Source organism: Thunnus maccoyii, chromosome 7 (genome assembly GCF_910596095.1).
Source record: "Thunnus maccoyii chromosome 7, fThuMac1.1, whole genome shotgun sequence".
NCBI classification, from domain to species: Eukaryota; Metazoa; Chordata; class Actinopteri; order Scombriformes; family Scombridae; genus Thunnus; species Thunnus maccoyii.
Genome location: NC_056539.1, coordinates 33,110,034 through 33,231,929, shown reverse-complemented (window position 1 = coordinate 33,231,929; position 121,896 = coordinate 33,110,034). Strand labels below are relative to the sequence as shown.

Genomic DNA, 121,896 nt, shown 5'->3' with positions numbered 1-121,896 from the left:
TGTCTGAAACAGGCTGTTTTAACTCCTGTCTCTTCAAGCCCCGCCTCCTGATGAGCCCACTCTGTTCTGATTGGTCAGCTTCAGGAAGCTTCCTCCGGCTCCGGAGGCTACGTAAACAAACTATAGTAGCAGGATTTCACTTCTTTTTCTCCTTCTTTACTCCAAATGTATAAAATCCATCCATACATGTTGGAGCTGAAATATGAGAGTGGACAATGTGAACAACACATGGAAACACCTTAGCAACCACCTTAGCAACAAAGGCTACAGAATGGACGGGTGTTTGTGGGCATGTGCGAACAATCTGACCTAATCTCAAAGACGAAGTCGAGGTAACTTTGCATTTTTACTTACGTTCACCTCAAGTTTTGGAACTTTGACCATGTTTCACATCCGACTTCAGAACAGGATATAAATAACAGAAAATCACAGAAGCATGATATGTCCCTTTATATGTTCATGTTGTTACAGAGGAGATAAATTACATGTTTTTAACAGAAACGTGCTCACATCATTGCTGTGAGTGCAAAATGTAAAGCTGCAACAATTAATCAACTGATCAATCAACAGAAAATTAATCTGCAGTGATTTTGATAAATGCATAATTGTCTTTTTTTTAAAATAAATATTGCCTCTGAAGATGTATTTGTCTGCATGTGGTTGTTTTTGCTTGTTTTTTGCTTTTTGTCTTTGTAAAGCACTTTGTAATAAGTGCTATATACATAAACTATTGTTATAACTTTTTTTAGCTTCTCAAATTCATGAAAACATTTTTTGTTCTTTTTATAATATTCTTTTAATATGTGTATTTTCATTAAATTAATCTCTCATGGAATCTCTCTGCATGAACTCCTAAAAACCAGCACAGACACGAGTTGTTTCCTAAGTTGAGAAAGTTAATAAAAATAGTTTTTACTCCTAAAAGTAGGACAAAAATTGTGTCCCTCTGAGAAGTTTTGTCGTGTTAGAAGTAACTTCCTGCTCTGAGAAGTTTGATGAAAACGGATCTGAACTTTTTCCCGCAGGACGTGAATGCAGCATCATTACAACCACTCACATAAAAGAAAATAACTTACAAATGCAAAAACATTTGCTGAGATGCTTCTCAGTTTCTGTCCATCCTATCAGTGTCCTCTTTGATCAAACAGTGCGATTATCAATACTAGCTGTTGCCATGGTTACTTTATTATCTCTGCCGTACAGGGAGAGAGAGAGAGAGAGAGTGAAGAGGTTCGTGGTTCAGTTCCCAGTGAGAGCGACCTAGCTGAGGATTTTGTGGTAGGGGTGCAGAGGGAGGGAGGAGGTGAACGCCCGGATGTCGGTGATGAGCGCGGCGTCCTGGAGCGACGGCGAGGAGGCTGGCAGGAAGGTCAGCTCGCTCACTTCGCCGTAGGCCGAGGAGGGAGGGTTGTCGGGGCTGTCGGAGGCGCAGGAGGTGTTCTGCTCCGAGGGGTCGTTCTCCTCCAAACCGAAACCCACCACCTGATCCAGACACAAAACAAACCTGTTGTACTTTTCTCGTGTTCTGGTGCCATTAAATAAAACAAGTTTCCACCTTTAAAACTGCAAGAATTAACTGACTGACAGAAAATTAATCACCAACTATTTTTATCATCATTCAAGTCAAATTTTAAGCAAACATTTGATGGTTTCAGCTTTTTTTTTTCAGCAAGAGAATTTGCATCTTTTCTTTGTCTTAAAGTTTAGTAAAGTGAATGTTTTTGGGTTTTAGACCATTTATTAGACATTTGATAACATCACCTCAGGCTCTGACGGACATTTTTCACAGTTTTCTGATGTTTTATTGACCAAACGACTAATCGGTGAATTGTGTAAATAATTAAGCAGCCAGGGCTCCTTAATTACAGGTAGAAGCCAAATCTTTCTAGCTTTAAGTCAAAGACTGAATCTGAGAATGTGGATTCATCAAATGTTTGGCCTTTTTACCAGGAAAAATGACTGAAATGATTAATAGTTTATTAAAATAGTTTCAAACTAATTTTCTTTCTATCAACCAATCGATTGATCGACTAATAATGCAGGTATATTTGTCCCACAGCTGTTGTCTTTTCTAATGTGATGTTATAAATGTGTTTTAAGTACTTCCTAAAACATCTCATGGTTAGTTTGTTCATAGGATTGAATTATCTTCATTTAGTGCTTATTTTGTGATATTTCTTCATATCAGACAGTCGACGGGTGTCTGTCTCCAGCTTGTTAAATGGTTGATGGTCTTTGAAAACATCAGAGACAATATAGAAATAAGTCTGATATATTTTATTTTCAGATATATGAGTGTCGTCAATAAACCTTAACCTTTGTTTGGTAAAGAATTATGTCTAAATATTGATGGTTGCTAGAGTACAGCACTTTTAAAGGATCATATGTCGTTAGGTTTTCATGTTTTAGCAGATTAATTACAAACTGTGAATACATTCAATTCCTTCTGAGCATTTTCCAAATCATAACATCACTTTTCAAACTGATTTCCTTCCGTCCGAGCAGCCACTGGTTTCAGATCCTTCAATGAAAATCAATTTGTGGAGAAGAACAAAGTGAACGTGCCAAACCGATCCAAATAAAACATAAACATGTAAAATAATAATCGGTTATATTTTCTATCTTTGCATAAAATAAACTATAAAAGGCTGGAAAATTTCCAAAAGCTCAAATCAGTACAGTTTGTCTTATCTGTTGTTTCCCTTCATGTTTAAAAATTGTCAACTAACGTGTTGCTGAGAATTCAAATGAAGTCAGTGAAAAAGTGTCAGCAAACGTCCACAAACACAAACACATCACTCACATGTACGCTGAGCTTCCTGCTGCTGCTGTTTCTGTGCTCCAGGAACCAGGAAACCAGCTCCTCCTGAGTGAAGAGCTTCAGAGCCTCGATCTGCAGCAGAGACCAGAGCCGGTTAGACCAGAACCACAGACCAGAACCACAGACCAGAACCACAGACCAGAACCACAGACCTGCAGCCTTTTGCATCACATTCACTTTTTTTAAGTCCAGACTTGCCCTGGTTCTGGTTACACATCACTAAATGTATAAAGTTGGACCAAACACGTAGAGATTTATTGTTACTTTAATATTTATATCTACTAACTGCCAGGTGGAGCCGTTACACAGATGACTGCTACACAAACACAGTACAGATCCTGTTTAGACTGAAGTCTCACAATAAATATATTTGCATTTTTGCTGTTAATGCACATAGAAAGTACAATAACAAGCTTTGTGTCTCTTAACATCTCTGCTGTGTGCGCTCAGGTCTGCCTTCAGACTCAAAACAACATCTCAAAATAATGAATCATCTTAAAAGATGAGTTCACAATTTCTCAATTGTGTCTTAAAACAACAGTCAGGTGTACATATGAACATTGAAACATGTGTTTCTTGCTGTAATCATTCCTCCTGTTCATACTGACCATTAGAAGATCCCTTCATAATGACCTTACAATGGAAGTGATGGAGGACAAAATCCACAGTCTGAAGCTAATATGAAGCTTCAGCGTCCAAATGAGTCAAATCAAGTAGATATCTTTCAACGTTACAGTCTTTTTAGTGTCAAAGTTCCTCTTTTTGTTACTATACTTCCACCTGCAGCTCAACAGGGAAACACTGTCCGAGGAAACACAAAGAGGGAATTTGATGCTAAAAAGACTGTAAATGTGTCAGATATCCACTTGATATGACTAACTCAGACTGCTGAAGCTGAATAGAAGCTTCACACAGACTTTTAAATGACTGTGTGGACACACTGTGGATTTTATCCTCCATCACTTCCATTGAAAGCACATTTGAAGGATCTTTTAATATCCAGTATGAACAGGAGGAATGATTACAGCGAGGAAAACCTCTTTCACTGTTCATATAAACACCTGACTGTCCTTTAAGGCTCACTAACACCAGCATTTAAAACTTTTAAAGTTTGCAGCAAATTCAAATCATTCAAATGAAATGGCAGCGATCAGCTGGGGAGATGTACGTCCCTGTGACCAACAGAAGACTGAATTCAAACAGCTGACTTTTTGTTCCCTGTAAGAACTCTATTGAAACTGTCACCAGTTTGTTTTTCAGCAGTTGATATTGTAAAAGTTTTCTGTGTGTTTGTGAAATCCAGAATCTATCAGACTTTCTCTCTCAGGTGGGAAAATGACAGCAGAATGATTATAACACATTTTATCTGATACTTTATTATAATTATGGCTTAACTGTATATTAATAAATCTAAATGTTCAGACAATAAACTTTTTTCCAGCCCTGACTAGCAAAATAAAAATGATATCAGTATTACTGCTGACAGTGCAAACAGAACAGCTGTAAAACTGTGTCCGTTAGTGTTTATGAAGTCGATACCTGTTCATTGTTGTTTTGTGTTTACCTCCCGACTTCATCCTGTCTCATAGTTTTCTTGTTTATTTGCATAACTCTGTGGATTGATTTCACTTTCACAGGCCTTCACAGGATGCCGTATAGATATAATTCATGTGACGCACAGTTTATTGGAGAATATATCACTATACAGAAGGAAATATTTGTGTGTTTTACCTCCTTGTTGAGCCGGTCGAAGATGTACTGCTGTGTGACGACCTCAAACCAGTTGCGGTCCACTTCCTCTCCCAGGTGAGCGTCCTCGCACTCCTTCAGCTTGATCAGCGCCGTCACCTGGGTCCTAAAGGCCTCCTCGCTGAGACCCGACAAACGCTCGCCGAAACTGAGTAGGAACTCCTCGATTTTCGCGTCAACGAACTCAGTGCTGCGAAGACAAACTCAACGTTTATAACCTGCGGCGCTACACAGGAGTTAAAATTACAAGAGGTCAAGCTCACCTGAACTTGGTGGCCTGCGTTTCCACGGTGACGGAGAATCCCAGCACCCCTGAGGTGTTCCTGCAGGTCGGGTACACCTGGTACCTGGAGGTCAGAGGTCAGAGCGGTGGACAGTTAACAGGAGACGCAGAGAAAACATGATTAAATATTCTCTTTCACCTTAAAACAAACATTTAAAAAACTCTGTGGATTATCTGAGATAAGTGGAGCGTTCACAGATCATCTGGATATTGTTCACATCTAAGACATCTGTTGCTTTAACAGCGACATGATGCACATGATGTGGTTCGTTTATCTTTTATATTTTCCAGTTTTTGCAGTTGATACATTTTAAGTTTGAACACATTTCAATCTGTTGACGTTAATAAAGGTTGGAAAATACTTTCCTGTAGCTTCCATCACATAGATAGAAATAAAATAAATAGTCGTCAATGAATAAACTGGACTTTATTTTAAGTCTCCATATATTTAGCATTAATAATCAGTATATGAACTAGGGCTGCAAATAATTATTTTCATTATCAATGTTAATTATTTTCTTGATTAATCGATTAGATGTCACTCAGTGTTTCTTAAAGTCAGAGATGATGCCTCAAATGTCTTGTTTTGACAACTCAAAGATGTTCAGTTTACTGTCATCGAGACTAAAGAAACCAGAAAATATTCACATTTAACAAGCTGCAATCAGAGAATTTGGACATTTTTTTCTTAAAAAATGACTCAAAGTGATTAATTGATTATCAAAATAGTTGGCGATTGATTTAATCGTTGCAGTTCTAATATGAACATGTGGTTCTAAGCAGAACCACATGTTCATTAACGTGTTCATTAACGTATGAGTCAATGACTATAACTCCTCCTGTGTGACCTTCTATCTGCTCAGGACTTTTTAACACCTGTTTATGAAGGATCTTATTTTATCCATATGAGTAATTATGTAATTTAACTCTTTAAACATGAATTCATCATTTAAATATTAATATTAGACTTTATTTCCATTGTGGCCTGTTTGAATTCAACTTGCTCTCATTTCACACACATCTGTCCTCACTTCTGTAATCCTGGTTTTATCTGCTAATTTTTAAAAAGAACTAATACAAGTGGTGCCGTTTGTTAGTTTTCATGTGAAGTTGCTGATAAAATGGCTCCAACATGCCAAAGAATGTAGATTATCTATCTAACTCTCTCCTGCATTATGAGATTGTAATTAAACAAGAGGCAGTAAGTATATACAGGATTACTGAAGGTGTAAATCCTGTAAAAATGAACAAGAGTTACCCCAGTGTCTCCTTCGTCCTGAGGAAGTCGAAGCAGGGCTCCTCCATGTGCATCTGTGGAGACCGACAGAGACTCAGATTAACAGGAAAATCTGATTTCTGCAGTTAAAAAAAACAGACGGTGTTTTTCTTTTAGTTTAGTTTCGATGACATGGAGGTAAACATTTTAAAACTCACCACCATCAGCTCCATCAGGGCGTGCTCTCTGAGGTTCTTCAGCCCCGACTGGAACAGATTCAAGATTTATACACAACACAGATCAAAAGTCTGAAGAATAAAACACGACTTTCACTAGAAAGTTGAAATTAGATCATTTGATTGCAACCGAAACACATTTAATTTGACACGTCAGGTTACATCAACCTTAAACCAGTGAAACATGATGTACGGCAGCTAGGTTTCCTCCCCAGTACCCTACTGGTTAACATATGATACATAACCACAACGTCCGTGGTTTGATTCCAGCAGCAGACTTTGTAACGTGCCGTTCTCACTCACTCTCAACTCTCTTTAAGGTCAGTGTGGGGACTTTTTATTCAATCTTGTGGCCCAATGAGAGAAGTTCCATCTCTTTTAAGCAAAGGCAAAAGTCTAACAGTTAAAAAAAACAACTAAAAATTACAACACTGCAGATACAGGATGAGGATATAATTATGAAAGGGTAAAAAAGGGCATCAAACCAGAATAAGTGTGTGATAAAAGCCAAGTTAAAGCTCTACACCTCTCTCAGATCTATCACTGCAGGTACAGAAACATCAAAATTTAAAATCTGCCAAAGAAATCTGGTGATCCGTCTTCCCCACCTGGTAGTAGACGGTGACCTCAGAGTTGGCGTCTCCCTTGTTGAGAGACTTGACTTTACAGAGATGATGTTTCTGAGGCAGCTCCACCACCCGGAACAACACGGGGACCTCTGCTGGCAGCGGCTGGAACTGCAGCTTACTGCAGAGACAGAGATAGACCAGTCTGTACTGGGACCAGTTTGGCTGTGTGGTTGAGGATGTGATGTGGACTACAGCTGCAACTAACAAACATTTATTAAATGTAGTGATCATTTTGTCTTTAACACATCAGAAAACAGTTAAAAATGCCTTCACAATAAGCTCTGAGCACAAGGTGACATCATTACATCCAAAACAGTAAATTCATTTTAATCTACAACCAAAGAAAAGCAGTAAATTTGCTTGATAAACGACTTAAAAGACTCATAAATTATCAGAATAGTTGCTGATTAAAAAGTTCAACTAGTTTCAAATATATTGACTGATATTTGATGGTAGTGATATTTTCTAAGGCTGCAACTGACCAATCTGCTGATTATTTTCACTCATTGAATATTTTCTTCATTGATTAATTGTTTGGCCTATAAGAAATAATAATAATAAAAAAGAATTATCTAAAGCACAATGTGGCATCAAGTTGTCTGAACAACCGTCCAAAAGATATTCAATAAATCTCACTGGAAGAAAAGGAAAAGAAGAAAAGTCTCCAAATATTAGTAACGTTTTTCTTGATAAAAAATAATCAATTATCAGAAGAAACAGAGGATTTCTTTCTTCTGTTAAATAATAATAATGTTTCTAAATATGCCTTTTATGCAAAATGTATGAATCATAGTTTAACGCTGCAGTTTAGAGAAGTACGAGTGTAAAAGTGTCAACAATTAAGTTCTACTTTAAAAAGCACTAAAGTCATTTAGTTAAACTTTAAGTTTTGTGTTGATTGAAACACTAAACAGTTTGGATTCTGGGAGATGTCACAGAGACTCCTGACGCCATCATTACCAGTCACACCTTCACTGTAGATCACCTGGATTTAAGTTTTTATATTTATTATTAATTAAAACTGACCTTAAAACAAATTTATGCACAATCTTAAAACCTCAGAAGAAACCAAATTAGAAAAAGTCTCTACATATAAATATCCTGGAATATGTCTGGATGACGATCTTTCATACTAACATTGATCATCTTGTTCAGTCCACATTTTGAACTGTTTTAGATGATGGTGACATCCTGTATATGCAGACATCAGACTCACTAGAAACACCATTTATTATCATTCATGATCTCTTTTTTATCCCTCCAGTTACCCTGAACTTGGTTAAACATATTGTGCAATCTGCTTTTGGAATAATTTACTAGATGAAATTCATGTGGAAACGCTTCCTTGTAAAAGAGACGATGCATCTCAAGAGACTCCCGGTTAAAGTTATGTTTTAAAATTAAATGTAAATGTGGATAGACTTCAGGTTTTGGCTGTTAAAAATTTTACGGGATAACTTCATCATCGTCTTCTTCAAACTTCCAGCTGACTGAATGTAAAGTACCAAAAGTGTTTGCTGACGTGATGTGTATTCTCATCTATATTTCTCTATATTTATCTTGTTATATAAATTGAATTCTCATAGGCCTACATACTAAACAACGTTATTACTTTTTGTTTCTTTCTTCAACAGCCTGAAATATTATTCATGTCTCCACAGTTACTGCAGTTAACTGAAGCAGGATACTCACTCAGTGAAGTACTGCAGGAACTCTTTGGACTCCTGTTGGAGGAAACAAACTGCATGAGATTACAAATGTAAAAACTTTTATACATCTTCAGTGTGTGTGAGACAGTGTCAGTAAGTCTGGATAATCCACAGACTCGCTGTGAACAGTTTCCTGTTTCCAGCGAGGTAAAGAAGAAGAAAAGTTCGTATGAAAACTGTTCTGTTTTATCCAAAGTAAAATTGATGTTGAATTTATCACATTTTTTGATGCTGTTTACACCACAAACTACTTTTCATTCACCTCTATTGTTTTGTGTTGGAGGCATCTGAACCCATGAACCTAAACCCTGAATCTCAGCGTGTCTCACCGTGCTGGTGAAGTTTCCCTGCACCAGCCCCTCAGTGTACAGCTCCGCCTTCAGCCCGGTGACGAAGGTCATGAGGTCATCGACGGTCAGACCCTTCATGACGGCCTGATACTTCTGAATGACCGACCAGCGACAGTGCTCCAGGATCAACAGACGAACGTCCCTGCAGACAGCAGAGAGAGGGACGGTGTAGCATTTAAAGACAAAACACAGCTGAAACCTCTCCTGTGCTTTCATTCAGGAGTTTGGGTGTTTTCCTCCATGTGTTGTTCTGTCTGGTTGGTGTTCCTCATTGGTTCGCGGCAGATCTGAACACAATAATCAGACCAAAACAACCACACAGAGAAGAAGGCCCAGCAAGAAAGTTTGCTTTAACAAAACATGAACCGAACAACAAAACTCCAGAAACTTTGCAGGTTTGTTGCAGTTTTCAGGCAAAATAAACTGAGTTTATTTCAGTGTTTGTTTATCAGCATGGAAAAAGACTCCATAGAGATGAGTGTGTGTGTGTGTGTGACGTACTTTCCCAGTCTTTCTGGTTTGATGAGGATGTTGAAGTAGGTCTTCTTCAGCTGTTCTGAAAACATGGCGAAGACTCCCGGCTCAGCAGTGAACTCGGCCAGATGATCCACGATCAGCTTCAACAGCAGCTGGAGGAAGGAAGGAGTCATTGTGTTTGAATCTCTTCCCTCATCAGTAATTAATGGTTCATGTCTTTGACTCTGAGCTGTGTTTCTTTATTTTCAAACCATCATAATTAGTTCTTGGTTGAAACCTCTGACCTGTACGTCTCTCCTGGTTTTGGTTTCAGCTTTTTTTTCACAGTTTCATTTTTGCAGGTTTTCTAATTTTTCATCACAATTCCAATTCTGCTTGTTTACTGTGTTTGTTAGAAATGGCAATGTAAACAAACAATCATTTAACATCAGTGTCATTTCAAAATGATTAAAAAAAACAACAATATTTTCATTACTTGTTAATGTAGTCAATAAAATGTCAGTTTTTAGGAACCTATATGAGGCTTGTTTATCTAAATGTGTCTCAAATCCTGCACATGAGACTTGTTGACAAACCAATAACATGTTAGTTCATCTCTTGTTTTAAACAAACAAACAAACAAACAAACAGGAGGAAATAGTGTTTTTGTTGGGGACTATTTCCAGCGGCGGATGATGATCTCTCAAGATCATCAAAGATTGTTTCCGTCCAGCTGTTTTTATGCACGTTGACGAAACAAACTGGCAGATCAATTATTGAATTTATTTGTGTGTTGGTTTAGTTTTACTTTCTAAAGGTTCATGTTAAAAGTATAGACTTAAAAATGTACAAAAACAATGAGAATTTTAATGAAAACGTGTGGTTTTGTTCCTGCAAGTTGTGGAGCTTCTTAAGATGCTTTCAGCCTCCTACGAGAAGGTGGGAGTCGCTCATTAATCTCAGCTGGATTTTAGGATCTGCTTTTGAGAAATGAGGAGACTCTAACGTTCCTTCAATGAACACATGAAACAAACAGAAATGTCACATTTCCATCATGTTTTCCATCGTTTGAACTTTAACTGCTGCTCTCCTATTGACGTCATCTCGTTGTGTCTTCTTCTGCAACAGTTTAATGGCACCGACTGGAGAATTAACGGCACCAGCTGTTTATCTCCTAATATTCACACAACAGTGGTTAAAACACTGCATGTGTGTGTGTGCGTGTGTGTGTGTGTGTGTGTGTGTGTGTGTGTGTGTGTGTGTGTTTACTCACCGGCAGTTTGTGGTTGAAGCCTTTCAGTCGGATCACCAGGCCGTGCTCTCCGGCCACCAGCTTGTACTCCAGCTGAGCCACGTCGGCCTCGTATGCCGGTTCTGCCAGGTTGTGAGCCAAGATGTTCACGAAGAGGTCAAATAGCAGCAGACTGAAGGAGAATCAGCACAGTTAAACACAGCAGACTGTGCTCTGACTATATATAGAATGACTATGGTCATTTTCCATGAATGTTCACAGCAGTTAGCTAAATGCAAATAATGTTTAACTTTTCTCAAAAAGCAGAGGTGGTTGCATGTATTTTTGTTAAACTGAAGTGTATCTATCAGCAGTAAGTTCACATTATTTAGAGCCATGTTTTGTTAATGTTTTGTTTGTTTTCCACCACTAGGGGGAGTAGTGCTGCTGTCAGTTAGGCAGAGGTTAATATAATCAAGGGATTACTTGACACAGATGTTGCTGTGTCAGTTTTTGACCCTGCAGTAATGATTGTAAATGAATATTATGTTTTCTTTTGTCTATGATTGGGAAACAGACTTATTACAGAGAAAGTGGATGTACTCTGTTTGTTTTAGAAAACCTACAGACTGCAAAGAGGTCACTACAACATTCATGTGTGTCGATGGTCTCTTACTTCTCAGGACTCTTCTGAATCATCGGGGAGATCAGGTTGAAACGAATATAAGCTGAAAGACAGAAAAAGACACAATCATAGTGTTAAATTTAGTTTATCTTATTTATTTGCACAAATGACAAGACAAAAAAGCTCATAGTGCATTAAATGTGTAAAAAACCCAAAAGGGCTCATGAAGACATCTCACCAAAAAAAAGTTAAAGAGACAAACAAACAAAAAAAGCAGCTGAATATTCAGCCATGACAGAGTTTGATGTGTTGGAGGACAGAAAGTGTAGTTTAGTGTTAGAAAAGATTTTCAAAGTCATGGCTGAATATTTATCAGATTTCTGCAACAACTCAACTCTCGCAAGATTTCAGAACGAGACTTCTCCTTGAGCGAGACTTGGTGAGACACAATAACAAACATTATTTCTCTGTATGGTTCATTATAATGTTGTCAGACACTTATAATAACAATCTGAGCCAATCAGTAGCAAAAACACTTGTAGTGGACGTCCACTGATGGGCCGCTGGGTTACACTGCAGCCTGTTTGTCTGCTGCCAGTTGAAGCGTTCTCGCTCAGTACTGGACCAGTTTCAAAGACTGTTGTCCTCGTTAGTCACTTAGACACAAAATGATGGGAAAATAGGGTCCAGGTTGAAAAATACCAAAGATTCCCTTTAAATAAACCACTTTTGATATTATGAAACCTATAATCCCCAGTTATCCAGCCTCCACCATTCCAACCTTGTTATAGCTGACAATTACTGATTAAAGAAATTATTATAAAAATGTTTAGAACAATTTGCAATTTTAATTAATCAATCCTTCAAGCATTTTTTTCAGCAAAAAAACCATGAATTCACTTTTTTCAGCTTCTTGAATGTGAATATTTACTGGTTTTAAGAGTTTTCTCTGATAATGAACTCAATATCTTTTGCTTTCAGACTGTTGTTCGGACAAAACAACAAACTAAAATCTGTCAACTTGGGTTCAGGGAAACTGCAACGGGTATTTTTCTTTATCTTTAGGCATTTAAAAAAGGCATTAATTGAGAAAACGATCTATAGATGAACTGATAATTGGTAAAAAATGTTCATCTTAGTGCTAAAATAACAACAAACATCCCTCACAGAGCACAGCTTTATCTGACAATATGAACTGTACCCACCTTTAGGTATCTTGAACTTGTTGTCCTTCTTGTACCACAGACTGCCTCGGTCATTGTTGACTATCCTCACAGGAAACTCTGATTCTGGACTGTCGAACGCTTTCAGAGTGAAATCCGTCGCTTCAGCAGGAAAAAGAGAAGAAATCTGCTGATCGAACAGCTGCTAAACATGTTGGCCTCGTTTTTTTTATACGTTTACACAGACTGATGGAATATAAATATGTTATTCAGCTCCTGGTTGTTGCTTTAAATAATAATAAATAGTACACTTAAGTAGATTTTCATGTGAATTTAAATTTCCCTCCAGACAGTCAGTATTGTTGAATGTGTGTGTTTGTTTGTACTGACCTATGAACTTGTTCTCAGCAGGAAGGTGGAGTTCAGGGTTGACTTCGAAGTCTCCTGCCCAGCGCTGAGTCCACTCCTCTGGGATATCTGACGAGACAAAACAAACATATCAGACCCTTTTATTCAGTTCTCTGGTCTGAATAAAAAGGTCTCATTCTGTCTCCAAGGTAACCAGGAGAACCGAGGACACAGGATGACACTCGGAGCAGAGAGAATTATTCGCAGTATGCAGCAGAAAACAAGCTCCAGTTCACAAAACATGTTAACCGATGAAAGTGACGCAGCTAAAAACAAGAAGCTGCTACGTTACCTAAAATACAATATAATATAGATGTCCGTCCTGTGGAGGTGTGTGCAGGGGTGTGTGTGTGTGTGTGTGTGTGTGTAGGTGTGTGTGTGTGTGTGTGTGTGTGTGTGTGTGTCGTACCCTCCATGTTATAGCAGGTACCGAACCATTTCTCTCTGAGCGGACAGTGACCTTCGTTCTCTGGTGACAACAGCAGCAGGTTTGATCTGTCCGGAGTCAGCAGGGACAGAGCTGCACTGATCACCTGCACGCACACACACGCACGCACACACACACACACACACACACACGCACACACACATATATATATATACACACACACACACACACACACACACGCACGCACACACACGCACGCACACGCACGCACACGCACGCACGCACACACACACACACACACACACACACACGCACGCACACACATACACACACATATATACACACACACACACACACACACACAAATACACACATTTTTACAGGACACCGTATAAATGTTATTACCCAAGCATCAATATATTTCATATTTTTAAACCTTACACTTCTACTTTAGATAAATTAATTAATTAATGAATGAATCAAATTTTTTTTTTTGCTATTTTCTGACATTTTATAGACAAAACAATCCATAGATTTGGCAGATTAACTGATAATGGAAATAGCTGCAGAGTTTAGAGTGTGTTGTCAGGCTGATTCTGGATCAGAGTCTGGGTCCTGGTCCTGGTTACCTCCATGTCGTACTCAAACATGAGCTGGTCTCCGGTCAGGAAGTCCTCTTTGGGAAACAGCTGCATGTTCTCACAGATGTTCTCCACAAACTCGATCGGATCCGTCTGATCAAACAGAAACACGAGAGAGATGTTCACAGGTTCGACTCCTTCACAAACTGCTGATAAAAGCTTCGGTCAAATAGCGTTTCTGTTATTATTAGAGCAAACGAGAATGATAAAAGTTTTCATGTGTTTGTTTGTTACTTAGATGCTTGTGGAAGCTTCATATACTTTGTATTTACCCAGTTAATTATTAGTCATTTTATTATAATAAACAAACTTTTTTACTTGGAAACACAGTCGGGAAAAACATTCTTGCTACACACACATATGCAGGATTATTAGTACTAACTGTTTATATCCAGAGGACTGATCTAATTTAATCTGAAGTCTATTAATTCTATTCTTCTAATTATTATTATTGTAGCTTCAGTGATCACAGCTAATGAAGTGTTTCCCTGAAGCTGATTAATTTTAGCGTTTGCACACAGCAGACTCTGATTGTTCATCACCTGCTGACAGACACAAGTGTGCTGCGTCATTATGTGGCTGTAAACACATTAATTTCCCCTCAGAGAGAATATTTATGCTGCAGTACCTGCTCCTGATAGTGGAACTCGTTGGCTTCAATCTTCTGAATTTCCTCGTAGATCCTGGAAGATAAAGATGTTTGCTGAAATATGAAGCTTCTCAGAGCAACAAGACACTAAAGTAAACATTCAAACAAGGACAAAAATCTGGAAATATGAGTGTTTTTACATGCACATAATTCTGATTATTGTAGACTTTCTGCATTTACTTGATTCATTTAAAAGAACATTTTTAGGGCCTGTATTTTGTGTTTGTTTCTTTCTTTCTTATTATTCCACCACTTCACACCTAAATTTGACCCCCTAAACATGCTCAAAAACTCAAATTTGGCACGCACATGAGGTCTGGTGAAAAATTTGATAAAATGTAAAAATTAACCCACAAAGTGCTAAAATGTGCTCTCTAGCGCCACCTATGTAACTAAAATGGCCGCCGCGGCCCGTAGGAATGTTGTAGAGAGATCGAACAAAAAAACTCAATTATTCGTCTCATCAAGACCTACAAATCATACACTGACACCCCTGACCTAAATCCAACAGGAAGTCTGCAATGAGCCTGTCAATATAAGACTTTGGCTCAATTTTGGCCCCTGAACAAACGCTATCTCCTCTGAGGGCATCAATGGTATCAATTTCAAACTTTGACACATGACTTATGACACTGTGCTGAAAAAAAGTTTGTAATAACGCGAACGGTTTGGATGTTATAAGCCAAAAGTTGCAGTGCCACATCACCCTTACAATGCAAAACAATGGGGAGGCATGAACTTTGTGTCAAACAGAGGCTTCTGATGTCTAAACTATAAGTCTGACCACTTTCAAACCTGTATCACAATAGAACAATACTATAAATTTGAATTTCACTTTGTTGGTAAAATCACACATCTGAACCAGTCCACTGCTAAAATGAGCTCTTCTTTGTTTAGAAACAATATGTATATGCTAAATGTCTTTGAAGAAGCAGCCTTTACACCACTCAGGGTTTTTTTTTTTAAAGCAAATTGTTTTATTGGCATATAAAATTGCCCCCCACCCCTCGAATTTCATCAGGTGGGGGACAATGATATAGTTTGATGCAGTATGTTGGTTTTCCTCCAGTCCTCCCCAATTTTTTGAGTCACCAGCCGCCACTGGTGTGGGGGTTGAATGCAGCTCATTTTTGTAGGATACAGCAGAAAGGCTTATATACATACAGTACATTATATACAAACTTTGTATGAAGTTTGGTGTTATTATCATTTATTTTACAATAATTATAAGTCTTATATGTATAATACAGTAGTGGGGATGACCTATGAGGGGAAGGGAAAAAATGGAGTGAGAGTGACAGTTTAGTGATAAAGTGATGCAGAAAAATACCATCAAAACTAAAATTTGTGGCTCTGTACTGCAGTTTTTCCTTTATTAGGGCCCGAGCACCTAGCGGTTCACTCACACTCTCCATTCAAATATATGAGTATTTTTCTGTGTCCAGCTGCAGTTACTTATTGTCTCTACACACCTGACAGTACACATGTCAATCAAACTTTGACCAGGTCATGTGGGTCAAAAGTCTTTACTTTTCTAAAAATAGACTTGATGAAAATTAGGAAATTAATTTGTTTTACACACAAACTCATCAAGAGTTTTCAATTTACTAATTAAAATTCAAGTGAATGGGCCCAAAACTTGCATAATTTTGATGACAGGTGTGAGCAAGGCAGACATGTCTCACCCTGCAGAAAATTCTCATCCTCACATTTGATGTTTCGCCATGACAGAGGAAGTTGCTATAACTTTATTGTAAATGCTCCAGTCTGCACCAAACTTTACATGTTTGATAAGAGTCCCGGCCTGAACACGTCCACATGACAATATTCCATCAGTGATGCAAACTGGCTGAATAGCGCCCCCTACGAAATTTCAGCAAAGCAGCCCCAGCAGCAGGCAAAATAGTGGACAAAGGAAGTGATGTTTATCTCCTTCTTGCACTGTCTGAAAACAGCCCGGGTCTGAAGACATCTACATGTCCGTGACAGAAGACCTTCGATTGCGTTGCAGCCTGACGTACGCAGAGGCGCGAGGGCCCGTTCATCGCTGCTTGCAGCTTTAATTTTATGTTTGATTTGTGGAAACTGGATTTTTAAAATAACGCAGTGACATCTGAACTCATTTTGGTAAGACAGATTTCATGTCCACCAGAAAAGAAAACAGAGAAACTGGATGTGACATCACACAACGGTGAGAAGTCAAGCAATGTCGTGTTTAAAGTCTCCCTGCACTACAACTTACACAAGTGTGATGTGGAAACTTGAAGCCTCCAAAGGAAACATCTTGTGTCCAGCAGGTAATCTTTTGAAGTGAACAATATTTATATATTGATAGATTCAGATTTTTTTTACATGAAGGAGAAGGATTTTGGACAAAATGGACAAATTTCTATTCACAGAGTATTTTTATATGTCTTGTCTGGAGGGGATCTTTAGGGGAACAATAATAAATAAATATAGACATTAACGCTAGTTTTGATACTAATGAAGTTGAAAACATATTCATATGACGGGTCACAGCTTTACAGAGTTGTAAAGTGTGAGGGGCCGCTGCTTCCGAAAGTGCTTTTCTCCATTTTGAATTCACATCTAAAATGTTTTCCTTAATCGATCTCCTCAATGTTACTTAAATAAACTCAGGACTCTCCCAGATAATCTAACAATCACATAGGTTTATATTATGACCACCAGATTTGTTTGACATTTTGATGGACAGCTCTAAATACTACAATACCCATGAGCCTCCGCTGCCGTTTCTATGGAGAAGAAGCCAGTCAGAGAGGCGAATCAAACGCTACTGCATTTCATTTAGGGGAAAAAAAACGTGTTGCCATGGTTACTGAAGTCATCCACAATTGGCACAAAATGTAACAGTGAATTGATTCGAGCTGCAGATTGTGTTTTCAGTTTTCTCAGCAGGGTAATCTTTAGTTTCCCTGCTGTCGCTGTTGGCAGCACACATAACAGAATCTGAAGCTCAGTGATTGGATGTTTCCTGCTGTCTTATATCTTCAACTTTTATCAAAGAATTGTGTTCAAAGAAATATTTTTTGCCACAGTTGTTCATCTTTTTTTTACTGATGATTCAACCAGGATACTAATAATTCAATGCAGGAAACACTTGACCAGGTTTCTGACAGTGTTTTTTGTTACTGTAGTGATGCAATCTTGAATTCAAAATGTGTGTGTGTATGTGTGTGTATGTGTGTATGTGTGTATGTATGTGTATGTGTGTGTATGTGTGTGTGTGTGTGTGTGTATATATGTGTATGTGTATGTGTGTGTATGTGTGTGTGTGTGTGTGTGTGTGTGTGTGTGTGTGTGTGTGTGTGTGTGTGTGTGTGTGTGTGTGGAGCCTGACCTCTGCTGAGGGCCCAGAGTCTGGAGCATCTTCAGGTACTGGAACACCAAATGAACTACCTGCACAGAGGACAGAAAAGCTTTGAGTGAGGGAAGGAAACTAAAGCATTTAGAAATAAAAAAAACAACTATTAACATTTATCTTTATTTGTTAGTGACCCCATTTGAACAGCTGAGCGACCTTGAAACTAAAACCAGCATCATCATCATCATGTCTGGAAGATGCAGCCAGTGCAGAGAAGCAGTACCACTAACGGCCACTAGATGCTGCCTCTGAAATCTCTTCTGCCTGCCTTCTATCAGGAAATATGTTTTTTCCACAAGTTAAGGTCTCAATCGATACATTTACTTTGGTTTGGTGATCAATTAAAGTTAAAGTGATCTGCAGACAGTTCTGTTGTTTCAACGGCTTCTTTCAGGCATGAACTATAATCCATAAATGCTTTACTAGTTCTCCATGTTGACATCATGTTTAAAAATGAATCACTGTCCTGGTTTGGACTTTGTAACTGATGTCCAATAGTATGACAACAGCAAGAAAACTTGTTTATTATTTTGATGTTAATAGTATATTTCATTTGTAAGTTTTATCCAGTGTCAAGAGCCGTATGTGTGTTTACTTCGTAGACGTTTTGGTAGCCCTGGTCGGTGAGGGTGATGGAGATGGAGAAGATGGAGTAGGTGGTGTTCTGGTCGAAGCCCGTCTCACTGTTTCCTCCAAACAGAGCCAGAGCCCAGCACCTGCACACACACACACACACACAGTATATATATAAATATACACACAAGAGACCCCTGCACTTTAAAACTGCCACGATTAGTCGATTAATCAATCAGTTGTCAACTGTTAAATTCATGGCCAACTATTTTGGTAATCAATTAGTCATTTTTAAGAAAAAAAGAGGCCAAATTCTCTGATTCCAGCTTCTAGCATATGAATATTTTCTGGTTTCTTTAGTCCTCTATGACAGCAAACTGAACAAAACAAGAGATGTGAGGATGTCATCTTGGGAAACACTGATTGAAATATTTCACCATTTTCTGACATTTACAGATTTACATCTACAGATTAATCAATAAGATAAATAATTGTTAGTTGCAGCCCTGCTGGACTTATTCACTAACAGTCGATGAGTATATTTTCTGTCTGTCACCTCTTCCTGAGCAGAGACAGGATGCTGCCGGTTCCTTCATGTCCGATCAGCCAGGAGATGTAGTGAAGAGGCTTCACTCTGACAGAAATCACAAAGACAGACTCAGTGAAGACGATGTCACAGTGGAGGCAGCGGTCTGACTCATCTGGACGTCTGCTGAACTGTGAATATACAGACTTCTAGAAGAAGACGTCTGTTGAGGAGGCGTCATCGCAGATATAAAACATTTAAGATTGATGATACAATGAAGATCAGAATGATATTAGAGCTCGAACAATTAGTAGATTAATCGTTTAGCCAATCATCAGAAAAATAATCAGCAATTACTTTGATAATTGATGACTCATTTCAGTCATTTTTCAAGCAAAAAGTTTAAAAATTCTACTCATTCTCGGGTTCCAGTATCTCAAAATATATTTGTCATATATCTAGCAAACTAAATATTTTTGGGATATTCTTGGGAGGAAGCAACGTAACATACAAAACGCTTTTGTTTTTTCATGTAATCCTCCTGGTATCCTGATGTGCGCTGATATACTTTTTTGATTTTCTGTAATTTGCTCTGCATCAGCTGGCACCCCGGAGAGAGGCAGTGCTGATCAGACAAAGTATGACATCTAAGGATGTTACCTCGGCCGCTGAGAAGTTGTGATGGGGCATTTCTAAAATACAACTGCCCTAAATGAAATACAGCTTAAAGCATGAGAGATCTTTTTTTTTAAATATTTGATTGATGAGATTATGGTAAAGATTTTGTTTGTCAAAAGAAATGTTTAAATTGGTTTCACTGTTAATATAGCTTCTCTCTTCAGGCAAAATATGCAGTATTGGACTTCAACCACCTACAGTGTTTTCCCATCATTGTTACTTTGATTTGGAGAAACATGAGCTGAATTTAATCAGTAGATGTTTGTTCTTCAAAATGAGCCCCAGTTGTCGATGGACGCATGTTTTCTGCCCTGCAAATCAGTTTTTACTACAGCAAGACAAGATAGCAGGAAGCTAGCAGGTGAGATGTTAACCACAAACACCACAATCTCCCTAAGAGTTTAAATCATTTAAGAATGATTCTGTTTGTAGGAGAGGTTCTTGCATGACAATAAACTTCTGTTCAGCGTAGCTGCCAGTTTCCTGAGAGGATGTTTCGATGTGATGACTTTTATATCGGTAGTTGTAAACAGCTGCCTCGGTGTTTCTGCAGGTCTCAGTATCAGCTGACGGTGTGCTCAGGTCGTTAGATGATCGTTACAGTGTGACTCACCTGTAGTGTTTTCCCTGCGGCGGCACGGCCCAGCTGATGGTCAGAGCATGAACCTTCCTCACAGGAACCACTGCAACACACACAAATACGCATGTATACGGCTGCAACTGACAATTACTTTCATTATTGATAACTCTTGAAGGAGGAGGGCTTTGCTCAGACTTGCTCCTTTCATCGACTTCTGTATTCAAACAGCATTGTGCCGAATCAAAGCCCGATGTTTCAGCTTTCAATACATCTGTCAATTATTTTCTCCAACAATCGTTTAGTCCAGAGCTGCAACAATTAGTCAGTCAACAAACAATCCATCTGCAACTAGTCTGATAATTGATTCATCTTTCCTTATTTTTGCTTGGAAAAATAAACATTTGATAGTTTCAGGTTCTCAAATGTGATATGAATCAAATGTTATAGTGAAGTTATTACTTTTAGGTTTTGGTCAGACAAAAAAATAATCGTTAAGTGCAGCCCTAGCTTGGTCTATAAAATGTCATGAAATGGTGAAAAGTGCTCATCACAGTTTCCCAAAGCTCAGTCTGACGTCTTGTTTTTGTGCGACCAACAGTCCATCCAAAGATACTCATTAGAAGACCACAAAACATTCATATTTGAAAAGTTGGAAGTAGAGGATTTGAGGATTACATACTGCTGGGCTGGAAGATGGATTCGATTATGGTGACATCCTGTATATGCTTGTGTCAGACTCACTACTTTACAGGCTTGACTCTATCAATGATCTCTGCGTTTTATATTGATTGCTGGAATAAGAACTCATCACTATAATTCATGCATGTTGATATAGCAACAGGTTGATATGTACTGTTTGATTTTTAAGGCCATCACTGGTAAACTCTTGGTTACCTCTGTGAGATGTTTGCTCTTTTCTCTAACAGCCATCAGACCAGATCATCATGTTGATGGATAATCTTCAGTATTCCTACAGTCTGAACTTTTCCTATAATGCAGCCTGAGCTTGGGAAAGGAAACACTGCCCTCATATCATGTATTCAAAGCTTCACATTAAAGATGTTTCATGAAGAATGTAACTGTTTTAAATAGGAAAGTTGTTTCTCAGGTTCTGTTTTGTTGTGTTGGATTGTTGTAAATTAATGTGTTTTAATGTAACTTTATGACACCTATTTATTATATGCTGCCATTTCTGTCACGTCTCAAGACTTCCTGGTTAAATAAAAAGAAGATCATGATCATGAGACAGATGTTTAATGGGTTAAAATATGCAAAACTACATCTTTGAATTATTTTACAAGGACACTGTTGACTGTTACCATTGTTATTACTACTACTACACCGACTACAACTACTACTCATTCATCATCATAATAATAATAATAATAATAATAATAATAAATCTGACCTCTGTAGAGTTTGTTGAAGGCCGGGGTGTCAAACGGCTGCTGGAGGGGAGAGAAGTCTGGTCGAGGTTCACCGCTGAAACAAAACAAGCATGATACAGATTTCATCTTTGTTCTTCTGTTTCCCTCCGACTATCACCGTTTATCTTTCTTACATTTTATTTTGTGCAATATTGCACCAATTCTATACTACATAATATCAAAGTAAACACCTGAGGTTTAACGTAAAGCTACAATCTGTTTCATTTAATGTCACAAAACTATCTGTATATGTATTTATACCTGAAGTGTGAGCTTCATTTTCTGCTTTTTTACTACCATTTATACTCCTCATCATACAGTAAAGCTGTAACAAAATAACATAAATATTTGGAATGAACACCAGACTGGATCAAAACGTAAACTTCATCCGGCGAATTTCACCCAAGACCATAATCACACAAACGGAGCGAGTGAGAGTCTGTGTTTGTTTGAGTTGTGATGACGTCTTACTTGTTGGGAACTTTGATGAAGATCTCTCTCACCCACTGCTCCAGAGTGTCCAGTGTCTCTAAACAACAACAACAACAACAAGCTGTTAGCTCTGGGGAACATGACGGTGTGAACCTAAGATCACAGCAATACATCCAATATTTTCTTCTTATAGATGTTTCAATAAAGAACTAAAATGTCAACCTCATGGTGGCGCTAGAGAAAAATATCAGCGGGTAAACACACATCTGTACATTTACAGGTACAGAGAACCTGCAAACTGCTGAGTCTGAAGCTATGTCTTGATCCAAACATAATCAAACTTCAACTAAACTTCCAGTAATCTGCTTGTAAAAGGGCTCAACAATATGACATCATTAAAATAGCGCCAGTCAAACCTCAAACTGTGAAAAACTATTTAGAAACATGATGGAAATATGGTGTTTATGTTTGTCACATGAGTTCATTTTAGGAATTGTACTTTTTAATCGATACACGAACTTTTCCACCTCAGCAAAGCGTAATTTTGAGATTTTTTTTTTTTAATGAGAATACAAATAAAAACAGGTGGATGGAAACGCACCTTGAGATGTTCTAACGTGGCCACCGTATAGAAGACTAAACATTTATAATTATAGTAAATAACATTGGTTTCCCTCCAGTGACAAACATCACATTTCTTGCCCCACGACTAGTAAAGATCTAAAAAAAAAAAAGAGACGTTTCATTCATCAAACAGCTGAAGTCTTTACTGACGACGCGTCGGCTGTCTGTAGAGTGAGTCACCGAACAGAAATGCAGCTGAACACTGCAGTCTTCTTATCAAAACACATTCAAAAGTGTGAAAGTCTCTGGTGATTGAGTGTGAATACCTTTGGACTGAACGGCGAGCGTCATGTAATGAGCGGAGTAATATCTCTTCCAGAAGTCTCGGAGCCGCTGGTAGGTGTTGATCTGTTTCTCTCTGGGCTCGTGTTTTAATGTCTGAGCGTTACCTGAAGGGAACAACAACAACACATGTCAAATATCTCAGAAATTCTATTCTGCAGATGTTCAACAGTGATGTCACATTAAAAACAGGAAGTTGCTGTAGCTGCAAGGTCCTTCACTTTAGATTTAGGAGTTAGGGTTAGGGTTAGGGTTATAACATTTATAACCATTAAGAATGGAAAATTATTTTATTTTTAAAAAGGGAAATCTGAAAGCTGCTGTTAGGGTTAGGGTTAAACTAACCCTAACCCTAACCCCTAACCCCTAACCCTAACCCTAACCCTTAACCCTTAACCCTAACCCTAACCCCTAACCCTAACCCCTAACCCTTAACCCCTAACCCTTAACCCTAACCCCTAACCCTTAACCCTAACCCCTAACCCTAACCCTTAACCCTAACCCTAACCCCTAACCCTTAACCCTAACCCCTAACCCCAACCCCTAACTCTAACCCTTAACCCTAACCCTAACCCCTAACCCTAACCCCTAACCCTTAACCCTAACCCCAACCCTAACCCTAACCCCTAACCCTAACCCTTAACCCTAACCCTAACCCCTAACCCTAACCCCTAACCCTTAACCCCTAACCCTTAACCCTAACCCCTAACCCCAACCCCTAACTCTAACCCTTAACCCTAACCCTAACCCCTAACCCTAACCCCTAACCCTTAACCCTAACCCCAACCCTAACCCTAACCCCTAACCCTAACCCCTAACCCTAACCCTAACCCCTAACCCCTAACCCCTAACCCTTAACCCTAACCCCTAACCCTAACCCCTAACCCTAACCCCAACCCTAACCCTTAACCCTAACCCCTAACCCTAACCCCTAACCCCTAACCTTAACCCCTAACCCCAACTCTAACCCTAACTGACTAAAAACCATCATAAATTTAACTGTACGATGAAGATGATTTAAAGCCTTAAAAATAATATTTTTTTCCATTTCTTGAAACAAAAGAACAAGTACAAATTAATTGCAGAATACAACAAACAGAAAGAATACATATTACTTATTTTTTTTAAAATGCAGAGTAACATGACTACATTTGGATTTTTAGAAAAACAAATTAAGTCAATTAATAGTTAGACTTCTTTTGTAAATACACTGAAATCAAACATTTACCTGTAATTTTGCATTTCTGAATATTAAATTAGAAGATTAGTTGCATACAACTGAGAACTCGTATCACTGTTGTCTTCTTGGATACCAAACAGTCATTTTTCCAAAATAACATAAAATGTTCATCAACGTGGCCGCTAACAAAAGCAGAAAAGTTATTCCAAAAATAAATAGACGACAGGGGATTTACTACAAAAGGCCCAATGAGACGGTTTAAAGACTGGGAGTGTGTTTGTGCTTCTTACCCCAGCAGAACTTGCTCATCGGGTGTCCAGGTTTGGCCAGACTTCCAAACAGCATCTCTTTACGGTGTGAGTCAGACGGCCTCGCCAGCTGGTACTCTGAACAGGAAACGAGAGGACAGACATGAAGGTTAAGACAAAAAAAATGCAGCCTTTAACAGAAAAGGTGTGACTGACTGCAGCTGAAAAGGTTTGTAGGAAATTCACATTAGAACACGGTGAGCAGAAACTTACATATATGTTTATAAATTTGGATAAGTGAATAATCATTTATGGCAGAAAGCTGGTTCCATTTTCTCAAATCTGAGGATTTGATGATTTATTTGACATAAACAACAGTAAACTGAATATCTTTGGGTTTTGTTGATCAGACAAAACAAAACATTTGAAGACGTCACCTTGAGTTGTGGGAAATGATCACAGGCATTTTTCACTGTTTTCTGACATTTTATGAACAAAATGATCAAGAAAATAATCGTCATATTAACCGTTAATGAAAATAATGATCAGTTGCATCAATAAAAGAAAAATATCTGAAGCAAAGCAGACTTAAGTCACTGCACTATTTACATGATCTTGTATGCTGTGTTAATTTACACTAAACTAGGGCTGCACCTACCTTCATTATCAGTCAATCAGTTGATTATTGTCTCCATTACGTGGTTAATCGTTTGGTCTATAAAACTTCAGAAACCAATGATTATCCTCCAACACTAAGTGACATCATCAAATGTCTGATCAAGAAAAGCAGTAAATTCTCACATTTAAGAACCTGGAACCATCAAATGTTTGGTATTTCTGTTTAAAATGTGAATGTGTGAATGTGACGGTGTGTGTTCTTCTTCATCGGTGTGGACTCACCGCTGTCCACAGCTTCCACCTCTCTGTCGATGGCGTCTTCAATCATCAGAGGACAGATGAAGAACTGAGCCCACCTGAAACACAAACACACACAGTCAAATGATATGTGTGCATTTTGTAACACTGTAATACTTTGTGTACAGTCAAAGTGAACAACGTTCAGCCATCTGTTGTTTCTGATAGCTGCCTGCTGACAGGACGATGCCATCATGAAAATGATGACACGTGACACTCAGGGTCAACCATCATTTAAAGCCACCAGCTGTCAGACCCCAGTAAGAGTCTGTTTGCTGTTTCTGCTTTTTTCTCCCCCTTGTGACGTCTAAAACTGATCTGCTGACCAAACAGCAGCGAGTATGTCCAAATCCTGTTGTGTAGACTCGTTTTTTTATTGAACAACAAACGCACTGACGTCCCGAAACCTGCTTCACTGGTGAACAACTTTTAATACAGAGAAAGTACAGACAGGAACATAGAAATGAAACTTAACTCCAAACCACTGAGATTCCGGTAGAAGCTTCAAAAGTACTGAGAGCTGAACACACAACTTAACTTCTCTCCAGAGACTGAAAATGTGATCAAACATGACCAAACTCTTCATGATGAAGGAACATGTTCTTAGTGTTTTTAATAGTTTTTTAATAGTTTCTGGACAACGCAGGTCTACAGCACAGAGGAATCAGATATATCAGGCTTTGATACAAACACAATACTTGTTAGTAGATCAGTTCATTGTTGGTTTGGATCCAAACATGAGATTTGTTCACAAGAAGAAAATGATAGAAAATCACCAGACTGATCCTTTAACACACATTTGTACAGTCGAGCTTTTTTTCATGTTTCCAACCTCCTCCTCCTCCCAGTTAGTGTTGCAGAGTTGTTCACATCTTTCATATTCAAACCTCCGTCTTGCCTTTCACCATCTTCTTCTGAGGTGAAGACTATTTTTGTCAGTTTATTATTGTTTTAGACTGAGCTACGTTCAGCTCATCTCTGTGTTCACACAAAGACAAAAACATTACATCCATTTTTCCTTCCTACAGTCGGAGCATCTTGAATCTTGAATCTTCCAACACCTTGTTGAATCATTTGACCTTCTGTCTCACCATCTGATGTTACTGACACACGGAGAAATTCACCTCTGCTGCAGAACAAACTGCAGCAGACATCTGCTCTTCCGTCACGTAGGACGTTGTGTTTCCAGTCCACTGACTGCTTGTCTAAAAACAGCAACAGTAGCAACGTGGCTAACAAGAGTATATCAGTTGGTCCGGTGGAGAGGGACTGAGCACTCGTTGGTGATCTTTAATGAACCGGTTGACCTCCCATCAGAGAGCCAGATGGCCCGCACAGAACTGGCATCAACACACACAGGACACTGGAGTTCACAACAGGAAAACACCCAAAAAACCAGTATTCTGACTGGAAATCCCAGCATACTGGACTGTGCTTCCCTGTCAGTCACAAACTGGACCTGCTTTTTCATCTAACTATCAGGTTGTAGAGTTTGCAGTTTCCTCACCTGTCGAGCGCCTCTCTGAAATATTTCCTCTGCACGTCAAACTGGAAGATGGTTCTCTCGCAGTCCGTGGAGGCGTTGTCACTGCCGCCGTGCTTCTTCAGGAAGGCGTCGAAGCCGTTCTCCGCCGGGTATTTCTCGCTGCCCATGAACACCACTGAAAGTCAGGGAGGAGAAGAGATTAATACCCAGAAACACAGCGCTACTGCCCAGCTGTCAGTCAGTCTTTATGTCCAGTAAACCAGAAATTAGGACTGGAAACATACAGACGAGCTTCCTTTAAACACACGTTTTCTTCCAGGACTCAGTTCTAACTGATGCAAACAGGCTGACAACAAACCACAACTATAAACTTGATTACAATAAATCTAAAATAACTTCAGTTCACCTCATCTGATTGGAGAAAAGAAAAAAGCAGATACACAAGGAGTTTTTCAGCTAATATTTTGGACATAAAAGTTTAGGCACTCAGCACATTTCTCCCAAAAAATGTGAAGTATCCTGAGTATAAAAACACCACATACAGACCTCTACAACACTGACAACAGAGTTCAACATATACAGTGTACATATATTGGGCTATTTCACAGTTTCATTGTCATATACACACAGTTTATTATCTAGCTAAAACTAATACAGCCCTGCAATAAGACTTATAAAGGTTATAATGTTCATGTTTTTATGGACAGAGTTTTTCTTAAAGGTGTTGATTCAACGTTATGCTCACTTCATGCTGCTGTTGAACTGTATTCCTTTATACTGACATGTATAAATCTCATCTATCATCCACCATATTTATATCAATGAGTCTAAAAACATTTCTCAGTATGTAACTGAACACAACAGCAACACAAACTACAGCCTCCAAAACAACCGTTAAGTTAAATCAACACGTCTGTAAAACAGGTTGAACAAAAACATTATAACCGTGATGAAGGGAGGATTTATTGTAGGGCTGCTGTATAAGACTCTATTAGTTTCAACTACATGTGTACGTAATGAACTGTTGTATTTATTCATAAGATTATTTTTTCTTAATGTGTCATTTATTCATTTAATCGTGAACACGTTGGGTCTCCGTGTATTTCTACAGAACTCACTGTGTTCCAGGAAGTGGGCGAGGCCCGGCAGGTCGTCCGGGTCGCTGAAGCTCCCCACACTGATGCAGAGAGCAGCTGCTGCCTGGACACACAAAACAACACACACACATTCAAAATGTGTATTTGAATCTACTCATTCAGCATGTTAAAGATTATCAAGGCTCATGTGGGATTTATGTTTGCGCGTCAGATCCACACCTGATGAGCACTTCTTAAAAAAACGTAGCTCAACACTGAGGCTACAGACTGAGAACGGTGACTGATCAGGTCGTGTTTCTCCTGATGCCAGCGGAGACAACATGAGAGGGTTGACAAAAGATGCAGTAACCTTCTCAGTAACACACATCTAGCAAAGCCATCTCTTCTGCAAACATGTAGTCACTGCTTTCTTTCACAGTGAACACTGTGAACTATAAAACCTACAGTCATAACCCTCAGGATCAACTATAAATCCATAGTGTACAGTGGCTTTTTAGAGCTTTTTCTCTGCCTGCTACGACCCAAAACGATGCTATGAGAGCACTGGGAGTGAAACAAAACAGTAAAGTGAAGACAGATAAACAATCATCTATGTATTAATTTGTCAAACTGCTTTTTCCAAGGACAAGAATGAACCTTCAGGTCAAAATGAGATTCTGTTTTCTTTATGACACCTGCTGGCCTTCATACAAATCAAATCCCTGCATTAAGTCCTGCACCGACATGCAGAAACTTAACAGAAGGAAGGATGAAAAGCTCTTAAACTGGACCTTTAATCTGTAAATAATATATCAAAAATAAAACCATTATAGATAAAAGGAAGCATCAACACTGATATGTGGCCTTGTTGCCTTTTAGAGCATAAACTTAACATCATTGTGCCACCACACACAAGCTGAAATATTAATATAAACGGACTGAATGAAAATATAATCGACCTAAAACTACTACTTATAATAAAACACCTTTAAAGTCTGTTGCTTTTGTTAAGAAACGTTTCGTCACCCACCTGTTTCTCGGAGCTCCCTCTCTTCTTCTTCCCTGCGTTCTCCTCGTCCAGCTCATCAAAGTCGCTGTCCTGCTCTTCCTCTTCGTTCTCCTCTTCGTCTTCCTCTGACCCCTCACCAGAATCCCCCTCTTCCTCGCCGCCGTCCTGCTCCTCGTCTTCTTCCCCGTCGTTGTCTGACTCGCCCTGGTTCTCTTCGTTTTCACCGCCGGCCTTCCCGTCTGCCCCGCTGAAGTCGGAGATGAGCAGCGCTCGCAGGCCGTTACTCAGCTCGATGTATCTGCAGAGAACAAGAGAGCCGGAGAGGATCAGGATCAATATTCAAACACTTTAACATACAAGCAGCACCTGTGCTAACACCTGTGTAGACTTTCACACCTGTAGTTAAGTTACATCACATCACATTCATTTGTAGAGCGGCGGCACAAATGTCAAAAAGACAATTCTCATTTTGTCAGTCGAATCACTGAACTTTTAATTATTTTTTGCTGTGTCATTGTACACACAGCGAGAGAGGCCGGTCCAGCAGAGATGTGGTCTCTCTTCTTGGTACCAGTGAAGCATCTCCAGGTGATAAGACATAAAAACATGTACTGTGGTCTCCAAATCCTTAACAGACAAGATTTGGTAAACAAATTAACTCTGTTGTCAGGACTAGTTTCTTCCAACGTAGATCACTTGCAAAATTCAAATAATTTCTAAGGGGCCTGAAGATGAAGACCTCAGGTTTATTCTGTTTTAGCTGCAGGAAGCTTATAGCCATCTGCAACAACAGCTGAGGTCAGTTTGGACAGACACCAAACTCTCTATGACTGACACTCTTCTCTCACACCTGTACTTCTTTGGGTCACTGGGTGATTTGATGATCTCTGGGTCTCCCTGGTCTTCTGCAGCGACTCCTCCACCTCCATCTCCAGCAGCCACCTGGGTCCTCACATCCACTGGGGGTGGTGGCTCGCCCTGATCTGGAGCCGACACCTGGCCCGGCACACTGCTACCGCTAACTGACTTGTTGGTCTGAGGCATTTTGACAGGAGTCCCCTGAGGTAACAGAGAACATACATTTTCATGAACATACATAATGCTGTAGGTCATTCAGAAAGCGGGTCCACTAATAAGAATTTCAGCAATTAACACAAATTCAAGTAATCTTCACAATATCTGCGAGAGCTTACACACAGCTGGTTTGCATTCAGCAGAGATGGACATAATCTACATAAAAATGGGCACTTGGGAAATGAAGCTATATTTTTATGTTAATGGATTTATTTTAATGGCATTATTGACTGATGTTATTTGGTTCTAATGTAGAGTTGAAAGTTCATTTAATAAATGCTTATAAATGGAACTCAAGTACAGTGTTTTCTGTTTTATATCATTTTGAGCTCATGGTTCTCACGTTCAGAAAATACATTTAAAAATTAGCACTGAAATATAGTTTCTATGTGATATCTGTGATATGCAGGATGCTTTTTATCCAGACAAGTCATTACATATAACTCTTAATTGGCAATGTTTAAAAAAAAAAAAAAGAAAATCACATTCTTTTCCTTTGCTTGCAATTCTTCCCAATTCCCATAATTTTACAGCAAAAAGAGCACATTAAACATTTCAAATTGTAGCACAATTTTTTGAAAAAAATAAAAAACAAAAACGCTGCAAAGTCAAACATTTTTGGCCACAATAATCACAAAAAAACTCCTGGAGGGAGTGATTAATCTCTTCCAATAACAAATATACCAGGTTTGGGACTGGATAATATTCCCTACTGATAAACTATATGACCAAAAGTATGTGGACATCCCTCTATCTTCACTCGAGCGAAGGGAAACATTAATGCTGCAGTAGGCAATATTTTAGACAGCAGTGTTCTTCCAGCTTTGTGTCAACAGCTTGTGTTGACACAATTAGTCAATTAATGGATTTGGTGGAGCTGTTAACAACTCATAGACATGTGAACTGTGACCCCGACTACACACTGCTTTTTGTAAGACGTCAAAAGCCAAAAAGGTTGGAAACCACTGGTTTCATCTTTAACAATGTGTTGTATTTTAAAAGCTTGTTATATTATCAATTGTGTCAAATCTTCATCTGAAAAGTAACTAAAGCTGTCAAATAAATGTAGTGGAGTAGAAAGTACAATATTTCCCTCTGAAATGTAGAAAGTAGCATCACATGGAAATACTCAAGTAAAGTACAAGTACCTCAAAACTGTACAGTACTTGAGTAAATTAACTACTTAATTAGTTATTGTCCACCGCTGGTGTATTAGTAGGGAGATGACGCTGTAATTAACGTCACACCTTGAACTAAATCTCAAACATTAAACTATAAAATTGTATTAATAATATTAAATATTTGCCGAATTCAGGAGGATCATCCTCTGATACAAAAATTTTCTCGAGTCATTTTTAATGGAGTATGATTTTACCGGTAAGAGAGGCAGACTGAAAATGTCTGATTCTTTATTAATGCAGTTTGTTGGCGCAGTCTAGTCGCTTGAGAGAACCGCATAGACACGTTAATATTGTACGTCAGTCAACCGAATCTTCCGCTAATCTTCCGTAAATTTAAACAGTAGCAACTGTTAGCTTAGCTGTCAGGAAAAGCTAGGAAACAACTTCAAGAATTTACAAATAACTACAAATACTGTGACTTTAGGAACAAGCGCTATCTGTGTCGGCTTAGCTACACCGGCTTGGTTAGTTGTATGTTAGCTTTCAGTAATCCGGTTGATACCGACTGTCTAACGGCTAACTGTAGCCGGTTATCAGCTCCACATCGAGCCGTTTTGGTGGCTCGTTAGTTAGCCGGCTAAACCTGAACCCTGAAACAGGACACAGCAGTTTGTTTTATTGTGTATTAGTTTAAAAAGACGCTTACCTTTGCTTCTGTGAGCTTGATATTGATGGAAGTTTGGTGTTTGAAGAGCAGGAGCAGCAGCCTCCGTCAGATAGCGGTTAGCCAAAACAAAGCCTGTGATTCGCTGAGAGCCAATCAATCACAATCAACGGGGCATCTGATTGGTCTTCTTCTTCTTTTGTTGTTCACTGGTGGCCGTTAAACAGCTTTATGGTGCATTACCGTCCCCTTCCGGATTGGAATGTAGGGCAGAATAGTTAATAATAATAATTAATTTAATTTGTGCCGCACTTTTCATTCATAGTGAGACACAAAGTGCAACAGTATTAATAACATAGAACACAAAAAATAAAGAAAATAATAATAATAATAAGAGATAAGATGAAAAAGTCTTCCTGAATAGCAAGGTTTTTAGGCCTTTTTTTTTCTTTTTTAAAAAAAAAAAAAAAAAAAAAAAAAGAGTCTAGGGTCTGTGCTGCCCACAGATGGTTATGAAGGCTGTTCCACAAGCGTGATGCAGCAGAGCAGAAGGCTCCATCCCCTATGGTGTGGAGCTTAGTACTGGGGGCCCGGAGGAGCAAGCTGCTGGCAGTTCTAAGGGTACGGGTGGAGGTTTGTGGTGTGATCAGTTCCTGTAGGTAGGGAGACGCATGTACGTTGATTGAGTTGCATGTACTATACTATTACATTAAATTCTCCCATTAAGTCCTGTGTTTTCTAAAAGTCTGAAAATTGCTCTGTACCCTACATCACCTGAACTCCTCTGCAACATTTCTCTAATGCCTGGTATCATGTGATTCCTTTGTAGTGTAATTTTAAAGATGTAATATTTAAGAATCAGAAATTCCTTCTCATTAATGACACTGGTGGCCATTAGGTGAACTGCAGTCAGTATCATGTTGCTCGTGTGCACGCTCGCACTCCGTCAGTGTGAGCGAGCAGCGGCGCTAACATTAACCAGCTAAAACCACAATATCACAATATACTGTATTTCACATGCCTTGTAGTAATTTTAGCTTCCCTGACTCTGTGTTATGGTGGATGCCGGTTGTTTGTTGACGTTGACAGACTCAATATCTAAGCTAATGTTAGCTAGTGCTGTACCCTGCTGTTGCTGGAGAGAGGCAAGCCACTCGGGGACGTGCATAAATGTTACATCCTTTGGATTTTCACAGAAAAACCAACCTGAGTCCTTCACATATAAATCAGTCCACAGGCTGTTGAAGGCAACTGAGAAAGTAGGGGAGGGTCTCATTTTTTAAATTTTTCTTGAGGTAAACAAACGTAGATAACATTAATTTCCTTCATTTTTCTGCAGCTATCTCTTAAATCAAAGTTGCCTTTAATGTCTGTGGCTCTGAATCAGGCGTCTCCTTTCGGCTTCATATTTCTGACAATAAATCATTACAGGAACTAGTGTTTCGTTTTGTCCACAAAAGTCACACCTTCACATATCACGTTTCGCTGTTTTGTGGAGTGTATTACTTACCAGTATGACCAAATTGAAACTTTGATATTATTGTCTCCTCTCCTGTTTCTGCTTGTTGTTAATGATAAATTCAATGTGTTTCTTTGTAGCTTCCTTTGTAACTGTGTCTGCTACTTAATTTCCTTTAATACTAATATGTGCTGGTATCCATAAGAATCTTACATTGAGTCCCATCATTTGAATTATATATAATGTTTGTTGTATTTCTGTCAAAATATCCGGTCTGCTCTCTGAATGACTGTAACTAAACTGGCTAGTGATGAACTTGAGTCTGAACAAACAGCTGCTCTTAATGCTGTTAATACTAATTGTGTGTAAACTGATTCTTTTTTCTACCTTCAGGTTAAACTCTGTAACTAAATGCAGTTTTATTAACTGGATTCTTTGAAGCATCTGTGTAGATCTCAATGAAGCTGCAGTTCTCTCATTGATGATAAAAAACAGGGAAAACAAACTGATTATTGCCTTATAAACCCCCTAACCAATGGTGTAAGTATGGTTTATATAACTCTCTAATCACAAACTACAGAAGTGACTGAATTAATAAACAAAATGATTAAAACATGCAAAACTTAGAGGTGGAGAAAGTAATACTACAAGAAGTCATACTGAAAAACAATCTGACAAATGTTATGATTAAAGATTGTGATTTTTATTATACTAAATTGCATCTATAATATACAAACATTCACAATATTTTTGTACAATCACTTTGTGCTTCTCCCCCGTACAGGAGTGAACTGTAAGACAACAAGTTTACATAAACTCTCTATATAATTTGTCCATGGTATACACAGCATAAAAATAAATTCATACTCAACACCAGTATCATTTCTAATTCTATAATTTACAAATTCACTTAGAAAATAATCATATGAAGACAATGTCGATATTATTGTACGTTTTTATCAATATGAAGACACATGGTGGGGAGTCACACACAAAAACGTGCGCTGTGGTAGCTATAACAATTTGGCAGGATATTGTTTTTTCTACCTTCATAATATTTAATAATAAATGCACAAATTTTTTTCTCCTCGTCTTCCCTTTTTTCTTGAAGTCTTTCGTATACACACGTACTGTATCTCAGCTGACATGACATTGTCAAAATATCACACTTCCGTCAAAGATACTGTACATAAACACAAAAACCCTTACAACTGAACACGCAATAAATATCATGATAACCATATGCAACAATAGAACATGTTGGCTCTAATATCACACATCACACACACACACACACACACACACGCACACACACACTCACGTTCATGGAGGAAACACTGCAAACATGACGGCTACGTGACTACACCTGCTAAAGGGGAGGGAGAGAACCATGTGCTCTTCACTCATCAGCCCTGCTCACATGTGTGTGTGAGTATAAAACACCCTCAATATGGCGTTGGATTGTGTCGGCCAGTGCAAAAGCTATAAGCCACCATGAAGCAGGGCTGCAGCACTCGGCGGCAGTCTGGGTCGAGTCTCTGGCAGTCTGATCTGGGTCTTGGATCTGCTTTTTTTGTTCCTTTGTTTTGTCCAGTTTGGTTTCTGAGGCTATTTATTCCTGAAAAACACTATAGAAACCTCATATGGAAGTTTATTAACCTCTTCCACTTCACCCATGTTTTGTAGGAAAAACTAAAAATGACATTCCCAAATTAAAATGTCTGCAGCTCCTGAACTACTGTGACTGTGCAGATAAATAAGATCTTACCAGAAAGGAAACCTCCCAAAGTTTCTTATGAAAGTGTCAGAGACACACGAGGTGACACAGAAACAGAGCAGAAGGTCGTTGAAGTCAGCAAAAATTGACACATTTTGTCCACCTAAAATAAAAAAGTTTTTTTCAGTTTAAATAACTGTGTCTTTGTCTATAAAGGTGGAGGCAGTATTTATATTTTTGTAAAAATTAGGTCTTCCTGGTTTTGACAGCAAAAGCACAAGAAGGAGAGAGAAGGTCAGCTGACGGACTCCTGGCAGAGTTAATGAGATTAATGACAAAACTACTGAGCCAACACAAAAACTAATTTGAGCTGTGAATAAATTGAGAAGTCAAGGTTGTCTTTGGTCTCCAAATTTCTAAATTGACCGTCAGTGGACGTGAGTGTGAGAAGTGAGATCTTGAACCAGCGTTTGAACTAAATATTTCACCGTCTGGGACAACCAAAAATAACCAATCACAAGTACACAATCGATGTGGCTTCACTGGTGCATATAACCATACTACCAAACAAAGTTATGATTAATTAAATTACCACTGGTGCACTGGGGTCAGTTACCCACTTTGCCCAGTTAATAACCGTGATGATAAACAGTATCATAAATGAGTATGATATCATGAAACTCTGAAGCATTATACCTTCACAGCTCTGGAGTCTCCTGCTCTGTTTCTCTTTTACATTAATTACAGCCGGGGTCAAGAAAGTTCTACTTTATACTCCCAGCACATCGTTCCCTCAGCGAGGATCAGACTCCCTGTGTTCAAACTATCTTTCTGCTAAGGTCAAGTAGTCAGGTTTCCTCAACTACATTAATTTCACAGCTCTGTGCTGGAAATTAAAAAAAAAAGACACAGTTAAAGCCTGAGTCTAGTTTTCTTAAGCATATACAGGATGTCATTAAATCTGCCTGCAAGCAAGAAAGCAGATATGATGCGATATACTTCCAACAGCTGGCACAACAGCAGACATTTTGACACTTCCTGTCATGTATAAGCACTGATGTGTCGGCTGAAGCAACATGAAGCGCACTGCAGCTGCCACAGTAGTCGAGGAGCGTCAGTGTTTCCTATGAAAAAACACTGAAGAACCGACTGAGTGGTGAGTCACAGCAAAGCAACCGTCACTGGGTTTGACCTGGGAGGGAGGGAAGCGAGCTCGTTAGGCTCTCACTTTTGAATAATATCAGGATTCTTCCCAGTGTGCTCCATCTTTAAATGTCAAGACTCTAAACCTGCATAGCTTTTTTTTTAATTATTTTCCAATATTCACTCTCTTCCCAGCTCTGGTTTGATCTCCACCAACTCCTGAGAAACATATTAAGTTCTTTAACTGCTATATGTTCCACTCTCTTCACCAGCTAGTCTCTAACTCTGTCTGTTTCCTGCTGGAAACACTGAGACTGAACCATTATAACCATTATAATATAGCTCAAAGTCTTCAAATGTCCAAAACAACAAATATATTAAGTTTACTATAATGTATGAAAAGTTTTCGATTGTCACATTTGAGAAGCTGCAACCAGCAAATGTTTGTTGCTTAAATGATGAATAAAACGATAATTTGATTATCGGAATAGTTGCTGATTGATTTTCTGTTAATCGACTAATCGTTGCAGCTTCATATGATACATAAAATTAAGTCATGTAACCCTTCATATATTTTATTCTTTCAGTCCTTTTTGTTTATTTTATTAAAGTAGACTTTGTTAAGTAGACTTTATATATATTTTAATTAAATATATTGTATTTATTTATTTTTCAAGTACTTTTTTTCCTCTTTTGTTGTTTGATCAACTGTTTGTTCATTGTTGTAATTCTTGGTTTTGTGTAATGTTGTCTGTTATCTGTTATCTTGTGTACACTGTATTCAATATTTTGTCAATAATATATTTTTACAGCTGCACCAGACAGGAAGTAAACCACCAAAACTAAGAGCTAAAAGAGGCTGATCTATTGTTAAAGGCGTCACACATACAGACCCTTAAATTCCTGACCTGACGACGGATTTTTATTTTAGATTTGTGCTCGCTCAAGAGTTTTTGTTATTAAATATTCATGACTTAAAATCCTCATATGAAAAAAAATATGTAAAAAAATACATTTTAAACAAACACATTCTCACATTATGGCGGTTATCTGCCAACAATCCAAAACAGTCTGTTAACATGTTGCAGTAATTATTTTCTAATTTGAGTCAGTTGGATTTCTACAGAAGTTTAATTCACCAAAAAAACAAAAAATTAGATGTTTTCTCATAAATCTGACTTTTTAATCTCATCTCTAATAACTCTCTCGTCAAGACAAGATCTTTATCTCATAATTACAATCTATTAATATTGAAATATGAGTACTATATAAGTACATAATAGTCATAATTATGAGATATGCAGAAATCATATTTTTCTTTTGGTGAATGCAGCGAGCTTCTGTAGGTTTCTACGTTGTTCATTTGAAATAAAACTGATATTAATTTTATAACAACTTCCTTGCTCCAGTTCTGGTGTTAATATCAGCAGTTGAAGTGTTTGTTAATGAAAGTGCAACACAAGTGCTGTTATTATTGTTCCTGTACATACTTCATACTTCTACCCACACTAATAATCTAAATGGACCCTGTTAAAACATCACGAGGCACTCTCTGTTTAACTTTGTGCTGTTAAAAACCACTGCAGAGCAGCATTAGCTGTGCACTTTGTCTGGTTCTTGTACTGGACATGTTTCAGTCTCGGACTCGACCCGGTTCTGTTTATTCTTTGACTCATATGATTTTGGCTGCAGCCCTGCCTGGGAGTTGTGCATTGGTGGTGTAGCCCTAAAGCATCTTTCAAGCTAAAAACAGCACTAAGTAAGGCCAGTAACAGTTAGTGGGCTATAGGCATATTGTATTAGAATGGATTTACTATCACTAGCTATCTGAGAAGCAGCCTATATGATGTTTCGGCGGATGACTCGATGAACAACTACAACCTGTAAACTTGTGAACATGAGCAGCAGTGGAGTTGTGAGTTTCTCATTGTGCTACACTTTTAGAGGAGAGGCAGTGCTGTGCTTACCTGTGGACCTGCTTCCTGCTTCCTGACAGGACACTTGCACAAAACATAATTTGGCGTGTTTCTACGGCGGCGCAACCAAAACGAATGCATCTCGAAATGTTTACACAACCACATTCGCTGTTGCTGTTTACCTGCAATTCAACAGCGTCATATGATCAGAGGGTTTATTTCTGAATACTTTGGGTTGTGTGTTTTTAGTTTACTTCAGCCAGGAACATGCTTCGCAACATACAACACAAAACACCTGCACCAACTGATTTTGCGCACACCGGCGGCGTCTTAATGTGCATCGTTGCAGGTTGACGTCCTACTTTCTAGCGTTCGTGAGCTTCGAGAACCTGCTGATGTACGCTGCATGTAAGCGTTCGAGGCACACCTGCTTTTCTTAAAAATGTGCTCTATGTGGGGTATTACACTAACGCATCCATTTTAAACCTGCCTCCCAACAGGAAGTTGGATCAACTAATCAGCTTATTTGATGCTCAGGATCACACCATGCATTGTTCGGACCTATGCTTACACACAACCACTGTCTCTCTATGTAGAGGCTTTTACATGTATGTTCAAAGATTCGTAATTACAGCTTTAAGGCCCGGTCACAACAGCATTTAAAACAGTAAAATTTATGGCAAAATAATTTATTGGTACGATTCAGCACAAAGCTTTTGTATCGCGTTCGGCTTTGATACGCAAATTTGTGCTGTTGACCTGTGAGGAACAAACTGCTCCATTTAATTAGGGAAGAGTTTTCAGACAGGAGTCCATGGTACAAATATGTATTTTAACTGTGTTTATTAAACTGTGTGAATATATTGTCCTGTTAGGGAATTACTGAGCAAGCTCAGAGAACGACAGAGAGCCACTGTGACTGAGTAGCCATAGCATGTTCCCAGCTGGATAGCATGTTAGCGATTAGCTTGCCAGTTGCAGCGGTTCACTAACCAGCCCTGCCAGCGAGCTTCCAGCGCTGCCTGTTTCATGAATAGATTAACTAATGACTAATAGTGTGACCAGCCTTTATTTTCCTTCTCAGACAGTTTTTTAACACTGTTCAATAAACTGGCCTCCTTTCTCACAGCGACATATTCAACATGGCTCTACAACCTTATAAACACGCCAAGTTAAATTTTGTTGAGAGTACACTGCTGCCCTTACTGCTCCGTCTACAGAAGGACCAACCTCAGATACTTGGGGACGGGGAGAGGATGAAACTATAGCTATATAAATGTTAGTTAGCAGAAACTGCAGTAGGCGTGGTGATTATTGACTGCTCACAAACATGGACTGAAGCAGAGAGAGTGAGTTGAGGAATGTTACATCTGTTTTTTTCTTTTTCTCGAGAGCTTGGGGGAGCGGACGAGACAACGGCAGAGGGATGACGGACGATCAGCAGCACTTCTGAGGTAGCTGGGCGGGCTTGTCGGTCAGTCTGGTGGTCTTGGTGCCGGGAGCCGCCGGCGCCTCCACGTCCACGCGCTCCGACATCTTCACACAGATGATGTCAACCAGGCGCTCGAAGACCTGCCGCACGTTGATGTTCTCCTTGGCGCTGGCCTCGTAGTACTCGAAGCCTGCAGGAGGAAACAGGAAAGTGTGAATATGAAGAAGCTTTGGGGAGGTTCAGGCCGTCGCAACGCAGATCGGATGTTTTAGATATGCAAACATTTTCTTAAAGACAGATAAATTAGTTCATCTAGTTGGATTAAACCATAGTTGGCATCTCAATCACTAAAATTCTGCTCAAAAGAAGTACATTTCTGATCTACTGTCCTAAAAGTTCAGTCATGTTACAGGGACTCCAATATTTCCATATAACCTGAAATCAGCTCTGCGTTAAAACAGTTCAAATAAAGAGCGAATGAATTAAGTATGTGACTTGAACGTCCCTGAAGCGCCGGAGAGACGAAACAAAGAATGAACAATCAAATGAAAGAGGAGGCTGCGTTTTTTTTTCATGCATAGCTGATGTTGGTCTGAAGATCATCTTTAGATAAATCTCTCATGCCACCAGGACTTACTAAAGCACAGTTCAGTCTTCAGGCTTAATTTACGTAGCTGGAAGAGTCCACGTAGACCAGAGACTCATGACGGAGACTGCTGCTTTTGTACTTGACTGCCAAAGTAAATAATGTTCAAAGCAAAACTAACCAAATGTGACAATATCTTCTAACATACATTAAGGTTGCTACATCTTAAAGAGGGTTCGGGGTGATGGTTAACACAATATAAAGAAACACTGAAATGCCGGGTCGTTCTTTTTGACTGCCTTCTGTTTTGTTGGTTTATTTTGTTTGGTTTTGTAGATATAAAATAGGTACTGTGTGTTTGTTTGTTTGGTTTTGTTTGCCTGTTTTTCTTTTTTTTCCCCCCTTTATTTTAATTTACCACATTTATACTATCTCTTTTTTTGTACTCTTAAATGTGAAATAAAAACTTAAATGACCAATGACCAAAACTTAAATACGTTTGTGGGCGTGTGCGAACGGTCTGACATCAGAGCAGTTGAAGCCCTGACTTTTGTCTTGCAGGGAGCAATTTTTTACATACTTTCACCATGTTTAACATCCAACATCAGAACAGAATAAAAATAACAGAAAATCACTAAAAGCAGAATATGTCCCCGTTAAGATTCACCTTTTTAATCTAGTCTGTATCCTTGTTTTAAAAACATAATATGTCTCCTTTAAAATAAACATCAGATATGAGATCCTGATAGTGAAAAACTCATTGAACTGCACCCTCAGCTAGTTCATTTAATTAGTTTTGTGTGTCAGTTCAGAGAGTATCTATTGACACTCCCATCATGGGAGAGTGTGTGTGTGTGTGTGTGTGTGTGTGTGTGTGTGTGTGTGTGTGTGTGTGTGTGTGTGTGTGTGTAAGCTCTAGATTTTACACGTCCTATTTAAACTTCACAGCTGTGGATTTGTCCTGTGCTTTTGAACTAATCTAGTATCACTGTCTGAACATGTGCATCACTCCGTTTGGGGCTTTAAAGATTGTTTTCTGACTTAACTTGGGAGTGGCTTTATTTATTTCAACCTCTCAGGGTTGTGTTTGCTATATTCAGACTCTTCTGCCCACTTCACAAATATCTGAAACATGAGAAGACGTTTTCAGCTGTCCAAATGTTAAACATGGTGTTTTACCTCACAGATCCAGGCTGGATGAAGGACTCTGATATCTGGCAGAACTTCAGTCACTTCTGACTGTGTCTGTAACTTCTCCCTGAACTGTGTGAATATCTCTTATTTCAGTGGAGTTTAATCCGGAGCCTACAGCGTGTATTTATTCAAGACTTATATCTTGGAAAATAGCTCCCAGCAGTGGAGCTAAAACCAGTATTGTGCATTCTCTAATTAGAACATCTCATCGGCCCAGAGCAATATGTACACACACTTGTAGTATTTTGTTTTACACACACCTCCGGGGGGGAAAGTCATTTTCTCCTGGAGTTGAACTGGTTAATAGAAGTTCACCTCCTGTTTCACACAGTACAGCTGAACATCAGACAGAAATTCACACCATGACAGTGCAAAGTTTTTGATAATCTGGGTCTGTAGTTATCAGACTTTCAAGAATAAATAGTTGATTTTTCATACTTAAAAAAAATGATTTATTCTTTATTCATTTTTTTTATTTTTTATACACAGAGACCATTAATGACATCTGTCCAGTGGTGGAAAGTAACTAAGTACATTTACTCAAGTACTGTACTGTAGTACAGTTTTGAGGTACTTGTACTTTACTTGAGTATTTCCATGTGATGCTACTTTCTACATTTCAGAGGGAAATATTGTACTTTCTACTCCACTACATTTATTTGACAGCTTTAGTTACTTTTCAGATGAAGATTTGACACAATGGATAATATAACAAGCTTTTAAAATACAACACATTGTTAAAGATGAAACCAGTGGTTTCCAACCTTTTTGGCTTTTGACGTCTTACAAAAAGCAGTGTGTAGTCGGGGTCACATTTCACATGTCTATGAGTTGTTAACAGCTCCACCAAATAGTGATTTTTCCCTCTAAACTTCTCACATGCTTTCATTTCAATAAATGTTCAAATGATCCAATATTTCAGCAAAAATCAAAGATTAGAGAAAAAGTCTAAAAATTGAAAACAGATTTGTGTATCAGAACTTTGTTTTTTCTTCTTTCCTCTCCCATTAATCATCTCACCACCCCTCAGATTTATCTGCTGACCCTTTGGAGGGGCCCGACCCCTAGGTTGGGAACCACTGGACTAAACTAGCTAACTGTATATAAAGTAGTGTAAACTAGCTCCACCTCCAGCAGCTACAACAGTAACATGCTGCTCTAACACTGATGCTTCACTATTAATAATCTAATGATGTCATATATAATAATATATCAGTCAGAGGGACCAAACCACTACTTTTATTGCAATACTTTAACTACATCAAGCTCATAATACTTATGCACTTTTACTGCAATACTTTAACTACATCAAGCTCATAATACTTATGTACTTTTACTGCAATACTACTGCAATAAATTATGCAATTTACTGCAATACTACATCAAGCTCATAATACTTATGTACTTTTACTGCAATACTTTAACTACATCAAGCTCATAATACTTATGTACTTTTACTGCAATACTACTGCAATAAATTATGCAATTTACTGCAATACTACATCAAGCTCATAATACTTATGTACTTTTACTGTAGAAGACATGGTAGACAAGCTAATTTAGCTCCACACTGATAAGTGCAGACAATGGAGATGATCAGAAAGTAATTGATCATTCAAATCAATACAGATTTATTCTTGTTGTTTGTTTGATACATATAAATTAAAAAAGATAATAGAAATATCCTATCAAATGTTCACATACAAATAACCAACTAAAACAACTCTGATCTTAATGATGCTGCTTCATATTTTATTATTGATCATATCTAGTCCAATCAGAGAGAAAACAGAGTTTCTGTCCTGCAGTCTTCAAGGATCTTCTCTGAGCCACCTGAACACACCTCTGCAGCTCTCTGACAACAGATTTTATTCTCAAGTTTGTGAATAAAAGTGAAAGATTTGTACTTTTATCTTCTCTTTATCTTCTAAATACGAGTCCTGATCTGAGGAGTATTTTGCAGCTTTCATGCAGCAGTTTCTCACCTAATTGATCTGCGAGGTGTTTTCCTTTCTCTGGAGGTACGACTCTCTCTTCGTCCATGTCACACTTGTTGCCCACCATGATCACCTGGGCGTTGTCCCATGAGTACGTCTTAATCTGGGTGGCCCTTCAGCACACACACACACACACACACACAGCAACATAAATCATCAGCTATTAATGACTGGAATCTGAATCAAGCTCCAAACCAATCACGTACCAGTCCTGGACAGCGTTGAAGGACTCCTCGTTGGTGATGTCATACATGAGGATGAAGCCCATGGCGCCGCGGTAGTAGGCTGTGGTGATGGTGCGGTAACGCTCCTGCCCCGCCGTGTCCTGGAAACAAAAACACAAACTCCGTGGTAAAACTCAGAACTTATCTTTAGAAACCCAACACTACTGGGCTGTTCACATCCATGGCCAGAAGCACATCAGTGGGAGTTTACTCACTATTCTACCAACTAGAACTGCTGTTTTCTGAAATATTGTGTTTTCTAAAATGTTGTTGTGTTTGGTCTCAGAAACACATATTCCAAGAGGACATCCAGAGATTTTCTTTTCAAATCTGTGGTTGTCTGGAGTTTTATACCAATGTCCTCTTGGAATATGTTAGTTTGTGAGTTATCGTGGCACTACGTCTTTCATATGGTGTCTGCTGTGGATTTCTTTTGTTATTGTGCATTGCCAACCAAATTAATTGCCCCTCCTTTGGCGGTGGATATCTGTGATAGTTTGAGCCAATATCGCACATTAATCAAACCTTAATGTGCTGTTAAGGTTTGGTTAGGATTAATTAGGTCCAGTCTGTCAGGGCTCTGGCTGGATTTCTAGTTTTTCTCCCTGTGTTTCTCTATGTTTCCCTGTTTCCCCTGTCTGTTTGTCTGCCTGATATATCTTATTCCTCTGTGCCGTAGACCTCCGTTGTCGTCCAAAATCTATTAAAAACACATCAGTGAGCCACACCGCTGCACCGGGTGACATGTTCCTTCATCATGAAGAGTTTGGTCATGTTGTTTAGAAACTGCTTCAAAGACTAATAACAGCGTCAGTTTTTCACTCTCAGTAAAGTATTTGTGTGTCAGGAAGAGCCGTGCATGCATGAGGACGCAGGTCTGTTGATGCACAAAACTCTTGACTTTGTACTAAACTACTTGGTGAAATGTACAGTTTCTGGGTCAGAGTCTGATCAATACAACAAGCGTGCAAAAAGAGAATCACTATAAAGAGAATCACGTCCTCATGCAGGCACAGTGTCTCTTCCTGACACGGAAATACTTTCCAGAGTCACATGACGCTGACCCTAAACAAACTAAAGTGACCAAACATGTCACCCAGTGCAGCAGTGTGACTCATTGACATATTTTTAATAGTTTTTGGACAATAATGGAAGTCTACAGCACAGAGGAATAAGATATATCAGGCTTTGGATAAACAAACAATACTTGTTAGTAGATCAGTTCATTGTTGGTTTGTATCCAAACATGAGATTTGTTGACAAGAAGAAAACATAAGAAATCGCAGCCTTATCCTTTAAGAAATCCATGGTTAAAGTCTGATGTTTTGTTGACCCATCCATCATCTGATTTCCTCCCAACGTCCTTTATCGCTCTAAAATAACATCATCTGATTTCCTCCTTTGCTTCCGCCATCATTACTACGACCGCTAGAGGGCGCTGTCACTGCAGTGTCAACAGATGATGTTTTGGGGCACTTACTAAACAAATGACTCAGTCTTTTTTTTTTTCCTCAGAGGTCAGACTCATTCTCCCTGGTGATGATATGAGCTGATATTGTTGAAAAATAAAAACATTTTATTATATGTGAACTCAAAGTGTGCAGAAAACCAGTCGGTTGTTTGAAAACGTACTTAATGGTATAATAAATGAAAGCATCAGGGACACAGCTTTGGATTTGTGCAGCTAATCAGTCATCAAGACTTTCACTGCTGTCAGAGTGTGAATATCTCACTCTTTCATCTCTCGGCGACCGAACAGCGCGACTGGTTTCAGCCTCATCTCCTCTAAGACTCTTAACCGTCTTATCTGGAGCAGCGATCGATCCGCAGCCGCAGGCGCTGATCGCGGCTCATTTACAACAAACCAGCTGAGCCTCAATGTGACTTTCACGCACATCCGCGACTCTTAACATCGTTCAGCCACCATCCGGCTCCATCCTACCACCATTTCATCACTTCATCCCCATACCACCACAGCTGGCCTGGGTGCAGTCACTCCTCTAAATTTAGCTCTTTTGTGCTTCACTTGCTCTGCACACATTCAACAAACACTGATTCTTTCCTGTAGGATACGGCGGATGCTCGTTTGCATTGAATTAATTTAGATTTGATGTGTGATTATGTGTATGTGTGTGTGTGTGTGTGTGTGTGTGTGTGTGTGGACAAATTTCAGACTAAAGACCAGTTAATTGGGGAAGGCTTGTCCAATTGGGAAAAAGCTGATTTCTAGGTCAGTAGTTAAGGTTAGGTTACGGGTTATGATTATGGTTTGGGTTTGGGTAAGTCTCTAGTCTATGTAATGTCCCCAAAAGGGACCTAGGACGACGTGTGTGTGTGTGTGTGTGTGTGTGTGCTGAATGCGGTAGCAACATTATTCATGGAGGGTGATAAGCGGAGCCTCAGGCAGTGACTGATTCCTCTCAGCTGAGTTGAAAGCAGAGAGAAATGTGTTTGATTTCCACAGAAGACGACGTCACTGCACAAAAGTGTGTGGACAGCTTCCTCCATGTGTGACAGTCTAACACGGACATTAATGTGCTGCTGTAACAGCCTCCACTCTCCTGGTTTCCCAGCAGATGTTGGAACCTGGCTGCAGGGATTTTTCTCCTATTCAGCCACAAGAGCATTAGTGAGGTCTGTCTCACCTGATCATCCCTGCCTTCTCATCTGCTTCTCCGCTTCAGTCTTTATGTCCACCATCTTTGTATCTTTGACTGAACAGATATTTTCTATTATTTGATTTGAAACTGCTGAATGAATTATCAGGTTTCTATAAAGTTTAATCTTTACCTTCACCTTTTTTATCCACAACTACTGTTACACCTCAGACAAGCGTAAAAACGATTTTGAGATTGAAAATAAGAATTAAAGAACGCAATGATGAATGCAAATCTTATGAGACCGCATGAGAAGATGAACCAGCCAGCCTCGACCAGAGTCTGTATTTTCTCTCATCAGTCTTTCTTAAAAGCTGAAACATGCTCCTAAATGTTTTCTGTCTATATTCTTAGATTAATGAGTATCTACTGCTGCACTGGACAGTAACATCTGAACACCTCATCACTTTAAAACAAAGCTTAACACAAACAAGAATGTTTTGTAAGTATTCAACAACTACAAATCCCATGAGGCTTTAGTATTGTGCCTAAGGCTAAGCTACAGGCACTAGAGACACAAAGCCGTGCTTAAGTTGGTTCTGTCATACATTTGTGTAACTGTATACATGTGTGTGTGTTTTTTTTAAATGTGTGTTTTTGTGTGTGTGCGTCTATTTTTACTCGTCGCTGTGCTTTCAGTTTGAATCAATCGGCTTTGATTAGCTCTACTTATGGCACTGTCCCCCACTCCTCTTCCAACACACACACACACACACACACACACACACACACACACACACACACAGACACACACATTTTATCACACACACTACCTCACCCACCTCCCCCCTTCAGGCTCCTCTGTCCCTTGCCGGGTCTCAACCTCTTCGCCCCAAGAGGTCTCTTTAATTGCCACTGAAGACAGCACTGTTAGGGTGTGTGTGTGTGTGTGTGTGTGTGTGTGTGTGTGTGTGTGTGTGTGTGTTGGCGAGAGAGTGAGTGAGCATGAAGGGCTGCTGCCATGGCAACAACATCACCGCTGATGATACAAGCCGTAGCCAGAAGTCTATGTGTGTGTCTTTTCTCTTCCTCCCAGCAGCTTGTTGTTGACTGAGAGCAGAACATCATGTTACACTGCAGCAGTACATCCTGAGTCTGTATGTTGTGTTGCTTTACATTATAGTACATCACCATGTTTCATGTTACACTACGTAACAGTGTATTATATCACCAATGTTATGTTACACTACATTACAGTGTATATCACCATGTGTTATATTATGCTGTATTACCATGTTATGTTACAGTATATCATATCACCATATGTTATGTTACATTATATTACAGTGTATTATACTACCATGTATTACGTTATGTTACAGTGTATTATGTTATATCACACATATATTATATCACCATATGTTATGTTATACAGTGTATTGTGTTATGTTCCAGTTTATTATATTGCCAAATGTTATATTATATTATGTTATGTTACAGTATATTATATTACCACGTTATGTTATGTTATGTTATGTTGTGTTGTGTTGTGTTGTGTTGTGTTATGTTTTCTATTGTATCAAGACTATCTCTTGTCATACATATGGTGCTGGAAAGGTCCCTTCACTGAACCTGGGTTACACATATACTTCTGTTACATTGCAGTGTATTATATTACAATCTTATGTCATGGTATGTTATGTTCTGTTATGTTATGTTACATTACATTATGTTATGCTTCAATACGTTATAGTATATCACATATAGCTACTATATACAGTATGTTGCATTACATTTTCTGTCTATACTCTGTGAAAAATATTTGACCATTTGAAAGATTCTGCCACTGAACTAGATGCAATTATGAGCTTTTTTTTTTTGGATAAAAAAGCTCCCAATAATAACATCTTAAGTGAGACTCATGGGAGCTAATCATGCTTACACTGGTTTCCATTAGCATTTTGCTAACCATCATCAGAGCTGTGTCTGAAATAATTCAGTCAATCACTGTTTCCTGTATGATAAAGATCCAATAGTTTATTCTCTAGTGAACAGTAAATTGAGTTTTGATTTATCAACAGTATCTATCCGTCCATGCTCACCCAGATCTGCAGCTTGATCCTCTTGTCGTTGCGATAAACCGTCTTCACCTTGAAGTCGATACCGACGGTGCTGACAAAGGAGTTGCTGAAGGAGTCGTCGGCATAGCGGAACAAGAAAGACGTTTTCCCGACGCTGCTGTTGCCGATGATCAGCAGCTTGAACATGTAGTCAAAGTTCTGGTCGGAGCCGTCCCGCTGGCCGAAACGCTGGTCTGCCTTCGCCATCTGACGATTTGGTTTGAAGAGAGAAAAACACACAATCAGTGTGATATTCATCTTAACAAGTTTCGATTTTCAATGTCACGCTAACATTTTTTTTTTATTTTGTATGCTGATGTTACCTTTTTTAAAGCTAATGTTACTTTTTTATTTTTATGCTAACGTTATCGTCGTGGTTTGGGACACACAGTTCATTTCTCACCACCTGTAACCTTGTGTAGTCTGTTAGTATCATCACTGCTACTAGTTGCTGTTTCTCACTGGAATACGTGTCACGTTAGCTGCAGTTGACAGATTGATCATTTTACTGGTTTCCAGCTAGTTGCTTTATTTCTAGATACTGAAAATGTCTGTATATAAGCTGTCATGATATTGTTGCAACAGGGTTTTTAGCCCACTGCTGTGTGAGCATCCTTCATTGGTAAACGGGAAACCTGTTTAATTAATTGATACCTAATTCATTTGAATGAAAATTGCCCTTCGCACAAAACAGTAAACATTTATTTTCACATGTACACCAACTGCAGGTGACAACTTGGATAAAAACATTTGGTAGAAATAAAACTTCTCATCTTAGAAACTGAGAATATGACCAACATAACATTTGCTTTGAATTCAAATGTATGACTCAAATGTCAAAGGCAATTAACAGTTTAACAGATTCTGTTTTTACTTCAGATTACATTTTCCTCTGTGGGCTGAAAAAATTCTTCAACCTCTTGCTGTGATGAAACTATTTTAAAACCTGTTGGGTGAGCACAGAAGTGCTTCTCTTTGTTCCTGCAAATCTGACATTATAGAAATTTTCACCCGACTGTGACGATGAGCTGCAGCCAAATGTGATTCAGCACAAAGACCCAACAAACAAAGACTCGTTGTAAACAAACATTTCCTGTTAGACTTAAACCACCGAGCCCTTTGCTTAGAAGGGTTTTATCCTTTGAAGACTCGTGCTGTGTCTCAATTCAAGTTTTTCCGTACGTACATTTGTTATTTTGAGTGCATAAGTTCATTCACACTGACAATTATGACAAAATTCAGTTTACTATGAGTACCCAGATGGTGCACTCATAACGGTCAAAAAGTTGAGTGTGGAACACCGGACACTTCTCACCCTCGATGGTCGCCATCTTGGCTACATAGCGGAAGGGGAGGTTCCACCAACCTATCAGCTAACTTGTGAAAATGGCGGCCGAGGAAGCTGCAGCGGTTGCAATTGCTACGGTGAACTTCACACCATACAAATATAAGCATTGATATAAATATCGTCTTCACTGTAGAAGATTTTAGTATTAGATGTGTGGTCAGAGGTTTGACAAGTTGTAAACGGGGTCCCTTATTCTGTGGCGGGTTGCCAACGCCTCCTTTTTCAAAGTGAGGCAGAATGCTGCCATGAATGGATACAAGTAAGTGAATGCATATATCTAGCTATCGTTTAACACTATCATATGAAACCTTTCCAACATTGCTACATACTGGTTTCTATACATTGAGGTTACTGCATGCAGTGTCATGCCATTATTGTGATCCAATTGTATTTCAATCAGAACATACACTACTGGTCGAGGCCTAGAGGGGAGGGTGATCCGAGCCTTTGTGGAAAAAATAAAATAAAAAGGGAAAACCTCAAACGGAAATATAAGGTTGGTTGACTTTTTCACACGTCACTATCACTGTGAGGTAATAAGCCCTACGGATATGAAAAGTTATCAATTATTATTTGAGTTGATGAAGAGGTAACTTTAAAATATGTCAGTGTAATACTGCATTCATGTTACAGCTATTTGGATGCTCTCATATTGACTCTGAATAATTACTTAACTTTTTTCTGGTGAAAGTAGTTAGTAGCCCCAGGAAATGTAATACCAGTGTTTCCCCAACACGCATTCAATAGCAGTGGTGAAACCATCAATACTGAATTAAGAGCACCACTGAAATTTCACAGTTTATTATTCATTATGTTTGGTGCACACTTAATGTATAGTGCTCATAATACAAATTAACTACATTTTACATTTTGCGTCATACATTTTAGTCTTTTCATCATTTCTACTCAGCACAGCTGCACTGCTGCTGAACAAAAATCATAGGGGAAACACCGAATACTGTTAGGAATTTGCAAGGAATGACATTTGGAATGTTTGATCTGAAACCAGAGTGTCTTTCTGTTTCTTGCTGTCCTTCCTCTGCAGGACCTGAAGTGCCACAGAACTGGGGTCAGCACAGAGGAAGGTGAGACCACTCCTCATTGCTTTATCCTCCAAGGACGTGGCGTGGTCGAACCTCCCTCTGTGGTGACACCAAGAACAGGACACAGCCACAACATCCATGACATCCACCCCAAAAAAAAGGCAGCAGGTTGATGTCGTGGAGGTTTTAAGGGATATGCGGGAGATGGAGGTGAAGGCAACAGAGAGAGGAGACCAGAGCCAGAGAGGCAGCTGAGAGGGAGGTGAGGAGTCAATGTGAGGCTGTAGAGAGGGAGGAGCAGTTTTTTAAAGAGATGAGGGAGAGGAGAGAGGAGAGACAAGGAGATTGCTGCTAGGGAGGAGCACCTCGAACAATGACTAAACAAATAATAAAAAACTCATTATCTGCTCTATCTATTATTGTCACTCTAGATCTTTAGTCAATCACTAATATTCACACACACGGCAAGGCAAGTTTATTTGTATAGCACATTTCAACAACAAGGCAATTCAGAGTGTTTTACATAAAACATTAAAAGCATTAAGACAAAGTGCAAAAGAAACACATAAAAGACATTTAAATATGATTATAAACAGTTTTAAAACTATTAAATTTTAAGCAAAATGATTTATTTAATCAATTAATGAGCATGGTCGTGATCTGGTGCATAACACAGCATTGCCATCCGGTGCCTGTCCTCTGCTCCACAGATGGCGCCTGGAGGTGCTGGTTCTGGTTGGTCCCCTGCTGCTCCCTCCACATCAACATCTTCTGGCTGCAACAGGTCCCCATCGCTGAGACAGATGTTGTGCAGGACTGTGCAGCAGGCGAGAACCTACAGGACAGAGAGGACATCCACCTCCAGCGCTGTCAAGAAAATGGACCTCCACTTGATCTTCAGGATGCCAAAAGCTCTCTCCATGATGCATCTTGCTTTAGATAGGTGACTATTAAAGTGAACCTGGAGTTGTCAACAGTCTGGTCTATAGGCTACGTAGATCACAGCAAAAACAATATGTAAATCAACATACCATAACAACATACCATACACACTGTACACAGTGTACTACATGGAAGTGTACTAACAGAATTTTCCGAAAAGAGAGCGTCGGAGTCGGAGCTGAATGAATGTGAGCAGCAGATGAGTCACAGCTGAATATCCTGCTGGGTTTAATCTAGCGTGGATGGCTGTGTCAGTGGAGACTCATCCTCTCTGTCAGAGACCAGGGGAGGAAAAACTAAGACTAAATTCATCTGAAATTACAATTCTGGATATTACGACTCAGCAGACATTTCTAATATCAGGACTCTTATGTGCTGTTATCATGTCACCATAAGGTATGAAAGAAAACTGACTTCATATGTCAAGAGTGAATTCTGAGACATTTTCAATTGAATTTGCAACAATCTGAATTTTTCATTGTGTAAAGTGTGTCTTATTGTATTATGTTGTTTATTGTTATGAGACAGCTTGTGTCTCAACATTTAGAAAACATAGTCAGTGGTCGTGTCTATATAATGTGAGTTCCTGGATATTAAATGTTTATCTGCAATTTTCTGTAATTGTACCAGTAGTATTTGTTGTTTAAGTGCACTGAAGCAGCATCACATGACATGGTTATACAACGTTTCAGTCAAAAAAGGTTATAAATGCAGCAGCAAGAATCACATCCTGGGATGTTTGATTTGAAGTGAACTTATTTTACTTCTAATTATAACTATTCTAATTATCTGTTAACTCCCTCTGCTCTTTCATCTGTTTCACTCTGTGGATGTCTTTCATTTTTCACTCTGCAGTGAGTGTTTTGTCAGAGTGATGGTTATTTGGTGCTTTAACCGTGCACTCACCCTCATGCTTCTATGCACCTTTTTTCAGCCTCTTTCCCAATCGATGATCCTGGAAGCTGCAGTGGAAATTGTAAATGAAAGTTCTGACAGCATTTTTGGGTGCAAATTCAGGAGGCTTATCTCCACCCAGTTACTGCAGTTACAGTCAAATCAAGCGCACCTGCAGAGCAGCCGCCCCACACTACCCTGATATAACAGCTACATGAGTCTCATGTTTTACCTGCAAGACTCGTGTTTTAATGCTGTTGTTCATCATTTGTGATGTGAAAATGTCAGAGAAATAAAAAGCTTGCGTCCTGTCAGTTATAAAATCCAGTCGCACCACGGAGCATCTTTCCTGCCGGCTGCTGACAGCGCTGCCAGCCGCAGAGTGGATCATGCTGGACGGTAGAGGAGACGCTGGCACGCGTTTAAGAAGGATTTTAGCCAACTTTACACCAAAGCTGAAAGTTCTGATCAGGAAACACAGTCACTCTGTGTCGCGCTGCTGTCCTCCATCATCTCATGCCAATTCATTTTGAAAGAGGAACGGCCAATGGGGAAACTCCAGCACTCGGCCAGCCAACCAATGGTGAAACTTCATCACTCACTCAGGCACTCATAGACAACTGCAGTTGTAGGGTCGGTCCAGCTAACAACAGCTTGGTGCAGTGACTGTTTGCGGCTTGAAATCTTGTCATCACATCGAGGTCGTCAGTGTAAAATATGTTGTCAGTCCAACGCTACACATAGGAGCATTTTCTGATCTGACGCCCATATCAGTTGGACAACATCATCCGTCTGTGTTTTCCAAAACCATTACACATCACTGTTGAAAAATAAATGTTTGTGACAACCCTATGGTTAAGGTTTGGTTAAATTTATGCACAAAAAACACTTGGTTAGGTTTAGGAAAACGTTGAGGCTTTGGGTTATAACTGTGTAATTACAACTTCCTTCCTACATGGACTTAGTCACATAGGGAGGAGGCCGGGCTGTATGGATAGTAGTGAGAGGTGCTTGATATACAAAGAGTTTGAACAATATATTTTTCAGTCTCCCCAAGACCAAAAATACAAGAGTAAAAGTGTAATGAATAGGTATATATATATATATTGCACACATATAGAACACCATAAAATCTCGATAATTAAAATAAAACAGATGTGACAGGAGAGGTAAAACACTGTCCCCTCCACTTTTTGCTGCTGTTTTTTTTCCTTATTTAAATCAAGGGACTAAGGATAGAGGATGTCCTATTTAAAAAATGTTGCTGCTGAACAACAAACGTTCCTCTCTTTGTACAACAACAACAAACCCCCCCCTCCCCCCAGCTTTCACCACAGAGACCCGAAGAAATTGGAACTTCCAGGTTCTATTCCAGAAGTTAAAAACAAAAAACTCAATTTAAATCCTACTAACATTTGTAAATCCATCCATTTTCTTTACCGCTCATCCTCTAGAGGGTCACGGGGAAGCAGAAGTGAATCTCAGCTGACGTTGGGTGAGGAGCAGGGTAACCCTGAACAGGTCGCCCGTCAATCACATGGCTGACATATAGAGACAGACAACCATTCACACTCACACACACATTTCCACCTACGGGCAGTTTAGAGTCACCAATTAACCTAATTGTTTCAACTCTAATAATGACAAGCCTTGGAACAGAACCTTTCTGAAGATTGTGTCGTGTGGCTCCTCATATATTTACATAAGGACGGCAGTTTTTTTGAGAATTATTCAATATGATTGTTTTTTTTTTATTAGGGTTAGGGTTAGGGTTATTCATGTTAAGCTGCCCTTAACAAACAGCATTTCCCAAAAACACACACATAAAAACACACAAAACGGGTGAGTGTATGGGTGAGTTGAGTGTCTGTGGTTTAGTTCAGACATCTGTAATATCAGCCGGACAGACAGAAACAAGCTTTAACTGGGTGATTAAAACCTGCTTTTTGTCATTACATTTGTGTAACTGAACTGAAGCCAGTAAATGTGTTACAGATAAACTGTTAATGCCTTTAACTGTGTCCAACACTGATATTGCAAAGATCTGGCAGATATGTTTTATAATGAATTAACCAATAAGGTAATAGTTAATCTAAGTCCTGCCTGTCTGTGACCAAGTCAGTCGGCCTGCTGCTGTAGATGCCAGTCGACAGGCTGAGGTTACAGGAACAAACACAACTCATCATGCATTTACTTTACATACATTATTACACCATATGGGCTGTGAATATCACCAATGTGTCACTGGACAGGCAGAACCATGCTACTTAAAGAGACATTCAGCAAAGAACGGCCTATAATAACAATACTTTACATACAAGTGGACACAATTATATGTTGACAAACACTGACTGTATGATATATTAAAAAGAGGGAAGATAGAAGATGAAAAGATGCATAAATGCTACTATAAACTCACTATTGAGCACCACAGATACATTATATCCATATAGATTTACTTTAGAGATACTATAAGATTATTTTTTAGAGTAAATAGCCACCAACGATCATATTACTTCTGTAAACAGTAGAACTGAACGTTAATATGGATATTTTACAATATCGATACATCACAATGTGCAAAATAACACAATTGATGTTCAAAGAAATGGACTGTTTGACTGTTACACGTGACCTTCATGTGAAACGTTGGTCACATGATGACAACTGAACCATTTTCATGACAACTGGGCAAACTCCGTCTGCAGATGAAGACCGTGAGATGCTTACAAAGGTAATAAGTGGACCTTGAGTGAAGACTGATTCCACTTGCTCAAAATCCTTAATTTGGGTGAAGATGACATGATCACCTCAATATTATAAATGATAATAGTGAATTATCCTCCAGCCTTAGTTTACTTTTACTTTGGCTTCCTCAGCCAAGGATATTTAGGATGTTTATACTATAAGATAAGATAAGATAAGATAAGATAAGATAAGATAAGATAAGATAAGATAAGATAAGATAAGATATCCTTTATTGGACTCAGCATTGCTGCATCACAAAACATGTATCTCCCAAACATACTTACATACATACATACATACCTAACATCATTCATCCAGAATCAAACAACCAGAAAAAACACACAATTATTTCAATGATATAGATAAAAACCACTACAGCTTAATAAAAAAAACAGGAAAATAATATATCACCAGTACTGCTCAATGAAGCAGGATATTGCACATTCGGCACACAACCAACAACTGAAGTACTGCACATGCTACTGTACACCATCTGAAAAGTGCTCTGAGACCATGTATCCTCCCACCAACGCAGTATTTAAATGCTGCTGTTTGAAATCCATTAAGATTTTAAACAGCAGCATGGATATAGGATGGATACAATGGATACTTCAGCCAAAGTATAAACCATAAAAATCACAACAAGCCTCTGCAAACTCCCAGTGGAGCAACACTACAAACACTGTATGCACCTATAAAAATATGATAAAATATCATAAAGATACTTCAGCTATTATAGCAACTATAGCTATTAAAACTATAGTGAAACAAAGTACTTCCATTTTAAACTACTTTCCATTTCTACTCCACTACATTTACAAGTGACTACTTTTCAGATCAATATTTCATACGTAAAACACACAATCAGCTTTTAACATATTGTTAGTTTCAGTGATGGACGAAGTACTGAGATCTTTAACTGAAGATCCCCTCCAGACATGTATTAAGACTTGAAAAATACTCTGCTTGGAACAATAATATGTACCTGCTTGTCTACTTTGGTATTTTTTACTTCAGTAAGATTTTGAATGCAGGGTTTTTTCATTGTGGTATTTTACTTAAGTAAAAGATCTCAGTACTTTTTCCACCACTGTGGAGATATTTAGTGAAAAGCTCAATATATATTAAGGCCAATTCACATGTCAACACTATATCAGCATATGGAAATATGACATGGATATGGAGATAATATAGGAGACTTGGATCATATATATATATATATATATATATATATATATATATATATATATATATATATATATATATATATATATATATATATATATATATGTATGTATGTATGTATGTACGGACGGATGACAGGTTGTCATGTTGACTCCTACAGTGAAGGGATCTGGTGGCTCTGTTATGCTTTGGGGGGCATTTTGCTGGCATGGTTTGGTTTCTGGAACAGTGTTCATCCCTCCAGTAGAGTCCAGAGACAGTAGAATCAACGCCAAGGCTGAGGAACAATATTCTTCATAAAGATATTCCCTCATCTGGTGTTTTGATGATGGTGAGCGCTGTCTAACACGTCAGTCCTAAATCTCTCATAGGTGTTCAGCTGGGTTGAGATCTGGTGACGGTGAAGGCCATAACATATGATTCACATCATTTAATACTCATCAAACCATTCAGTGACCCCTCGTGTCCTGTGAATTGGGGAATTGTCATCCTGGAAGAGACCACTCCCATCAGGATAGAAATGTTTCATCATAGGATAAAGCTGATCACTCACAACAACTTTGTATTGATTAGCAGTGACCCTTCCCTATAAGGGGACAAGTGGACCCAAAACCATGCCAGCAAAATGCCCCCAAAAGCATAACAGAGCCCCCAGACCCCCTCACTGTAGGAGTCAAACATTCAGACCTGGACCAGTTTTTCCTTTAATTTGTCACCTGTCTGTGTGTGTGTGTGTGTGTGTGTGTGTGTGTGTGTATGTGTGTGTGTGTGTGTATATATGGTCAATACAGAGGACTACATTCCTATGAGGAGATGAGGTGAAATATAGACATACTATGGCAGATTAAGATGAATCACAAGGCCAACAGAGGCTCAACTCCCTCCAGAGAGCCATAGACATGCTGTACCTGTGAGATTATTATGGGATATATAGGAACATTGTGTTTCATTGGGTTTTATGATCAAAATATGTCACTTATAAAGCAAAAAAACGTCAATATAACCAAAATCAATATAGTATATGATGGAGGTGGTGCAGAAATTTGGAAACCAATCATAAAATCAATACATTACTGTAATGTTGAGCACCTATAGACGCCTAGAAGACACATTAATGTGGATATTATCCTATATTAGATTATATATGAAATATAGTCTAAGGAAAGAAATAGGCACTAAATTAAACATTAATTAAAGATTATTATAAGGAGATAATGGAGCCTTATTGTCGCACAGGCTCAGGTGTGATCGACGTTATAGATTCATATCAGCAACATCATCAGGCCTGTGTGTGTGTGTGTATGCGTGCGCGTGCGCGTGCATGTGTGTGTGTGTTAATTAAACCGGTGTTAAACGGTGTTGTGTCACCGCCGGTCATCCGTGTTTTCTGTCTGTGTCTTACCTCTGCTGGGCGGATCTGATGTTCTCTCTCTCTGCTCTGCACCTGATGGCTCAAAAAGATTCAATGAAATCCAAACGATCCTCAACAACAGCCGTTTACAATCTGATCCTCTGACCGTCTGTTAGGAACCAGGAGATCAGGAGCGCCGGCTGCGTCGTTTGCAAGCAGCAGAGTGGAATTTTTTTTTTCCTCCAGAAATGAGGTAAAATTGCCTGTAAACGTCTCTTTTCCGCGGTGCCGCACGCAGCTTTTTTACGCACGGTTTTACGCTGACATCCTGCGTTAATTCAAGGTGGAGCGAAGCGATGGGAATATTTGCGAAGGCGTCTGCTGCCTGTCACCTCCTCCCCCTAAAAATAAACCACCGCCGGCTCCTTCTCTGTGAATGAACAGGCTTTTATTTATTTTTTTCTTCAGGCTGTTTGCAGGCGGCTCCTCCTCCGCCCTATCAAACGGCGGATTTCTGCAGACGCGCAGCGGCAGAGGCGGCAGTCTTCAGTGCTGCTGCACATTTATGACTCATAATTGGCAAGTGAGGCTGTAATTGCTTCAGCATCAACAACAGAGACATTTTCCTGAAACAAATGAAGAAAAAACTGCCTGTTTGTGCTGCTGCTGCTGCTGCAACAATAAACATATAAAACACACATAGCTACAGGTGTGTTTTCTGCTCTTTCACATTCAACACACTGACTGACTTGTGAGGCATTTACAGCAGATTATTCTCCACAGCATCATCCTGACATTTTAATGTGGCGGCATTACAGAACTACAGAGGTTAAACTAACCGTGGATGATAAAAACGATGAGATTTGGTCAATTACTCACTGACATAAATGTTGGCTTTAATAATTGATTAAAGGTGAGGTTCACTATTTTTCAAGTCTGTCTTAAAACAACAACAGAACATTGAAAGAGGTTTTGTTTGCTGTATTTATTTTATTTCATTATTTTCATTACAGATTAATATGCCGATTATTTTCTCAATTAATTGAATAATCATTTTGTTGATAAAATTTCAAAAAAAAGTGAAAGTGCTCTATATAATTTCCCAGTCAATGGTTGTGTCATTAAATATCTTATTTTGTCCAAACAGTCTAAAACCCAAAGATATTCAGTTTACTGTCAGGTATGACAAAGAAAAGCATTAAATCATCACATTAGAGAAGCTAAAATGATGACATTTTTGGCATATTTGCTTCAAAAAATGACTAAATCGCTTATTCCATTATCAAAATAGTTGCCGATTATTTTCTGTTGATCAACTAATCATTGGAGTTCTACTCATGTTCATGCTGACCATTAATCTCTTCCAAACAAGCTTACAATGGAAGTGATGGAGGCCAAAATCCACAGTTAACAGTTTATCTGAAGCTAATCTGAAGCTTCAGCGTCCAAATGAGTCAAATCAAGTAGATATCTTCAACGTTACAGTCTTTTTAGTGCCAAAGTTCCTCTTTTTGTTACTATACTTCCACCTGCAGCTCAACAGGGAAACACTGTCCGAGGAAACACAAAGAGGGAATTTGATGCTAAAAAGACTGTAAATGTGTCAGATATCCACTTGATATGACTAACTCAGACTGCTGAAGCTGAATAGAAGCTTCACACAGACTTTTAAATGACTGTGTGGACACACTGTGGATTTTATCCTCCATCACTTCCATTGAAAACACATTTGAAGGATTTTTTAATATCCAGTATGAACAGGAGGAATGATTACAGCGAGGAAAACCTCTTTCACTGCTCATATAAACACCTGACTGATGGTTTAAGACTCACTTGAAAAATTGTGAACCCATCCTCATTGGAACTAAAAGGCCCAAAACAGGAAAAACACTTATATTTATATAACTTATATTACTTCCTGAATTACAAACAAGTACTTCCTGTATCATTCCTTTTATTGTCCAGTGGTTGGTGCTGTGACTCTACACGTGTTCATACTGGTATCCATGCAGTAAATGTTTACCACTAAATCCTGCGTCACTGCATTGAACTCTATCAAAACCAATGTAAAGTACATCTTCACTGTGTTGTGTTAACTGTTAGAGCCGTCAATCCTGAGCAGTCCTGTGTACTGTAGACGTCTTGCTCTCACTTTGTACGGTCTATGACAAGTGAAAAGGCAAAATATTCATGCCTAAAGAAAGAAACATATTACTTCACACAGCTGGTTTCTTGTGTCTGTGCTGAGATCTGAACACCCATTCCCCCAAAGTTCTGGCACTTGGCGACAGCGACAAGGAAAAACTCCCTTTAACGGGAAGAAACCTCAAGCAGAACCAGGCTCTAGGTGGGCGCCATCTGCCCTGACTGGTTGGGTTGAGAGAGAAAGAAGGAGGGAGGGAGAGAGACACAGAGAAGCATAATAACAACCATAATAACAATAACAACGATAATAATAGTACAGATATGACTAGTAATAATAATAGCTGGCATGGGAGTCGAGGGAGGACACCCTCAGGACCACGTCATCCATAACCTTGATTCTGGATTTTACAGGAAGCCAACACAGGGGGTAGAAGTCCCTCATCCTGTGTGACGAGAAAGCACAGATCTGTTTCTGTTTTTTTCTCATTTTTTTTCTACTCCGTTTTTGTTTTTCGGAGAGGTATAGCAGAATATGAATGCTTATGTTTAACTACTCTGACTGAGCTTAAAGCCTTGCTACACATACATCACTGCAAGCACCATCATCTGTCTCAATGTGTTTTCTGGGTTCTTGGTTTTCTGTTCGCTCTGTGTTGTTTTGTCCTGTGTCACTTTGCTGTGTTTCCCTGCACACCTGCCCTACATCAGATTCGTTATCCATGTCTTGCTCCCAGGGTTTCCCACAGCCAATCAGCTCCTTGCCTGTCCTCTTGTCTAGTCACCTGTTCCTTCTTCCCTCATTAGTTCTGTCTGTATTTAAGTCCTGGTTTCAGTCAGTCTTTGTTGGATACTTTGTTCAGTTCAGTTTTACTTTGCCTACATATCCTGGATAAAGAATTATTCTTAAGTTCCTGTGTCCTGCATTTGGGTTCATCATGCTACTCTTCGTGACAGAGTGTAGCATTAAAAAGCTCTTTAAGTTAGTATCACCTGAGCAATATACATATGTAACTGTCACCACTGATTATATCTGTACTAATGTCACAAAGGCAAAGCAGCATTCATGTTTTGGATAAGTACCTCTTTGTTGCTCTTTCCTCACTGCTGTCTTACTGCTACACTTGCCACCTTTGCAAAGAAAAAGCCACATTAAAATATTTTTTTCTGTTTACTGTTTATGCCACAAACACACGGTTTCATTACTACACACAAAACTTGCTTCAAAAAACATCCATGTTAAAAAAAACAACAACAAAAAAACCTCATTTACTCCACTAGATGGCTCTCTCTCCCTTACTTGTGGTTTTGTTGTAATCAGGAAGACCTCGTGTTTACAACAATATGGAGTCTCCAAATGTCCTTTTCGGAAATCTGTCTGGACCTTTTCATGTATGAAACACTGTAGAATTGTCACACTCGGTGTTATCTTCCTCAAAAAGTTAATTTCAAGCCCTGTCTGTATATAAAGATGGACTATGGACTTAGCAAGGTGTGATGTCACCCGTTGGTTTCATTTGAAGCCCAGAGTTGCAGATTATGGTCACCGCCATCTTTTCTGTTTGAATCCCGGACCTACCAAATAAAGATTCAAAATTCAAGATTGTCCTTTTCTTGTGTACTTGCATACACACACAAAAAATAAATGTTGTTCCTCACAGCCTACAGCAGTGCAACAACAACAGAAAGGATAAAGATATATATCTAAAAATCCCTTAAAACGTGTAAATCCCAAAGAGAAAAATAAACAAAAAAAGAACAACCACCTCTATCCTGTATGCAAATTCATCATTATTACCGACAAGGCCCACCACTGTTGTATCATGGGCAAACTTGATGATGTGGTTGGTGTTGAATCTGGCAGTTCAGTCATGTGTTAGCAGGGTGAACAACAGGACACAGCCCTGGGTTGAACTTGTGCTCACTGAGATGGATTTTGATGTGTGGCTGCCAACCCTGACTGTCTGCTGCCTCTGCGTCAAGAAGTCGAGGACCCAGTTGCAGGTGCCAGTGTCCACATCCAACAACCTGAGCTTCTCCACCAGCTGTTGTGGTATGATGGTATTAAATGCCAAGATGAAACTGAGAAAGAGGATCCTGGCGTTGGTGTTCTTCCCTTCCAGATGTGACAGAGTGACGTGGAGTGTGGAAGATATTGCATCTTCCGTGGATCGGTTGGCTCTGTATGCAAAACTGTGAGGGAGCTAGGTTTGCAGTGAGGCGGGCCTTGATGTGCCACATGACAAGCTGCTCAAAGCACTTCATAACTATGGGGGTGAGGGTCACAGGGCGGAAGTCATTCATACAGGCTGGGGTGTTGCCCTTCACACTATGGAAACATGCCCTGCTACCTCAGACCCAAGCTAACGCTAGCTTACTAGGAACACAGAGCACTGCACACTTGGGCTAACGTTAGCTACTTTAGCTAAATTGTGCTTACAGGGCAGGTATTGTAATCAAGTAACATAAAAACGGAAATATTGTAACAACAGTCTGACTCAGTGCAAGTCCCAGAGCCATGGAGAGCAACAGGTGAGCTGACTGTCAATCACAGCTGGCAATCAATGCCCACATGACAGACATCGAAGCTACTGTAAGTCTTCAAATCGTATTAATGGAGCAATAATTTACTAAATAACCGCCAGCTCACTTATTAGAGGGCCTGAATTTAGAGATTGAGACCAGAATGCCTCACTGGAAACAATTACTGACTCAGTATTTCTAGAGAGAAGTTGAGGCTTTTTGAATGGGAGTCAGCTGGAGCAGCCAGCGGCCGTCTGTGGCACTTTAAGGCGCTTCAGCCTCAAGACGTGGCAGCTGCTGGTTGGATAAATCATGGATGTATTAAGAGAAATGGATACGGTGCTGCAACTCAGCCTTGCTGCCAACATTACCCAGTAGCCACTTGCGGTATTGAAGTGGAAAAAAAACCCTGCAGTCCAAAAAGTATTTTCCTGACAGCCAGCCATTATCAAAGAGACGTCTGTAAAACTGTTTGCAGGACACTACGAACTGCAAATAAGGGCAATTATGAGTCTTTGTATTATGAATTTCTAATCCATGAAGGTTTTTATTATAGTGAAACATTCCCATAGCCTAAAAAAGAAAAGCGATTTTAAAATCTGTGACTTATAATAAATCCATGGTGTAAACAGAACTGTGTTCCTGCACATGCTCAGTGGAATCTGGCTTACACAGAACCACTCTCCAGACACTGAAAACGTGATCGCTGTTATTAGTCTTTGGAGCCGTTTCTAAACAAATTACCATGATATATTTATTAATAAGATATATCAATGAAACCACGAAGCACAAACCATGAAAGTACACATATTAATCACATCAAACAATTAGAAAGCAAAACTTACGTTTCACTTTCCTTGTAATTCATAATACATGAATAAGTGGGAGTTTCCCTTCTGGCATCTTGTTTTCATTTCACGTTTTTGAAATTAGTGGAGACGGTAGGTTTACGTTAGAGGCTGTGACCCGCGTCAGCGCGTCACAGCTGGGAGGCGGGACACACCAGGGCAGTTTTAAGTAGTCAAACACGGAAACTCCTCACTACAGTTCGAGCTTCACACCCAGTAGACAGCAACCACCCTAGGTACTTTTCTTTTTTGGTTGCCAGTATTCTCACGACGACACTCCTTCACCATCCTTAAAGATTTCTAGAGTCGCGATGAACTTTAGAGGGATGTGCCTCTTCCTGATCGGTAAGTTTACACTGTGTATATTGTGTTTAAACTGTGTGCGGTGTGCAGCCACAGCAGGTGTCTGTGCGCTTTTACGCACTCATATCCGAAGCAGAGGCGTCAAACCAAAACGCCCTTTCATTCATGATTCATCTGTGATGAATCATGTGTTTCTGTGATTCATAAAAGAGTGAAGAGATAGTCGGCCGCTCTGTCTTAACAGCAACTGGTGGAATGTGAATATTAAGAGTCTATATCGGACAGAAAAAAAGCCAAAACAAACATAAAAACAGCTAAAAAAAAGACGCATTGAGGAACTTATATTGTATTTATATCCAAAATGAAATGTGCGCAGTTTAAGTTGAACTGATATTCCTTGAAAGTATCGAAACCAAGCTGCCTCCATCAGAGCTGTGGAGGTAATAAAATTTCGCCAAAGTTGATAAACGCTAAAAAAAAAAAAAAAAAAGACGACGATGATCTGATGTAAAACGTTTATAAATCGTTTTGCTCTGTTTGTGCTGATATTCTGTAGAGTTGTTTTCAGATGAGAGACTTTGCTGTTTTTTTGCATCTAACATGAAGGTAAACTGATTCTCTTCACTGTTGGTCAGACAAAAAAAAGAGGATTATAGGAAATTGTGATGAACATTTTGAGTTGTGAGGTTTTTGGTGTTTTTACAGATCAACAAATGATCAACTGAGAAAATAGTTGCAGCTCTGGTATTGTGTATGTTGCTTAGTGATGGAAGTAACTATGTGTTAATTCATAATTGAAGTATTAGCAAAGTGTGCTTGTAAGTGTGTGTGTGAATGTAAATTTTATGATGCATTAACAAATCATTATTGTAATTTGAGCTTCTGCTGTTGGATGGTAGCATCATATTATATAAGATGAGGGTTCAACAGAACGGGGATTTCCCGTCTGGTGATCACAAGAAGTGAAAAGCAATTTTCCCCTCAGTTGAGCAATGCATGCAAACAACAAAAAAAAAAATACATGGACATATTTTGTATATGAACAATGACTTAGTTTTTACATGTTTATGTTTCCTTAAAAGCTATCATACACTACTGGTTGGCAAATATTGATTATTTTAGAGAGGGATAAGGCCGGGAAACCAGTTGAGAATGTTTTAAGTTTAAATTTCTTGGCACTATCATCCTGCAAACCTACAACACATCTGAGGTAAAAAAGTGTGCTAAGTTTCTCTATCATATAAAGCTCAGCTTCACCAAACAGCTCCTCTTTCCTTGGAAACCGACCAAGTTTTTTGAAATAGGTGTGGTTTACAAGAAGTGCTGTTTATCCCCTCATGATGTGCTACTCTTGAATAGCAAACCTTTTGCACTCCTTCACAGCAGAAACGACTTCCCTAAATTAAAATGTCTGCAGCTCCTGAACCAGAGTGACTATATGCATAAATATAAATCCATATCACATCTGTATCTTCAGAATTGAAGTATTAATAGCACATTGTCCCCTTTGTAAGTGTGAGTAACTGTTATGATGCATCATATCGATGGACTAACATCTTATCAGCACGTTTATCTTGAATGTGGTGTAATTTGAGCTTCTTTATATGCGGTTGGATGCTTTCACGTTTAACACTGCTTCATATTTTATAAGATGAGGGTTTATATTCTGCAGGAGAAAGATGGCGGAGTGACTCTCTTAATACGGGACTTTCCACCTGATGAGCACCAGAAGTTGGGTGCCATTTTTACCAAAATTGAGCCAAAAAAAATATATTATATTAATCTGCATATGAAAAATGTGTTTGTTGTATACATGTTTATGACTGTTTAAGGTGTCATACAGCAGTGTTGTGTTGTCAAACAGTGTCCTGTTGGCCCAATCTGGCCAACAAAGCCTGAAGTTTTGTTGTTTTTTTTTTAATAGATGACATCAAATCTTTTACATGTCTCATCATAAATCTACAGTAGTTAACAATGTAGACACACGGCTTGTGTAAATCTCAATAAATATGACCTTTTAAACTCGTGACATGAATAGAACTGTGAAAATCAATTAGTCATTTGTTTATAAAAGATCATAAAATGTCAATCACCGTCTCTCAAATCCCTGGATGCAACCTGAAATGTCTTGTGTTGTATTAAGTCTCATTTGTACGTCGTTCTGAGTGTTGAGAGTGTTGTCAATCAATTCAGTAAAAATGGCACCCAACTTCTGGTGCTCATCAGGTGGAAAGTCCCATATTAAGAGAGTCACTCCGCCATCTTTCTCCTGCAGAATATGAACCCTCATCTTATAAAATATGAAGCAGTGTTAAACATGAAAGCATCCAACTGCACCACATTAAAGATAGACGTGCTGATAAGATGTTAGTCCATCGATATGATGCATCATAACAGTTACTCACACTTACAAAGGGGACAATGTGCTATTAATACTTCAATTCTGAAGATACAGATTTATATTTATGCATATAGTCACTCTGGTTCAGGAGCTACAGACATTTTAATTTAGGGAAGTCGTTTCTGCTGTGAAGGAGTGCAAAAGGTTTGCTATTCAAGAGTGGCACATCATGAGGGAATAAACAGCACTTCTTGTAAACCACACCTATTTCAAAAAACTTGGTCAGAGAGAGAGAGAGACACAGAGAGAGAGAGAGACAGAGAGAGAGAGAGACAGAGAGAGAGAGAGGGAGTTTCACATTCACATTTGTTGGACATTTACGGAGAATCTTCTATCGAAGCCAGACTGGAAGGAAGTAATTATAGCCAGTGTAACAGTTTAGGACCTCAGCAGAGTTCACACCAGATACATGCCACTTAAAAAGATGAATCATCGACTCTAAAAGGTCAGGTCAGATCAGACTAAAAAAAATTGAAAAATGAGCGTTGAGGCCTGTAATGTGAACATAGCCTGTCATGTCATGCACACTGGTAGAGAGGACTGAGTAGGAAGAGTGTTTATATGACATAATGTTGGTTTAATGTGTGAGAGGTTAAAGTGTTATCTTAAAACAATAACTCTGTGTCCATGTGTAGGTTGAAATAGTTTCACTTCTTTCTTCTTCTAACTTTCCACTTTGAAAAATAGTTTGAAGCTTCAGAATGAGGATTGTGTGTTTGTTGTGTGTTACAGCAGTTGTCTAAGCCTGTGTGAACAAAAGGAGAGATTACAGACACACCAAGTACTCCCTTAATACACATACAGGCGTGTAGGTGCTGTTATGATCAAATAAAATTAAGCAATCCCTCATGGAAAAATCCCCTGAAATAAACAGGAAGCAATGCTAGCTGCAGTCCAGGCTGTTTGTGTTCAGAGTTTATAGCCTCAATTAATTTTAATGACAACACAGTGAACAACATGTTATAATAATAATAATACAATCTGCAGTGAGAGTTTATTTACTAACACTGTACTTAAGCTGAGAGTGCTTTGGGTTTTTCCATCGTGTAACATTTGAGATTTAACCTTTTGCTCAGACAGATTGTTTTTGGATGTACAGCTATGCAGTTTTGCATGTAATGCCAGTGGTTGTGTGGGCGATGTGGTGTGATGACATTAACATTTCCATCGCTCATGTGAGGAAGTTATGCTGTAATAACAAGCCAGCAGCTATCAGACAATTAAAGGTCAGATCAAAGGAACAGATATTGTTTGGCTGCTGTTTTAAAGACTCACTTGACTGATCAGATCTTAAAGTTGAAAAAAGTAAAACATTTCTGTTTTTTTTTAATTTTTTTTATCCACTTACAATGCATATCAATACACTAACGTAAACTATGTTTTTAAAGTACAGTTTGATCAACACTTGATGAGACAGCTGAACTTTTCAATAGTAATTATTATACATCATAAGTCAGTCTAGTGGTGGAGGAGCAGATCAGTTGATTAATCAATTAGTCGATCGACAGAAACAACAACTAACATCTTGGACTCCAGGATGTTGAGACGGGTGTTTTTCACCATTTTCTGATATTTTATTAACCAAATGATTAATTGATTTAATCGTCAGAATAATTGCCAGATTAATCGTTAGTTGCAGCTCTGAGAGAGTACTGAGACCTTTTCCTCCATCAGAGGTAAAAGTGATACTGAGATCGGTCCAATAACTCAAATATCTGGATCGAGTATCGGTGACGATGGGCCGATCTGATATCAGATACTGTTATTTTAATAAATAACAATTCAGTAAGTCTATATCTGTTTATTTGTGTAAGTCAAGTCTGATGTTTCCTTACACACAAACAAACACAGTGGGAGAGACTGTGTGGGACTGTGTGAGACAGACATACAGCTCATTAAACAGCCCAGGTTCAGTGCATCACTAAGCAAAATGTGCTTAAAAAGTACAAGTGCTTACAGTGCAAAATGGCGCCATTTAGAGTGTTATATTTATCATATATATGAATACAAAACACATCCAATATAATCAAGTCAAGGAAGAGCTAATTTTAAAAAGTTGTACTGCTGGTTAGTCTAATATATAACAATGCTATTTTATTATATTTTCATGTTATTTAATGAGTTGTTTAAAGTATAAAATATTGATCTGGACAGCTGTTCAATAAATATAGTGCAATATTTCCCTCTGAAATGCCACAACCTCTACTGAAGCGAGATAATGTACTGAGCTACTTTCAACCACTGTGAGTCACAATAACACAGAGTTAATCATCAACATTGTTGGACCTCATAAACCTCACAGAAAAGTGGAAGTGCAAAAGTTGTCTTTATATTTTAGGAGCTTAACATATAAATACAGTATGTGTTTGTGTATTTACATGACGGTGGCTTTCCATCAAAAGAGTTATTTCAAGCCACAGCGATCAAAGAGGAAGAAATGTCAAACGGCCTAGAAACGTATCGTCACGGAATATTTTGTCAGAAGATGTTAAACAAACCAACCGAGCGAATCAAACAGTTTCTTTCTCTCTCAACCCAACCAGTCAGCCAGATGTCCACCCACCCAGAGCCCAGTTCAGCTCAAGGTTTCTTACCGTTAAAGGGGATTTTGTGTATGTTCTAGACCTGCTCTGTGTGAAAAGTGCCCTGAGATAACATCTGTTGTGATTTGATGATATATATATGTGTGTGTATGTATAATGTTAATAAACTGACTTGAGTAGGAAACTGTGTGATTGGAAAACAGAAGGATGAAATGTTAATGTCAGGTTCAAGGTGTTTGAGCTTTGACTGCCGCTCTTCTAATGACATCTTCTGAAACAGTTTAATGCAGTGTTTTCCAACCTTGTCACTATGATCCCTTATTAAAAATGAAGCATTGTTACTTGCGACCCTTCATCACATGTCGGTGAGTTCTCAGTAGTTCGGCTGAAGAGTGATATTTCCGTCTTCAGGTTTTTTAGAGGCCTGAAGAGGTGAAAGTATCCAGACTTTCACAAGAAACGCGCAAAGATAAGACACAAGACCGAAACATTCAAATTTCATAGTTGCAGAAGTTGTTCTTTTATTTGTTTTTTGTTTTTTTGAACTGTGGTGTCAGGATTTCCTGTGTGTGTGTTGTATGTGTGTGTGTGTGTGTGTGTGTGTATGTGTGTGTGTGTGTGTGTGTGTGTTTGGATGACCTCTGATGACTTTAGACGAAGCGAAAAAGTGACATGACATTGTTACTTTCACACATACATTACCAGAGCAAACCAACCAAACAAGTCAGCCTTGACATTTGAAGGGGAAGTCCCTTTATGAAGAATCGGCTGTAAATGAGTTTAACAGCTTTTTAAAGATTTAAATCATGTTGTTTTAGCTTCAGAATTTAACCTTAACCATAAACCACACTAGTTCTCATTTTCAACAAACAAAGCAATGTCGAAAAACAATAATAATAATAACTTTATTTACATAACACCTTTTTATGAGTTTACAGAGTGCTTTGACAGACAAAACCAAAGCAGGATACTCAGAACGCCAAACAGGAAGTCCAAAACAAAAGCAAGGCAAAATTAAGATAAACTTCAGACAAGAAGACAAAAGATGCACAGTAGAGAGACCAAAATATGATTAAGGATTTAAAAAACGATGGTAAAAAAGATAAAAAGAGGACATCACATAAAAGCAAATCTATAAATAAATAATTATAATTTAATATTATAACTCTTCTCCTTGTTGTTCACATCAACTTTGATCTGTACAAGTGGAAGGGAGAAAGTAGAGTTACTTTAAAATTACTTAAATTACTCTTTTTATCGCAAGAATGCAAACACGGACTTCAGTCTCATGACTGAATGAACTGTGTCAGGATTTCCTGTGTTGACTGTGTGTATTTGTGTGACCTCTGATGCAATCTCGACTTCAGTCAGTCAGTCCGGATCCTGGTTTACAGGCTTTTGATGAAGTAACCAGGTGACAAAGTGAAAAAAATGGCGTGACATCACTCCTTTCAACATTTAAGTAACAGCAGCAAACCAACCACACCAGTCAGCTGTTACAGTTCAATAGAAAGTCCCTTTATGAAGAGTCGACTGTAACTGAGTTTCACAGACTCAGCTTTTTAAAGGTTTTAAATCACGTTGTTTTAGCTTCAGAATTGAACTAATAATACTGATAATAATAATAATAATAATAATAATAATAATAACTTTATTTACATAGCACCTTTTTTAAAAACAGAGTTTACAGAGTGCTTTAGCAGACAAAACCAAAGCAGGATACTCAGAAAGCAAAATAACAGCAGAAAGCCAAACAGAAAGGCCAAAACAAGACTGAGATAGAGATAAGACAAAAGATCCAAAACCACAATAGAGAGAAGACCGAAAGACGATGAACGATAAAAAGATGGTAAAAAAAGATAAAAAGACGTCATCACATAGAAGCAAGTCTATAAAAACGGGTTTTAAGAAGTGATTTAACCCCTTAACATCCACCCTTTTTATAGAATTTTCGCCTACTTGGCATACTCAAATGGAAAAGCTTATAACAGAAGAACTGTAAGGCCATGATGCATGTATTAGGCTTCATTTGACAAGTGACATCTTCTAGTTTCTGGAAATGTGCTTGTTTAGCATGAGGCTAAAACACAAACAAAACTACATCAGTTCAAATAAGGCTCAAAAAAGTATTTTTTGGTCCTCTTCTATAATGAGTCATATTTGAATAACAATAATTAGGACATGCTTTATGCCAGAACTATGCAGAACACCATGTACCCTCTACATTTTATCAAACTGCATAATATTCCAGCCCTCTAGGCCTAACCTTATGGGAGTTTTTTGTTTGTGGTGTCACTGGTGTCCCCGAACCTCTCCAATCATCTCCAATTGGCCAAATTGTGCCAATTGTTTTTACTCATTACTGTGTGATGCTACCGCTTACAACTGGCTTAAGTGGGTTGCCGGCGACCCGGTGGAAGCTAAGAGGTTAAAAGAAGTCACTGATTCTGCAGCCTTTTCTCCTCAGGCCGGTTGTTCCAAAGCCGAGGGATCCTGATGGCAAAAAGCTTGGTCACCTTTAGCCTCAGGGACCACCTGAGGATCTAAAGCTGCGCACTGAATCATATGGGGTCAACATATCTGTTATGTGGCCTGGAGCCAGACCCAGATGTGCTTTCAAAGTGATCAGTGAAGTCTTAAAATCAATTCAGAACTGGGGTGATGTGATGTCATCTGTTAAAACCAAGCGGCAACATCCGGGGCTGTAAAATGAAGCCAAAAACTGCAGTTCCTTGAACGGCCACTTGAGGCTCCAAAAGCAAGTCAATCCCCATAGACCCACATGTTAAAATGCCCAACTTTATAGCAGAAATAAACATGTCTACAGCCTGGTACAAACAACGGTTTTGGTCTCTGTAGCTAATTTCTCCTTTCATGACAACTGTACGGGGGGTGAATTTTTTTATAACTCACCTGTTTAAATTTTATTAAGCCGTAAAGTTCTGCATAATGAAGGACGTGGCAGCTTTGAGTGACAGGTCCGCCAGCCACTAGGTGGCTTGTTTCAGCCATTTGGCCCGCCTCCTTGCCCATTTTTGATTGGCAGCCGGAGCGGCTCGCTTTGAGCTTCAAAACCGCTCTTCAGAAAACAACGGGTGACGTCACGGTAACTACGTCCATATTTTTATACAGTCTATGATTAAAACCAGTAAGAAGTCCAGCTGCTGTGTTCTGAACCAGTTGGAGGCGGAAGAGTGACTTTTGGTCACAAAAAAAATTAAATAACACAAAACAACCAACATAACACATACACACACACAAACAAACAAACAAGGCTTTCACAAAATCCCAAACCTCCACATTTCTGTTTATAAGGGTTGTAACAGACCAACAAGAAATTAGCAACCGTCTGACCAAACAAAACATGCAAAGTTCTCCAGTCTTGAGTACCCACTAACCAAAGGAGTAAAATAGGGAGGAGAATAAAAATAACTAACCAAAAATAATATAAAAGATGTAGGTGAATACAGTCAAAAACAAGGAGAAGCACATTTGAGGTCTTGAAGTCATGAAGAGACGTAATGTAATCAAACTGAATCTTGCAAATTATTCCTGTCTAATGGAGCTTTAAATTCCAAAGAACGTCTTCCAGATTCTTTACAAATCAACAGGATTAAAGAGAAAAGTTTGACTGTAAACAGGAAGAACTTGTGTTTATTACAATATGGAGTCTCCAAATGTTCTTTTTGGGAATCTGCCTGGATGGTTTCATGAAGGGAAAAAAAAAGCACCTGAATTGTCAGACTGATCGTTATCATCTTCAAATATGAGGCAGGTATTCACTGGTATTTAGGTCACAGCCTCATACTGATTCCACCTTTACAGAGAAAGACACAGGCTGCTATTTAAACTGAAAACACTTTCTTTATTTTAGACTGACAACAATTTTCCTGCTCCTGTATCACCTCAAGTGATACAGGAAATTACAGTTGCTTGTTTTGTTTTACATAACATAATCTAGGTCAGATAAACTGACAGGTAGAGCTTTGTCTTTGTTAACAAGCCACAGTAGGTTTCATTCTTCATCTGGAGACACACCCTTTGACAGTAAACTCTTTGATTTGAGATGTGAAGATAAACCACAGCGCTGCCAGATAGGAAATTGGTTTAAATGTGTGAATTCTTTTTTGAAAACACTGTCTGCTGCTGCAACATGTACTGACCTTCACAGACACGCTGTAACTTTGAAGATGCACAGTCACGATAACAATTCAAAAAACATTTCTAAATGTAAAATATCTCATCAAAGGAGGCATATCAGAGAAAAAAAACATGCATTTTAGAAGCTATTTATACAGTGTGATGTTCACATGTTGCTCTAGACATCTAGGTTACGTCTTTTCTCTGTGCTGTAAATGTGAGTTTTTAATTTCCTACAGCACTGGAAGGCAGCAAATGACATAACTTGCAGGATGTAACACGTATAGGTTGTAATGGGCAGAAGTAATTTAAACAACTTTCCCTTCAGTTTATATAAAAGTTTGTGCTTAAAAAGGCACAGAAAATGATAAATGATCCATCTGACATCCTGTACTCTGAATACGAGCGTTTATCTTCTGGAGTTAGAAAATGTAGGCTGAACCAAACTCATTCTGTTCCATCTATAATCGATATTATTTTATAACTCCACTATCTGAGCTGTCAGTGTGGCTTGTAGTGATGAAACTACAGAGAATCATCAGTGACTCTGCAGCTCCTCTCGGCTTCACGGAGCTTTATAGTGAGTTTCAGCTCATTGTTTATCTGTCTGGCTGCAACTTTACTGTTCTGGTTCACTCTCAGCGTCTCATAGCGTCGTTTTGAGCCGCAGCAGGCAGCTGTTTTCAGAGAGAAAAAGCTGTAAAAAGCCACTGTACACTACCTGCTCAGCACCAAAACGGCAAACAGACACAGTTAGCTGTAGACTAGCTGGTGAACATAGTGGAGCATTTAGCAGCTAAAGAGCCAGATATTTCCCTCAGGAGTTGGTGGAGAACAAAAACAGAGCTAAAAGAGAGTGAATATTGGACTTACATTCACCAGGTGGACAGAAATACGACTCCTAATGAATGATAATGTTGCTCCGTAACTGCTGGATGTGGAAATACATCAGAGTTGTGTCATTACTTGTTTCTGCAGAAAACTAGTGGACAAAACATCAGTTAATGCAGGTTTAAGTTGTTGGATTTATGTTGAACATGCAGTATTCTGGTATAATGTGAAATATTGTGGTTTTACTGGTTTTATGGGTTTTTATTGCTGACTATATGGAGTTTGGCTTTTTGTTTTCATCTAGTTTTTCCTATTGTATGAATGATTGTAAGCGTGCTGCTAATTATTTATAGAGATGAATGCTCAGTGGTGCAGCGATGCGACAACAATAAAGTTGATCTAATCTTAATTTGACATCATTAGAACAAATCAGGCAGCAAAGTGGAAACAAATTGCAAAGCAAACAGTCATAACTCTATAAACTTTATGAGAGTTTCTTCAGCTTTTACGGTCAATTACAAATTACAAACACCAGGCATCCCTCAGATATTCTGGCAGCAGAACAGTATGTGTGGGAGTGTGGGAAATAAACTGCAGTCTGTGTGTTCGTGACGATGACGATGATGTAATCCAGTGTACTGCTGTGACTCACTGACATGTTTTTAATAGTTTTTGGAAAACAGTGGAGCTCTACAGTACAGAGGAATAAGATATATCAGTCTTTAGACACACACACAATACTTGTTAGTAGATCAGTTAATTTTTGGTTTGGATCCAAACATGAGATTTGTTGACAAGAACATAAATATATAGTTATACTTTTAATAGTTTGAGCTTATAAATATTTTAAAGCTCACTGTTTTATTCACCTTTTACTTCAGGTCAGAGGTGAGGGGAAAAAGTAAGATCTGGGAAAAATGAACAGGCAGGATCGTTTGTTCGCTGAGCGTGTGGCTGGCGAAATGTCTCATTTTCCATTTCTTCATTTCACTTCCTCTTGCTCTTGATTAGATCAGCCCCGCCCGTCTTACTCATCTGAGTGTGAATTCCTTTCTCCTGACATTGTTTAGGCCATAAACAATGTCAGGAGAAAGGAACACACTTCCATGTGTAAACAAATCATCTGGTATCAAAGTGCAAAGCAAATACTCCATAAATCTTTATCAGAGTGTTTACAGCTCTTCACATGTTTTACATGTTTTAAAAACATTACACTTAAATGTTTAAACAACACTTATTTAAGTTATTGTGTGTGGAGTATTTTTTTTGTTTTATTTATGTCAACTTAAGTACATGTTTTCTACCTTGGACTCATTAAATGCAGCCATTAAATGCAGGCTGTCTGAGCTGTCTCCATGGTAACCGCCATGACGTAATGGCATATTTTGCACATCTGTTTGTGCTGCCGTTGCTTCAGTCATCATTTTTCTGTATTTCAGGAGACAAAGGGGTTTTTATTTCACTTGAGACCGATGTGTCCCTCCTGCTCTGTATGGAGTCACGTTAATCACTGGACAAGAGCTCAAAGAAGTTCCGTTTATTTTGGCACTGAGACTTTGGAAAAGCTCATAAGACTTCTCGTAAGACCTCATTCATTCAAGTTTTGGCAAGAAAATATCAATTGGAAAAAATGAAGAGAAATGAAGCTTATTTGGATTTGAAAATAAGTTTAGATTAGTTTTAAGTTCTCTTCCTGTCCTACTAAACAAACAGCCTTTATATGGATGTTTTGTTTGTATGAATTCTGCTTGATGAAAGTCTGAGGACTGAAATGTGTTTATTAAAGTGAGTCAAGTGTGTCAGTAAGGAGGTGGTGCAGGAATATTTCACAATTTTTAAAAATCTGTCTTGTGTGCTGCTTTAAGGGATCAATTTATAGATTTGATTTGTGATTATTTATTGATATGAGCATTCAAAGGACAGTGCTCCTGTCCTAATTAACCGACACTGATAACCAAAATGCAGGAAATTAAATACCCACATGGTAAAATATTGACAAAGAATAGAAATTTAATAAAAACTTCTGACATTCAACAACAATATGAAAGTAAAATAGATTAAAATCACAATTTACTTCTTTGTAAAGTTGGTTGTTCTGTCAAATCTTCCACTAGAATACTGTTTAGTGTGTGAAACAAGTTGTCTTAATCTGCCACTGCATTCAATATTAATAATATTTTAATTTAACCGGAATTCATCTCTAATTAGTCCCACTGTCACCGCTGAAGAGAGCGACAGCTCTGTGATGAACTAAGACGTCTGAAATCTATCTGTGGAATTGAAACCACAGTCAGAGTTAATCTATGAGAAACCGAAACTGATGTTTATCTCTGTACTGATTTAGTAACGCTTCACTTGGCCTCTATTTGATAAGACTGTCTGTTGTTCACACATTCAGAAATTAGTTTAGCGATTAGTCTAAATTATCTTTATATTTGCTGTTAGTATCAGTATTAAACTCTTTGAGACGTGCAGACAGTCCGACAGCATCTGTTTCCTTCACAGCGCTGATTTACAAAACCAGTCTGTAAGTTCAAATCCTGCCTGTCTCTTAAATCCATCATGTCCATCCATTCCTGTGCACTTCACCCTTGACCCCTCAGATCTGCTGGATTTCTTTTCATTATATTACTGTTACTGTAATGTACTGGACGCTTTTATCACGCAACTATCACAACAGTGAAAACAGACATGATCACCACTGGAACTGATGTGAAAGAGGTTACAGATTGAGTGAATTGTTGTTTGTTCATTTTCAGGTCCTTTTATTCTGATGCTTCAGCTTCCTTCAGGTGCAGCGGAGCCCTCATCAGATCTGACCTGCAACGTCACACGACAACCTGATGGTTCGTTCTTCTACCAGCTGTCTCGGTCACCCAGTTCATCCAGCTGTACGACAGGCTGGGAGAGTGAGAACGTAAGTCCTACACTGTTAGCCCCCAAAAGTTTTATCAGTGAGGATCTTTAATAAGCTCTAATGATATTTTTGCTTTAGGAGACGGTCACTGTGTCAGATTAGTACGGGTGAGAAAGTTTCTCTATTTTAGTATTCATAAAATACTTCATGTTCATCATGCAAAACTAATTATTAAGTATTAAATCCAAAATGTGCCCAAATGCCTTTCATGAAGATGAACTTAAGGTCCAGTTGAGTGTTTTGCTCCATCAACATCATGTTATTAACTAATGTTATCACTATTTTTAGCATTTGTGAATCAGTTCACAATCGCAGAAGATACGAATGGTGATTCTTATGTGAATGGATTTATTTTTCACCTACTCCCACAGATAAGTTGATCATAAAATCATAAATTGGACGTACAGAATTGATGGATTAGACGTCAGGCGGTGTTTCACCTGACGGCACCAACAACGGCTCTGGAGGCTACGCAAACAAACTATAGTAGCAGGATTTCACTTCTTTTTCTCCTTCTTTACTCCAAATGTCAACTTCTCAAATCCATCCGTACATGTTGGAGCTGAATCACATCTGAAATATGAGAGTGGACAACATGATGCATTTTCCACCCAAAGCTTTCAGTTTGCACAGAAACACTAGAACTATAGACCTGGAAATGTGCAGAATATGTTCTGTTTAAATCTTCTTGATGAGTAAACAAAATTCTCTCGGGCCAGTTGTTGCCTAAATGTTAAAAAAAAAAGGTTTTCTCTTTTTACTTCCCCTCTGCCAAGTGTTCTGATTGAGCCATCTCATAACACAAAGCTTTATAGTGAGTTTAACACTGGAAATCACCCACAAGTCCAACTTGTTGTTCTTTTTTTATAAACGATGTTGTGAAATGTGATGATCAAGATCTCTGGAAACCCCCCTCCCCCGCCGCCATGGTCACTGATGGTGTGGTTTGTGTACAAACTGAACTTCCTGCATGCTCTCGAAGAACAATCATAGATCAGAGATAAAAAAAACAAAGAACCTCATAAACCTCACTAGTTGGTCCTCTCTCCCTTGTAACAGCTGTAGTCAGGAGTCCTAACATTTAACCCTAAGATATCATGTTTACAACAATATGGAGTCTCCAAATGTCCTTTTTGTAAATCCACCTGGATCCTTTCATGAAAAAACCCCGACTAGAATTGTCACACTGTGTGTTATCGTCTTCAGATGTGAGGCAGGTATTAACTGGTTAGTTTACAGCTCCATACTGCCTTCAGTCTTTACAGACAAAGACACAAGCAGTTATTTATTTGTTTCTGTATCACCTTGAGTGTTTCACAAGAAACTTTAGGAGGTTTCCTTATTTATTATAGTCACTGTCGTTCAGGAGCTGCAGACGTTTTAATTTGTCATCTGAGGTGTTTTTGCTCCAAAGTAGAGTTGAAATGGTGAAATAACTTCACTTTGTGACTGAATTGCTTCATTAGTATATGAGACTTCACAATGATAATCTGTTTATTTTTCAGCGCACCGCTATCACCTATGGCTCAAAGCTTGACGCCAACCTTGTCCAGAATCTGACAGCTGAGGGCCTCTACCTGAGAGTCTGCCGGGAATACCTGCACTACACGGAGGATTGCGACGTAAGGAACAGTTTATTATCCAGACTCAGAGCGAGAATCCGTATTACACACTGTACAGCAATCACATCATCACAAACCTTAAACACACCCACGTTCAGCCTGGAAACATTAACTGAGATACGTACAGGTTTAACTGTAAGCATACGTTCAGGGATTTCCCTGATTTACCAGCCAGATGAGAAAAAACGAGAAACTTAAGGAGGAATGTTATTACTCGATTGAACAGGTGTTGTCAGTGGTTATCAGCCTCATAGATACGGGTTAGTAGGGGCCTGCTACACCGTGATTGATTACTGATCATCTGTTGGTATACTGGGAGGGAGCGGCAGCAGGGACTACCCCTATGTAGGTCTGCCAACATTTGATGTGGCTGCTGATTTGCAGTTGAAAAAAGATGAAGCAGAAATATGTTGAATTAAATGAAATCAAAATGGAAAAACATGTGAGTGTATCATATGTTGTTGCCTGGCCTTGTTAGTATCAAAAACAAGAAACAACCCCTTTATTAATTAAATAATGATTATATTCATTATCAATTAATCTGCTGTTTATTTTCTCGGTTAATCATTTTGTCTTTAAAATGTCAGAAAATAGTGAAAAGTACCCGTTAATAGTTTCTTAGAGCCAGCAGCGACATCTTCAGATATCTTGCTTTCCAAATCCATAAAATTAAATCCAAAGATTTTCAGTTTACTGTCATGTGACACACAAAAGCTTCAAATCCTCACATTTGAGAAGCTGCAACCAGAAAATATTTGGCATCTTTACTTCAAAAATTACTAAAATAATCATTCGATGATCAAAATAGTTGCTGATTAACATCTACTAATCGACTCATCGTTGCAGCTCTACAACTAATCCAGAACTCCTGACTAGGACCAGAAGGAGGTTAAACAGCTTTTGTAAGTGTTTTGATACCTGTCACATCTGTAACAAGGACCAGATGTGATGCTCATTCTTCGTCCTGCTCAGCAGGGTTGCCAGTTCTGCGGTTTTCCTGCAGAATTGAGCTACTTTTGAAGTGTTGAATTTTTTGTCCGCTGGTTGGGTAGACCTATTTTGCATGCAAATTACATATAAATAAATATTATAATAAAAATCCATATTTTAAATGAAATAATTTATTTATACCAAAATCCTACCAAACTGACCCCAGATCTGCAGAAATACTTGCTGGCACATTAGACATTATGGTGTTACTCTGTAGATATTACACTACATTTGGCAATGATAGCAATACTGTTTGACTTAAAAAGCAGTGTATATGATTCTGCAGAAGTTCTGGTGTTGTGCAGGTTTTGTCTCACAACTCTGCAAAGCTGCTGTGGTTGATGTAGCGAGCCTGAAGCATTTCAATTTTACTGGTGATACAAAACATTTCATAGACAGTTTAATGACTGTAAGATCATTGTTGAATGACAACATAGGACTTCTGAGAAACTGTACAGGAAACAGGTGGGGTGGGGGGTTGTAGTGACTCATCAGTAGGTACACTCAGACTCGGGCACGTGCTCAAGTTCAGCAGAGAACTGCAGCTTGCTGGTATAAAAGGATGAGAAACATGTCACTAAATGTGTTGATGACACACTGTATATAAAACAAGGTCAAATGTTCAATATGCTTGTTTGAGAAGATGGATATTCATTTTTCTATCATTTTGCAGTTTTCAGCAGTGGTGAATAAAGTATTCAGATCCTTTGCTTAAGTAAAAGTACTTTTTAGAAATACTAGTCCTGCGTGAAAAACGTCCTCAGTGTTCACACGGGAGACTCTTACAAAGATGAATCATCAACACATAAAAAAACAGCTCTGACTAAAAGATGGTAAGTGAGCATTAAGGCCTGTAATGTGAGTCATGCTTGGTTGATCACTGTGGCACGAGCAGAGAGGACTTAGTGGGAAGAGTGTTTAAATTACATAAGGTTGTATTCTGTTTATGTATTTTTTGCCCTGAAACTGCAGACAGAAAGCAGCTTCATCTGGTAGAAAGCATCTGTTCTGTTTGAATGAGACTGTTTTTTTTGTACACAGTCCCTGATATAAAACTAAGTGTTAGCTAGACTGTCACACGACAAATAAAGTGTGCTGTTGTTTGTGTTCAGCCTGAGAGTTTCTTCGAAAGATGCATAAGAGGGCTGCAGGTGGATGTGGGGATTTCCACGAAGTAGAGATGCAGTACACAAATACCTTTTTCATTGCAAACTGTCCCCTGCATCACACTGGAGTTAGATTAATTAAAGTGTGTTGAGGTTAAACTGCTGACACTTTAAGAATGTTCACTGTCTGAAAAGTTAAAGGACAGGTTCCAAGTCTATCTTAAAACCCGTGTAGGTTAAAACTCTTTAACTACTTTGTTCTTACTTACTCACAGCTAGCGCTTTCCAGGAATTAATGGGGGCGGCAACAAAACTCTTCTGCTTTCATGTTCTTTCTCTTGTCACAAGACTTAACAAGTACAGGACCTGGTTACTTTTTCTACCACTGCAAAAGCCACACTCCTTTTTTTCAGATCCTTTTACTTAAGAAAAAGTACCAATACAGCAATATAAAAGTAAAAGTATATAAGTATTATCAGCTTGATGTAGTTAAAGTATTGAAAGACGAGTGTGTAGGATTTAGTGGCATCTGGCGGTGAGGCTGCAGACTGCAACCAACTGAATAGACCCCCCCCCCCCCCCCCCCCCCCCCCAAACATTTATGGTGTTACTTTGAAGACATTACAATACATTTGGCAATGATGGCAACGCTGTTGGACATTAAAAGCAGTGTATGGTTCAGCAGAAGTATATTTTGAGTTCTGGTATTGTGGTTTTGTCACACTGACTCAGGCTGAAAACTCAGGCTGCACTTCCTGAATCCAAACAGTTTATTTCCAAAGCAAATCTTGACACGTTTTAAAAATGACACATGTTCATGTTTACTATTATTATTATTATTATTATTATTATTATTATTATTATTATTATTATTATTATTGACCATTAAAATGACTTTAAAACAAACTACCAGCATTTGGTTTCATGTGTGTCCGTCTGGTTGTAGCATTATTTTTTACCAACTTTTGAAGATAAGTGTCATATTTTACCAGTCAAAATCTATTTGTAGTACTAATCTCTTCATTTTTCTGTGTTTCTCATCTTCCCTATAGACCTTTGATGAAGCCCACTGCAGAGGTGAGTGCAGCATGAAAACCTCAAGTTGCAAACTAATTAACATTTTTCTCTACACAGGATGTGGTGTCAGTTTGCCCATACAGCATTTCTTAAAACTGTGTCTACACTAATATGTTCCTGGAGGCGCATCAGAGCTCCACTACCAAATAATCTGAAATGCAGTGGTGGAAAGTACTTTCATACTCAAAAACAATGAATACTGAGGAAGTGTGTGCAGTTCTTGAGCGCATCCTGCAGTTACTGGTGGTTACTTAACTTAAGATTTTACATAAACAAAAAAAAAAATTAGATCAGCTTATAAAATACAACATTGTTAAAGATTAAACCAGCAGTTCCCAGCCTTTCTGACTTGTGATCTCTCTCTCTCTCTCTCTCTCTCTCTCTCTCTCTCTCTCTCTCTCTCTCTCTCTCTCTCTCTCTCTCTCTCTCTCTCTCTCTCTCTCTCTCTCTCTCTCTGTCTCTGTCTCTCTCTCAAATTCAAATTCAAATAAGCTTTATTGGCATGACAGATCAGAAATCTACATCGCCAAAGCAGTACAGAAAATTATAAACATTGACAGAGTATTAATAATTTTACAATAACATGTAAATATAAACAATAATATTAAATACAATATAATAAAAGGCATTTTTTACAGATGTAATCACACTGAAACATTTAATACAGAGCTTGTTTCTCTGAGATTATGACAAGATTTAATATATTTTGCACGTTGACTTTTCTCCCCACATAGATGGGACAGTTTCTGAAGATCAGGGAGGTGGATAAATTCAGGATATATATGATTTATTTTTTCAAAGAAAACTTCTCTCAAATCTTTATATTTGTCAGAATATAATAGGAAGTGTAATTCTGTCTCAACTTCTCCTTTATGACAAAGTGGACACAGCCTGGCCTCCTTGGGGAGCCTGTTCTGCCTGTGACGGCCTGTTTCTATGGCCCGGCTGTGTCCACTCAGTCTGTACGTTGTCACCGTTTTTCTCAGTTTTCATCAGTCGCGGTGGTCAGGTACTCTGCCACCATGGACTCTCTGTTTAGGGTCAAATACAATTCTAATTTACTTTGTGATTTTGTGGTTTCGTTCCAATATTTGATATAATTTTCTTTTTGTTTTGAGATGATTTGGTTGGTCAGATTGTTTTTGGTGAGTGTGGGCAGAGCTTCAGCAGCGGCTGGCAGAAGGGACTCTGATCTTTGTTCAACTGGTGGCACTGAAGGGCTTTGTACTGGTAGGAATGGGGGTGGCTAGATTGGAGGTGTTTATAAAATTTGATGGCTTGCTTCTGAATTTTAATTATTAAAGGGTATTGACCAAGTTTTCTCTCTCTCTCTCTCTCTCTCTCTCTCTCTCTCTCTCTCTCTCTCTCTCTCTCTCTCTCTCTCTCTCTCTCTCTCTCTCTCCCCCCCCCTCTCAAAGTTACTGTAATGATGATAACTTACATGAATCATGTGACTTACACATTACTGAAGAGCTGAAAACATCAGATCTGTGTGGAGCAATGAGGAGACTGTAACCATTCTCACATCAGTACATGAAACTAACAGAAATGTCATATTTCCACCATGTTTTCCACATGGTTTTACATCGCTGGAGCTTTGACTGTCACTCTTGTAATGACGTCATCGCGTTATGTCTTCTTCTGCAACAGTTTAATCACACCGACTAGAGAATTAGCGCCACCTGCTGTTTATCTGCTAATATTCAAACAACAGCAGTGGATGGAAATGAGTATTAGTTGTTAGCAGTAGAGAAGTAACTAAGTACATTTACTCAAATACTGTATAAAATATTAAACGTTGGGATGTTTCTCTACATGATCATCTGTCCAATAAAGACGAAAATGCCAAAAAATATTTGTAAAATGTAGGATTTTGAGATATTTGTACTTTACTTGAGTATTTGCATGTGATGCTACTTTCTACATTTCAGAGGGAAATATTGTACTTTCTACTTCACTACATTTATTTGACAGCTTTAGTTACTTTTCAGATGAAGATTTGACACAATGGATAATATAACAAGCTTTTAAAATACAACACATTGTTAAAGATGAAACCAGTGGTTTCCAACCTTTTTGGCTTTTGACGTCTTACAAAAAGCAGTGTGTAGTCGGGGTCACATTTCACATGTCTATGAGTTGTTAACAGCTCCACCAAATAGTGATTTTTCCCTCTAAACTTCTCACATGCTTTCATTTCAATAAATGTTCAAATGATCCAATATTTCAGCAAAAATCAAAGATTAGAGAAAAAGTCCAAAAACTGAAAACAGATTTGTGTATCAGAACTTTGTTTTTTCTTCTTTCCTCTCCCATTAATCATCTCACGACCCCTCAGATTTATCTGCTGACCCTTTGGAGGGGCCCGACCCCTAGGTTGGGAACCACTGGACTAAACTAGCTAACTGTATATAAAGTAGTGTAAACTAGCTCCACCTCCAGCAGCTACAACAGTAACATGCTGCTCTAACACTGATGCTTCACTATTAATAATCTAATGATGTCATATATAATAATATATCAGTCAGAGGGACCAAACCACTACTTTTACTGCAATACTTTAACTACATCAAGCTCATAATACTTATGTACTTTTATTGCAATACTTTAACTACATCAAGCTCATAATACTTATGTACTTTTATTGCAATACTTTAACTACATCAAGCTCATAATACTTGGAGGATTTTTCATGCAGGACTTTTACTTGTAATTGGAATATTTTTACATTGTTTTACTGGTACTTTTATTTAAGTTAAGTATCTGAGTACTTCTTCCACTGCTGGTTTTATGTTCCTGGTTTGAATATTTCACATCAGTGTTGTCAGATTGTACAGTGTACATTTCATATGTACATACACATGTCCAACATATCTGTTCCAACTTATATACTTCTTGTTGGACAAGAATATTAAACTCCAATGCAAACTTGAACTTGTTTTATATATAGTATGTCATCAACACATTTAGTGACACATTTCTCTTTCTATGTTTTTCCAGTAAACTGCAGTCTGAGTCTACCTACTAGCCCACCTACTGGTGAGTCACTACCCCACCCCCACCCCCCCCACCCACACACACACACACACACACACACACACACACACACACACACACACACCACTCACCTGTTTCCTGAACAGATTCACAGAAGTACAGAAGTGTGAAACAATAACTTTGCAGGTGTTTAACTGCATATAAAAGGTTTCAGTGTATCAGTGTCACACTACAGGAGGCCATATCCAATTTAATGCCTAATTTGGGTTGGGGTTTTTTTTTTTGTTTGTTTTTTTGTTAAACAAACGTTTATGGTAAATTCTAGTTGAGATCACAAAGGCTCAAAAGCTACCAAATACGTCAGACTGAATTTAGGGACAGGTGTATAAAGTCAAGCAGACGACATCTAGAATATTTCCATTTGCAGCCATGAAAACATGGAGCTGGATGTATAAATGATGTGTTTGCTCTAGGGCTGCAACTGAGAATTATTTTCATTATCAATTTAATCTTTTCATCATTTTCTTGATTTATCAATTAGTTGTTTGGTCTTTAAAATGTCAAAATATAAATCACTGTTTCCCGAAGACTAACAGTCCACAAGATTAAGGGAACCAGAAAATATTCACATTTGAGAAGCTGGAATCAGAGAATTTGGACATTTTTTTTCTAAAAGACTCCAAACAATTAATCAACAATCAAAATACCTGGCGATTAATTTAATAGTATTTTGTGTTAATGTGGACCCCAGAAAGAGCAGCTGTTGCCTAGTGTGACGGCTAATGGGCTAATGAGCTAAACTAAACTAATAGTTGGCATCCGATCGACTAATTGTTGCAGCTCTAGTTTGCTCAAAAACCTTTTCCCGCCCAGATTGGTATTTCTAAAAGTAAAATATGTGGTGAGACTGTGCGCACCTCACGCAGACTTCAGACCAGCACACAGTGAAGTTTTTCTAGAGTGACATGATGAGGTGGAGATGAAAAATAAAAAAAAAAGAGACAGACTCTAAATAATAAAACATAGTCTGTTTAGTTTTTTAATCAACTGCACTTATTGTGACTGACCAGTCTGTATAATGCGTCTATAAACTCGATATTGATTCTTTACTCTTTGGTGATCGATTGCATCATTCTTTTAATTTACATAGGAGGCATTATTTTATTTTAATATTTTTATTCTATCCCCAACTGTGACACATCTGTCGAAGTGAGCGCTACAAACTCATCATTTATTAAATTTCTGACATTTCTTATGATGATTGTTGAGATATCACGTCCATAAATCTGCTTAGAAATCATAGGGAAAAAAAAGATGATCCCTAAAATTGCAGAACAAAGTAATCCAGTGATAGTTGTCTGTACATCCATGTTACACTGCTAACAGGAGCTGCTAACAGCTGATTCTGCAGACTTTTAACAATTTGCCAAAATGTAAACAGGCAGGCAGCATGTTGATGCAAACTGCTGATAGATGGTGTGTTTGCATTAAATGACTACCTGTAGGAGAGGAAATCAGGCTCGTGCAGGAGCCACAATCATATAGATTTATAAAACAGAGCAATGCATACGCACAGCTTTATAAATCTGACAAAAAGAATGTATTCATTTTTCTAGCTTTGTCCATATACACAGTATAGTTACAGTCAGTTTAGTCTTAAAACTAGTAAAGTTAACAATCGATCCCAAGGGTAGATACATTATACTCAAAGGCATTTTATTGTATGAAAACCTTAACTTAGTGAATGCATATGGTCCCAATGAGGACGACCCTACATTCTCTGATCATTTATTCCTCACTTTATCAACGCTCCCAGGCATGGGCGCCTGGTTATGTATTAAAATGACGGAGCAAACTTGAAAAGTTATATAATTGGTGGGGGGAAGGGGAGGTCTGGGGGTCATACCCCAGTAATTTAAAATAAATTTCCTGCATTTCTTCACGAAACAGCCACCTGCACTAGTCTAGATTAGTTAGGTTGAGGGTACTGTGAAAACCAGGAATGCATCAAAAACAGTTTATAATTGGGTGGATCAAGATGGGAAATGATTATTAGAAGACTGGCTATTTCATATTTGACATTATATTTATAAAAAGATTATGTAGCCTACAATGTTAGTATGTTGCTATTAGGCCATCTTCAAGGATAAACAAGGGCAAACAATTTATATAAATGAAATATTCTTACAAGACATCACAATATGATTTGTATAATTAAACCTGGTTAAACAATGTTAAACCTGAGGGCTGCTATTCTTAATACTCACAAGGCATCTTCAAAATCTAACAACTGCAACAAAGAATAAATAATATGGACTCACAACAACTATCTAATTCCAATCCCACCTGTTTATTTTTACACACAGTGGGAGCTGTAAGCATCACTTGCTGATGTAGCTGTATTGTTATACGGGAATGAATCATAACTTCAAAAGCAGATCATTTTAACCAACATTATCTCAAATCAAGAACTATTTTAATGCACAACTCAGAAGATGATTTTTGCTCCTCAAGACTTAAAAGGACCATTTTAATTGAGGATTAGACCTCACTGCGCCTTACAGTAATCTTGCACCTTTCATTTAGCCTGTATGTAAAAATGAGAGAATAATAATAATGAAACCACAGCGCAGAGCAGCTGAATGAGAGATCATTGCACGGTGCAATGTGTCGTTGTATTTAAAAATAATTCCACCCAAAGTCTGACTAAAACTGAAACTAAAGCAGAGTATTCTGCAGATGTCTAAATATAAGTCCCTTTCCATGGCTGAACATTTGACTGTTTGTTAATTCAGACACTTTAACGCTGGTTTATGGTTCAACTGAAACAACTCAAAGGGTCCAAAAACATCTTTGAATAGAACACAACACTGACCTCGGTCTGTACTAGGTGGGAAGCTTTTAAAGCTTTTTTAAGAGGACAAATTATAAGTTTTACTTCTTCTGACCGAAGAAAAGAAAAAGAGATAAATGGCACCGTTTAGACAGTTCTATGACTCTCTATACTCCCCCAATTCAGATACACAAACTTCTTTCTGAGATAATTTAAAACTCCCAAACATTAATTGTAATGGAGTATTTATACATTGCTATATTGGTACTTTTACTTAAGAAAAGGATCTGAGTTCTTCTTCCGCAACTGCTTTTATGTTCCTGGTTTGAATATTTAACATCAGTGTTGTCAGATTGTAATAACTGTAACTTCAAATGCATAGTACATCATCACATATCTACAGTGCTGCTTGAAAGTTTGTGAATCCTCTATAATTTTCTGTATTTCTGCATAAATATGTCCTAAAACTAGATAAAGGGAACCCAATTAAACAAATGAGACAAAAGAAAAATCATTATTTTCATTTATTTATTGAGAAAAATGATCCAATCTTAGATATTTGTGTGAGGCAAAAGTATGTGAACCCTTGCTTTCAGTAACTGGTGTGACCCCCTTTTGCAGCAATAACTTCAACCAAACATTTCTGGTAACTGTTTATCAGCTCTGCACTTTAGCCTGTTCCTCCTTACAGAACAGTCTCAACTCAGGGATGTTGGTGGGCTTCTTTGCATGAACTACATGCTTCAGGTCCTTCCACAGCATTTCTTTAGGATTAAGATCAGGACTTTGACTCAGCTGTTCCAAAACATTATCTTTCTTCTGCTTTAACCATTCTTTGGTAGAACAATATGTGTGTTTAGTGTTGTTGTCTTACTGCATGACCCACTTTCTGTTGAGCTTCAGTTCACAGACAGATACCTTGACATTTTCCTCTAGAATTGGCTGGTATGACTCAGAACTCATAGCTCCATCAATGATTGTAAACCGTGCTGGTTAAGAGGCAGCAAAGCAGCCCAAACCATGATACTACCACCACCATGTTTCACAGATGGGTTAAGGTTCTGCTGGAATGCAGTGTTTCCTCATCGCCAAACAGAATGCTTCTCATTCAAGCCAAAAAGTTCATTTTTGGTCTCATCCATCCACAGAACATTGTTCTAATCACCTTCTGGCTGATCCAAGTGGTCTTGAGTGAACCATAGACGGCAGCAATGTTCTTTTTGGAGAGTAGTGGCTTTTTTCCTTGCAACTCTGCCATGTACACCATTGATGTTCAATGTTCTCCTGATGGTGGACTCATGAACATCGACTGTAGCCACTGCAAGAGAGACCTTTAGTTCCCTAGACGTTACCCTGGGGTCCGTGTGGCCTCCCGGGCTATTACACGCCTACTCTTGGTGTGATCTTTGTTGTTTGATCGCTCCTAGGGAGGGTAACAATGGTGTTGAATGTCCTCCATTTGTACACGATCTGCCTGACAGTTGACTGGTGGAGTTCAAACTCTTTAGAAATGGTTTGTAACCCTTTCCAGCCTGGTGAGTATTAGCAACTCTTCTTCTAAGATCCTCAGAAATCTCCTTTGTTTGAGCCATGACACACTTCCACAAACCTGTGTTGTGAAGCTCAGGGTTTGACAGTGAAGACCCAGATTTCTCTTCTTTAAATAAGGTAGGGCCTCCCAGACTCACACGTGATTGTCATCCTATTGATTGAAACAACTGACTGTCATTTCCCCTTCAAATGAATTGATAATCCTAGGGGTTCACATACCTTTGCCACACACAAATATGTAACATTGGATCATTTTCTTCAATAAATAAATGAACAAGTATAAGGTTTTTGTCTCATTTGTTTAACTGATGTCTCTTAATCTAGTTTTAGGACTTGAATGGAAGGTCATATTTATGCAGAAATAGAGCAAATTCTAAAGGGTTCACAAACTTTCAAGCAACACTGTACATGTACTGAGGATATCATAAAAATGGGGTTCTAAATCATGTTTCCTGCACCTGAAAGTTTTATATTTCAACATGCAAACCTTGTTTACAGCTTGAAGGTGTGAAAGAGAAAAACAGACACTTGTTGTTGACTGTTTTCTATGTGATTCACACCTCTCACAGTGTGCAAAAGAGAATAAGTGGAAAAGATCAGAAGATAAACCTGACTTGAATTTTCTGAGAAGTGAGCTGATGTACTTGCTGCATCTCATGTGGTTTCATCACATCTTCTGTTTTACATTTGAAAAAAAAGAAGAAAAAACAGTGAATCATAGAGGCAGATTATACGGAGAAACGTGCTGCAGCTTCAGAAACGATGCCAATTAAAAAACACATATGAAAATCCAGCGTTTTTCTGTTGCATTTGTTTTCGGGGTTTGTGTGTTTTTTGATTTTGCATCATTTCTGTATTTGCAGTGTGTTTGCTGATATTTTATTTGTTTTGGCTTCCAGCAGTACGTGCTTCATTTGCAGCACATTTCCGTTGTTGTATTTGTTTTGGTTTTCGTATGTGTGTTTTTGAATTGGACTCTAGAAACTTTATCAGACTGTCTTTAGCTCTTAAAGTCAATTACAAACTACAAATACCAGGTGTAAAAAGTCACTTAAAGGATCAACCTATATTTTATAGTCCGTCTCTCAATACTTTTTAATTTTTTTTTAAATTTTTTAAAAGGCTTAGTAATTTCCTAGCTGCAATAACAATATTGAGTCCTTTTTGGAAATTCATCTGGACATTTTCATGTAAAAAACACTGTAAATTTGTCACACTGTGTACTATCCTCAAATGTGAGGCAGGTATTCACTGGTATTTATTTCACAGCCTCATACTGTCCTCCACCTTTACAGACAAACATACAGGCAGTTATTTAAACTGCAAAAACATTCTTATTCCATTTTTACTTTCTGTAACAATGTCCTACTCTGTTTCTGTACCACCTCGAGTGTTTCAGACACGTCACAGGAAACTTTGTGACGTTTCCTTTCTGGAAAGACCTTTATTTATTTTAGTTTTTGCTCCAAAATAGGGGTGAAGTGGAAGAGATTAATTCTGACAAAGCAGACAGCAGTTGGTTTTTGTGTGTTTGTTTCTTGTTTTGTGCTTTGAGTGTTTTTAAAGTAATATTTCATATACAGTACTAGGCAAATGTTTTTGGCAGTAAAAGTAAAGTGAGGATGCTTCGAATAGTTTTTATTTATCAGTTAACTTGATCCAAAGTTGAGTAAACAGCAGAAACTTAAAGAAAATCAATATTTGCTGTGAGCAGCTTTGCCTTTAAAACAGCAGCAGTTCTCAGTGTTTCAGCTACTCGGCAAGTCGGTTGTTCCTGCATCTTGGAGAAGTTGCCACAGTTCTTCTTCTTCTGTGGATTTCGGCGTCTCAGCTGCTTCTGTCTCTTCATGTTAATCCCAGACTGACGTTGTCATGCTGCAGAATGACAACATCTAAAGTGCCTCAAACCTTTGCACAGTACTGTATATGTTTTTTCCAAATATAAACGGAAAAATAGCAAAACATGACAGCATCATCATCAACAAAATCAACAAACAAGAAAAAAAAACAACTCGATTTCAAAACAGTAACATGATATTTTTCATTTCTGTGCTTTAGTTTCACTTTCCTCTCTCCTTTTGTCTCCTTTCAGTGAACTCCACCATGACCTGCCTCTTTCCAAGCTGGTGTCCAAACCCACTGATTTTTTGGCTTTGTATCGTTATCAGTGTTTTGGTTGTCGCCGCTTTTGTGGGTTTGTGCTTGTGGAAATACATCTCCAAAGGAAAAGGAGGAGGATCTTCATACACTGCAGCAAATTACAAGATTAAGGACACAGAGATGGTTCCGCAAGTCGTCATAGTATGAATGGTTATGGTTCTGTCCATGTTCGGCATCGGCTACATATGGACAGAAACTGACTGATTCTGTCATCATCAAACTCTAGTCAAAAATGATTTAAATAATAATGATAATAATAATAATAACATAATATAATAGTATTCTATAAAAAACAGATGACATAAGTGCAACAAACTATTAAATATAACTATTGATAAAGTGATATCTTACTATTATTATGTATTTAAGCAGTAATAGAGCTTATTATTAGATCTTATTTTTAATCATAATATGGATTTTAAGAGGTCTAAGAACACAAAAGTGTTTAGAAGGAGTTTTAAACTTGTTCAGGGAAGTTGTTACAAGGTCCAGGAGCCCAAAGTCGTCACATTTCTGTTTGTTTTTACAGATGTTCATACAAAAAAAACTTTATTTAAAAAGAAAACAAAGAAAATACCTTTCCGTTGCAAATGGTGCCTTCACAACTCGATTTTCACCTTGATTTTATATAACAGATTTTTAAAAAAAATCTATTTTCTTCCTTTTTTAATATGCAAAGTAATCAAAGATAAATCCAAGCATTTCAGTTTTAGTTGCTGGTCTGGTCTGTGAAGGACCAGAATGGATAACCTGCAGTGCAAAATAATGGCATGAAAGAGTTTCTTTGTTTTTGGCAGCAACATAAATCTTTAGATTTATCAGATCTTCAGAGAAAGCAGGACTGCCGGACAGACCTAATGTGTTTGTTCAATAATCCTAAGCTTGTTTTCAAAAATGACACAAAAATTTTTGCACTTTGGAGTGACATGAAACAAGAAAGTCTGAAATCTCTTGGCCCCTGCTCACACCAGAACGTAGAAGAATGAAATGAATTACTTGCCTGTCCGTTGCAAAATAGTTGGCTTGGTGATGTCAAGTAAAAAAAACACCGTCTAAAAATACTCCATTACAAGTAAAAGTCCTTCATTCAAAATCTTACTTAAATAAACGTAGAATATTCTTCTCCTTTTTTTTATGTTTTATTGTCTTACAACATTTAATTAAAAGAGGATTTCGTTTGTTTTTTGACACTGATCAAGAGAAAAAAGAGAAAACAGATCTCTACAAATTGATACTATATTAATAACATAAAATGTAAGAAATATGAAGTATGTCATCTGATTTACTTGTAAAATCTGGATATGAAAAGTAACTAAAGCTGGCAAATAAATGTAGTGGGGTGGAAGTATAAAGTAGCATCACATGCAAATACTCAAGTACAAGTACCTCAAAATTATACTTAAATATAGTACTTTGGATTCTTCAGCTCTGTTTCCTTAAAGTTTTCATTTGGCCAACGGTGCAAATATGCGTGTTAACGTTCACTAAAGAACTGATTTCATTTTTGTAAACTCTGGTTTGATTTGAGCGCTAAGAAATGTTATAAATCCTGAATACAATGATTGAGTCCGTTTTAAAGTTTTAAATCTTTTGTATCATTAGAAACATAGAGCTGCTTGTTAACAACAGAAACTAACACAGCGTCTGTGAGAAAGTACACAGAAAAGTAACCTTAAGTTCTGATAGTGTAAACCAGTGGTCCAAATCCAGCCTTCCTGTAGAAATATATGGCCCCTTGATGAAAGTTGCAGTTTTGATTTTCATAGTTTATGTTAAAACTTTTACATATTTTTCACAAATCTATTGTAGATTTTTAAAGTCACATCAAAATCCTAATTGATATATTGATATTAAGTCTAATTAACCTACCAGAAATTAAACTTTAATGTATGTGTTAATTCCATATCTTTAGCCAATTCGACCATTCGAACAGATTTGATCTTCCCAAACACATAAAGGTGACAGTTTAATGGTGGAATGATAGAAATGTTGTGTTTGTTGACATTTTCTTATAGATAACAGATCTGATCAATTGATACAGACAACAGATAGACAACAACATCAGAACTTTCATTCAGTAGATAACCAATGAAGTCTTGTCTCTTCGTGCTGAATGAGTATTAAAATGGGAAAAAAATGACATCCGGTATCAATTTTTATATTCCGAAATGAATTAAAATAAATGAATGGACTGCTGGTTTAAGTATTGCAATATGATCTAAAAAGGGAAGCTACAAAAAAATCTGTTAAACATTACTGACAGTGTCATTGTGGTTTGGGAAACACAATGAACCATGAGTGAAGTTCATTGAGAAACACTTGAAGCACTCGCAAGCAGTTTATAAGCCAGATGACTTCCTCTCAGGCCTTCCCCTCAACCTCTCAGTCATCTTTAGTGATATTTCCGTCTGACTCAAGTAGATTCCTGTTCGCTCACACTACGAGTGAGTGAGCAAATATGGATATCAAGAGTTGTTTATGAAAGTCACACACATTTCTGAGTAGTTTTAATCATTTCTGTCTGAATGATTTTGCTGCTTAAAGGTAGAGTGTGTTAGATTTTCACTCCTCCGCCTCCCCCTCAGACCCGGCACAATTTTAAAAATATAATCGTTGTTCTTTGCTTCTAGTGTTGACACTGGACACATAAATAACACCGAGTTTTTAAAAAAAAAAAAAAAAAAAAAAAGCTGCTCAGGAGTTTTTGGGGTGCAATCAAGAGGTGATTATCTTCTCTCCACAGTTTGCCAAGCGGTCTGGTTCATTACACCAGACCGGGGCTCCGCTGATCCCCAGCGGACGTTTTCCGGACGCAAACCTCGCTGCCGTATATGAGCTTGCGAGATGTTGTCCGGTTGTAAATGTGCTTCAAAAAAAGAGGCTCATACTCAAAAAGCAGTGCAGTCAAGTTTTATGTCTGTCTGGTTGAATTTTCTCCAGACAAATAGATCCGGAGCTGAAGTTCTTACATAGATCCAGTTCCCCGACACACCAAGCTGACCTCAAAGAAGTGATGCCGACAACTCAAAGTCTTTTTGAAGCACTTCAGGTTTACATGCATTTTAATAACAGGTCACTGTAAATAACTTTAACTTTATTAGTGATAGAGGACGCTCCTTTCTCGCCGCTCTGCTGTTACGATACTTTCTGCAGTATTTTGTTATGCACATGTGCACTTAGACTCATAAACAGTAAATAGAAATCATGTTTCTCTAATCTCCGACAATTACAGTAACCAAGTTTCTTGTTTAAATGTCCGAGATGTATTTTCCAGAGTATCTCACAATCAAATTTTGGAAAAATGAATCAGGAGTTAAAGAAAAACCTTTGACTGAAGTCACAAGACCCTGTTTGTGACAGGATATGTTAATGGAAAACACATTAAATTATCAAAATAATGGCACTAGATAACGCCGAAATGTGCCAGTGTATCACAGTAAACCATAACAGAGATATAAAATATCTCAAATAGTATTTAAATATTGGACTTTTCTTTTTAATATTTAATTGTTTTCAACATTCAGTCTGTGTAAGTGTCGGATTAGGCGGCATCAGTGGAACAGGCTTTTTACGCAGATCAACCAAAAAACAAATTCCTACAAATTGATGTAAATTAAGTACAAAATAAAAAAATTACAATAACAGTTCCTTGCAGAAGACTTCACCCCGTTCATTCTGACACACCTACATCATCACTGCTGCAGTGAACCTTTTTTATAAGCATCATATTGATGCTTACGAATAGTATCACCTTATCCTCAGTGCAGGTGCTGTCATCATAACAACCTTGTTGTTATAACTTTAGCAACAGATCAATTGTGCACAGTGTGTATGTGTCACTTACCAGCTCGTTAGCATGTTGGGACCAGGCCAGGTTGCAGACCTGTGAGCTGGTGTCCATGCGCTGCAGAGGCTGTGACATCAGGGTTCCCCAAAATAATCAAATACAGCTGTCGTAGTTCCGCTGCCAGAAGAAATCATTTTACTGGAGAAATATGACTGTAATCTGGTAGTTTAAGTTTAAACACACTGTTTGTGCTTCTGTTTCACGAAGGAATCAAAACAAACGCAACTGGAGGACATTTGCGGAAAATTGAACCTTTTTCAACTCCCTCACGTCACGTCAATATTTAGTTGTTGGAATCTCCCAGTTAAATATCATATTAAAGGTGCAGTTTGTAGAATTTAGTGGCATCTAGAGGAACAGACTCGGCAGAAATGGATTATTAAAGTGTATAATAACCTGAAAATAAGAATCGTTGTTTTCGTTACCTTAGAATGAGTCCTTTATATCTACAGAGGGAACGGGTCCTCTTCCAGGGAGCCCGCCATGTTGCACTGCCATGTTTCTACAGTAGCCCAGAATGGACAAACCAAACACTGTCTCTAGAGAGGGTCTTTCACAAGTTTTTTTTGCCACCGTAGATTACACACTTGCAAGGGGAGGTGGGGGGTATTCAGTTGGTTGCAATCTGCAACTTCACCACTAGATGCCACTAAATTCTAGACACTGGTCCTTAAATATATTTTTAATTCAAGCCTCTGAAGCTATTTAGAGAAGCGAAACCTAATTAGATTTGATGAGGACTCTCAAAAAGATTCAGATTCAATAAAGTGATTCAGATTTTATGAAACGTTAGTGAACCCCAACAGTCCCCGGACAGCCAGTGGTTGGCTTGGTGTATCAGGGCTTTCAGCTCCAGCGACTGCAACACTTCAACAAGCTTCAGTCCAAAATACTGAATGTTATCAGCCTCCGTTATCACAAAGGTCAAAGGTCTCAGCACCTAAAACTGACGGGAATGGAAATAAAGAAGCTTGTAAAACAAAACAAAACAAAAGAACAAAACCCTAAACTGTCAGAACTCATGCTGATAGATAGTGTCATTGCTCTTCAACTGTGGAAGTGGAGAGATATATTTATTATAACTTTTATAATAAATAAGAGTCAGATTTATCTGATAGAGATTCTGTATTGTACAGAGTTTTATATGTGAGATAAAGACGGAAACTAATGTACAAACATACCGTTTGTACAGTTCAGTTCATGTGTTGCTCTCAGGGCTCCTGGACTCAGGAACGACTTTCCAGTTTATTCTTGCTGTATATTGCTTTATTCTATTGTGCTTTTGTCTGGGTATGAAATCTTCTCCTTCTTGCTTTTTAAATATTTTTTATGCCAGCAATGCTAAAAATGTTTTTAATCACGTGCAAGCCGTTTCTGCTGCTGCATTCATTGACATTATTTGGCCAGTTGAGGGCAGCAGAACGAGTCGTAGATTATTATGAAATATGCTGATGGTTTTTATTGTGATCAGATGGTGATCATTGTTTAAATGTGTTGATTCAGTTTTTCTAAAGCTGATGATACTGAAGCTTTCTGCCGCATTATTGACTGCTTAGGCTCTTTTTCTTTCTTTTTTTTATTTTAGATTAGTAAATAAATTCAATGCATAATCAAAATCTTCCCATAAATTATGTAAAATCTTTATGATTACTTATTCTTTTTCAATTACTGAAAAATATTTAACTCCCCAATAGTGAAGTAAAAGAGATTACAGTGATTTGAAGTGTATGTATATATGGGAACTAAAAAATTAGTTAATTAATTAGTTATTATGGTAAGATTTGAATATTTCTGTGTGTTTTGTCAGCTTTGCTTGCTTATTATGTATATCCTTTTGATTTTATTACCTGCTGGTAAATAAAATGATTTACGCTGGCTGTCTCAGTGGTCTCTTATTGTAACTTAACTCAGGTCAAAAAAATCAATGTGCAATCATTTAGGGGAGAACGGGGTTTGTAGTCACACTTTTTACTTTCATTTGAATCCCTCAAAAACTGTATCCTTAATAGATTCCCTTTCAATGTGTGATGGAAGCCTAAAGTGTCAGGTAGGAATGGAGTGATCTTACTCTCATTAAGCTTATTCTGTTCAAAAGACGGACTGTAAAATACGTGTTGTGCACTTATGACAACCATCCCCATCACGATGTCGTGGAAACTGCCTTCCCATGATCAAACAAATGTGCCAGTGAGTGTGCAAAGATGACATTATGTCAATAAGAGCCAGTTCCCAGGGATGCTTGAAAGAAGGCTACTCAGTGATGTAACATTTTGGTTCTCTGTGTAAGATGATTAGGCCCATTTTATTTTCAGAAAAGGTGAAAGATGCTGAGACAGTATTATTTCAAGTATGATATATAAGATAAATCATACTTGGATTATTACCAAAGTGTCAAGGTCACTAATGAACTCAGCAATAATCACCAAATAGTTGAATATGATTAAAAAATGAGGTGGTGTCTGGAAAATAAGCTCCACAATAGGAGGGTTATGAGAAGTATATAAAATCATGTTTTATAATATTGCATTAGTTTTTTTATCCTGGGATCAGGGCCTCAGTTTGCTTTGTATTGCTCATTATGCACAGTAAACCTATTCACACTGAACTCACACTTTTACCACGACAATGAGGTTGGTAGTACGTATGTTAGTTTAGTAGGGAAAAATAAACAAATGGAGGCAAAATTAAAAATAAATTTAAAACGTTTAATTTCATGTTGAATGTTCATGAATGTGACAAGCATCTCCCAACTGGGCTTTTTTGCTAGCAGCAAAGTAACAACCACATGTTGTAGCATAGCTAAGAAAAAACTAAACTATATCTCTCCTCTCATACTTTTTAATGGTAATAATTGTTTTATTAGTATTAATTATTAGTAATTGTTTATTAAGATTTTTAGCTATTCCTGGTAAATTGGCCCACTCGACCTCTCTCTGCTCTTATGAACCAAAACCTTTTTTATCACTTTTTCTTTTTGCTAATTTGTGTTTATTTGGTGCCATCTGATATACATTCCAGATAGTACACATATTTGTCTTCAAAACATAGTACAAGAAAGATCGATGCTCCTCAAGTCAATACCTCCTTTAGTCTCTCAGGTCTGTCCAAATAGAAGTAATATCTGAATAAATTATCATCTTAATACGGACCCAGAACCAGTTTAGCTGATATCTGACAAACTACAGCCACTCAGTCTGAGTGAAGAATAAATGATTAATTTATAATCCAATCAGATGTGTTCAGGTTTTAAATGTGTAGATCAATCAGTGTGTTAACATGCTCTGTAGTAACCTGGTTACTGTAAATCTTTGTGTACATGCAGCATTAAAGCCAACCTTATCCTGGAAGTGAGGCTCACTGATCTGAACTGTATCAGTGAGAGAAGACGCTTTGTGTCGCAGCAGACTGACAGCACAGTGAGAGGAGAACAGACAGAGCAGAGCTTTTCCTCACAATGTCAAAGTGTCTGAATTTAACACATAAAGGAGCCATATTATGAAAACTTTTCAGTGTTAATGTGTATTTATTTGGGTCTCTGATATGCCTACTAAGTCACAAGCTGTGAATAAGACCATCCAGTCAGTTTGGTGTGGGCGGGCTTGCCCTGTACTCATGTTATTCAACTAGCCATTCAGATTTGATGCCTCTTCTGACGTCACATGGGGCAAAGCTAGGCTAAACTATGCTAAGCTAAGGGCGAAAAATCTGTTGTATTGTGGGTCTGGACTGGGAGACAGAGCTACTGCTTAATGACAGAAGGCCTCAGCAAGCTCTGCAGGAGAGAGGCGGCCGGGGAGCAGAGCCAAAGAGTCCTGTGTCGACCGGTGCTGCTGCTGTCTCATCTTGTGGAGGAACAAACAGTGGCGGGAGGACTTTATTTTTGAAACTTTTGGGATTATGTGGATTTATCTTCAATCTTGCTTGTTGTGTGCCAACACCGGAGTCACACACCACCTCCCCTGCTGTTATCAGTGATAAACGTCTTAAATGCCAGTGAGTTTATATATTTTTAAAGTTACACAGTATGTAGATATCTATGTGTATAAACAATAACATTGCTGCCGTGTGTATGCCTTTAGATGACGTTATTTTGAACAGCTACAACGTTAGCATAGCTCTGATCGATCCGAACTCCATTAAAAAAACAAGCATTTTAAAAGTTGCTTGCTTGTCGTCTTGCAGACAGCCCTGACAAAGGATGAACTCAGGCTTTTTACAGATCGACATCATGATCTAGATATTTCGGCATCGTTTTGATCCGTTTATTGCAATTAAATCACAGCAAAATCTAAGCTTATTTACATTCAAACCGGCTGTTCTGAACAGGGCTGTTAAGACAGGATGAGGAGGCTGCTATGGTACTTGCTCCTTGAGGTATTTTTGACCAAAACATGTCAGATACACTTTATTAAGCACTGTGTTAAAGTGTTATACCCCTTTTCCTTGTGGAAAAGGGGTATAATATGACCTCTTTAAATGTTCTGCCCTGGAAACCAACTTATTTAGACTTGTGTTTGCTTTGTGTTAGTTTCAGTTTTAGATGGACTTATTTTAAATACAAGGACGCATCGCTTCGTGTGATGATCTCTGCAGACAGAGAAAGTAACAGCAGAGCAGCAGGATGAAAGCAGTGTTTTATCCTGCTGCACATGTTAACAGCCGATTGTGATAGAGGAAATGGGAAGCCTCAGCCAGTCTGAACTTGGAAACAGTTCAGCCTCACTTACAGACACTCAAGGAGGCGATAAGGGGAGTGGACAAGTGATGTATTGGAGATGAGGGTGGGGTGGGGTGGAGGTGGATGGAGCTCGCTGACATACAGAGTCATCACCAGACTGAAACGCTTCTTCCTCTTCTTCTTCTTCTTCTTCTTCCCGAGGTGAGTTACTTTTTCCCGCTGTGTTTGTCGATGAATATCTAGATTTTTAATGATAAGTTATTTTTAAAAAAGAAAGCATAATGGGTCTCTACTTTTACGTATCGTTGCCAACTACTTTCCAGGGGAAGTTGCTACAGGCAGGTTGATTTGTTCCTAAAAGTTGCTAAATAACGTTGCTACGTTTATTGAGCCGCTGCAGAACACGAGGTTTTCAGCGCTTGTAGGCTACTCTTTACCAGTCTCTCTAATTTCTTTAGTATCAAATAATCCCCGGACTGCCCTGATATGTTTCCTGTCAACCCAGGATCCCCGACGTGACTGTACTATTAGTAAAGAGGTCTATGCTTGATATCTCTCCCCTTTTTTTCTAATCTCTCCCTTTGTTATAGACCCAAAGAACAACTCAACTCAACCCTGAACATCATTCTGTCCCACTTATAACTCTGTAACACATTAACTCTTTTCTAGCATAAACTAAATAACTGTGACATTAGGTTTAAACAGTACTTTTTTCTTCTTCAACAACTATCCGCCCTCACTGCAAAACACACTCAATGCAACCTCTACAGATATAATTTAACAGTCCGTCGGTAGTCTGTTTCATAGCCGTTGTGGTGAGTTCTGTGTTTGCTGACGCCGGATTAATTTCAGAGGTGTGTGTGTGTGTGCGTGCGTGTGCGTGTGCGTGTGTGAGTTTGTTTGTTAAGGCCTTTACATATTTTCCGCGATCAGCGTCCACGGACAGCTGTGGACTAGTAAACATGATTGAAGCATGATAATGTGAATAGGCCTATTACAAACCGCTGTAAAGTGTTTATCTAATCAGCGTTTAAACAAAATACTCTGTTACTCCAACCGGACTGTTGGATCATGTTTCATTGTCTCATCGGCACTTAAAACAACACACTCACACCAACACAGCTGCTTATTGTTTTACGCAGGACTGTTTTCACCAAGGGCGAAATCTTCAGTCAGACATGGGGGGTAGCAAGTGGATTTTGGGTTTTAGGTTTATCTTGGACTTTTCGCTCCGTAGAATAAAAATGTCCTGACAGCTCTGATGGAGATCAGGATTCATCCATAAGCGCTGCTTTATTGTAAATAATCCCACTTAATAAACCTGGAATCTGTGTATGACAGCCGACCTCTTTATATACAGTCCATGGTGTAAAATAGACGTGTAGCAGAACACATAACATTACCGTCAGATCCTCAGTGATCTTTTTAATGAAGTTACCGTTGCTGTGCGTTAATTCGCACATCATTCTCCCAATTTGAAGACGCGCTTATCGTTTTAGCTGCTTTGTGTTGCTGAAGGTGTTTAATAAAGTCAAAGGAAACAATCTGATACACAACCAGCTGTGAACAACAAACAGAACTTAAGTGCTGAAGTTTCTGCAACGTAAAATTCAGACATTAATCTGACAAGTTTCAGGCCTGCTTATTAGTAGAGTATTTATGCGAAATATTAGAGAAGCAAAAGACGCAAAATACATGGAAGTTGGTTTGTGATTGTGGAGAGCTCTGTGTGTGCACCTCTGCTAATTAAAGACGCGCAATTTGAGGCCTTTGTGCTCTCTGCGGTTTTCATTATGGACTAGTTTCTGTGCTGAAATATGGAGAACAGCATGAAACACTGTAAACAGAAACTTTATTAAACTGCCTGTAATACACAGTACTTGAGTAAATGTACTTTCTTACGCTAGGTCTAAAAACTGTTTGCTGAACTCGCCTTCATTCTCAGTTCCAGTGTTTATGATCAGTCCTGGTTAAGCTGCCATCTCTCTCTCTCTCTCTCTCTCTCTCTCTCGCTCTCTCTCTCTCTCTCTCTCTCTCTCTGCAGATGTCTTTAAGTTGTCTTCGAGCCAGTGACGCAAACATCACAAATGTGATTAAGCTGTATGATGATGAAAGTCACAGCGGCCACCTCTGGTTTGGAAACAGTGCACTCCCTGACTGCTCCTCCACCTCCCCACCTTCACCCTCCAGCTGTGTGGTGTGTCTGCAGCAGGTCATATACGCTGTGTGCTCCGACCTGCTGCCGACTGTGAAGCTGGTGATGGAGGCTCCAGGTCAAAAAATAAACATCATAAAGAGCGGTAAGACCTGAAGTATCACCTTTTTTATTTCCTTTTTTACTAAACTCTCATGTTCATACACATCTGAGCAGCAGAGCAGAGATAAAATATCCTACAGACAACATGAAAATTCTTGTAAATGTGCAAATACTGACACGTTCAAAGGTTTTCTGGCAGCCAGAGCAGCTCTTTGATTGCTAGACTGAAACCAGGGATTCTGCAGCATTCACAAAAATTAAATGCATAAAAGACTTTTGAGACTGTAAGTGTGGCTCCGTCTATTTCTTGAAAATGCCCACTTCTTCATTTCAACTGTTTACTGAAAAACTTCTTCAAATAAGAAAATGAAACATGGCAGCAAAAACATTAAACATACTACAAAAAGCACCGTCAAACAACTAAACTAACAAGCACAGTAATAACTGCACAATAACTGCAGTCATTATTGGTCCTAATTAAGCATAATGCAACTTTATTTCTATAGCATAATTCGTGAATAAAATGCAACACAAGGTGTAAAATACTGGCAAAGAATCATAACATTTACAATAAAAAAGTATAATAAAGATATAATGTTAAATTTAAAAGAAAGGACAAGACTAGGAAGACATAAAATAACTATTATGTAAAACACTTTAGGAGAAAGAAATGGTTAAAAATATTATTATTTTTTTAAGATTCTGTTTAAAAGTGTTGTTTATGTGACTACTAAAAACAATATCTGTTTTATCACAGAGTGCCCTGGACTTCTTGGTGATGGTAAGTGTCTTTAAATCTCTGTTTGTCATCAGTGAAGGACTGCTGGGCAGAGTCAGACATCTTAACAATAAACACTCTTCTCTTTCTTTCAGCCACAGTTCAAAATGGCGACTCTTCAGGAAGCAGCCAAGGTCAGCAAGCGTTATAGTGATTTCTGAAACATGTATTTCACAACACATGACCAATGATTGTTGAAAATCAACATCTGCTGTCAACTTGTTATGAAAAGCAGAAGCCACATTAAACACATTAAAGAGCCAAAAGGGAAGAAAAACCTACTCTTCAATGCTGACTCATGTTACAACCTCTGTTCTATTAATAACTTCCTATTAATACAGAAATTAGATTAAGACTTTTTCAATCAATTCTAAGCTATTTTTGGTTCAGCTATGTCTTATATTCTCATGTAAATTTAGTTAGAAATTAGTTGTCTTATCTTGTAGGACTATAAATCTCAAAGTCAGGACATGGTTAGCCTAGCTTAGCATACAGACTGGAAGAAGATGTAAAAATACACCTACCAACACCTCCAAAACTCACCAAATAACATATAATATAAGAGGGAAATATTGTACTTTCTACTCCACTACATTTATTTGACAGCTTTAGTTACTTTTCAGATGAAGATTTGACACAATGGATAATATAACAAGCTTTTAAAATACAACGCATTGTTAAAGATGAAACCAGTGGTTTCCAACCTTTTTGGCTTTTGACGTCTTACAAAAAGCAGTGTGCAGTCCAAAAACTGAAAACAGATTTGTGTATCAGAACTTTGTTTTTTCTTCTTTCCTATTATATATTTCATTTCAGATATTTCAGTACAAAAACTCCAGAACTCTGTACATAAACAGCATTTCTATTAATATGAGAGGTGACACCTTTGTTGAGGAACCTTAAACTTGAGGATAAAAAGTTGTGATGTCCAGATGGAGACACTGGTGGAAGTGTTCATTAGAGATTTCTTCACTGTATTTATTATTGAAAATTTTTAATTATTCTGCTGGAAGTTTGATAAGACGACTTCAGCTGGTTCAGTTTTGTGCTTCTTCTTCATGTTCTGGGGATAGTTTTGGTCAAAATGGGTGTTTTACGTTAGCTCACCACTCTTCACTGTGGCTGCTGTTTCATTGCAAATTAAGCTCAATGGTCTTCCCTCGGGCAAAATGAACATGTATTTCTCAGTCCACTCATCCTTAAACACAGTTTTCACTGTTTCTTTTTTGTGTCGGCTAGTTTTAAACAAGCCATCAGGTGACTTTATACTCCTTCAGACGTACGTGTGATGGCAGATTAGCAGCAGCGCTGCACGGCCATTTCTATCACTTTCCAACACCAACAAGCCAACATTCACACTCACTTTTAAGTCTGAACCAAAGAGGAGGACGTTGTCATCTCTTTAAGCTGCACCAGTGAGCCATGTGGCAGATGAGGCTAAAAAAAAAAAAAACAACAGCTCCTACTGAACTCTTTTAACTCCTACTTTCACTCAAGGGATGATTAATAACACTGAAACATTTACAGTTGTGGTTGCTGCTCATGTTTGGGTGTCAGGACATTTCCTTTTTCATTTCTCTCTTTCTTCTGTATCTGTTAGATACTTGGGAATGGTGGCTGATCCTCATCCCCATCCTCCTCCTCATAATTGTTGCCCTGGTGGTTTACGGTTTATGGAAGAAATATCGCAAAACCTCTGAACGCTTGACAAGGTGAGACGGAGTTTGAACCTTTAAGAATAAGTCTGGGGATTTTCTGTATGTTTCTATTTGTCAACACATCTCATGTGCAGAACCAAACTAACAATCAATTGTAGAACTGAAACAAACAGTTATTTTCATTATAGATTAATCTGCCATTTTTTCTCAATTAATCAATTAATTGTTAAGTCTATGAAATGTTAAAAATAGTGAGTTTCTCAGAGGCCACAGTGATGTCTTCAATTAGCCTGTTTTGTCTGACTTTAAATTATTAAGATATTCAATTACATATCACATATGACAAAAAACAGCAAATCTTAGAACCATCAACCAACCAGTTTGGCATTTTTGCTTTAAAAATAAAACGGTTAATCAACTATTAAAATAGCTGCTGTTTAATTTTCTGACTCGATTAATCGAATCATTGCAGCTCTAACAAACTGATCTGGTATTGTGAGTGTATCAAAGCCTGGTATATCTTATTCCTTTGTGCGGTAGACCTTCGTTGTTCAAAAACCATTAAAAACACGTCAGTGAGCCACACCGCTGCACTGGGTGACATGTTCCTTCATTATGAAGAGTTTGGTCACGTTAGTTTGTTTAGAAACGGCTCCAAAGACTAATAACAGTGATCACATTTTTAGTCTCTAGAGAGTAGTTCTGTGTAAGACAGACGCCACCGAGCATGTGCATGAACAAGGTTCTTTCTGTTTACAGCTTCACTAGCTTGTTGTGCTACGTATCACAACCTCTTGACTTTTTACTGAAGTTCTTTGACAAATTGAAAATTTAGCACAAAGTCAAGAAGTTTTGATAAGTGGCTAAAGAGGATAGATAAATTGGATAGAGGATAAATTGTAACATGACTGAAGCTTTGGTTGCATGTTTCACTTTTCTTGTTTTTAAATTCTGGTTTTCGTTTATGGATTATAATGTCGTAATTATCTTGCAGGTTAACGTGAAGACAATCTCCTCTGAACATTATTGTTCCCCTCTGCTTTATCTTCATGACCACATCAATCTGAATGAATTGTAGGTTAATGTTTCACCTCCTTTGTGTCCACAGAGCAGAAGAAGAAGAAGCCATCCACCTGAGACGACTTGAGATGGACCGTGATGCTGAAGCTGCCGTTTAAAAGTCCACCCTCTACACCTCTACACAGGAGTGGATGTTTTTTAGGTTTATTTTGAAAGCAATATGCGTGTTCTTTAAGTGTTAAATAACAATTTAAATGGCTTGAAATGGATTTTTTATGCATCAACCTGTATTTATAGATAAACAAATATTTTTTACATAGACAGAATTTGGCTAAATGTGGAATAATTTGAAATATATAACATATAAACTGTCATTTTTTATATAGAGATAATTTGAAATGTGGAATAATGTGAAATATCAGTATATCTGTTACTTAAAGATTGTATGTTGATGTGAAATCTGAAATCAACTTTATTGTTGTGACTGAATTTGAATTTTCCATCCATTTAAATAAAATCAGGCTCAGTGTCAGTCAGTTAAGTTAAATTCATTATTTCTATTTGACCCATTTGAAAATTAAATGAAACATGACTGTTAGTTGGTTTTTATTACCGTGTTATATATTTAAACATTAAAATATATCAACACATTTTCCGTTAACACTTATACAAACATCAATCACACATACTTGTTCATACTGTAGATGCCTCCCTGCACTGGACCGGCAGTCCCCCCCTCAGCAGACTCTGACTGAGCCAGACCAGCACCAAAACTCAGACCCTGGGGGAGGGTCTTGAACCCCGGGAATGTTAAGTGGTTTTAAAGATTTATTCATTTGGAGTTCTTTGTCTTTGTGTTGCGTGTAGTTAATGTTAAATGGTATTGATTTTGAAAGAGAAGCTCAACCTTAGTACTAGGGTGTTGAAAGCAGCTGAGGGAACTAGACAGATCCTCAGGTGCTGCTGTATGTGGCCCTGACCAGGTGTAGGTTTGTGGTGAAGAGTGATTTGCTTGCGATACCGCGAGTGGCCACTGGGACAAATTGGCTGCAAGGCTGAGCAGCGGCGCCCTATCTAGCTCTTGTTATACATCCATTCCTGAAAATTGTAGTCTGTTATGTGAGCAGACTGTGTCAGGAATCCCATACCTGGCAAAGGTAGCCTTCAACTTCGTCACCACTTGGTCTGCTGTAGTAATGGGTAATTCCAGTATCTCAAGATAGTGGGAGTAATAATTAGAAACTATCAAATAATCCTTCCCTTTGTGTTCAACCAAGTCCATCCCAACCCTCTTCCAGGGCCTGTCTGGTAAAGAGGTTGGGTTTAGTGGTTCTTTTCTCTGTGCTCTCGTATTTTCACAATAGAACTCATGTCTCTCCAGTCTTTGTTTCAAATCAGCTGATAGGCCTGGCCACCACACCGATGCTTGTGCCCTCTCTCTACATCTGGAGAGTCCCTGGTGCCCCTCATGGATTTTGCTTAGTATCTCCTCTCTCATTGATTGAGGTATAACTATGTGGCCTCCCATGGTGACTAACCCACCACTCTCTGAGAGCTCACCTCTGTAGTGGTAATAGTCTTTTGCTGAGGGGTGTAGATGGCTAGAGTGGTCTGGCCATCCATTTCTTATCAGGTTTACTACTGCTTGGAGTTCACTGTCAGATAGTGAGGCTCTCCTGATCTCATCCAGCTTCCATCTGGATGCAGCTAAAGTTATAAGGGACTTAATATAACAGCTAACATCAGCTTCTGTGTCGCTGTCCATGGTGCTGACTGCTGGACTCTGATACAGTGTGTCTGCCACCACTAGTGTCTTGCTAAGTTCATACTCAGCAGTGGAATTAAATCTCATCAGCCTGAGGAGCAATCTTTGGCACCTGATTAGTACTGTGTCCAGGTCTTTGGTGTCCATTAAGGGGACCAGGGGTTTGTGGTCAGTTATCAGTTTGAAACGATCCATGCCACTTAGATATTTGCCTAAGTGTTTGCATGCCCAGACTCATAGCATGACCCTGTGCTTGTGAGCTTTCTTGAGCAGTAAGCAACGGATTTCCAACAATCCACATGTTGTTGAAGAAGCACTCCTCCTATCCAATAGCTACTTGCATCTGCTGATCCCGCCGTTGGTCTGTTTGGGTCATCATATACCGGTGCTGTTTGTTGGGGCCGGCAGACCTGCTTTCACCTTGACTTTCTCTGGGTCTGACTGTACATCTCTTTCATTCACCACATGTCCCAGGAAGTGTAGCTGCTGTTGTCTGAAGTGACATTTGTGTTTGTTCAACTTTAATCCAGCTCTCTCTGTCCTTTCCAGAACTTTCTCCATTCGTGCATCATGCTCCTGCATGCTGACTTCTCTTTATGTTGTGTCTTTCCACATCTTGTACATCTTCCCTCACTATAGGCATATTGGCCTTCTGTTTTATTTCCCCAGGTTTGTTTTGATCTCTTTTTTTTGGTCATAATTCCCTGTTCTGTGTGTCCCTCTCCCAGACTGCTGTTTATCTCTTGTATACTGTGTGAGGGCTCCCCCTGCTGGCTCATTTGTTGCTCCACATCCTCTGCTTGTCTGACTGTTTGTATATCTACATCCTTTTATGAGCTACAGTTTCTTTGATTACTCTTTATCACAGAATCCCACAACTAGTCTGTCTCTGATGTCTTTGTTACTTTTCTCCCCAAATTCACAGTTCTCTGAAAGTTCATATAATGCACATATAAAGTTCTCAACTTTCTCATCTGGTTTCTGTGTCTGCTGATGAAACTGGGCTCTCTCATGTATTCTACTCCTGCTTCATTTAAGGCTGATTGAGAGTGAAGATGTTATCTTAGAAAAAAACGCATCAAACAGCATTTGTGTTAAACCACCACCTACACTGTATGTGTTTGTGAAGAACAAATCTGTTATAGTCAAATCTGGTAAAGTTGTTGAATTAAAACACACATTAAAAGTTCATTTCTGGTTAGTTAATTAGACTTAATTTCAGCACCAGTCACTGTTTAAATAGCATTGTGCTGTTAAATATGTTTGTAGGTTGAATGCTGGCGTATACAAATCTGGCCTTAGTCTTCTGTCAGGAAAACTGCAGCAATCCAGGAGTTCAGTCAACGATCTTTAATAATGTCCCACAGGAGTAAAGGTAGATGTGTACATTGAGTCCTGTATCCAATAAGGATAAACAGCCGATCATCAAGTTGTGATGATAACTTGTGACTGCTACAAAAAGCAGTGTGTAGTCGGGGTCACATTTCACATGTCTATGAGTTGTTAACAGCTCCACCAAATAGTGATTTTTCCCTCTAAACTTCTCACATGCTTTCATTTCAAGAAATGTTCAAATGATCCAATATTTCAGCAAAAATCAAAGATTAGAGAAAAAGTCCAAAAACTGAAAACAGATTTGTGTATCAGAACTTTGTTTTTCCCTCTTTCCTATTGTCTGCACAACCTGTTCTGCCAGTCCATTCCTGGATGGGTGGTGCAGGCTGGATGTGATGTGCTGAAAGTCATACTCCTGACTAAATTTCTTGAGGGTTTCACATGAAAATTGTAGTCTGTTATGTGAGCAGACTGTGTCAGGAATCCCATACCTGGCAAAGGTAGCCTTCAACTTCGACACCACTTGGTCTGCTGTAGTAATGGGTAATTCCAGTATCTCAAGATAGTGGGAGTAATAATCATAAACTATCAAATAGTCCTTCCCTATTTGTTCAACCAAGTCCATCCCAACCCTCTTCCAGGGCCTGTCTGGTAAAGAGGTTGGGTTTAGTGGTTCTTTTCTCTGTGCTCTCGTATTTTCACAATAGAACTCATGTCTCTCCAGTCTTTGTTTCAAATCAGCTGATAGGCCTGGCCACCACACCGATGCTTGTGCCCTCTCTCTACATCTGGAGAGTCCCTGGTGCCCCTCATGGATTTTGCTTAGTATCTCCTCTCTCATTGATCGAGGTATAACTATGTGGCTTCCCATAGTGACTAACCCACCACTCTCTGAGAGCTCACCTCTGTAGTGGTAATAGTCTTTTGCTGAGGGGTGTAGATGGCTAGAGTGGTCTGGCCATCCATTTCTTATCAGGTTTACTACTGCTTGGAGTTCACTGTCAGATAGTGAGGCTCTCCTGATCTCATCCAGCTTCCATCTGGATGCAGCTTAAGTTATAAGGGACTTAACATAACAGCTAACATCAGCCTCTGTGTCGCTGTCCATGGTGCTGACTGCTGGACTCTGATACAGCGTGTCTGCCACCACCAGTGTCTTGCTAAGTTCATACTCAGCAGTGGAATTAAATCTCATCAGCCTGAGGAGCAATCTTTGGCACCTGATTAGTACTGTGTCCAGGTCTTTGGTGTCCATTAAGGGGACCAGGGGTTTGTGGTCAGTTATCAGTTTGAAATGATCCATGCCACTTAGATATTTGCCTAAGTGTTTGCATGCCCATGACCCTGCGCTTGTGAGCTTTCTTGAGCAGTAAGCAACGGGTTTCCATGTTGTTGAAGAAGCTGCTTGCATCTGCTGATCCTGCCGTTGGTCTGTTAGGGTCATCATATGCTAGTACTGTTTTTCAAGCTAGGGGTCGGGGCCCTCCAAAGGGTCAGCAGATAAATCTGAGAGGTCGTTAGATGATTAATGGGAGAGGAGAGAAGAAAAAACAAAGTTCTGATACACAAATCTGTTTTCAGTTTTTGGACTTTTTTTCTAATCTTTGATTTTTGCTGAAATATTGGATCATTTGAACATTTATTGAAATGAAAGCATGTGAGAAGTTTAGAGGGAAAAATCACCATCTGGTGGAGCTGTTAACAACTCATAGACATGTAAAATGTGACCTCGACTACACACTGCTTTTTGTAAGATGTCAAAAGACAAAAAGGTTAAGGTCTTTAACAACGTGTTATATTTTAAAAGCTTGTTATATTATCCATTGTGTCAAATCTTCATCTGAAAAGTAACTAAAGATGTCAAATAAATGTAGTGGAGTAGAAAGTACAATATTTCCCTCTGAAATGTAGTGGAGTGGAAGTATAAAGTAGCATCACATGGAAATACTCAAGTAAAGTACAAGTACCTCAAAATTGTACTTCAGTACTGTACTTGAGTAAATGGACTTAGTTACTTTCCACCACTGGTTTTCACAGACATACCAATGATGGAAAACCAGTAGGGACAATAAGGCCTACAATTAATAAATTCAATTCAATGTTGTTGTTTTTTTTTAACTTTTAAGACCTACAGATACCCTGTGAAACTTTTCTCAATGATGATAATAATAATAATATTAATAATAATAAAATTTATTTCTATGGCACAACTCATGAATAATATGTAACACAAGGTGTAAAATAAAGGCAAGAATCATAACATTTACAATAAAAAAGGATAATAAGGATATAATGTTAAATTTAAAAGACAAGACAAGGAAGACATGAAATAACTGTTATGTAAAAACACTTTAGGAGAAAGAAATGCTTAAAAATATTATTGTTTTTAAGATTCTGTTTAAAAGTGTTGTTTATGTGACTACTAAAAACAATATCTGTTTAATCACAGAGTGCCCTGGACATCTTGGTGATGGTAAGTGTCTTTAAATCTGTTTGTCATCAGTGAAGGACTGCTGGGCAGAGTCAGACATCTTAACAATAAACACTCTTGTCTTTCTTTCAGCCACAGTTCAAAATGGCGACTCTTCAGGAAGCAACCGAGGTGAGCAGTTTGACTTGAGCGGTGATAGTGACATTGTTTCTGAAACATGTATTTCTCAAAACATGACCAGTGATTGTTGAAGATCAACATCTGTTGCCAACTTGTTTTGCAAAGCAGCAGCCACATTAAAGAGCTAAAAGGGAAGAAAATCTACTTATGAGTAGGTACTTAAATACTGACTCATGTTACAGCCTCTGTTACTTCCTGTTAATACAGAAATGAGGTTAAGACTATTTCGATCACTTTCTAAGCTGTTTTTGGTTCAGCTATGTTTCATATTCTCATGTAAACTTAGAAATTGGTTTTCTTATCTTTTAGGAATATGGATCTCAAAGTCAGGACATGGTTAGCCTAGCTTAGCATACAGACTGGAAGAAGGGGGAAAAATACACCTACCAACACCTCCAAAACTAACCAAATAACATATAATGTTATATTTTGTTTGTATAATCCAGTGGTGGAAAGTAACATTTACTCAAGTACTGTGCTTAAGTACAATTTTGAGGTACTTTACTTGAGTATTTCCATGTGATGCTACTTTATACTTCCACTCCACTACATTTCAGAGGGAAATATTGTACTTTCTACTCCACTACATTTATTTAACAGCTTTAGTTACTTTTCAGATGAAGATTTGACACAATGGATAATATAACAAGCTTTTAAAATACAACACATTGTTAAAGATGAAACCAGTGGTTTCCATCCCAAAAAGCAGTGTGTAGTCGGGGTCACATTTCACATGTCTATGAGTTGTTAACAGCTCCACCAAATAGTGATTTTTCCCTCTAAACTTCTCACATGCTTTCATTTCAATAAATGTTCAAATGATCCAATATTTCATCAAAAATCAAAGATTAGAGAAAAAGTCCAAAAACTGAAAACAGATTTGTGTATCAGAACTTTGTTTTTTCTTCTTTCCTATTATATATTTCATTTCAGATATTTCAGTACAAAAACTCCAGAACTCTGTACATAAACAGCATTTCTATTAATATGAGAGGTGACACCTTTGTTGAGGAACCTTAAACTTGAGGATAAAAAGTTGTGATGTCCAGATGGAGACACTGGTGGAAGTGTTCATTAGAGATTTCTTCACTGTATTTATTATTGAAAAGTTTGATTTTACAATTATTCTGCTGGAAGTTTGATAAGACGACTTCGGCTGGTTCAGTTTTGTGCTTCTTCTTCATGTTCTGGGGATAGTTTTGGTCAAAATGGGTGTTTTACGTTAGCTCACCACTCTTCACTGTGGCTGCTCTTTCATCGCAAATTAAGCTCAATGGTCTTCCCTCGGGCCAAATGAACGTGTATTTCTCAGTCCACTCATCCTTAAACACAGTTTTCACTGTTTCTTTTTTGTGTCGGCTAGTTTTAAACAAGCCATCAGGTGACTTTATACTCCTTCAGACGTGCTTGTGATGGCAGATTAGCAGCAGCGCTGCACGGCCATTTCTATCACTTTCCAACACCAACAAGCCAACATTCACACTCACTTTTTTAAGTCTGAACCTTGCTGCTCATGTTTGGGTGTCAGGACATTTCCTTTTTCATTTCTCTCTTTCTTCTGTATCTGTTAGATACTTGGGAATGGTGGCTGATCCTCATCCTCATCCTCCTCATCATCGCTGCCCTGGTGGTTTACTGCATAGGGAAGAAATACTGCAAAACCTCTGAATGCTTGAGAAGGTGAGACGAAGTTTGAACCTTAAAGAATAAGTCTGGTGATTTTCTATGTTTCTAATTTTCAACAGATCTCATGTGCAGAACCAAACCAACAATGAATTGTAGAACTGAAACAAACACTTATTTTCATTAGAGATCTGCCAATTTATTTCTTGATTAGTTAGTCAGAACTGCTCTCCTGAGAGTGAAAATGTGATCGCTCACGAAAATTGAACTGAGAGCTAATTATACAATAATTAGAGGATAAATGATTACATGACTGCAGCTTTGGTCGCAAGTTTCTTGTTTTTAAATTCTGGTTTTCATTTATGGATTATATTGTAATTTTCTTGCAGGTTAATGTATAGACAATCTCCTCTGAACTTTGTTTCCCCCTGCTTTATTTTCATGACCACATCAATTTGAATGAATTGTAGGTTAATGTTTCACCTCTTTTGTGTCCACAGAGTGAGAGAACAAGAAGCCATCTAAAGAGTAGAAGAAGAAGAAGAAGAAGAAGAAGAAGAAGAAGAAGAAGAAGAAGAAGTCCACCCGAGATGACCTGAGACAGAACGTGATGCTGAAGCTGCCGTGTAGAAGTCCCCTCTACACAGGAGTGGATGTTTTTTAGGTTCATTTTAAATAAAAAATATAAAATTACATTTAAATTTACGATGGAAAAAGATAAGGGTTAGGGTTATATAGGCTTTTTATTCTTACTCATCAAACATGTCTGGAATTAGATTTCTTATGCCAAAACCTATCCTTAGATGGATATTCATAATATATATTAAAAACTGATATTTTTTTTATATAGAGAGAATTCGAAAAGTGGAATAATGTAAAAGACTAGTACATTTATGATATTTAAATAACGTATGATGATGTGAAATGTGAAATCAACTTCATTGTTATGAGTGAATTTTCCATCCATTTAAATGAAGCTGAGCGAAAGTTCAGTCAGGAATCTTTTGCATGCTCGGGTCTGTAGTATTTTTCTCCAAACCATCTTTCATTCCCATCCCTCACACATGCTCACTTATAATTTCCTTGCTGTCATTCCCCTTGGCATCAATTAAGACATCAGCTGTTCACATCAGCTGGTCACATCTAACCAATAGCACAGCGACATGCCTTAATTGTCAGTCTGTCATATTGCAGCTTTCTTTTTAAACATGTTTTCTCCCTCTCTGCCTTAAGTGCTTTCATGGTGCAGTTTTGCATGCCCCACCACCTCCCTATCACCGCCCAGTCTTCACAGATTCATCAGTGCATCACATCATCAACTTCATCAGCCTTATCAGTCTCAACAGAAGTCATCATTCACCACCACCAGTGTCCACCAGGGGATTTATCTCCCTGCTGCTCTCTTTACAGTCTGATTGCCAAAGACTTTTGACAATCCCTAACCTCAATATCATCTGTAAAATAAACTATTATTTTTGCTTCGTTCACTTGTCTCTCCTGATTGAAATAAAGTCAGGCTCAATGTCAGTCAGTGAAGTTCAATTCATTATTTTCATTTGGCACATTTGAAAATTAAATGTCAAACTCAATTTGACATGACTGTGAGTTGGTGTCATTATATATTGAAATATTGAAATATTGAAATATATCCAGACATTTTCTGGTAACACTTATACAAAACCAAAAGAACAAACATCAATCACATATAGTTTACATACAGTAGAATATAGTACATCAAACAGCAGAAGACAATTATTGTGTAGTTGTGTCTCTTCATTAAAATCAGTGTGTAGTTACAAGAAAGTGGTAACAAAAAAGAAGCTAACATGGCTAACCAGGCAGGTAGGCGGCTAACAGCTAGGGAAAGCTACCCAACATACAACAAAGCATAAAAGAGTGAAATGCCATCTTCCTCCTTCCATCTGAATCCCATTAAAGTCCCCAAAAGTGAAGCCAAAACATCTGGATCGCCCCCTGGTGGCTGGCTGCAGTATAGGTCATAAATCCCACCCCCTCCATGTTAGCAGATGGCTCTTAAACCAGGGGGCCAAGAGGGCGTGTCCAGTGGGCTGTCTTCCCACCACCCAACTCTACTGCGCAGACTCTGGCTCCAAATGACACCACACAAGCAAGATGGCAGCTCCCAGAAAGTAGATATTTTGATTTCACCTTTGATTAGTGGAGTTAATGGTTTGAAGACACAGAAAGATACTCTGCTTTAAATAATGATTGAGTAGTTGCAGTAGGTGCATTTCCATCCACCTGTTTTTATGCGTGTTATAAATTTGCGTTCAGCATTATCAATGCTGAATATTTGAAAAAAAAAAACTTGAAATATCGCAAAAAAGTTTTTATGTTTGGGGCAGGTGGAAAAGTTGGTGTGTTGATAAAAGGTAAATGCAACTAAGTTCAATGGAAACAGATTCAGTGAATAAATGCAGACGTACAGAAATCACATGACTTAAATGTCACTTAAGCTTCTGCTCCTCCTCCTCTTTATTTTATTTAAACATATTCATTGGGCTACCGCTGTTTTTATTGCACCATGAAGACCAGCTGCAGAGAGAGTTTGTCAGGGCCAGGAACTAAAGGAAATACTCTAACTTACCATCCAGCACCATAAACTGCTAAGAAACCACAACAATGTTTTTGTCTTTTTGTGGTTCCAACTTCTCCCCAGTGTGTGACTCAGGGCCTTTCTCTCAGCAGCTCTCCTGCTCCTTCCGGGAGCCACATTCCATGATGTTGAAAAACATTTCCCAAGAAATTTGTTCACATTTGGTGAAAAAAGAAAGTTGGAAAATTAATTCTTCACAGACACTCAGGGGAAGCGTGTCCTTATCTTGACCTATGACCTACTGGATGGAGGCTTTGTCATGGTCTGTGTTTGTGTGCGTGTGAGAGACAGAGATGGATTGCATGTGGTTTAACATGTGGGTAACACAGGATATCCGTGCCTGCAGCAGAGAGGAGTTTTTCAAACCTCAAGCTATTTAAGATATATTTGAGGTCTACCACAGCCCAAGAGCATTTCAATGGATTCTCAGTGATCAGCATCAACCATGATGTGTCACAGAAAATCTCATTTGATGCCAGCCTGGTCTCACCAAATGGAGTACTGGAGACTTTGTTTTATTTTATAATCTGATTTTTGTCTTATTAGGATGAGGCTGTTTGGGTGGCAGACTTGATAAATTGTTGGCAAAAAGTTTCACAAGCAACAGGAGAGCAATGTTGAAGACCACCAACTGGACATTTTTAACGGGACGTCAGGACATCTTTACTGGACATTTTGACTGTTATGTCGGGCATTTTAGTGCCATTAAACAGGATATTTTACTGCATTGTACTGTTTTAACCCAAACCGTGACCTTTACCTCACCCTAACAAGTGGTTTTTGTGCCTAAACCTAACCAACAACGTTAAATGATACGCAAAAAGCTTAAAATGCGTAGACATGACACACAGATTGGTATATGCACTGCATGTAATTTGAAAGTGTAAAGTTGTGTTATTTGTATGCAGACTGCAGAGACCAGGTTGTTGTTTGTTGTTGTCGTTGTTGTCGTTTGGCTCTTTTAGACAGAGATCCTGCATTGTAGCCGTGAAGAAGATCCATCATTAAGCCGCCTTTGCTTTTTTACACTGAACCAAACAAAGCTGGCATATTGTCGCCCCCATTTGTGCTTTAAGCATGCCGGCATTCCAGATTTAAAGGCTTGACGTATAACACAACAGTCACAGCTCCCTGTCCTGCCATGCTAGCTTTCCCTTTTACACAGACATCAATCTGGCTCTGTGACTACCTCAGTAGGCTTATTGGTGGAGCAACTCTGCCCACTCAGTGTCCATACCTTTTATACAGAAGAGCGAGGTGGAATAAAGGCACATCATTCCCACCTTGAACAGGCTGTGTAAAAGGGTTTAATCAATCAATCAATCAATCAATCAATTTTTATTTATATAGCGCCATTTCACAACAGAAGTCATCTCAAGGCACTTTTCACATAGAGCAGGTCAAGACCGTACTCTTTAATTTACAGAGACCCAACAATTCCCCCATGAGCAAGCACTTGGCAACAGCGGTAAGGAAAAACTCCCCTTTAACGGGTAGAAACCTCAAGCAGACTCTTGGTGGGCGGCCATCTGCTTTGATGACTTTGCTACAAAGAAGTCAAGGCGTGGTAAGATTTAAAAGTTAAAAGTCTACCACTGCACTTTTCTGTCTATTTGCATTGCATCTTTATTCATCTTTATTGTTTTTACATTCATATTTGTCATTTGCCCTGAAAAACTTGCTTTGTTAACTGGCACTTTGTCTGTTTTTCGCCATGACTTAAATTACTTTACTCCACTTTATGTATGTACAGCACTTTGTAATTGTTTTTTACAGAAGCCCTGAAAGGCAAGAGAAAAAAAATATTTCTGGAGATCCAATTTCTAAGTGTGTCTCTCTCCTGTGTTTATGACTTAAGAACAGGTGAAAAAAAAGGTTTTGCCAGGATAATTTGTCTAAGTTCCATTTTTTTTTTTTAGTTTTTTTTCATCTGTGAAACATTGCCAGTCTAGGTAAAACAGAGGTACTGTTAGGTCAGTTGTGGTGCAGGACACATACACACACAAACACAAACACAGATTGACCCTCTAACTGTGTTCAGGGATCCATCCATCTTGGCAGCATGATTGTGAAACTGCCCCCAGATGAAAGAGGAGCTTCACATCTGGATGATAGGATGGAGGAATGGAAGTCCTCAGAGACTCACTGCCATGTGTCACTGGGAGCTGCTGAAACAACTGTCATAACAACTGGTTAAAATGGGCAACAGCCTCCAACCACCACTATTTGCTGCTGCTGAAGCGTGAGAGTCAGTCTGGGTTCAAGTGGAGGTTGTATGAGTGTGAGGTTCAAAAGCAGTTCAGCCAACTTCACTAACATTCAGAACCAGAGCTGAAGCGTCATCCTGTCAGCTATAATTCAGACCAGTTTTACAGAATTATAAAAAAACTTTTGATCATTTATCTCCTGTTTCTACAGATGGAGTTCAGTTGTTTCAACTCATCTTATCCACTCGCAATGAAAACCACTCTGCTGTATGACGACAGTGTTTCTGAAGGTTATCTGTGGAAGAGAGGTGATTGGGACACATCAGTTTTCTTGTCAGGTATCATGAATGTGTGACAGACAGTAGTGGAGAAAGTGTTCAGGTTATCTTAAAGTTCTCCTCCACTCAAAAATGTCAAAATACACTGAATAATATATTGATAAGTAAAACACAGCTGTGTGTGATTAATTACTTGATCCCAACTGTAGTCTGAACATAATTTAGAAAACGTGCTCGTGGACATTATACATTTGAAAAGCATGGCATGTGGAGTAAAGCTCTTAAATAACACAGTATTGACGAGCAATTCATGACAAAGAGGTCCAAGTGCGGGTGCCCAGCTGTATTTTACTATACAATATACACAAAAGGAAGGAGATTGACTGTAAATCATTAAGTCCAAGCCTTCAGTACTGTGTTGTGGGTAGAATATTACCACTTGTATTACTCATCCTGTGGCTCGGTGTTTATTTTTTATCAATATATTATTTAGCGTATTTTGACAGTATTGTCTGAGTTAGATCGTCACTGTTTAAAAGTATTTCTTTGTCATAATGTGTAGTGTCGTGGGGGGCTGCAGTGTAGTGGTCAATATGTCCGTAGCCTCGAGAAAAACGTCTCGATATACAGTACTGTGTAAAAGTTTTAGGCACTTTAGATGTTTAGATTCATATCCATAACACAATACCATCAGATAGGTGTCTGAACGGTTCCAAATTCATTCTGCAGCATGACAACAACCCCAAACATACAGCCAGAGACATAAAGAACTATTTTCAGCGACAAGAAGAACAAGGAGTCCTGCAACAGATGGTTTGGCCCCCACAGAGCCCTGATCCCAACATCATGGAGTCAGTCTGGGACTACATGAAGAGAAAGAAGAAATGAAACAGCTTAAATTCACAGACGTCGTCGGTCTGCGACACGGACGTGACTATGGGAGGAAGTCACATCGCGCGAGAACCGGATGGCAGAAATGTGGCGGTGTTTTGGTTAGACAGAAGCAAGACGGCGCCGCCTGGTGGACGGCGTCTCGCACTCACCCACTTCTGTGAAAAACACACATGTCTGATGGCAGATAAGGAAAGACAAAGCGAAGCTTTATCCGACGTTATCTGACCATCAGATGTGCAAAAGATGTCGGTGCGTGTATGGGTGTGTGCGCGCGCGTGTATGTGTTAGTCAGAAGAGAGAAGGAAGAAGGAGAGAAAGCGATCGTGAGAGGAAGAACAGCGGTTCCTTTGTCCACAGACAGTGCGCATACAGACGGCAGTCTGTAATGCACGTTGTCTGGTTTCTGACCGACAAAGCAACTTACTTTCTGACTCACGATGGCACAAACACAGCAGTAGTCCCGAGTGGGATGAACGCAAAACAGTCTAGTGTGGTGAACACAATTAAACAGGCAGCAAACTTAAAATACTCCTAAGAGTAAAGTAGGAAAAATGGACTCGGCGGTCCATCAACAGCACAACAAACAATAGCAAAAGCTAAAAGCTAAATGCTAAGCAACAGCAACTGATGCTGATAAGAACACACAACTAACACTGCCTCTGCCCAGACTTATGCCTCTTACTTGGGTCGCTTCAGAAAGGGAGCAGGGTGTGTGTGTAATCCGTCGTTATGTCCGGCTTTGTCCTGGGCTCGCATGCAGACGGTGGCCGTTCTCGCACGGTCGGCGAAAAGCACGGCAGCTGGCTCTCGGCGGCGTGGGGGAGAGAACAGCAGAGTCGACTCGGTGAAGAAGCGTTCTCTCTCGGATCCGGGAATGTGCTCGGGTGAACACGGGCGAAGTCTCGTCTCGTCCGGCGAGGGGAGTCTTCGATGAGGGGAAAACACGTGCGTGGGGTACCCCCTTTAGTCAGCTGACTCACAGAGGAACAGGAGTTACCCCTAGCTCAGTGACATGGGAAAGGCGTGTGCTTCAGGGCACGTTCAGTTTTCAAAGGGGCGGTGATGTCATGGCTGCATCATCAGGACGCTCTGCTGTGCAGGAGCGTCTCCGCCAATGAGACTGTATGTTGACTTCTCCCTGCTGAGGTGTGAAAATCGCAAAGCATCCTTGGAAATGGAGTTTGCAATGGACTCCCATTGTCTAAGCAGCATTTTTGTGGTCTGCCTCTGCTAACAGAGGCAGACCACAGCTGCTGCTGTTAGGTATGAAAACCAGTTAGCTTGAAAACCAGTTGCGACATAGTGGCATAAACACTCTCTGCATCTGTTTAGGACAACCATGGAAATCTGAGTCCTTGGATGGCTTGAACGCAGACCTAAACACGACCAGACCTTACTCAACCACAGATTCACCAGCTAAGCAAAACACCATTAATCATAACAACAAAAAGTCAAATAAAAGGAGGAGCAGTGCTTCACTCCACTCCTCTGTATAAGTAACACTACACATCAAGGACCCGCACAGTGCAGCAGTGTCCCACCAACTTTCATACAAAGGTGAGTAAAATGTCTCCTTATTTAACTTAAAATTGAAGCCTCTGGTTAAAAAACATTTGAAAGTGATGCAGTTTGCAGAGATAAATGTTTCTTGTCAGGTGGGACATTTAGGAGGAGAAACATGTTAAAATGTGATTTATAACAGTTTAGAATAATCAGTGTTTTATTAGACTCACTAACATGACATAGTTAAGTATTGTAAATATTAAAATGTTAAATGAAAAAATATGGCTAACTTCTCTTTTTTTTGTTTTTCATCCTGTTTGTCCAGATGGAGTTCAGTTGTTTCAGCTCATCTGATCCACGTGCCGTGAACGCCGATCAGCTGTATGATTTCAACGTTGCTAAAGGCAATCTGTGGATGAGAGGTGGTCAGGACATCCCTCTCCCCCACTGTTCCCCCATCTCTCCTCTGGACGGTCGCTGCCTGGTCTGTCTGGAGCAGAAAGTCTACGCTGTCTGCCGTAACCTGATGGCTGGTGTGAAAATGGTGATGGAGGGTGAAGGACACAACATCGAAATCTCAGAGAGCGGTAAGAAGCCTGAAAGTTTTATTCCAGTAAGAAATGTCTTGGTGTCTATTCAGTATTGGCTTTTTTTATTATTCTTTTTTTATAGATTTTGAACCAGGTGAAGTGACAGATAAGATTTTACTTGAGTTCATGACAACTAAACTCATTAAGTGCAATAAAACCTTTGTGAGTAAAAAGCCAATCAGCACTTTGTTCACTGCAGCCTCACAGCAGTGATAACATGATGAGCTGCGCTGCTGCTGGCAGAGAGAAAACTGTCTGTAAAGTCTCTCTGTGGTCAGTTCTGGTTACTTTTATGGCTTCTGACTGAATCTCTGGTATTAGTTTCGTTTCTCTCCTGTGTTCCTATTTTAGCTTTCAGATTTCTGCCTTATTTTACTGTTTCCTGACTAACCATGAGCTCTTTTTTATTACAGAATGCCCCAAACCTCCCTCTGATGGTAAGTGTCATTTATATTTATTCTCTTGCAGTTTTCTTATCAGGTAGCATGAATGTGTCAAAGACAGTAGTGGAGGAAATATTCAGGTCCAAAGTCTGACAATAATAGGCGGGTCTATGAGCAGGATTTCTGATATCAGAACCAGTTTGGAGCCAGTCGTGGTCCAGTATGCAACCTGCACAAGTGTGATGATGAAACTTGAAGCCTCCAGTGCACAAACACTGATAATGAACTTTACAGTAAAGTAAGAGACATCTGGTGTTTAGCAGTTAAGCTTTTAAAAAGGTAATTATACTGTTATTTGTTGAAAAAACAAATCAGACACACATTATTGTTCCCAGCAGAGTATTTTATGTGTTAATACATGTCTGGAGGGGATCTTTAAGTAAAAGTAATAAAAATACTCCTGATTATAACACAATGGATTAGTGTTTGTAGCTGGTCGAGTGTTTCAGCTTTTATGATATCAAGTCATCCGTGACTTCTGTTCATCAGATTTATTACTAAACATTTGGTAAATAAATGTCAATATTTAAAAGATCAAAACAAGCCTGAAGTGGGACACAGCTGATTGAAGGTCAGTCCACCTTAAGTGAACCTGGTCAGATAAGGCTAACGCGTTGTAGCTAACTTCGGGGCTAACACCCTTCAATAGACGAGTATTTTCTTGGTCTTGAGAAGCTGCAGCATTTATTAACTGACACACTACAGTCTGTTCTGTACATTTACTGCCAGACTGACAACTTCCTGCTAAGCTTCTCATCTGCTCCGCTCGCATCCACCGTCACTTTACTGCCACTTGTTCAAATATACACTCGCTATGAACACACATTACGCACTGCCCTGTTCCTTAACGGAGCTACACTACTCTTATAACTACCCTTCACATAGATGTCTTTGAAGAATGAAGAGAGGGAGGATGACTCAAAACATTTCCATGGTAACGAAGGGTGTTGTCAGGCTCTCACAGGATGTGAGTGAAAATCATAATAGCCCATTGATATGAATGATGGTGTGAAACTTTAGCAGCGGTTACTCCTTATTGTAACATAATGGATCAGTAATTTTTCTTTTTGAGGTTTCT

General features: G+C 38.6%; 2 protein-coding genes across 5 annotated transcripts; both read right to left on the bottom strand.

The window, feature by feature from the left end:
• Positions 1–431: 431 nt before the first annotated feature.
• nrd1b (nardilysin b (N-arginine dibasic convertase)) lies at positions 432–32,030 on the bottom strand. The gene is made up of 31 exons (XM_042417116.1): positions 31,877–32,030; positions 29,826–30,034; positions 28,997–29,273; positions 28,009–28,090; positions 26,912–27,065; positions 25,390–25,463; positions 24,532–24,627; positions 23,046–23,168; positions 22,195–22,252; positions 21,705–21,778; positions 20,330–20,399; positions 19,069–19,146; positions 18,535–18,655; positions 17,916–17,974; positions 14,534–14,588; positions 13,894–13,998; positions 13,286–13,409; positions 12,859–12,945; positions 12,511–12,630; positions 11,357–11,408; positions 10,723–10,873; positions 9,495–9,622; positions 8,973–9,135; positions 8,627–8,658; positions 6,914–7,052; positions 6,288–6,335; positions 6,112–6,164; positions 4,834–4,917; positions 4,553–4,760; positions 2,804–2,893; positions 432–1,482 (listed from the first exon to the last, which is right to left on the bottom strand). Exons 2-31 carry the CDS (start codon positions 30,017–30,019, stop codon positions 1,261–1,263), a joined length of 3,321 nt encoding a protein of 1,106 aa, XP_042273050.1. The 5' UTR covers positions 30,020–30,034; positions 31,877–32,030; the 3' UTR covers positions 432–1,260.
• Positions 32,031–36,846: 4,816 nt separating this feature from the next.
• rab3b (RAB3B, member RAS oncogene family) lies at positions 36,847–58,187 on the bottom strand. Of its 4 annotated transcripts, none has more exons than XM_042417341.1 (5): positions 57,782–58,187; positions 48,202–48,426; positions 43,485–43,603; positions 43,267–43,391; positions 36,847–39,691 (listed from the first exon to the last, which is right to left on the bottom strand). In XM_042417341.1, exons 2-5 carry the CDS (start codon positions 48,424–48,426, stop codon positions 39,507–39,509), a joined length of 654 nt encoding a protein of 217 aa, XP_042273275.1. In that variant the 5' UTR covers positions 57,782–58,187; the 3' UTR covers positions 36,847–39,506. The 4 variants fall into 4 exon arrangements, with proteins under 4 accessions (XP_042273275.1, XP_042273274.1, XP_042273276.1 ...); XM_042417340.1 differs by lacking the exon at positions 57,782–58,187 and adding an exon at positions 49,476–50,621; XM_042417342.1 differs by lacking the exon at positions 57,782–58,187 and adding an exon at positions 48,543–49,562.
• Positions 58,188–121,896: the final 63,709 nt, after the last annotated feature.

Bases quoted from the DNA above. Each gene is read 5' to 3' on its own strand.
- nrd1b (XM_042417116.1), bottom strand. From the start codon at position 30,019: ATGCCTCAGACCAACAAGTCAGTTAGCGGTAGCAGTGTGCCGGGCCAG. The intron at 9,623-10,722 runs GTGAGTAAACAC...TCCTTCCTCCAG, and splicing joins GCTTCAACCACAAACTGCCG to CTGCTGTTGAAGCTGATCGT. The intron at 6,165-6,287 runs GTGAGTTTTAAA...CGGTCTCCACAG, and splicing joins CCCTGATGGAGCTGATGGTG to ATGCACATGGAGGAGCCCTG.
- rab3b (XM_042417340.1), bottom strand. From the start codon at position 49,550: ATGGCGACCATCGAGGGTGAGAAGTGTCCGGTGTTCCACACTCAACTT. The intron at 48,427-49,475 runs GTACTCATAGTA...CCAAATCGTCAG, and splicing joins GTTATGAGTGCACCATCTGG to ATGGCGAAGGCAGACCAGCG. The intron at 43,604-48,201 runs GTGAGCATGGAC...TTTTGTTTCCAG, and splicing joins GGATCAAGCTGCAGATCTGG to GACACGGCGGGGCAGGAGCG.